Below are 128805 nucleotides of genomic sequence, written 5' to 3'. Positions count from 1 at the left end.
GAATCTGTTCAAACTCTGGCTTTCTCCCACCATGAGTATGTGGCTAGACAGTTTATGCTAAGTTGTTTGGTACAAACCCAAATTATTTTTCTCATTTCAGTAGATACGAAGTATGTTTTACAGTTCTAGAGATCAGATCCATTAACTCCAGTGCAAGGTGAAGTCCTTCCATTTACTTGAAATGAACTCTCACACAGCTCTTTTTTTTAACTTAAAAAATCTTTTGAAAACATGTCCAATCTAACAGATGTACTGGAACAATTTTTCCTTACTGGTAGACTTAAGGGCTGCAAAGCTCCATTGTCATCTTGATATTTTTACCATGTATGTGCTCTGGACTTAGCTAGAAGTCTTCTATAGGCACTCAAAATTAGAGTGATGCCGTAAGATTGAACACTTCTGAATTTGTGTTCTATACCAGGCATTGAAAAATCAATGTCTTATATTCAGTTACTGAAAAAAGGGGTCTTAAAAATAAACACTTCTGTTGGACACTATTCAAATGAGTGTTGCCGCATAAGCACACATGAGAAAAATATCCTAGTGTGCCACTGAAGTAACTTTGCTTATAAGTTAGTCTTCATATGCTACTTTATGATGCTTCTCAGTGTGCAAAAAAAAAAAATTGTGCCAAGAAACTGAGAATGAAGACAGGCTTTTGTTCTAGTATTTACAAGAAAAAGGAAAGAATATGAAAACATTGAAGTGGATGGTATCCTATGTTGCTTTTTACAAGAAATTGGGCTACAAATACGCTGAACTTCCAGGTAATGCGGAATTAAATTGTTTGTGTAATAGTGCTGCAAAAAAAACCCCACACCTATAAGGAAACAGGCAGTATTCCTCATTCTGCAGTGCAGATGTGGACTATGCTGGTTCTCATCCATAACTTACAATATAAAAGTAAATCCCAACTCAGTGAGAAATGCTTGGAGATTTTAAAATACTGAAATATGATTAGCAAATTTTCATAAGCTGTATCTCCAAGTTGTCACTAATAGTTTCCAAAACAAGAAGTTCTGCAATACTTAAAACATACTGAAGCTTTTTCTAGTTGGCTCAGGTTTCCATGGATTTAACAATTTGATTAAAACTTATTAAGCTAGAGAGTAGCACATAAGAATTTCAGGTGCTAGGTACAGGTAACTTAAATATTGTAGGAAAAAGTTCTAGTTCTGAAATCATCTTGTACTTCGGTAGATAATCTTTCCTAACAAAACACTTGGAATGCCTGAATGGTGTCTTAAGAAGTAGTAACGACACTGTGCAGTCTCTAGTGTGTATCTAAAATACTGGTGTTGAGGATTCCTTCTCTCCTGGTGAAAATTGGTGCTTAAAACTCAGGAAGATTTGACTTGTTTTCAGTGAAAATATTTTAATTCCTAAGGACTTGGGGTTTAGCAAATAGTATGAGAAGTTTGTTTTTCTGTGGCTGTTTGCTATGGGCTAACTTTTAACTTAAAGATACAATCCAGGTAGGAGGAGAGGGCAAACCAGCTCTTGCTGGAAGTAGTAGTTTGACTTCCTAAATTCAAATTATACTGGCTGCATGCTACAGGCAGTCTTACTGTACCATAGTGGGGAAAAAAGATACCATATTATACTATTATATTTAGTGTTCACTCTTTTTCAAATGATTCTGTGCTGGTTGGCCCAGTCCTTCCCCTAGATAAGGAGTGAGTGTTTTTGTCCTTTACTTGCTGTACGGTTAGTCATAAGTGGTTCTGGTAAATGTCAATGGAAAAAATGTAGATCCATTCTATATAGTGTCTAAAGTGTTTTTAAAGTCTCTATGCGTGGGTTTCTTGTAGCAGAAATTCTCTTATTTCAAGCTATGCCTATACAATACTAATTTCAGCTCTTGTTATTTGTGCTGCGCATAATAAAGCCTTTAGGAGGTTAGCACTTGTGAAACTGAGAAGACTTGTTACAGAAGAGTCTTCTTTGTGCCAGTTGAGATTAATTTTCACAAAGTAACTTTGAAATGTGTTTGAAGATGACTTTTGCCTTTTTTTTTAATTAAAAGTGGTCAGAAACTAGTCTGAAGTAAAGGCACCTTGAGCGGTTGGGGACCCAGGCACCATGCACGCACGAGTGTCCGGAAAGAGGTCTCTGCGGCATGCACAATATTGGACGCAGTACACAGAGGCTTCTCTGGGAATATAAGCTAGGTTGTACTTAACATGCCTGTCCTTTTGAGCTCCCCTTAGACTCAGGGCACACTAGCAAAGGTGGCAATAGCTTAAATGGTGTAGTGAAGATCTGTCACAAACCACAAAACTATGAAAGGGGCTGAAAAGGCAGATCACTGTAAAATCAGTCATCAGACAGCTGTATTCTAGTTCAACAGAGTATATAATCTGGTGTTACTTCAAGCATGTGAGTTGCATATAAAATGAGTGGGTCTGTTTGCTTTTCATTATGTTGTTGTCTTTTTAATTAGAGATGGCAGGAATGCTGAGAATATCAAGAGGAAATTTAACTCCCTGCTTTCACCTCTACCAGTGAAGTATTTGTATATGGACCTTAATACTGCTAAACTCCAAACCCTCTTCCATTTTGAGTAGCTTGTTATCAGTGCTTTGTTACTTCTGTTAAAACTGGTTTTGCATTTCACTTTTTTCATAGTTTGTTGCCACTCAAAATGCTGCTTACACTTTATCTTAGGCTGCTTTGGGCTCCTGTCTTTATCTGCTTCTACTAACTGCCTTTTCTAAATGGCTCAATACAGAAAAGTAGGATTTACATTTGAGAAGGCTCCAAAATAAGCACTAAAACCAAAAGGTATTCTCATCAGACACATCTTTACACAATTTAAAATTTGAAATGATTTATCAAGTACAAAACCTAACATCCTAGGGCATACTTTTTATCTCAGGAATCAGTTTTTGCTCTTTAAATGTTTAGTAGGTTCATTTGTGTTTATTTTCCTGATTTAGGAGAGCATGTGTGACATGTGAAAAAGATAAATCCTAGCTGTTTTGTGAGGTCAGGGTCACACCAAGGAACCTGAAAGTGAAAGTGGAAATAATGGTTTAGCTGCTGTACTTGTGTTTTCCGTGTGACTTTGAGGAGAACTCTTTAGAGTTCTGTAAAAACAGTACAGGATGTCACTTTTCACTGCAGCATGGTTTCATCCTCATTGGCTGACAGCTTTTCTTGTGTGACTTCTCCTAGATTGAATCCGTACCTCTGTACATTAATTGGAGCTATGTATCCAGCCTGGGAAAAATGAGGCAAGAAAAGCCGTTGGCTCTGAGGAACCCTAGATGGTAATATAGGAATGCTGTAATGTTTGCATGATGAGGAGCTAATATATGGCCTCTTTTTTTTCATAGCTTTAGGATCCAGTTCTGCAAATGCTGTATAGCATAACGCTACAATAACAAATGATACTACTTGGAGACCTTTTGTGCCATGGTTTCTACTAATGTTTGCAACTGGGCCTCATTTTTACATAAATTGTTCATAATTAGCAAGAGTTGGCTTTTGTGTTGCAAAACTTTCAAGATGACACCTTCTAGCATGTCAGCTATTTTGGTTAAGTGGATGACAGCTGAGTGTTGTTTGCTGTATACCATGAGGTACTAGAATTGTGACTTGTAAGATGTTGCAATCTATGTTCACTGTGTTTAAAAAAATCTATTGCACTAGCTGTACTTCTAAAAAAAGCAATAATGTGAGCATCTTGTACCTTTTATCTCTGAAGGTGCTATCTGTCATGATCACTTGAAGTGTTGACCATGAATTTGGTAAAAAACATGTTAAAGAAATTGTCCTATGAAACTTTTTATGGTCATCCTGTGTACTAACAAATGCAGTACTTCGTTGGACTACTTACATGACCACGCACATCTTCAAAAATCAAAAACCTATGTCCATTTATGGTGCTCATGTTCTCTTAGACATTATCAAGAGCTGGTATTCTCTTCTTACCCATGAACATTAAGGAAAGATGTTGTGACACCTTTTCAATAAAGCAAAATTTCTCTACATTTTAAGCCTGTCCCAAATGCTTTTATATAAATATGACCCTGTTCTATTTATGTTTTATACAAAACCTGCAAAATATTATAGTAAGTATTTCTAATGCCAGCAAAAGTTAGGGGTGTGTATGGGTCTAGACCACATGTCCAAGATTAAATTTTCATACATGCTAATCTTCTTGAAACTTGATCTAAAATAAAAGAATTGTATTGAGTAGGATTAAGGCATAGGCTAATAGTTACAAAAAAACCAAAAAAGAATTTATGTGGTTTAATCATCATTGTTGAAGCCTTGGAGATAGAGGATGTGAAATGGACAAAACTGTATTAGGAGAACACTGGTGCAGTATAGATCCATCTTTTGCTGAAAAACTTCTGAAAAACAAACTTGTGAAGGAACATGATCATGTAACCATATCTAATAGAAGTGAAACTTGACATAATTATTAAGGCATTCACAGTAGGATATTACATAAAAACACATGAAGAACATTAAACTAGGATTGTTCAGATTGTGGAACAGCAAAATAATTTTGTTTTAAAAGTAAGTTTGTTTTAAAGCTTTACAAGCAACCTTCTCATAAGATGAAAAACTATCTTGTGCCTTCTGTTGCAGAAGGTATTGTTTGGGTTTTTTTCCCCCTTTGGTTTTGACTATGTTGCATATAATGAAGGTCAATGCACTTCCAAATCTTTTCAGGAGGCATCTTTAGACAGCAGTACTTAGGCTTTCTCTCCATGGAGAATGCAAAGCCTTTAGTTCTTGTTAAAGGCCCCTTCCTTCCCAACTTGCAGTTATAAGAGTCTGCCTGTAACGCATTTGGAAATCCTACTATAGTCAAATCTGAAGTAAGTATGATGCTCTTCATTGATATGGACATGTGAATATGCAGAGCTGGTGCCATGTCCAGGTACGGACTGGCGAGTGAGCATGTACAAGGGTACAGTCTGGAACACTGTGGCATGCTTCCTCTGCTCTGAAGTAGTCACACCCTCAAGTTTTGGTCACTAAACCACTATCCTTCATATACTGGAGTAAGTTCTCTTGAATCACTTGCACCTAGTACTTCAAGAAGTAAACGAGCTTCTCTACGATCTATTTTATGGAACTTCTGTGTCTGCAAAGAATCTTCCAGGTCTTGAGTAATTTAATTTAAAGCAGAAACAAACCCACCAGGGCTGGCTGGGTTTTTTTTGTTGAGTGAAAATAGATAGTCTAGTAACAATAGTCTGTATTGTGTCTTGCTGCTTGTCTCAGTGCTTGTTTTAATAGTAGGATGCTGGGAAGAGCCCAAGATAGAACAAAGTTACCTGTAACAGTTCTAATCCACATTGAAACATAAATTTCCAATTTTTTAATTACTAGATGCTTCAGAGAAAACTGGTTGTCTCTTTAGTTTACCAAAAAAGTGCAGTATTTACAGCAATATTGAGATAAATAGCTGCATGTTTAAGTGCCCTGCAAAAATGAAACCTTTGTGAGCGTGTGACACTCACTTGACTGAGAGCAGATTTTTCGCATTAACATCTGCTGTGAGCTACAGAAACATGTTTGTCAGTGCACTAGTCTAACTCAGAACTTTGAAATATTTCCAATATTCTTTTGATAGGGAGAGTGTTTTTCGTGGAAAAAAGTGCCTGTGAAAGTAAAAATCCAAAAGTGGCCTGCAAGCTTAAATAAAGCATATAAAACCACTGCCCATACTTGAAGAGAATGGGTGCTAACTCAACTGTATAGAATAAACTGGTCAACAGTTGTGTTGATAGGATTCAAAGGCTAAGAGAAATCTTGAGAAAGGAATATTATATTGCTTTTGAGTTTACTGTGTTAATTAAATGTCCAATGTTTCTGCTTGGGCCTTAACTCTGTTATCTTTGAAGAAAAATGAGTTAGTTTGAACTATTCTGGTTTATTTTTTTTAACACTAGTCTTTACTCCGGGGTTTTTTTTGTTTGCTTGTTACATGGAAGCGTTCTTAAATGTTAAAAGTAGAGTCACAAAATGGTTTGATTACTCAATTTAGGGCAAAACAGTTTGAGGAACGGAATTTCCTTAAGTGCAGAATAAATGGGGGTGGTTTTTGTTATACTAGGACTAAGGAGCAATGATTTCCAAGGCAAGCATTATAGTGCTAAAACTTGTATATGTAGGTGTTTAGAGTATCCAGAATATTAGCAAAGTGTTTGGTTATATTTTGCTGTTAATGCTATGCTTTAAAAATAGGCTCTTCAGTTCTAATTTTAATTGGAAAAGTTACTTTAATATTGCAACAACTTCCTTTTTTTAAGTAGAAACATACATTTAATGATACTTCAAATTTTACATTTGATCAGTAAATTCATTTAAAACTATGACAGTTTGTTTTATAAAAAGTGATGTAAATTTAATCTCTGGGCAACCTAGAATTGGCCATATACCACTGAAACCAATCTTTCAACTGCATATGGATGTAAGGAGAGAATTTCTTTTATCTAGTGCTACTTCTGAACTAGACTGAGAAGGAAGTGAGGCTAGATTACTATTCTGTAAAGAAAATAGGCAAAATCAGTAATGTGTTTCAGCTGCACTGAATAGCTTAGCTTCTAATTTTCAGGCTGCAGAACTTAAACTTTCCTTGAAACTCAGATTTAAAATGTCTCTGGTTCAGATAAATTTTCACCTGTTTTTTTTCTCTATTTTTCTAATAGATGCATTTTATTGGTATACATTGTAATTAACTGCTGAATTGCTGCCAAATATGGACAAAAATAGCTGTATTCTGTTCTAATAATTTGAATCTGTGATCTTAGTTTTTCTACTTTATTTCATCCATGGCTAGCAAAATACCCATTTGCTTTTTATATTGAGAGATTGCATCCAGTTGCCTTAATTGCTTGGAGAAAAACTGACCTTGACCATTTGAAGCTTTATGTATTTCTAAAATTCCTGTAACTTCTGTATAATTGCAATAAAACCTTTTTAATACAGTCCAGCCACTATTTTGAGCTGTTTGTCACTATCTTTAATGAATGTTCAATTATTTAAAAACCCCAACACCCCTTTTAATGGGTAAGCACCGCTTGTTCTTTGCATTTTTGTTTTTTGGGGGGGTCACTTTAAGGGTGGTGTATTTGTGTTTTGCCCACAGTGCTTTTCTCTGTTAGGGAGTATCAAGAGTGTTTACTAAAACCACCGATGCTGCAGCAAATGGTTTTAGAGACCATGCAGTAGCATTTTTCAACATCTAACTACTTTTCTAGTGATTAAATTTTGGGTTGCTGACCAAGTGGAGAAAGTGCACCAAGGTGTATTTCATAGGGAGGAGGAAGTTGGGGACTTTGGGGGGTTGTGTTTGGGTAGTTTTGGGTTTTTTAGTTCTTAACCTTCCCCATTAAAAAAAAAAATCTTTCCTCTAAAAATGTAGCTCCAGCGCTGACCCTCTCTGTGCTGTCCTGTGTTTGCCAAGGGCTTACTTGACCGAGAGCTGGGACCTTGTTCTGAGTTAGTCCTTGGCTATGAAAACAGACATTTTTGGTGTATTACAACAGCGGGCAGTTCTAGCTATTTGGGAAGGGGAAGAAGGATCATCTCTCTGTGTCAGCTATGGACACCCCACCGCCCAACCGTAACAAAAACCAAACCATGCAAGAGCTAATTTTGCATTTTAGCGTGTCTAACAGAGCCCCCCCTTACACTCTGCGGATAAAAGCCTGCCTTTTCCGGACGTTCCCCCCCGCCAGCCCCGCTGCTGCCCGCGCTCTCGGCCGTGGCGTGCGGAAACCCCCCTCAGCTGCGACGGCTTGCCTCCCAGCCAGCCGCAGCCGAGCGCAGCTCGGCCCCGGGGCGGACTGATACCCGCCCACACCCGGGGCGGTGACGGGGTAAGGGCGCCGGCAGGCCTCAGCTGCCGCCTGCCCGCCCCCGCCATCTTAAGCCGCTACGCGCCAGGCGGGGCGGCGGGAGGAGGAGGAGGGCGGTGAGGGCGCGAAAACGCCTGAGGGGATGGCGGCGGCGGCGGGCACGGCCGCTTGGACGTGGCTGTTGCGGGCCCCCACCGCCACCGAACTGCTGCTGGCGGCCCTGTGCTGGCTGGGCTGCTGTTGGCTGCTGCGACGGCGGCCGCGGGCGCCGCCGGGGCTGCCGCCGGGCCCGGCGCCCTGGCCGTTGGTGGGCAACTTCGCCTTCGCCCTGCTGCCGCCGCCACTGCTGAGGAGGTGGGCGGTGGAGGTGCGGAGCGGCGGCCGGGGCTCTCCCGTCTTCTCCCCCCACGTCTTCCTCACCGGCCTCACCAAGATGTACGGCAGCGTCTTCCGGCTCTTCGTGGGCAGCCGCCCCGTCATCGTCCTCAACACCTTCGAGGCGGTGCGGGAGGCGCTGGTGCAGAAGGCGGAGGTGTTCAGCGACCGGCCTTCCGTCCCCATCGTCCTCATGATCACCCGCAAGAAGGGTAAGGGCTCCCTGGGGGCGGTCGCCGGAGCGGGCGGTGCAGCCCTGGCTCCGGCGGGGCTGGCGGGCTTGCTGGGGTGCCCGGCGGCGCGGCCGCCCCTCGGTGACCTGCCAGGGCGGTTCTTAGCGAGAGCTGAGCTGCTGGGTTTCGTGGCTGCTGTGCCGAAATTTATAGGTAACTGCTGTGAATTACAGGCGGAAGCATCTGCTTGCTTTTTGCTCGCCGTGCGTGTCCCTTGCCTTGCTGGTGACAGAAAACATGCAGAGAGAAACTCGCCCTGCCTTTAGGTGAACGTGCAGCATCCTGCGAGCTTCGCCGTGCTGCGGCGTGCCCAGCGGGCAGCGGCACCGCGGCTGAAATGCCCGATCCCGTTACCTCCGCTTACAGTAAAGGCGATGGCGTTTGTGCAGGGATTTAAGGAACAGCTGCTCTGTCCTCCAGGGGCTTTCTGGTTTTAGCTATATCAGGAGAAGAAATTTTGAATACTTTGGCAGCGGAATGAAATCATGGTGCGCTTCCCCAGTTCTTACCGAGGTAACAGTGCTTAAGGGCAGGCTTCTGTGGAGTCCCATAGCTGCTCAGTCTGCGCTGCCTGCGTGCGAGCTGCTGTTGCTGAGGTGTTTGCAGGTGCGTTATTCTGCTTGTCAAAACTTACTGAGCATATTTGGGTGTGGTTTTTTTTTTTAATAGGTCAAAAGAGAGCTTACTAGCTTTCTCAAAAAAAGGGCAGAGGGACTTTAAACATATGATGACAATATTGCAGTTGGAGTTTCTTCATGTTTAGTCTTTAGTTCCATTACCTATCTCAGTGTTTGTGGAAAACTACCTTTCCTTTTTCAGTTTAAGAAGGGTAGCCCAGGAGGCTTGTTAATGTGCTAACTGTATTTGAAACTTATTTATGGGGGTTTTTTTGAGGCCAGGGAAAGCTATTGGTTAAGTGCCTGAAACTTTCTTAATTTTTTTACTGTACCAGAATTACACCAGTAAAGATAAGAGGAAGGCAAGGGACCTAGATTGTGTTTATTAAAAAAGCAATCAGGTAGCATCGCTGTAACTGGTTTAAGGGATAAAAAATAAGTTATTAATGATACTGGTTTAATGATACTGGTCTGAGACAGATCTTACTGGCCTGTAGTTCTTGTTATAGTTTGCATATTTTTAGGTACAGTATTTTTTTGAATATGGGGCAGTTGATGCATGCTACTTACAAAGAATTCACGTAAATACCTGAATTAAATCTCTGATAGCAGCTTCTGTGGTTGGATGCTCCAGGGGAGTCAAAAGCGCCAGGAACCAAGTGCAGGGACCATGCCTTCCTGCATTGTGCTGTGGCAGGGACGTTACGTTGCTTTATCTGTAGTTTTCTCTGGAAGGCCACCACAGCTACATTCAGGTACGAGGAGTGTTAACGTGAGAGTTGACCAGTTGTCCATAAAGCATACCGAGCTGTTTTGTATTGCTTACATTAGCTGGTGCAACCAATTGAATTGCCATAGATGTCAGAGTATTGTAGAATGAACTGCAGGGGTACTGTATTTCGAGCACACAAAGGGAAAAGTCAGTGAACATGGGCAGTGTGGGTCTGCCCAGCTCCTGTACAAGGAGGTTCTCCAACAGCTGCTGGAAGCCACAGCTGCTCTTAGTGGGCTGGCTTGGGTTTAGTGGTGGCATGTAGGAGGTGACTGAACCTCTGCAATGCTGCATTTGTGCTACGGGGAAGGCAGTTGCTGCAGAACCAGTGGGATAAGAGGCGAGCGATACATGTTTTCTGAAAGCTGTGTGGTTTGGGTTTTTTTTTTGTTGTTTGTTTTATAGTATAGGTACAATGTAAATCTCTAACCTCGGTTGTCAGATACTGTCCACAAGAGCTCTGGGCTAACAAGTGTTTCTTTTTGTGTGTCATTCATGGAGGAGGTGGATGGATTACCACACTCAAACTGGAGGCCCCTCAAGTTTGATCTGGGACCCTCCCGTTCTTAGTTTCTGGAGTTCATGGGTGAGACTTCGCTACAGATTAGGACAGCGACAGTTTTGTTCGTATTTACTAGGAAAGAAAATGACAGAAGTGGGGTGATTGTGTAACTTCAGGTCTACCGTTTACAACAGTACTACAACACTGGGATGTGTTGAGTCAGTAAGCGTCCAGTTTGGATTCCTACATCTTCATTCTGTAAACAAACTACCTGGTGTAAACTTAGGCTATTTTCTTTTAAGCTATGTTTTCTGTTGTAGCTTTGTCTTTACCCTGAGCTTACCTGCTGGGCATGTTATGGAAGAAAGAAGGGCTTATCTCAGCTGTCTGTGGCTCTATTGCTTGTAAGATGCAAATAAATATTGAGCCCAGGGGAGAGCAAGTAGAAGTATCAGAAATGGCAAATACTGCATTTCAACAACTGAGTAGCAAAGAAGGGAGGCCTTCTTGGCTGGATGGGAAGTGCGGTGAGAACTTAAGGGAGAAGGTAGAGGTCAGTTCTTAATCAAAGGCTTCTGCACATATGCCTGTGGAAAGAGAAACACTAAACTGTGAGGAAAAAGCAGGTTTTGGTATTTTTGTTTTAGTAAAGCATTTTTGTATTCTATAGCTATGAGAGGTAGCAAAGACTCGATCACTAGAGTGGATGGAGCTTCAGTGGTTGTCTGCCTTTATAATCTTGCCCTGTGCACATCCAGACGCGGACATCAGCCAATACAGAAGTTAAATGTTATTAAATGTTGTGAATGCTGTGTTTGTCAATGTTCCCAGTATTGCAGCAACACTAGCAGAGAGAAATTGGGGGGGAGGGAGGGGCGGTATGTGTTAATCTTCGCCAGAAATTGCTTTTCATAAAGCTTTGAATTTTTCATGCAAAAAGAATAAAACAAACTTTGTTTTTCTCTGTGTTTGTTGCTTTGTTGGTTGTATTGCAAGTTTTTCATTATCATTTCATAGAAGTTAGCCCTCTGTAATGAACATGAAGCCCTGGTTATTCTGGGTTCTTGTTGCTTCAGAATTTTATTATATTTTCTTCGGGTTGTTTGGTTTCTTTGTTGTTGTTTTGAGGGTTTTTAAGAATACAATTGTCTGTGCTGGGTACCTTGACTTTTCAGGTCATGCAGAGATTTTCTTTGAAAAGAGTGAAGTACTATTCCATTAGTATTGCCTGGCAGTGATCCAGTTGGCAGTTTGCTTTCTTGTTTCTGTTGTTCCAACTTTATGCTCTTCCTCCTCCTTAATCTGTCTCCTATGTTATTCCTTCCCAATTAGCAAATCAATTATTAGTATTCTGCAGTAGTTTGGGGTTTCAGGACTTCAGAAGACATCATGCCTCACAGCCATGCCCTGTGCAGGACTGCTGGAGAGACTCTCTGAGCATGGGGAGGTTTGTTGTTGGCATTAGCCTTCCTGTGTTGCTAGGAGAATCTTCTTTACATTCAAGACAATGGGTCTCTTTTTTGAAGATTATTTGGATCCTAAAACTAATTTTCCTTATGGCAGAAAGGGGAAGAGATTGTGGATGTATAATCTGTTTTGGAGATATTTGTTGTGGGATAGAAATAGTGATGACATTGTTTTGTTCCAAGAAATCCACATTTCTTCCCCATCCCACAAAACCTGGAAACCCAAGTTGGTTCTTAGCCAAGTTCAGCCCCAGATAAGCCTGTTTTTTCACCTACCATACTTGAGGACACCAGTGCTACCAGGAAACATTACTTGAGAAAGGGAATCTGAAAAGTTTTTGGTTTTTAAAATGCTGGGGAGTAAACTTTTGAATAGATTTCCTAAGGAACGTCTTCATGCAGAGCGGATGAACTTCAGCTGATTCTTAGCTTGTTCTGACTCTTCATAATGTTCTGCTTATTTTGTTTAGGGCTTTTGAAGCTAGGTTATGTGTTTGTATTCTTTGGTCTGTTGCTACTACTGTGAGTAGATAATGTAATCAGAAAATCTGGCTAGAGAGATTACCAGCTTTATGTTACACTGAACTATTTATACCTTTGAGATTGCAGACCTTTCTGAGTATTGTTACCTCGTTCACATATCTACAGATTTCTGTTTCTAACTATAGATTTCTAATTTGTTTATTGTCCTTTTTGCACTGCTATGAACATTAAGTTGTAATAGAAATGTAGATAATGTTAAGTATTGAAACATGGTGTATCTTTCTATCGCTAATTCCTTAAGGCCATTTCTCTTTCTTTTAAATTTAACATTAGGATTTGCAGTTGACAGAAGAAGTGATGTTGCTTTTATAAAGCAACTTTTTATTTCCAGAAAAAACCAGATGTGGTGTCACTTTACTAGAAGAACAAAAGCAGAACTAGCCCATGTTTTGATGACCTTAAACTTTCTCAGGTTAACCATGGAGTACATTAGAAATAGCAAGTTGTATTTTGTTATGTGGTATCATTGGTGTGGTCTGTTAATTCAACAAAAGAGATGTTTCTGTTTCTAAGTGAGCAATATTTATACCTGAAGCTAAGGGATTTAATGTAAATGATATTTCGTAATGACACAATCATGCAGAACATGTGCCTGTAGGCATCAAAACTGTTGAGATGCAAATCAAGCAGGTTTTTGCCAAGTGACTCTGAACTTGTCTTCATCTTCCCAGTTGTTTGCAGCATGTATATCCTGTGTTTTGATTATAAGTTAAAGGAAAACCTTGCTTGTAATAGGAATATATACACATGCAAACAGTACTGAGATGTTTGTGTAATTTGAAGGGGAAAATAAATGCAAACTGGTTTGTGTTTTACTATCTTCTATTCTGCCTCACTGAAGGAGTTCATGTCTCAGGACACTGAGGAGAAAAGGCTATAGCTAACATATGTCCTAGTTCAACAGTTCCTACAAAATTGTTGTAATTTGTAATAAAGCATCTACAGTACCTTTTCTCCATCTGTTAGTGTCTTGCAAAGACTAATAAAACTACTGGTTTATCTGTTGTATTCATTTCACTGACTGGGAGAAGGAGGGACAGGATTTACCAAAGCAATTATATAGAACCTTGTGGTTTTCCTTTAGCTCCTAGCTCAGTGTTTGGGTTAGACAGATTTGCTATGTATTGTTTCCCTCTCTTCTGGCTCTTGCATTGCAGGCCCATCTACCTATTTCTTCTTGAAAATAGAGCATTTTAGTTTCAGACTCTCCCTTTCTCTTCCAGGTGTTATTTTTGCACCTTATGGCCCTGTCTGGAAGCAACAGAGAAAATTCTCTCTCTCAACACTGCGTCATTTTGGAGTAGGGAGACACAGCTTAGAGCCTAAAATCATTGAGGAGCTGAAGTTTATAAAGGAGGAAATGCTGAAGCATGGGAAAGATTCGTTTAATCCCTTTCCGATTATTCGCAATGCAGTGTCGAATGTTATCTGTTCCATGGCCTTTGGCAGGCGTTTTAACTATGAAGATGTTGAGTTTAAGACGATGCTGAAGAACATGGCCCGTGCACTAGAGCTAAGCGTGAACAGCTATATGATCCTGGTCAATATCTGCCCCTGGCTGTACTACCTTCCCTTTGGGCCTTTTCGGGAACTTAGGAAAACAGAATTAGATATTACTGCTTTCCTAAAGAAAATAATTGCACAGCACAGGGATACGTTGGATGCTGCAAATCCTAGGGACTTTATTGATATGTACTTCATCCATGCGGAAGAAGAAAAAAACAACAAGGAGAGCAGCTTTAATGAAGATTACCTATTTTTTATCATTGGTGACCTCTTCATCGCAGGCACAGACACTACTTCCAACACATTACTGTGGTGTCTGCTCTACATGTCTCTCTACCCAGAAGTACAAGGTAAGACTATTTTTATTCTAGGTGTTTTATTCCAGACTGTAAAGCTCTAGATGGGTGTTCAGAAACAGAAGCAAACAGTGACACTAGAGAAGTTGTTTGGAGTGCAAATAGTACACGTGTATGTGTAATTTGAAAGGTTGGTATGTAATCAGACATCTTCTATCCTGCTCTGATTATGATGATCTCTAGGTTAGTGCTGTATATTAACTTATGTAAATAGCCCTTTAGTCTATGCATTTCTTCTGTTTTGGGACAACTTTTTTTTCCTAAGCAATTACAGGGAGCTGTAGCATGTTTCAAAATCTTCGGCAATTGTGACTTTCCAGGCCTATATAGTGATATAATATATGTGAGATATGTAGTGGTAAGATCTGCTTTTATGCCTCCCTGGGCAGGGAGGTTCTTGAGCCTGGTGGCAGAGTCTGGGGAAGTGAAACACTACCCACTGTAGAGGAGGATCAAATTAGAGACAGCTTAATCAAATTGGACTTAGACAAGTCCATGGCGCCAGCTGGTCAGCGTTATTGCAAGGCCTCTCTCCATCAGTCTTGAACGGTCATGGCAGTTGGGTAAGTTGCTGATGACAGGGGTCAGGGGAAAGACATGCGGCACACGTGGCCCCAAAGGAGAGGCAGAAGGAACTGGGTTTGTTCCGTGTTAGGGAAGGATGAATGAGGGGAGACCTTATGCTGTCTACAACTACCCGATCAGGAGATGCTAAGAAGATGGAAGCAGTCTCCTCTGAGGTGTGCAGTGGAGGGAAGAGAAGCAGCAGAGACAGTCTACAACAAGAAAATTCTGATCAGATAGTAGGAAAAAAAATTGCTCTACGATGATAGCAAGGACTGCAACAGATTGCCCTGAGAGTTAACAGAATCGCCGTCTTTGGAAATACTCAAAACTCAGTGGGGTATGACCCTCAGACTTGGATCTAACTTGGAAGATGACTTTGCTTTGAATAAGGGTTTAGATCAGATGACCTCCAGAAGTTCCTTGCAACCCAGATTATTTGATGGTGGTATGATCTGGTTATTGTTTGTGACAGAGTTCTAGAAAATGACTTGCAGATTTTTGTGGATATAAAAAATACCAGTGGTGTTGGAGAGGTTACAATATTAAAATAGTACTTCTAGAGTTGTATTTCAGGACTTCTTAGGATAAACTTCCATCACCAAAGACTTAAAATTAATTTTGAATAAACATTTTTCTATACTGAGTCTTGTGTTACAGTACTTCTGGTTGCAAAGACAGAGTTTTCTTTAGTACTATTTAGCAAATTTAGATGGTTGAATTTAAGAAAAATAAAGCAATTGATGTATTAATTTATAAGCAGCTTCTCCTAATGTTCTACATAGCAACTGATTTCCACTAGAAAGGTTGTTGGGTATATGCAGACTGGAAACCTTGGTAGGATGGACACGTTCTACTTAGGTAATTCTAACTCAGTTTATAGTAGGGAAACGTTTCCCCAGGAGACCATTGCTTGCCCAGACTTCTTGCTAACCTGGAATGAAGAAAGGTAAACCTCAAGTTATCTAAGAACAATATAAACTTGGAATACTTTTATCAAGTATTTGAGATTTTGAGGCTTTCATGTGCTACAGCTGCTTTGCAGATAAGCAAATAGATACTTGTTTGCAGCACCTGTCTATCTGAAATAACCTCTTTAAATAGGTCAGGATCATAGTTTATTGCACAAAGTCCACCAAATTGTTGAGCAAAGATTGCAAAATAGGGCATCAGTTCAGTATATAGGAGAGAGTCCACCGGGGACAAATGTAAAATAAAATTTTATTGTATGGGCTTATTCTTCTATTTTTAATGGTTATGTGTTATCACTACTTGACTTGATACACAGTTACATGAGTTAGACACATTTTAAATGTCACAAATGAGATCTAGAAGAGTTTTGTGTTTGTTCTTTTTTAACCTCTTTCCCTGCTGCCTGCTACTGTACATGTATGTGCGAGTGAGTTTTCTCTCTTCTGCTGATCTCTAACAGTTTTATTGCCTCTCTCCGATTTCCCCTTTCCTTATGTTGTGGCTGTTGTCGAACAATATAAATAAGCTCAGTAGTCCAGAGTGTATCCCTTAGCTCTGTAATGTGATTCTCTCACTTCTAGTATCCCGTTCCTTGTGTGTCCTGATAGCCTGGGAGTCATGTATGGGTCTTTCCCCACCCCCCCCCCCCGGTAATATGTTTCTCTGATCCCCTAAAGGAAATATCTGAATTGTGTAACTTTTAGCAGTAGCAAATATTGTAGACATGGAAAGGCAAATGAAGGTCTATCAGAAAGGATGAATTTGTCTGTGGAAGTCAGTTTTTGCTTTTTACATGGAGAAAGAGAAGAGTGGATGTGTGCATGTGTGCATATAGGGAGGCAGTGGGAAGTATTTCGTTTGGCCTGTTCCCTGACTTGTTTTTGGTCCTTGACTTCTGAAGATCTGTGAGATTTTTAAATATATGAAATGTAGTGGAGCAGTTCAAGTAACGTGCTGTTAGTGGAGGACTCTTGAAGTCTACATTTCTGCAGTTGGTAACGTGAGCAGAAGTTTGGCTGCTTTCTGTATAGCTCCACATATCTTTACAAACTCTGAAGAAAAGTTCAGGATAAAATGCTGATGTGACATTTGGCATGAGACAGTCTCCTTAATTTTTTTTTTTTTTAATATTGAAAACTTTACTCGTTTAAATTACCATGGATGTGCATACCTGAATACAAGGCTATAATGTGTCGTTTAAAGAAGTAGCAAAACCCCACAAAGCAGGTACTCCAGAGCCACACCATTAGCAAAGCTCTTGCTGTCGAGGTATTTTTTACTGCGCCTTGCTCATATGAGAACTTGTCTTCCTAGCAAACCCAGCAGGTGGCAGCAACTGTTCATTGAACACAGTTCGTATGGTATTTCTGAATGCTTCTCTGAAAACAGAGAAACTTTTTTGCATTGAGCTTTTATTTAATCTTGAATTGGTGCTAAGGAGAGAAAAGAGCAAAAACTCAGAGTATCAGCAGCCTGGATTCTGAATCTTGGAAAACGCAAGCAGGACAACCACAAAAAATTCAGGATATCAAGGATAAAAAATGAAAACTGACTTTTATTATTTTTGATTAAAGGTTAATTTTGGGGTCTCCTCTTTCAAGATTGTCTTTTGCTGTGTAGCCAGATTCCAAGTTACCTGGAAGAAAAGGCGAATCATCCTGTACATGGGTGAGGCAAATCTTGCATTTTGGAAACTTCTATGAAGAGAATTACTTGTATGCTGAGCCTTTAGTGAGATGAAAGGGGCAAACAAATATTTTGACAATTTGTGCCTCACATGAATGAGAGGGGAGATGAGCTTGTTAACTTCTGTTTTTCCTTTGCAGAAGGGCTGTGTGGGGGACGGAGCATCTGCTGCTGCCTTTTGGGGGAACTGGGAAATAGCTGAGTTTAAGTTCTGTGAATAGAAAGCAGGAAGCAGCAAGAACAAGTTAAATGGCTTCAAGGCTTGCAGTAACAGCACCAGAATTCCTGCTCCAGAATGAAGTATCTAAAACAGCTACATGAAAAGCTTTCCCATCTCTTCACCAGCTTTCCCAGTTCTGAGAACTTGATCTCCCCAGGGACAGAGGCCAGCTCAGGGATGCACTGCATGCAGGCTCATTCTGTTAATTTTTTTTTTTTAATGCGGGCTAGAAGCTTGATGTTTTCACCATTCAAATTACTGTATAGTTAAACTCTTAAACTAGGATTATGAATACATTTGGAACTGGAACAGAACTTTTCTTGTACTTTTCCAATACAGAAGTGCTAGCAATGTCTGTCATCTCAGTAGCTTTGCTCTTGACAGTTGACAGGATTGCACGTGGTTGTTTTGTTCTTAACTGAGCCTGTTCCTAAGGCTTATGTTGGTGTAGTTATTTCATCTGGGGGTCACATGTCTTATAGTAATTTTTGACAAATCTATGCAAACAATGAAGCTTAGGCAACTGAAATTGAGATGATGTCTTCTCACATATTGTGCATCTCTTCTATTTTTTTTTTCCTCGCTCCTTTTGAATAGAGAAGGTTCATGCAGAAATTGAAGCAGTTCTAGGACGTGACAAAGTTCCTTCTCTTACTCACAAGGCTCAAATGCCCTTCACAGAGGCAACCATTATGGAAGTGCAGAGGATGACTGCAGTTGTTCCCCTTTCTATTCCTCGAATGGCCTCAGAAACTGCTGGTAAGCATTTCTAGAGACTTGTTAATATGGCGTTTCTTTTGTGGATGAAAATCTGATGGGACATTTAATGAGCATTTATGAAGACCTCACTTGCATATTAGGCATGGAACCCAAGTATGTAAAATGCCATATAGAGGGTAGGTGGGCTTGAGATACTCCTCCATTTAAGCAGCACGTCTGACCCAACATCCAGAATTTTTTTAATTTAGAGTGATTTCTCTTCTGGGGGTCAGCTTGTGTTGATTGATGTGTTTAGTGGTAGTTGGCAGCTGAGATTCCACCTTTGTACCTGAAGTAGCAGAGTTGTTTTTGGCCATCAGACACAGGTCTGAAAACAACAATTTGGAGCAGTTGGTTTGCTAAAGCTTGAAAGGCTTATACCATTGAGCTCCACATCTACAGAAAACAATAATAAATATCCTTTTCCAAGTCATCTTCTTGGCTATATGTTTTCATAAACATACCTGAACACTGGCTAAAGAGAATAGGAGGTAGCAATACTTGGCTTTCAAGCCCAGTATGAATTAATCTACTTTTTAAAATGTTTTGGCTTGTAGGGCAGTGAGGTGCAACAAGCTGAAATGAGACTAGTCACTTCAAAACCCTTTTTGGATAACAGTTCAAAACCCATCCCTCTTCCTTACCTCCACCTTCACTGTGGTAGGGCTCTGTGACAGCACAGGAACAGGAGGAAACTGGGTCACAGCACTGCCATGCAGCAGAGTGCATTTCTAATGACTGCTGCTGCCTTTTCCCTGCAGAGAGCTGTTAGTGTAACTTGACATCTTTCCAGCTGCTCTGGCCTGCATGATTGTGACCCAGGCAGGCTAGTAGAAATCACCTTTGCCTTAAGCTCCTGCTACGTTTGCAGCCTGCAGCTAGGCACCCGAATCATTTTTGTGACGTCTTTTAGTCGTCTTTTTAATAAGTATAAGTCTCCCATGTTTACTTCTAGCAGCTTGTCGAATCCTCTGTCTCTGTGCTTTTGTTTAAAGTGCTGCAAGGATATACTATTCCTAAGGGCAGTGTGATCGTGCCCAACTTGTGGTCAGTACACAGAGATCCTAACATTTGGGAGAAACCAGATGAATTTCAACCATCAAGATTTCTGGACGAAAATGGCCAGCTAATTAAGAAAGAGGCATTCATTCCTTTTGGAATGGGTAAGATACCCACATGCAGTCAGTAGCTGGTTGGGGATGGTGTGGTGGTGTTTCAAGTGTAGGACCTCGGAGGCGTGAGACGGGAAAGTTACGCATAGGACCAACTACAGACCATGTTTTATTATTACAGTTGGAGGCTGGCAAAATGGATTGGGTTCTTAAAAGCTCCAGTTGCCAGGCAGAAATGAGATATGATGAATTGTTCTTTGACAATGCTTTTGCTATGGATGTAAATGCTGTTAATATGAAGCAGTACAGCTGAGCAAGGCTTAGACTCAAATACAGGAGACCACAGCTTCAGAGGTCATAGCTTAATAGTAGCTTGAGTCTTTCTGTGTTTGGACTATGCTAGCATAGGAATTGCATGTGTGTTAACAAATGGATCAACAGTATGAAAAACAGTAATATGTCTCTTCTAACTGTTCTTCAGGTAAACGTGTATGCATGGGAGAGCAGTTGGCAAAAATGGAGCTGTTCTTAATTTTTGCAAGTCTAATGCAAAGTTTTACCTTTTTGTATCCTGAAAATGCTGCAAAACCATCTATGGAGGGAAGGTTTGGTCTAACTTTAGCTCCATGTCCATTCAATATAATAGCTTTGAAGAAATGACATAACATCAAAAAAGATTAAACAAAGAAATACTGCACTTTTAAAATGCAGATTTATTTTCTTTCCAGCTTATTTTGTTACTTTCTTTCCAGAATAACACCAACTGCATAGGCTTTCATAGTCAGTGAGAATGATCCACTTACATTTCTGGAAAGAGAAGATTTTATTTGTCAGCTGTTGCATTCCACAAATGAACCAAGAGCATAGTTTGCAATTTGATATTGAAACATGCTGGGCTTAACTCCTCTGTCTATAAGCTATTACTGTCAGTTTGTCAAATATTAATTATGGGAGAATGGTCCAAAACATTTGCTAATGCTTTAGTAAATAGTAATTGCTACTTTGGTAAAAGCAATATGTAAACATTTAATATACCAAAGGAGTGCAGGACATCATTTAATACCAAAAGGATTAATGAATGAGAGGGTATTAGCATTTTCCCTGTAAAGAAACATTATAACTGAGCTTAAATCATGACAGATACTTTTTGGAAATTATTAAATGACACTTCTTTTAACCTTGGAGAATTCTTTCTTGCAAGTAACTCATAGGTGTAGCTTGGATCAAATCAGTCTGAATTCCTGGATCCAAACATTCTTGGCTATCAGGGCTTGCTATGAACAAGCAGGTACCAACTCTGAAAGCCCAGGCTTGGAGACCAAATGAATCCTTGAATATACCATGTTCTTAACATGAAAGGAGTGTGCAGCGTCTGGATGCAGATGTTTTATCTCAGAATATAAATGAGAGCAGATTTCTCTAACAAGAGACAGAAGTCTGTTCTCTCTGGTGCCAAGCAAATATTCAAGATGACATCTGTGCTGCCACTTCGCATTTGCAGTTTTCCCCATGTTAGCAGTGGCTGCAGTCTGGACAAGACCAACGGTCTGCTCAACAGGGAAAACTCCATGTGCATGATCCTGAAGCTGGGGCTTGCACTTAAGTTTTTCATCTACAGGCAGTGTGGACAGTACTGCCACAACCTGTTAGCTCTGGGAACTGGACTCTTACTTCAAATACGGCATCAATATGGCACTACAGATGAAGGTCTTACACATTTAGGCATTGAACATGAGGAGTCTGATAAACTTGAGGTTTGAGTATAAGGGTTCCTCTTTGTTATCTTCCATACGGAGTAAAAAAATCTGTAGTTCATACATTACTGTATCAGTACCTTACTCTTTTTCACATGCAAAATTTCAGTGCTGTTTACCACTATCAAACCAATTGCCAAGGAAACCTGCTGTTAGGTGTTTCGGGAGGGGGCACCCAATCTTGCCTTTTAATTGAAACATCTCTCAAACATTGAAAGCAGTCTTTTGGGGGACATGAAACAATTAACCTTTAAACAGTTGTTCTTAATCATCCTTAAACTTCTTTATACACCTTTTGATCTAGCAGAATTTCATATTAGATGAAATAAGTACATATGTACTCTTTTAAGGAATTTTTTTTTGCCCTCCCTTGTTGGAGATCTAGAAAATACTAGCAGTCCTCCTGATGTCAAATTTACAAGACTGGAATGTGAAATTAACTGTAAAGTGGAATGGGGTATTCACAGCAGAAACTAAACCTAAATTGTAAAAAAACAGTCAACTCTTCATCTTTAAATTAACCTCTGTTTTTGTCACTTTTTAACTTGAAGTTTTAAAAGCCAGGTAGTGCCTAGCAAAGACTGTAAGATAGTTGTTTTGGATTTAAATTAAGGTTTTCTGTTAGTTTTGAATAACAGAGTGGCTTAATTTCTGAATGATATATTTGGTTGGTTAGGTACCCCACTGTTTGTGTGAGAGCTTCCAATTCTTATATAGGCTAACTTTTGACTTTATAGGTTAGCCCATGCTCGTGTTAAATTTTTTCTTTGTATGAAATTTTTGAAAACCCCATAGCACAATAAAAAGTTGAGTTTGGTACCAATGCTAATAGACTTGCACTAAAAGGTGACAGTGTTGGAGTAATAAGCACTTATTTATTTTACTTTATATTTTCCAATGAATAAATAGATTGGGATTTTTGTCTGGAAATCCTTAAAATGGTGTATGCTCTATTGCAAAGCTAACATGAAGTGCTGATAATATTTATCTTTCTGTTGAAATGCCTCTTTAAGCAACATAATGATGTTGGTGTGCAACTGATTGCTTATATAAAATTATGTGTCCTTTTAATCAATGAGGACACATTTGAAAAGCACTTTAGTATGTTTTTTTGCAGATTCCAGAGATGGCACAATTCACATAATCCCCTAGTATCTGGAATTGTTCGTATTTGTGCTTGTTTTGCCTGCTGGTTTAGTTTAAAGTGTCACCTTTGAAAACTATCCTTCGAAAATTACCCTTCTACAAGTAGTACTTTGAGATGCGGTTTTTGATGATACCTATAATCAAATACTGCATCGTGCAACAAGCTAAAAATACTGATGTGAAGGTACAGCCATGTCAATGTCTGCCAGAATGCAAGATACTGTTGGAAACTGCAATAAAGACCTGCCTTTCATGCCTTCCAGATGCACTGAAATTTGCACAGGATGCATGAAAGTAGCTAAACAATAGCATAAGAAACCCAAAATGTTTATGGTTTTTAAAGTGTGTTGCTATCTTTGGTAAACTGTAAGTAAAGTGGTAGCAGATTTGGTTTCTGTTTGTAAATGTATCCTTCCCCTTCCTTTCTTTAGCAGAGGAAGCATCTCAAATGCCTTATTGACAAATGTATGTTTATATAAGTGGATGGCTATTTCTGAATGCTGAAAATGTCTTTATTTCTAAAAAGGACTTTAGACTTTGCTTCAGTGTAATTTTATTTTTAATAAAGTAATTCCCAAAGTAAGTGACAGCTTTGCATAGTCCTTTTAATGAGTTCCACTTGTTGACTTAAGCTTGTGGTTTTTGGTGTTTTACATCTTACAAAGAAAGCTTTTGAGTGAGATGGTGTTACAAGTGTTTTGGATGAGGAGAGAAGGAGGTGGGGGAATAAAGTGAAATTGGGAAAATACAATGCCAGGCATGTTATGAGCAAATGATAGAGTATGCCTGTTCATTCACTCGATGCAGTTTTATAAATACTGTTATTCAGAATAAGAGGAGGAGAAAGAAGAGTAGAGATGAAGATTTAGAAAGGTGAAGGAATTGCCAGCAGGAAGAGGTGCACAGTCTGGGGAACAAGGTGGGAAATAAAACCACGGGCAGAGTCGAGGTGTGGTTTTGCTGGACTCCTGGTGTGGAGGGGTCAGAGAGGGGAGGGAGTGCCCAGGGAGCCTGGGGTGGGGGCAGAGAGCTGGAGCCTCTGGCCCAGAGGGAGCCCAGGGAGAGGCAGGAGATCCTCGCACGCAGAAGTGGAGGGCCGAGCAGGAGACAACCGAAGCACTTGTGGGGCAGGAGTGGGTGTGAGCGCTGGAGAGCTGGGTGCTCGAGAGCAACAGCTGTGCGTGGAAATCCTGTGTCTTGCACCCTGCAGTTAGGCTGCAGGTAACTTGGCATGGCACTGTTTTTTAGGGAATTTAGTTAATTATCTTCTCAGCAGTCATTTGTATAAAAGGAACAGTAATTCCGAGTCTCTGTTTGGGAAAAGCTGCTTCCAGCAGCCGGGTCCTGCTCCTGACTAACCCGCTGTCAGATGAGGCTGAGCAAGGAGAGGGAATTTTTTGCATTGCGCTTTTGGTACAAAGTGCAGAGATACGAAACTACTCCACTTCTTTTGTTTGAAGAAAACAAGTTGCTTAATGCTTACCCCGGTGCTGACTCAAGTAGAATATGCTGGAATTGCCATGGTGTCAGCTGCTGCTGTTGCTGACTTGAAGGTGGGTTATTCTGGCCATAGAGGAATTAGATGGAAAACGGTGGCGGTCTGCAACTGATACAATTCAGCAGTTCGTATTTATAAAGGAAGGGGTTGTTTGTTTTTCTTTATTAAATAGTTTGTGCTAGCCTGAAAATGAAATCCCCTTCTAGTCTGGAAACACTCTTAATAGGGATTGCTTCCGCCGTTGAGAAAATGAGCTGCTAGAACTGAAGCGTGAACACTTGGAAGGAAATGGAGTGACCTCCGCTGCGAAGGGCAGGCGTGAGCAGCCCCTGCATCAAGCCTGCTGTGGGCCCCACGCCAGCCAGGGGCTAGCGAGGAGCTTCAGCCGCCTGCGAGCACTACGTTTGTTGCGCTGCCCTGGGCGTTGCTCATTGACTCCTCTTTAAAGAATCAAAATTAGCGAAGGTGAAGGATTCCAAGCGCCTCTCCCCGCGACGGCGGGTAGCCGGGCCCGGGGGCGGCCGCCGCCACGGCTCCGCGGGGCGGAGCGCAGCGCTCGCCCCGCCCCTCCCGGCCGGGCTCGGCCCTGCCCTTCGGTCCGCGCTCCCCGCCGCGTGCCTACGCCATGGCTTTCGCCACTCGCCACTTCGTGCGCGCCGCCTCCTCCGCCGCCGCCACGGCGGCCGCCAAGAAGCTGATCGTTAAGCATGTGACGGTCATCGGCGGCGGCCTCATGGGCGCCGGCATCGCCCAGGTGAGCGCGGCCCGGCAGCGGGGCGGGGGTGAGGGGGAGGTGGCGGCGGCGCCGCCGCCGCTGCTGCTATGGCGGCTGTTGGGCGGCCGTTACGAGGCGCGTGCTGCGGGAGAGCCATTTCACGTGTCGTTCGGGGCTGGGGCTCGCCTCGTTGCGGGCTGGTCGGGTGAGGTGCGCGTCGTGCTGGCGCTCCGCTCCCCAAAGGCCGCACTGGCAGCGGCCGCGGTTCGTGCTCAGCGGCCAAGCTGGGGCCCCTTCCCGGGCTGAGGCCGCTGGAGAACCTCGGCTGCGGCCGCCCCGCGCTGCCGCTCCTCGCCTCCCCTTTGTCTCTCGCTTTCCGCTTGGGTTTTTGTTACGTAAAGGTGAGCCCAGCTCCCACGTCGCGCTCTGACCCGCCCCGAACGCGAAGGGGGGAGCGCCCGTTCCCTTGCGGAGCGTCACGTGCTGGTGCCCGTTGCTGTACAACCTGAACGAGCCGGGTCCCTGCTCAAGTGTCCTGTCCGAGTTACAAGGCCGGAGCAACGTTTAAAAAAACAAAACATCTCCGAACATGTTATAGTTTGTGTTCAAATTATTTCACGCTGTGGTTTTTTCAGCCCGTGTTTGCGCGAGAAGCAGTGGCTGCCCTTGCACTGGAGGGGCGTACTCTCCGCAATGCCTGGCAGTCCTAGTCCGCAAGCCATCCGGCCGGGCCTGACCTGCTGGAGCACGCCGTGGGTCTCGCCCCGTCGGCCTGCCCTGTGCGAGGCACATCGAGGAGCTAGCGTGAGCGGTGTGTGTTCATCACACCCCGAGGATGAGGGCTGCTGGGGGCATGGAGGGGACGCAGCCGTTGTGTGTTGGCAGACTTCTGTGCATTTTTTGGTTTTTATTGCTGCGGAGGAGTAGAAAGTATTGCTGCAGCACTGCTGTTCAACTTTAAAACTTTTTGTTCTCTTGCTAATCCACACATCTTCAGGTCAGAAGGGTAAGCAAGAAGAACCAAGGTCAATGTTTTAAATTGTTTAAGGTGGTTCTTAAGACAATGTGTAATAATATTTGCAAAATGTTCGTCCAAGAAAGAAGCTTCTTCTAACTTGCCAAGGGAGCAGATCAAGTGACATTCTGCAAGTTATTAAAGTAAAATACAGCAGCTAGAATGAGCATTTAGAATGTCAGTCATTGCAGAATTATGAAGCGGTTAATATTTAAATAGGACTTATTTTTCCAGTGTTTCATCTCAGGCCTTTGGCTTTCAAGTTCATTTTTAACTTGATAGCTTCTGGACAGAAGACTGAACAGTCCTGTCAGGTGATGTAGGATTTAGAAACTTACTTAATTCACAGAAAGAGTCTGTTGCCCAACGTGCCAGAGTAGTTCACAAGCTTCACGAAGAGTAACTGGACCATGCGGGCATCCCCAAGTGGAAACTGGCAGGGAGGTTGGAGTTCATAAATAGCACTTCTCCATTTTAATGAATTAATGGGTTTCATTCTCAGAACTGAAGATTTCTCACATTCCTGGCAAATGTCTAGCAAGAGGAATACAAGGGGCTATTTTTTTTGCTAAGGAATTGGCTAGTTGTTTATTAACTTGTCTAGTAAAAACACTCCTCTATACCCTCATACTAGAGCTTGAAGTTTCCACTGAAGGAATCATCAAAGAACAACCTTGAACAAAGTTCTTGTGTTTGAGGAAGAGGAAGACTATGCAAAGCTTGTAATTCTGCAGAGAAGGTGAACTGATCTGCCTATGCTGTTAGACTGCATGTTTTCAGAGAGCAGCTTGTCAAGAGAAACACGTCTGGTATTTGGCAGTAACAGGGGTTGCAGTCTTTTACCACTGTTAAGGACCAAGGATGGTTTTGCTGACCATCTGCCTCCTATTTATCAATCCAAAATTATCTCAAAGCAGAGATGATTATAACACTGAGAGGGATCTCCTCTGCACCCTATTAATAAAGCTTTATCTCCCTTTTAGAACACTTCAGAAATTCTTTCCTCTTTCCCACTGTCAGGAGAAACTAACCTCTGCCAAAATGTATGGCTGAAAGCCAGGAGTTTATGATTTCTGATTCTGCCACATGAAAAGCACTTCTGTATGCGAAAAGCATTAATTGACTCCCCAGCACTCTTGCATTTCTTATTTACTATTCTTAAGATCATTGGATAGTAGAGTCTGAACGAGCATGGGTTTGAATTGCAAGGAGATGGTATGACTTTTTGCCATTTTATTTCTTTCCTGTCCATGCAAATATGGTAAGAATGAGACGGGAAAAGGGAGATGGATTTTTCTAGGATTTTTGCCAACTGGTCAGTGATGGTATAATCATAAATGGATAATCAGTGAAGCATCTCTTATAAATGTGCTTGGTATTGATTTTTCTTCTGAAGAGTGGAGGGCCTTGCTTTGCCATTGCAAATGATCAGCAACAGATGAAGTGTTAGGAGTGCACGTCCAAGCTTTGTTTAAACATTTTTTTTATGATTCAGTCATTTTTATGAAATAGCCATAGTGGAAAAAAAAAAAAGATAAATAAATGTCCAGCTGCAGACTGACACTTTGTTAAAGCTACACTGCTGCTTTAACTCCAGAGGCAGTCTGGCATGCATTTATTTGCTGGATTAGTGAGGCAACTTGGATGAGAATAACACCATGCTTTTCTTCAGGAGATATCTCTATATTTTTCATTTCAGCTAGCTTTGTTGGAGTAGGTCTTCTGGGCACAGGAGAATCTTTAGTTTCCAGGTGCAAGGTTAGATGTAAAGTAAAAGTTTGCAGATGGGAAGCTCCTAAGTTGTGTGACTTTAAAAACAGTCAGTGGAACCATGTTTTAACATCTGTTTTCCACAATCGTTATCTTACCACTCTGTTAGTTCAAGAATTCTGAAAATGAAGATAGGCTGTTGCTAACTAACAAGAGAAGCATAAATTAATGAATAGTGAAGTAACAGATAATGAACAGCTGATTTTTAATAGGCTGTTCCAATATGAGGAAGTGACATTATATGTTTGAAATTAATAGAATACCAACCAAAAAGACAACCCAGTAGAGCTGTCTGTAGCTGAGCCAGTGTTTGTACGAAGTATGTAGTAAGAAGAGTTTGCGGGCCATTCCGGTCTGTGCAGAGTCCTGGGGTGGCAAACATTTCACTGCTACTCCCAGCTCCACTGTCACCCTCCTGTTGTTGCAGGGACACACTCATGGCCTAACAGCAGAATTGTGTTACACTACATCCCGGGAACACAGAGTTAGCCATCGCTTATGCCACCCGCTCACCTTGCCAGCATTCCAGTTTTGGTCTTCACAGCCCTTTTTCCTTACAAGATGCAAGGATCAGAGCTAAGCCGCTTTACTCTTTTAAAGACAGCTGTTTGTCTCTAGCCATAGCCACAGAATTCAGCTGCCTCCAGGTGCAGGTAGCATTCTGCAGACAGCTCGGGGGGGGAAAATGCATTTCTTTTTCCTTTTCCCTCAAGTTGCTTGAGAACTGTATCCCTTACCCTCCACCCCAACTGTGTGCAGGTTTTAATGATTTTTCTAGTAAAGTGCATGTCGTGATTCAATGTTCTTTAGCTCTCTTTTGCCTAGTTCATTGCCTAGTGTATTGTCTGCCCCAACACAAATCAGTGTGGTTGATTGTTTTGCGTTATTGATGTTGAATCTTTTTTTTTAACTTTCAGGTTGCAGCAGCCAGTGGTCACACTGTGGTGTTAGTAGACCAGTCAGATGAAATACTTAAAAAGTCTACAAAAGGAATTGAAGAGAGTTTGAAGAGAGTGACAAAGAAGAAGTTTGCAGATAAACCTGAGGTTGACATCTTCTTCTTTATTCCTCTAGGAAAATTTAGGAGAATAAAAATGACCATGCTGAATTTCTGATATTGTTTACAATTATGCGTTATGGATCATGTTAATAGACTGGCTTAAAAAGAACAACTTTTTTCAGTGTACTGAGGAACTTGTTTTTGTTTTTTTTTTTATTCAGGGAGGTTGAAAGATGTCTTACCTTATTTTCTTCTCCTTTGTGGACTTCAGCCGTGAGATGAAGATTTAAAACAACTTGGTGATCTTTTCAAACAGATGCTAAATGTGAAATGGTGCCAAATTATTCAGTCTAACTTAATAGCAAGCTATCTTTGAGACCTTACCTGGGAATGCACCCATTTTGTCCAAAAGCGATTAGTAACAAAATTGTCTTAGAACTTTAGTAAGGAGTTGGTTTTTTTTGTTTTTTTCTTTTTCTTCTCCCTAGACTTGGATACAGGATTACTGCAAAGGAAACGAGAGTGCAAGTTTAACTACCCTGGAGTAACATGAATTAGATGTATAAGATACTTTGCATTTACTGAGTAAGACTTAAATACAGTTACAGTGAAGCAGTTGATGCATCTAAATTTATATCCTAAGGGTTATTTGTTGCTACATTTGCTTCTCTAAATTCCACAGCAGATTGAATTCTTCTTCTGATGCATACTAACATATATAATGTATATTGGTATTGATGGTTACCAGCATGAATGATGCAGCAGACAAAGGAAATTAAAAAGGGCTTATTTGCATGAGGTAGTACAGAGGAAGAATTACGGTAATACCAGGATAACCAGGGCATACATACATAATTACGGGGAGTCTTCTGATGCCAAAGAAAATTGTCCACATGATGCTTGTACTTTATAAATGACATTATATTCTAGCATGCAGGTATGTTTTTACTTGTACTGTCTCCATTTACCCTTGGTTCAAAGTCTTGCAGTTCTGTTTGATTTCTGTCCTCACAAACTGTGTCAGTGATTGGCAGATTTATTAGTTAGAAAACAGAATATATTTTCCCCACATTTGCACTGAAACTATAATGAGTGTAGGCCATTTCATTTCCTGACATATTCATGAACTAGTACGTATCTGTTCATAGGAATGAAACCAGAACATCACTGAATGAAAACACTGTGGTGGTTTGAAACTGGAAAAGTCCCTGTGTATGGAGGACAAGTTCAGGCTGTCTCAGAAACTAGTGATTGACTAACTAGTTGTTCACTCGGACTTTTGTGTTGAAGGTTGGACTGCAGCAAATAGTCTTCCTAAAATAATTAATTCAAAGGTCTCCTATTTGCTTCAAAGCAGATTTGATTGGCTAGGAAAACTTGGTCACTTGAAAGCATCGCATCTGTACGTTCTTAGAACTTTCTCACTGATTTGGAAATGTGGCAGACTGCCTGAATTTTTGAGAGCTCAAAACCACTTCAGAGCACATAAAGGGATTTTCATATAAAAATAAATTAAACCATTGTAAATAGATATTGCAACTTCTTGCAAATGTTTCAGGCTGGTGCTGAGTTCATTGAGAAGACCTTAAAGAACCTCACAACAAGCACAGATGCAGTAGCAGTGGTCCACAGCACGGATCTGGTGATAGAAGCCATTGTGGAGAACCAGGAAATAAAAAATGAACTCTTCAAGAGGCTGGATAAGTTTGCTCCAGAGTATGTGTATTTTTCTGTTACATTTTGAAACTTAGACCTTTGTGTCTTCTGTTTTTATTCTTACACTGTTGTGCATTTTCTTAGATGCTTTTTCTAAAAACGGGAGTTGTTCTCCCTTAGACTAACTCCAGACTGTCGTGTAGTACGGAATAGTTGTTGTGCCAGGTGCATATGTTACAGACACTCTTAGGTGTATTCACCAGGTGTATGTACTTGTTGCATTGCTTCATTTGATGTGCTTCTGGATATGTTTAGTCATAACGTTTGTCCATCTACTCAGCACGTTCAAATCTAAATCCAAATGCAAACGCACAACAGTAGAATAAGCCCGTCCTGGTACACGTGGGGTATGGTTAAGGTACGTGTTCCCATATTTAAATAGAGATTTGGGATGATAAAGTACTTTGTTTTCAGTGTGCCTGGCATGAACAAGTTTTAGGAAGTTTCAGCCTCTTAGCTGTAAGTCACAGTCAGCTCAACAGTGGCTTAAGTGAACAAAGTTTACTTTGTATTACAAGAGTGTGGAAATAGCTCATTGTTGGTTATTGTGTGTGAGATAAAAGTGTAAATAATTTCTTAGCATGCATTCAGTTACTTACAGTCCCTGAAACTTTCTTTGAACTATAGTTGATAACTGTTGGAAGTTACTGTTGAATTATATCCAAACCCAAAAATGCTGTTAAGCTGAGCATGCAGTCTCGAGAAGCTTGATCCTTGTAATGGATGAGTCAGGATCACAAGACCTTGACTGCTTGCAGGATGAGGTTTTAACAAGTACACCTAAATCTGGGGTTATTGGCTAAGGTATTCTAGACTAACGAAAGAACTGGGCAGGCTGCGGCTTGAGTATAATGTCAGGGGAGAGAGAAGCTGTTATCATTAGTTGACTTCAGTCTGGGGAAACTTTTAATGCTGTCTTGTATGGTCGGTAATCAAAATTATCTGGTACTACTGAAAACAATAAATGATGGCAAACAGCCATGCACTGAGCACAGGGTAACTTGCCATTACCGTTAGTCTGACAGACATAAGTAAGTAGCTGCCTTTGGCCATTATCAGGATACCTTGTCATGATTAGGCAGTGCTTATTTTGTGAAAACAGGCCATTTGTTGCCTGAGTCTTTGTCCATATTCAGCAGAGAAAGCTAATGAGCAAATTAGTGTGTACTAAATGGCAAACTGTCTAGAACCAGTCACCAAGGAAAAGTGGGCACAGGGACTTGGAGCCTCATTTAATAATACATATGTTTGGAACACCTGAGGCTATTTTTAGTAAGGCTGAGCTGTTTATAAGGATAGCTGCCTTGAAAAATCAAATTTTGCGTTACAGAGTGTTAAAAGATATTGAGAGTTGCTCCTTCCTGTGCAAAAGGCATTATTTTGCAGGGTTGGGGAAAAATGACATTAGATGAGAAGCTTTCCTTTTAAGAGAAGACTTGGAAATTATGAGAAACATGCAGGTATCTCACATGTAGGATAAAGAAAAGGGAAGTGAATGGTGAAGAGTATGGGTTGCAGTGTAGAAAGTCTAGATGAAAAGAAAGAAAAGCTAGTAAAATAGGGAAACTTAGTAGCCAAGTGTTTACAATATTAGCTATTAGATACAAAGGGTAATTTTTAATTATGTGAGGAGTATAGAGTTGCAGATCATGTGAGTAGCATGGGGAGAGGCAGAAATGTCTAGTGAGTGTTTTTCTGTGCATTAGAAGGAAGCAGAAGGCTTTAGTCATCCCACGTGGCACTGTGGTGTAATGGAAAGCTCTCCCTTGTCAGTGCAGGTGCCTGACAGCCCTTGCTAAGATTCAGTGTCTCAAAAGTTTGAAAACTATTACAGGGACTAACTGTTGCATCAGCTTAATGGCGATAGTGGACTTTGGTTGATTGGTAACAAAGACAAGATTTGTTTAAAGATAGCTTTGAGTCTGGGGAGCAGCTTTGGTTCTGTGGCATCCTGGGTGTTAATGGCACTGTGATGTGTATGTCATAGGCAGACATCATGAAAGACCAGGCTTCTGAAGAGGGAGGACTTGTCTTAATTAAAATCTCAGGACTTAACGCAGGTCTTCCTGATAGCTGATTGAAATGTAAGGGGCTATGTATCACAGTTGCTCAGAGTGAAACGGTGAGTGCTGTTTCTTGGATGCTATCAGTCTGAGAGCATACTAGTTTACGTTCTTAGAGCTTTGCAAAATTGCTTGTGTATGTTATATTCCTCTCAGTGCTATACTCATCCTCCTGATACTGTAATTGTTACTGTGTTGCATGGTCATCGTCTTCAGGGTAGGTGATTAAAGCATTGCTACCCACTCTTCAGTTCTGTTTTCCTTTTCTTGAATTGAGTCAGTCTCAAGTTTCCATTTTCAAAAGGTCGGGCTAAGGTTTTTGTAGAAGAGCCCCACTTTCTTAGTGGCTTTTAGGTGTTTAAACACTGCGGTACTTTTCCAAACAGGATCATAATGAACATGACAAAAGAATTTTTGGGTATTCAGTTTAAGAGCTCTTGCGTACTTGCTTTCTGTTTATTGGGAATGCCCATCAACATCTCTTGGTCTAGGATTTATCTTTAGATGTGGAAACTCAGCTAGGAACTGGCCAGTGGTTTTCAACTGTTCACTATGTTAGAATCAGTGTGTTATAAAACTGTTACAAAAGAAGTGATGTTCGGTGTTTGCTGGACTGTAAGAGTCAGTTTTACTGAAATGGTAGGTTCCTCTTGTGTTGGACTCGGTTATCGATGTCTTCCCCAGACCCACTAGATGGCACCAAGAGAAAGCACACTGGTGCCTGCAAAAGCCTCAGTAGAGCTTCACTAGTACTGTTCCTTTCAAAAGCCTTCCAGCTCTGCTGTCACCTGAAGCATGGATTATGTAATTCTAAGTCACAGAGGCATGGAAACTCTATTTTAAACTCAATTTAAATCAATTGTTTGGTTAGAGCAGAAAGTGTAAATAAAATGCCCTTGTACACAATAGAAATTTAATGCTTTTTTTCCCCACAAGGCTTTATGTTGTGTGAGGATACAGTATTCACCTGCAGAAGTGATGCTGAGGTAAAATCTCTTACTTTAAATGAACCCAGATATAAACCTAGCTATGATTACACGTCAGAAATGTGTGCTTAATTTTTATATGAATATTTGAATTCTTTGAATACAGTGGCAGATTTTCATTTAAGTGTCTTTTGGATGCATTGACCCTGCAAGGTCAAAACTATGAAATATAGAGTACTCTTTCTAGTACCCCACGTCAGAACAATATAAGGACCACTTTATGGTGGGGAAATAACAAAAGTGTATTTGTAAGAAGTGCAGACAGGAATTAAGGATTTTTATTTCCTTCTCCCTGACAAATTCTCAAAACTGAGAAAACATAATAAAAAATGGAAATCAGTGTGGGTTTTTTTAATCCTCAAATGCTTTCTTTTAATGTCACTATAAGATGTCCCCACCACTTGGACAAAACTTTTCTGACAGCTCTGTTGTGAAGCTCAATTACATCTTAGTGAAAGGTAAGTAAAATACCAATATAGATTAACATTTGATGAGTCCAGTTGGATAACTTTCTGGAAAAGGTCAATAGGATACAGCCCAGAATGGAAGGTAGGGTTTCATCTCCAATTTAGTTTCTGGTTTTTGTGGTTTGAAGAAAAAGCCATTTCTGTAATTTTTCAGTGTGATGTCAGTATAGCAGGGCTATTGAGGTTCTGAGATATTTCTGGAAAAAAAAGCCAAAACCAAACCATTATAAATTGCAATTAGTAAATCTAGTTTGTGTGAAAAGGACTTCATATATGTCATTAAATTCTTGTGATTTTGTATATGCTTTGCAATGTCCTATGCATGGCAGTTTTTATCTTTTCTCTGGGGTTTTTTTTCATCAGCTCTTTGCTCTGGTGATAGGTTTGCTCATCATGTCTATCACTGATCATTATAAGAAAAAAAAACAGATTCCAAATTTTTCTTAAGGCTCCAAAGTGCCTTCTTGACATGGCATATGATTAGATTTTCATAGATGTGTAAATGATTAACAGTAAAAAATACCATTAGTTTCCAGGATTGCTGAAGGAATTACCTGGAATAGATTTGGGGAGTTAACAAAAATTTTCTATTTACAGAGTCTTTTTTTCTGTCACCTAATATAAGTATTCAACATACTTACTTGGGAGTCAGAAACTCACACAGCCCTTCCAGTGGTTATTTCATCATTGCTGTACTTATACCTCCACAAAAGGACCATGATAATCTGCAGGGATGTTTCTGAGCATTCTGTGGAAGGTTAGCCAATGGATGTCTGTGACAGAAAAATAGCTGTCATTTCTGCAATCCATGTTTCTTTTTTTTCCCAGGCATACGATATTTGCAAGCAACACTTCATCCTTGCAAATCACGCAGTTGGCTAACTCAACCACCAGGCAGGACAGATTTGGAGGGCTCCATTTCTTCAATCCTGTGCCTATGATGAAGCTTGTGGAGGTAAGTTTCTTATCATCATCATAACCCCTGTAGCACAGCAGTGCAGTTGTCGTCACTGAGGATGCAGTTAGATGAAAGAGTTCATCTCAGTTTGGAGCTCTTCTGATATGGAATAGCTACCTCTAGTGATAAGAGGGTGGTGCAGTCTCTGTTGAGGAGCAGGTTGAATAGACAGAGGTAACTCAGTCTAAGAAGTCTAGTCTAAGTCAGCCAGAACTTTTTTAGTTTTAAGCCAGAACTTACAAACTTTTGAGTAAGTGAAAATAAACTTTGCATTTTGGCCACTCTGCCCCAAAGTTTCATGTACTTCATGCCCTTAAATGCTGTAAATCTTTTTCCTCTGTTCCATAAATGATTAGTTCTAGTATTGCTTTGGTGACAAGCAATTCAAATATGTTGTGCCCGCCTTTTGAACTCCTGAGATTCACTTTATTATATTTTTTGCTTGTTTCCTATTAAAATATGTATTATCCAGTTGCTTGCTCTGTATCATTCTCTTCCTCCCCCTTTTGAGATGTTTGAACCTTTTGGCTGAAATGAACAAATTTGATTCAGAGTATGGTTGTCTGATGAGGGCTTGGATACTTGTATATTCTCTCTCACTTCTGTACCCGTGTGGATTTTTTTAGTTTAATATTGCATCCTGTATGTTATAACTAAATGCTCTGGGGAAATGCTGTAAGAAGGAAAGGGAGGAATTTTGTAGGTGTGGTAGGAGGTAACAGAATCTTTAGCATAATTCCTTAGGCTAACATAGGCTTTATTGATTTCTGTGCTAAGAACTATTTGTAGGCAGTAATTTATTTCTATGGATGAAATGTTCTATGCCTTGTTTCAAGCCTAAAACAAAACCCTAGTCTTTAGAAATCTAAACTAAGCCTCTGAAATTTGAAAAATACAGACGATATCTATCATAATTTGTAAAAAAACAAAACAGAGCAATCCCTGTCTGCCTGCTGTGGTGCGTCTTTATAATTTGTGGGTCTTTTCACCTGATTTAGGAATGTCCTACTCCAGAGTCACTCCAGTTGATGAACAGTATTTGAAGAACTTTAAAACACAGAAGCTGTGCTTTTAGTGACCTGATCTTGAAAGGAGCCAATATTAGTAAATAAAAACACTTTTTAAAGCTTTGGTTTTGTTTCAGATCTACTGCTATAAATCAGGTTTGGCATTGACAAACACTGTAGAACAACATCTTCTATGTAAACCAGATGTTTCGGTTTGAAATAATAGGGGGAAAATCAAGAGAATCGACAAAACTATGAAAGATATTACTGAAATTGCCAGTCATCTGTCATGGAAGCTGTCCTTCATGGGTCATAAATCTGCAGTGCCTTTGAGTCTTATCTGCTCTTTTCATAGATCGTTGATCTCATGCCCAGAAGCATAGATTTGAGAGGATTTCTTTCTCTAATAATCCAAAAGGCTAGTGCTAATGTTTCAGAATTCTGAAGTGTATATTGAAAACTCATTTTTGAAACTGTTGCAGTCTTATATAAGTATCTCATATATTTTTATCTACTATGGAAATAACAGAACACTACTTTTTCTGCTGAGAAACAAGCCATTTCCTCAGTCCTAACAGTGTTTTATGTGTTGGCCCTACGTCAGTCATTAGAATAGGGAGAAATCTCTGTGGGACTTTATTGTATGAACAAGGAGGGCAGCCGTAACTGCTTATGTATAGCGGTTTTCAGTTACTGCACATGGAGGTCAGTTTCAACACAAATATCACAACCAGTTCAGCTTCTGCAAGTCTTTTTTTCAAGGGGGGGGTTAGGTGTCTAATAAATGATTTAATGCATTCCAGCTCCAGTAAAGTACCTAAAATACTACATGTGACAAAAGACTCAGTTGTGAAGAAAATCAGCATGGAAATGTACTACTCAAAAGCTAAGAGGCTGTCACAAATTTGAAAGATAGTTTTTAAATTTTCTTTAGAATTAAATATCTGTTGTGTTTACGTTGGGCACAGGGTAGATGTTCCAGTCCTTTCTATCAGGAACTATGTCTGTTAATATGGTTCTCTGGAGTGATGCCATCGTGTTTCCCAAGGCTTTTAAAGTTGTTCTGTCATACTATAATCTCTAAAAGTGATTCCAAAGGATGGTGTCTTTTACCATCTATACTGGCTGAGTGGGAGAGTGTCTTAAACAAACACATAATTTCAAAATGTGCAAAATGCTGTATCTGCCTTTAAAATAGATTTCTGTGTCTGTTACATATATATCCACTGAAATTGTTTTTTCCGAAACAAAAGTTTTGTGAATTTCTGGAATAGTGTTCTGGATTACAGTTTTATCATTGCTATACTGGGTAATGAGAGAGATTCTGCTCATAAATATGTGTACGCTCTCCCTACCTTCCCTCTGCCCAGGTCATCAAGACTCCAATGACCAGCCAAAAGACTTTTGAATCACTTGTGGATTTCAGTAAAGCGGTAGGAAAGAGTCCTGTCAGTTGCAAGGTGAGTACATTTTGATTGTACAGTGTTCAGAAGGTCTGTTCTTGAAAACTGTTAATTTTAAGGTGGTAGGTTTTAGTAGATGTAAGAGCACTTCAGGAATCTCCAGGCTGCTTTTTGTCCAGTTTCTCTTCCCTATTAAAAGTATTTTGACAAAGAAAACAGCCACATACACCACAAATTCCTCAGAGCAGCAAAACTCACAAGTATCAGGGTTTACAGTTTTTGTTTTTTCTTTTCCAGTCCTGCAGAAGCCTGGACTGGAGAGCTTAAGCAGGAGCTCATCTTTAGCCATGCTAGAGACAAGACTGCTACCTCTTGTACTTTGAGGCAGTTGGATGAATCCTCCATGGTGTGTGCTCATTGCAAGTTTTTCTTAAGACTGCAGTAACTAGACCCATGTTAATCTTCATTGCTTCGCAGCTTTGGGTTTTTTTCTCTAGAGGAACACCCTACTTCCTAAACATGCTTTTGCCAAATCCATTAAGCTGTGGTCTGTGTGGCTTTATGCAAGCTATTGCCTTGAGCTTCACAGCCCCCAGGAGACATTTGGTCATAAAATGAAGGGCCTGCAATCCAGTAGTTACCAGTAATTCAGTGTCTGTATGCTGGACTCTAATTCTGGCTGTACTGCTAAATTGCTCTGTGGCCTTAGTTGACTTTTTTCCTGTTTCTGTCACAATTTTGCAGTATGGCACAAGCAGAATATATGACGAATTATTGTTACAAATCAGCTTGGGAGGAGGGTAATGCAGTCTCCATGTCTGAAACTTTTTTTTTCCTTTTTTTTTTAATTCCTGTTTGTAAGAAGAAAAGTTGCTTGGAATTCTCTGATTAAATATTGAGATAAATAGAATGCAAAACAAATATCTGAAACAGTAGTAGTATACAAAATAATACTACATTTGCAAAGCTCCTTCTCTTTATATTTTTGATTTTGATTAAAGCTTGTGTAAAAGAAGTTCTGTATCAGTTTGTTATCTTATTCCGACAGCATGTGTTTTATTTTATCTTTTCACTGATAGTGTTGCTGTTTGCTATTGAAGTGATCCAAACTTTCAAAAGTACGGTTTACCAGTGAGCAGTGGGGGAGAAGCAGACTATTCAGCCAGGAGTGTTTCTAGTAGTGAACACACAAAAAAACTGTTAGGGAAGAACTGCTCTTCTCATATCCTTCAGGAAATTCTATCAGCAGATTTTTGCTAAAGAAAAGGTATTTGCCAACTGGCCATATTAAATTGTTTTAAGATGAGTTTGGCTTGTAGTAGTCTTATTGTTCTCAGTCATGATGAATGTTTATGTGCCATTCCTTGTTTGTGAAATTCATCTTTTGTGTTTTAATACTGAGCAGATAAACTGTATTTTTCATCTGATTTAGAGAGTACCAGAAGTTGATGATTCAATAAGTGTCTTCATCCACTTGTTTAATTTGTCATGTAGCATTTGAGTGTCATGCTGGTAAAGAATGTTTATTTACAATCCCTTTTTTTCTTTTCATAGGATACTCCAGGGTTTATTGTAAACCGCCTCTTGGTGCCATATATGATGGAAGCTGTTCGACTTTTTGAGAGAGGTATTTGTTGGGATATTGACCTCAGGAGATGTTGACATATAACGCTGCTAAATATTATATCCCTTCAGAACAGCCTTGGTATTCACTCAAAACTTTCAGATCTAAAAGGCTGGAAGTGAATAGTAAACATCAATATGAGCCAATATATGTAGTTGGAAAGACCTTGTCTTCACTTCGAAATGTCAGGGCATGCAGAATCGGAAGGTACTAGTTAACTTGTGTGGGAAATTTCTGGTGGTGGAAAATGTTTGTGGTTTGGAGATGACAAGGTGAGTGTAATGCCATCGTAAACATGTCCTCTGCCACCTAATCTGGAACCTCCCTCTCTCCATCCCAAGAGACATTAATGAAAGTGGTTGAAAATCCCATAATGGGACCATTAGAAAAGTTCCCCTGAGTTCACTTATATTGGGCTTGTGAAATACCTCACCTGAAAATTAGTGTTTTAAGTAGTATAATACTCAGTGTCGTACTATGGTACAGGCATACAAGTGATTTGGGCTCTCCTATTGCTCCATAAAACCTCCTGTTTCCCGCTCTTCTGTGTCCTTTTGTAGATGTACGTTCTTTAGGAACTCCCATCATGCTACTGGTCTCTTTTACATTAATACTGAAGGGTAGGTAGAAATAATCACAAATCCCCAAAGAACCACTAAATTTGTCAAAACATTGATAATTGTTTTGAAAAGGAAACAAGCCAATAATGTAGTGGATAAAGAGGAAATTACAGACTATAATTGCTTTTATTTAAAGTGCTCTGCTCATAGCTCCATGCAACTAAGAATGTCATTTGAAACATTTTGTTTTTGAAATCACTGCTTTTTTACAGATGAAAGCACTTTGTTATCAGGATTCCACCAAATATGTTTTAAATATTAAAAATCTCTTTTATAGCACATCTAAGGGATGGTTTGATCTCCAGGAAAAAAATATAAATCAACACTACATGTTTATCCATCAACAAATGTACCTAATTACATCTTAAAGGGAGAAAAGAGTAAATTTAGTGACTTGAAAGGCAAAGGCGTAGAGGTGAGGAGGCATTATTTTCTTAGAAAAAGTCACAATTTTACATAAAGTCTGTGGGTGTTCCAGTGTCTGTAAAAGAGGTGCCTTTGTTAAGTGACATTATCATTATGCATATTTTAGGAGACAACAGAACTTTTAATTAAAATGTAGAATAAAACAGTCACTGAGATTGTATGTTAAAATTGACTGTTTTCTGCGTAAACAAAACAGTATTTTTATTTAATCTTTATTCTGTTTGTCTTTTGTTCAAGAGTATGATATTTCCAAACTTGTTAAAGTTCATTTATGAATTCTTAAAGAAATATATTTTAAAAGCTAGTTAGTGTTTTGAAAAGCCTGATGGCTGTCTTCTAATTAATTTTTTCCATTGAATTGGGTTAAATTTTTGTCATACACTTTGCATTAATTCTCAGAGCAGACACTTGAACCAGATTGTTATCCACATTAGTATGAAATTGGGTCTCTTTCCTGGCAACCCCAAGCACTGAAATACCATTTTTTTGGGTCGGTCCTTGAGTCTTCATTTATACAAAATCTCCTTGGGTTAAATGTGCGCTTTTGCATAGGCAAAATACCTTTAGTGTATTAACAGTGATGTAAACAGGGGGCATATTATAAATATTAGTGTATTGTGGTCTGTACTGCCCTGTTATTAGTGGAAAACCAAAAAAGCACTCAGTCAGGTTTCTATGGAAGTCTGGTTTATACTAGGAGACTAATATGAAGTAGGGGTGCAACCCTTGTTTGCCCTTTTACTATTTTTAATTGTGTTGTAATGCAACTGTATGCTGTCAGGTTGCCAAGTCACAAGTTTGACAAAGTGGGACAAATTTATTGATAAAAGAAGTATGTACATCTGCATCAACTTCAAATGAATTGAGGATTTATGTGTGTTTCAATCTGGAGAACTGAAATTATGTTAGAATTAAGTAAGGCTAATATTCCCAGTTTCTCAGAAATAAAATGTGGTTTAAAAAAAATAGTCAGATTTAAAGAGTAAAAGGAGATATATAAAAATGATTACTTCATAGAAAACTTCAGTGAAAGTTGTTGCCTTTACAAGAGATTTTGAAAACTTTTTCCACGATCCTCTGATCTTAGGTGTATAAATTGCATAGGCTATGTCTGCCAAGCTTTTGGACACCCTGAACGCCTGTATGCATCGAGCATCGAGGTTACTTAACAAGTACCTGTGGGGTTTGTTTTACTTCGTCCTTTTTATAGGATCTGCAAAGAAGTGCACTGCCTTTATCAAAATACATATTAGAAGTAAGCATCAGAGGTGCATCTGTTTTCATAACAGTATAAAATATGCATTCCCAGCAAAAGAATAAGGTGAATATTAACTGTGACAATGTGGCAATGCAGGATTTGTATTTTTATAGGCACAGACTGAAGTAAAAGTAAAAAATTCCTGATAATTTTCATTTTTTTTTCCTAAATAATTTTGGAATTCACAAATTTAACTGCACCTGCACAGTCTCTTTGGGTCACTCCTATCTGCCATCTCTGATGCTGATGGATATCCTCTGGTGAAAGTTGCTGTAACTAAGCATGTTACTCAGCTGCTGCTGCTCCCCTGCGTGCCTGCCTTGTCCATCAGCTGGATATCACTTGCCTTCTGGCTGTTGTAGAGCAAGGGGGGCTCTGTCCTGTGCATCATTCAAAAGCCGCTGCTGATCTCATGAAGCTGAAATTGAGATCTTTCCTTACTTACACTATTCAGCTGCCTCTAAAAGAAGCTTTTGACTCTTCATAGTGACCAATTCTTCCTCTAGTTTTTGTGATAGGTTGAGCACAGTAGTTGTGGCTCTGTCAATAGCGTAGTGATCTATATTGAAATGCAAGGGGAAACTAGAAAAATGGAAAGCAGGCTTGCAGGGGGTTTTTTTTGTGTGTGTGTGAGATACTCAGTTTTATACTCCACCATGTATATGCTGACTCCAGTTTTTGTGGTTCTGAAATGTGCCGAGATTTCTGTGAAGAGCTGTACCAGGGTGAAATAACACCCTGTTAATTATTTATACGTGGTGCCAAGTAGATGCGGAATGTTCTGTTCGTCAAACTGTCAATCTTTTCTCTAGGAGACGCATCAAAGGAAGATATTGATGTTGCTATGAAGCTTGGGGCTGGCTATCCCATGGGTCCATTTGAACTGCTGGACTATGTTGGATTGGATACCAGTAAATACATTATAGATGGTACTGCATGCTTATTTTCTTCTGTTTTTCCCCTTTTTAGCTAAATTGTGGGTGAATGTTGTAGTGAAAATCTGACTCTTAATTAGCTTAAACTGAATGTTTATGGCATAGCCTTTTAACTGTTGAGGAGAAAGAAATGAGAGTTCAACTCAGAATGCTGTATGAATACAGCGTTTGTACTGTATGCCTGTACCCTAGGTACCTAGGGACAGAACAGTGGTGGTTTTGCTGACTCCATCAAGTTCCAGTAGAAAATAATATTAGTGTAACTTTATATGATTAAAAGAATCAATGGGAAGAGACATATACTGGAGGTAGGAAATTCTGATGAAAAGCAACAAATATTGAGACTCCCTACCCTTTTTCTGCCAGCCATATTTTCATTCTCAGTTAATAGAAAGCCAAGTAAATACCTTACAAGATGCGAGTATACCATCTCCCTTTCACTTCAGTTGATAAGTGGATTAATGTCAGTACAATAACAAAAAAAGACGTAATTGGTGATGCCTTGTTGATGGTTGTTGTATTATTTTGAATGAGCAGCTTAAGTATTCTCTGAGGCAGAATGTCACTTTCAAAATTTTGGCATCTTCAGTGAAACCTCTTTTGCTTTTAGCCAGTTCTATGGAGTAGTGTTACATTGTTCTGACCATGTCTTTTGCAGGTAGAAATTCAAGTAGGAATTTCTTTCCACTTGAATTTCTTTTCAGGATAGCCTTTGTTTTATTTCCTTGTACTTAACTATATTTTAGAAGTTGTCCTTAATTTTTTTTTTTTTAAAGTATTAAAAATCCTCCATCATGGAGATTATAAAGTGTTTGGAGTAGACTATGCCTAAAGATTAATTGCTAGATTTGTTTGTAATCATCAATACTTATCTGTGCTCTATGAAGCTGTATTGAAGGGTCTCAGAAAGTCTAGAATAAGTTCCAAACCCCCTTCAGTTTTCTGACCTCTTCAATATTTTTCTAAGGAGATGCAGATCTCTATTATCTTTGCATATAAACAGAACTGTTAACTAATTCATCCACTTCTTTTCTTCCACCAGGATGGCATTCATTAGAGCCCAACAATCCTCTTTTTGCACCCAGCCCACTCCTGAATAGGCTGGTAGAAGAAAAGAAGCTGGGTAAGAAGACTGGAGAAGGATTTTACAAATACAAATGAACTCCAAACTTGAGCGGTGTTAAACTATCTGTGTATGCTATTCAGCATTGCCATATTACAGATGAATTCTGTTTAAATCTTCCCAAGGATGGCACAAAGCTGCATTTAGAACATAATGCATCTCTGAACTGAGTGATTGCACTAGGTAACCATTTGTCTGGTGAAAACTTGATCTGGTAGATTATTTTTTTCTTGTAATTCTGAAAAGCTTTATATGTACAGTGCCTTCATGCAAATGTTGATTTTTCAGGTGCAGGACAGAATGACAAGTGAATTTATGTATTTGAAACATTATTATATTAATGGGAAAAATCCTAAAAATAACCGCACTTTCTTAAAAATAAAATTTTCAACAATACTGTATTGAATCTCATGGCTTGCAGCTGACGTACTTGGTTGTAGTCCACTGGGTGGCAGTCTCTTTTCACGCTGGCAAATGTAACAACAGAAAGGCACTAAGTTGTTTTGTTGGGATTTTTCTTAAATGCAGTGCTCATCTGTAGGTGTAAATTACAGTGCCTTGAACAATAATTTTTTTGAATGTCATACTGGTTAAAAATAAAAATCCTTCAATGGCAGGCTGTCACCTGGACAGAAGGTTCCCAATACAGCATTTAAAAGCAGAATGCATGATTTGTGTTGGAATTTTCTGGCATTTTCAATTACCGGTTGAGGACCTCCTTTTGCTAGGTGCTGTAAAAGAATAATGAAGAGGTAGTTTCTGTTCTGAAGGGCCTAATACATAGATCTGTTTTTTATTAACTAAGCTAGGAAGCGGGCGAAAGCTTTCGTATGCTTTCTAGAGTCCTGTAAATTGGCTTTATTTACTGGCTATTCATTTCTAGTGTCATTCTTACATACTACACCACTACTGTAGTTGAGTACTTTGGGAGATTGAAATTGGAGTCTGTGCTGTGGAAACAAATAGGTGTGTCCAGGTGTGTGAGGCATCTTCTGGTTTGCAACTTTATTTCCTTGGAGCTTCGCAGAGCCTGGATTTGTTCATGGCAGGAGTGCTGCAAATCCTGCCTTTTCTCCAAATACTGTAGAGCAAGTGGGCATGGGAGTTGGAGTTCCAGTTCAGCTGAGTAGTAGCCTTCTTTTACTTTGTGTATTTCGGATCTACGAGCTGAGTGCTTATGCATATTTTTTAATTAAAGAAATTAAGAAACAAGAAATCTCTTGAGTAGAGAATAAAAATCGTTGCTTTACTGGATCCTGGTTCCTCATTGCAGATCTTCAGATTTTGAGATGCTTGGCTTGAAAGAAGAGTGTCAAAGGAAAGAAACAGTACTGTAGACAGTCTCTTTCCTTTACTAACACATTGTTAAATTGAATTGGTTTTCCTAAAATAGAGTCTACTTCTTGCACCTGAAGTTTGTTTCACTTGAAGGATCTTAGTGCCTGTAATTCAGTTTAGTGACTTTCAAGTGTTGCAGGGTGAAGTTAGCTCCAGAACTATTGTTTTCAGTAGTAATTAAAAATGGAACCATGTATTACTCTTGTGTCTTAGAAAATGCTATTTGTTTTTTACAAAAACATTTGGGCAGAATTAACTCAATGCTGCTCCCTTTACTCGGAAGATCTCTTTAATTTGGAAATGCTTAGGTTATAGCAAGGCATAGGCTATTTAATAATAAATGTGCAAAATATTTTTCATTATTAAGTGTAGTATTTTAGAATAGCAAACTTTCTCTAAAACAGTGTTTTCCTTTCAGGAGCTCTAACACGTACAGTATGTATATATGTAACATATACAAGAAACCTGAAAGAGGCATTTGTAAGTTTGGGTTGCTGTTTCAGAAGAGACTTCTTTTTCTCTGTATCAAATAGGCCATGTGGAGGTACTTTACTGGTGGGTGGGGATGGTTTATTTTATCAGCATGTGGACTACTGTGCCAGGACAAGCAGACATGAGGTAAAGGGCCAAAACTTCAAATACTCTCCCTTAAATCTAGGTCAGAACGCATAGACGTCATTGAATGGCTGAGGCCATTGAGTCAAGGTAAGCATTTTCTTTTGCTCCCCAGTGAGGAGGTGTGGAGGATGTAGAATTCCCTTGTTGGGTTCAAGACTGTGATGAAATTGGTCAGAAGTAAGATATTAAATAGTCACTCCTGATTTGTACAAGAATTTCTGCAGCTTTGACAGTTTAAAGATGTCTAGGAGGCTTAAAGAATGAGTAATGAAATAAAGGAATTGTCTGTCTCCAGCTATGCCTTGGTAAAGATTATTTCCCAGCCCTTGCTATGCCTGTGACTTGATGTGAAGGTACATGAGCCACCTTCTACTGCATGTAGTGTTGATGAGTGAAGGGGAATCTCATGCTGGTCAGTACCTCAGACTAGGACATGGTACATTAGACGTGCTCTTGCCCGTCAGGTCTTCCTGAATTTTTATTAAAAGGGGAAAAGACATTGTGGAAAAAAATGAGGGATAGAAGAGAAAGGAGGAAGGGTGTTTGGTTTCTCTTACTGCCTACTTTCAAAACCTTTAGTCTTCATTATCCTTTTTGTCAGCAGGCCTCAGAGATTTAGAGCATTTGCCCCACTTTGGTCAAAGCTTTGAGATGCATGCTTCACACAGCTTGGGGGCAGCTTGACAGCCAACAGCTGAGTTGTCAGATGTAAGACCAGCTACTGCAGCTGGGAAGATGGCTCCAGATTCAGCATCTGGGTCATTTCAGCTGCCAGACGTGCTCCCATCTATGGTCATCCTAGCTGCTGATGCAGCTGGGGCGAAGATGGAAGCACAGCAAACATTGTAGAGGGAGCTGAAAGCAGAATCTTAATTGGACTGGAGGAGGATACTCTGCATGAGTGGCTTACGGACTATAAAATGCAAGAGGCTGCAATAAAGATTGGTCCGAAGAGGAATTGAGTGTGTAGAAGTTAATATTTGTCTTTGCTCTAACAAATGAAATACTCTCCATTAATTGCACAAAGCACAATAATACTTGCAGCAATAATAGTAGCAGCTGTCTGTTGAGTGCATATGTCCTGAAGTTCTGAATCTGCATCTGTATTTGTAAAAGTCATTGAGCCTTTCCTGTATATTACTGTAGGAGATTCCTTTTCTTGGAAGATACAGATACCAACCTGCAGTATGGGTTTGAATCTGGAATGAAAGTGAAGTTTGTTGCTTCCTCCTTCCTTCATTGTGGAGACTTGCAGAACATCACCTTGGTAGGAATTTAGTTGGGAAAACAGCATTGCCAAAGAATTTAATGTATGTTAATTGTCTGCTCATAAGTTTAGCCCCCGGAAATGAGTAGCTGCCTTGAAGTGAATAGCCCAGCTCTGTCTAGATGGGAGTTTTGTGAACCTATGCCTTGTTTTACACAGTAGGAAGAAGGGTTGACTGAGCAACTCCATAAAACAATTTGAAAAAGTATCTTTTTTTCTTTGTTAGACAAGCTGTATTTTTCCCCAAAACCATCTGACCCAAGGGTTTTTAAGTGCAAATGTCCTTCAAGAATCAGTTATAAATGGCAGGCTATTGACAAGACCAGAGTTAACTCCAGCATCTAGCATGGGCTCTTCAGAGCCACGAGATCCAGTACAGTGCTCCAGCAGTGAATTGGGCCTCTGTAAAGCATGGTTAGTGCCTTCAAAATGAGATTGAGGGCTTTGTTTTCTTAATGCCATATTTGGTTCTTCTGTTTACCCTGATGTTTGTTCTGTGGATAAGGCTCTATCCCACTTTCAAGATACCTGTGAAACTTTTGAGCTTTGTCAGTCGATCTCTTCTGTAGATCCACTTACTATAAATTGGTGAATGTTTATCTGGCTGGAGAAGAAAAAAACCAAGAAACTTGCTGTATAAAGCTAAGTGTAGCAAGATGTGATTGTCTGGTTACATCTGTACTTGTTACTAGAAAGAGAAAGGCATCTGAAACAGAAGTATTTCCAATTTGCCCACCCAAATGTGTGTGAAAGGTCTTGTGTGTTCCTGACTTTGTGCCAGCCTTTGGTCAGTAAAGTCTGCAAATGAGTTAGGTGTAAGCTAACTCAATGTAACATATTCCTGTGGTCAGAGAGGTAGGTGCTAGAGGATGTAGGTACTAGCAAACGGTCTCTGTTGTGTTACTTCGTACTTTAATTGCAGTGCAGTATTGAGGTCTGAGAACCCTGAGGACACTGTAGTAGCATAAAGGTGATGGGATTGCATTGTTCTTGGGAGGTGGGGGCAGGGAGCATGATTGGCCATGAGAAGGTATGTGCTGCTTCTGCTCCTGCTTTGGGAAAGCACTTTTGTCTTCTTTTATTTCATGAAAAATTCTTCTCCATGCAGAGAAATTGAAGAACTTGTGTGGAACTACAGATGCTTGCATTTCTCTAGTGAATTCTTTGTATAAGCATCCACTGTGTAGCATCATGAGATAAAAAATGTTTTCCATGTCTCAGACTATTGGTCTTCAAGCCTGTGTCCATTTTGATAGATATATAGCTGATGATTATTGCAAGTGTTCATACTAATCATTTTTATTAAGGTATCAACACATAATTGCCAAAGTCTAATGCATGCTTGTTATTCTTACAACTAGAGAAAGCCACTTTACAGTACTAAGTGGCTTTAAAGATGTGGGCAAACCAGAAGCAGTTTTTGTAGTTTATAGTGACCAGCTTTCCCTAAAAATTCACTGCTGACAGTTTTGGAATTAATTTTTTCAAGAGAGGCAGTAGTGTTCTTCCTCCTAGCTATTGTGCAACATAGCTATGGTACTACGTTTTTACTTTTCTAACTAGTACCAGAGCAGTGACTCATATCTCAGTAGTTTTATTCACTACAGTTTGCAACCATGTGAGCAGTTATAAAACTGACCTGAATAATGCCTATTTCCTTGTGCTTTTTGGAAAAGCTGAGACCAGGAGCAAAAGCAGATGCTATGATTCTTTTGAGAGCTAGATCTTTTCATGTTATATGTTCCTTCAGTAGCTTTTCCTGTTGTTCACAGCCAGAGGGAAGTGCTTCTGCTGAATTCTGTTAGAGAAGGGTTAAGTAGAGCCACAATCTGGTAACTGTAAAGATGATTTGTAGAATGATCTGTCTTGAATTTTCTGATCTTCTCAAAAGTTCATGTTAAAACTGAAGTCCCTTTTTATGTACCATTTGCTATCCAGTATGCTTTTCCATTTATAAATGCAGTGCTATGCAGAGTCTTAAAATAAATGTATATGATCACAGAAGAGTATGTAATGAGGTCTGGAGTTGTTACTGATAATATATTAATCAGATTTAGGTTTGTATGCCCATGGAGCAGCTTTGCACTTGTTCAATTCACTCTTCTCTTTTATCCCCTTAGAGGTTTTCAATTTGGTTTTCTATAAGTTGCAAATAACTCGCAGCAATGCATTCTTTGCAGAGAAACTAGCACCATAAAACACTAATACTGGCTGGATACTTTGGTTGCTTCTGGGGTAGGAATAATACAAAACACCGAACCTAGTTATTAAAGGAGACTTTCCTTTTGTCATGTGGTGGCATGAGGCATCACAATGAGGCATAAGGCCAAGTTTTGTTTCCAGCCTTGGGTCAGATGCTGTAAGTTGGCCAGGGCACAGGAGGATATTTTAGCACAAGGCTTTTGCTTGGCGGGCACTGAGGAACTTGTCGCTTACTTTGGCTGTTTCATGCTGCCAGATAACAGGATTTTTTCCCTAGTCTGTTGTTCACTGTTGCTTTGCTTGGTGCATCTCTGTCCTGCCTGGTAACAGTTTCTTCTATTCTGGTCCCATTTTTCTGCCAGCAACCACTTTTAGGGTGGTTTTCTGTAAATGGACAAACCCTTATAGTTAAAGAATGCAAAATTTTTGTCATTAGTAACCTAAACCCCCCATTTAGAGCCTTGGCTTCAGCAACAAAAATCTTGTGGATTAACCACTTTCACCAGCGAGAGGCTTTCTGATGAGCTGTGGGAAGAAGTGTGTGCTTGGCGGTAGGTCTACAGTAAACAGCTGGAATTTGCATGTGGTGAATTAGCACCAAATAAAATCCCCCCTTTTTTTTTGCTTAATTATCCTTGCATACTCAAATGGATCTATTAAACATTTGTGCAATAGAAATTAGTAAAACCACACATTTACAATAAGCGGGTTTTGAATGTGCACAGACTGAGATTTGGCTGCTCTGCTGGTGGCAGGGCCTGTGTAGGTAACATAATGGTCTGTGGTCTGATGAAGGGACTGCTCTATTCCCTGACTCCTCCTCGGCAGGCAGCGATGCCCTGAGCCGGACTGAAGCACTCCAGCCTTTGGAAGCCCTTGCGTCAACTCTGAATCTTCAACTGCTTTACATTAACTTTGTTTGAGACCTGCTGTTTTGAATCCTAAAAAGCTGCAAGCATAAGCAGGTCTAAGATACACTGCATTTATATTTCACAGGCTTTTTAGCTGTTGGTTTTGTCTAAAGAGATTATAAAAGGTAAAATGTTTATGACGACTACTTGAAGTCCTTATTTCTCTGAAAACAACAAGAGGGCTAATGGGTTCCTTACAGCTGATGTTGCAATTCTCTCTTCTTTGCAATTTAGGGTGAGATTTCTAAAAGCCTTTTGTTTCAGTTGGAAGCCCAGCGATGTTTTCCAGAATGTCTAAGCAGGTGAGGCATCTAGCTTCCAGTGATTCCTTTTCAGCACTGAAATGCCTCTCAGAACTTAAAAAAGAAGTATTCATGGAAGAGCCTGAATTTGGCGGTCCCAGTTTTATTTAAATCTTGAATTTAATTTTCAAAAGAATGGGGAACTAGAATGGATTTTAATGACAAGTTCCTTCACCCCACTCCAGTTGTTTGAGAGAATGTGAAAGAAAACAGTTTTCAGCCTTTTCCTTCTCTATTTGCTGTTGATCTACTTCATCAGTTGCAGGAACAAAAATGGTCTTATGCTGCTAATTACTAATTTCAGGCAGTAGCAATCAGACTATACTTCTAACAGTCAGAAAAAATACTGCCTCCTGATCAGTTCACCCTCCCACTGCACTTTCTTGTGAGCCAACTGCTTATGGATGGACTTCTGGATGCTATCATGACGTCGGTGTCAGAGAGCAAGCAGCAAAAGTGAAGCACCCAAATAATATTTTAAGTGCCTAAAAAGCCCTTGTGTGAGTCCTTTGAGGAAGGAATGTGGGTGAAATATGCTACAGGGAAATACTCATTGAGAGAGAGATGATTTGAATGAAGCTATGGATTCTAAAACCCAGTCAGGGTGCTTTTAGGAAAATGGCAGTGTCTGTGAAGAGTGGGATCTTTGATAAGCATTTAAATAACTTCAGGAGACAGAAGATACTTGGAGAATTTAATTTATTCAATACTAGAGAGATGAGGTTTTTGAAGTGGGAAATTTTTCTTTTAAAAAGGAGAGAGAATGTAGGAGTGTTGGGGGGAAAGATGCTGTTAATTTCACATAAGTGGTTTTCCTAATACCATCTTTTTTATTTCTTTAAACAAAAGCATTAATTGGAACTGAGAAAGAAGTCTTTTTCTTTCTTAGAGACTTGGCATTTTAGTTTTGGCTAAGACTGAAAGCTATTGTTGCCTAAGTTGACGCTAAACTGGCAAATCTATGAACTGAAGCCAGTATTGTTATTTGGATCTAAATTTGTAAGGACATTTGGTTGTCTTAGAATAAAAGTTGAGCATATAGTTTACCTCAAGGGCAGAACTATACTCGGAAGATTATTTCCACAGGTTTACAGCTGAAAATGTTGCTTAGCTTATTGACATGTGACATTTGACGTAGCATGTTGGTGGAAGGGAAGAATAACGGCAAATGATGAAGAATGTGTCAAACAGTCATACAATAGACATGATACTCAGCCCGCAGGCTCACTGCTATTTGGCAAAGGGCAGAGCTTTTCTACAGTGGCAGCTAACATTACAAGGAGGAGAGTTTCCAATGAAGACTGATTTTGAAAAATCACTTTTATTATGTTTTTAGGGAATGAACTGTTTCAGCGACAGATAAGACTGGGCTTTAGCTATGGCTGGTATCAGTTTGACTTAGAATTTCGTTTTAAGTCAGGTTATGAGAGTAGTGCGACAGACACCCAGCTCAACTTACAACTGATTTCCATTGAAATTTGGGATTAAAATCTAAAAAACTATCTAAATAATTAAATTGGGCAGTGCACATATGGCAGGCTATCCTGATTTAAGTATAGTGGTTTGCTAAGGCTTGCTTGCCCATAAAGCTTTTTTTCTTTTCACTAATATTATCTGTAAACTTTTGGCTACTGGCAGGGAAAGAGAGCCACTTTCTCTGGCTTCTGCATGGAAGGAAGTTATTTCAGAGAACTTGCTGGATCTGCTGAGGAATAGAGAGAGAAGTATCAAAATTTGATATTTGACATGGCAGCTGGAAATTGCATCTGTTAAAGGAATTTAGATGCCTTTGCGTAGAACTGATTTCAAGATGTGGATTAGCAAGGACATCCTTCAACCCCAACTAGTGTATGCTCCAAAAAACTTTGCAGGCTTTCCTGTCCTGTCTAGGAGTTGTCATGCCTACAAATTACCTAATTTAACTAAGTATTGGCTGTAATGTCTGAGAAAAATTGGATGAAATTTGGAAAAGGGACAGGTGAGAAAGTGCTGCCTAGTCTTCAGTGTTCAGCATTCATAGTGGTGGATAGTTGGGACTGGTGTTATGTTTTTCCATTTCGTCTTTTCTGTGAGCTGCTGGTTCTGCTTCCCTGGGATCATGGAAGGGTAATGCCACAATAGTGCACAATAGAAAATAGTTCAGGTGAAACACTTAAATCCATGCCCATCAACTTACTCTGTTCTCACTATTCTCTGAGTTGTTGACCTTGCCTCTGGAAGTGAGGTAACTCCCAAAGAAAAATGACAAAGGCTTAAGCTAGTGGGACAGCTGTTGGAGTAAGGTGATCTGAAAAATTCTTCAAATGTTGGTTGATAAATACAATATATTCCATGTTTATATAATGGTGTGGTAGCAGTTATAGTAACTATACCTGTAGTATAGTTGTATGCATCTCATTTAAGATATCCCTTAATTCTTTTGTCTGTGGTTTACACTAGTTACATATAATGGTATCTGATCCTCAGAACGTATCTGTGAGCTAAGGAAGTACCATCCTTGGAATGCGTTTGGGGAACAGATATACAGGGAAATTCTTCCCTAAATTGACTTGAAAATAGTCTTCTCGCCTATTCTTTCTTCAAATGATACTTATTTCCAAACTGGACTGAATGAAGATACAGCATAGGTGTTAGACCTGTGCGAGATTTAAGTCTGTCTTTTTATGTGCATAGGAAATCCAGCATCAGGTCATTGGAAAGGGGAGACTGCTTCCCAGCAGGTGAGAGCACTTCGCAGTGCTGTTCCATCAGTGGGGAACCCCCAACTGCCCATGACAGTAGGGCAGGAGCAGAGGCGTCAGTCAAACGTGAGAGAAGTGGGAGGATGGAGAAAACCTAAAGCAGGAGTGAAATCGAATGGACCAGAGGAAGAAGGGAATAAACTGCTTGGATCTTGAGAAATTGCTTGCTATTCTGTTTCAGTAAGTAATTTCAGTAAATTCACACTTAATAAAAAAATAAAATAAAAAAAAAAAGTGGGGACTAACTGCTTTAGAATACTAGGCACAACTAGACCACTCGGCGGTTAACTGAGTGCTGAGTGGTTTTATTTCTGAGTCATGCAGTTATACCAGTCCCAAACAAAGTGAAACTTTTACACCATATATAAAAATCTTCCTTATATAATCTGAATTTGCAAACAGTGACTAAAACCACTCATTGTTAAATTTGTTGAGGGACCTTAGATTAAGGTGTTTTGGTTGTGAATTCTTTCAGGACATTGTACTAAATACTTGGGTAGAGTTTGAGCTAGCAGGTGTTTACAGGAAAAAAGCAGTGGCTGTTCTGTGATTCCTCAGGCATGGTTTGTTTGCAAATATGATTACTGCCTATCTAATTTAAGATTGAGTAGAGAGAAAAAAGTTGTTGCTGCTGACGATAGTCATGACAAAATAAAACATATTTCACAGGAGAAGACTTAAGAAGGAAACATTTCAGAGTAGCAAAAGCAGCAACTAGATTTTAAGAATCTTGTCCATCTCAGGCTTTGAAACTTCGTCTCAGTCAAGGGGTGTAGCCACTGCCATGTTCTGGTGTGTACTGTCTCCTCTTTTATTACCCAGCACTTCACTTTCACGGGCAGGTGCTGAGAAAACCTAACCCTATATAGCATTTAATTTTGTCAAGATCTGAGTCCTTGTTTCTGTGGCTTGTTCTCTCTTAAGGAAGACACAGAGATGGTCCTACCTCAATCTAACCAATATCCTGCAGGACTTTTTAGCCAGTTTTCTTAGCTGTAGGAAATTAGTCCAAATTCAAAGAGGTGCCTCTCCAAATAAGTGTCTTGACTATCATTAAGTTGTGGAGTATGTTATGTTTCTTATTCTGCTGAAGATTTATTTTGTGGTAGTTACCTTTTCGCAGCACAGCAAACAGGACAGAGGAGTTCTTGCATGAGTTGCTCTTCTGGTATGAGGCAGACGGAAATTTTTCTCCTAGCTCTGCTGGTTTGCATTGGTTTTCCATAGCTGAGAGGGATGAACAAACCTGTCACTTGTTTGTATGTGTTGGGTTTCTGGGAGGTGGGATAGGTGAGTGTATCGAAATGTGTTTTGTAGAACATCATTGACAGGAACAAAACCTTAGCATCCCAGACCAGGTAAGCAGTGACAGTCATCTCGGCCAAGCAGACACTGCTTCTGTGGCTCAGTGAAGTTACAGTTGTTGCAGGAGGAGTATGCCAGCCAGAGAGAAGATGTCATCTAAAGCTCATGGCCTGAAGGTATGAGTATTTACCTGGGAGGATGGGGAACAGAGTTTTAGTCCTTGCTTTGACCTGGCTGAATGTTGGTGGTTAAGAGGTTCATTTCCAATAATTCTGGCAGACATGTTCCTTTTCCTGGGGCTGCAGATGCCTGTTTGCTTGCTTGCTTTCTAAAGCTGATCTTTGTATCTGTGAGGAGACTCACAGATTCATACATTAATCCAGAGGTTCTCTTCCTCGCCTGTCATGTGGAAAAAATGAACGTGTTCGGGCACACTTTCTAGGTTTTTGGCCTCATCTCAGAACATCTGTCTTTACAGCAGGCCATTTTCCTGTTACAGCTGTTCTCCTTTTGGCTAACTTCTTACCCCAGTAGTTTTGTCACCGACCCGACTTAGGAGAAATGCATTCATAGCCGACAGGCTTCTGACTATTTGTGGAGTCGCTTCTTTCTTCTAATGTTCTTCTTTGCATTAGGTCCTTACGCTGGAGGCAAGGCTGCCGGACGTGTTATCTCCCTTGTGAATGCAAGGGAACAACTGCAATTATGTTGCTGGCGAGGTTACTGAGCATTCCTTAGTCTCTGCAGTGTCCTTCATTTTCTGCCTGTCTTGCTTTAGCCTCATTAGCTGCTATGTAGATAAGAGCAGGAGGACATCAGGAAACAGGGAATGGTTGCTTCAAAGCCTTGTGCACTGTAGTGGTTTCAAAGGAGTGCAGATGGCTGATACTCCAGATTCTGCTGTCCTACCACCTGGAGCAAAGATTGGGTCCTTAAGGTTCCCCATTTGCTGCAAATTGACCCAACCATCGAGCTACCACTTGTACAGCTAACTTACTGCCTTTTCTGTTAGCTAATCCAAAGCGGAAACTACAGCAGAAGACAATTCTCTAGAGCTGGTGAGTCCCTATAAGCACAGCTAGTGAATCTGTCATCACTTGCTGTGTAGGAAGCCAAAGTTAGCCTGGAGCATTGTTCTTTTATGTAACAGAGGGGAAGTGGCTCTGGTCCAGGTGATCCAGAAGCCTGAGGAACCAGACCGTCCTGTGATGTTGGCCTGATTAGCTGTAAATAATCCTGGCTCAGCTCAACACTGTTCTGTGTCTTTGCCCTTTGCTGTTTTTTTGGTGAGGGGAGAGGGAAGGACGTGTGTTTCCTAGCTACTAGGGTATCTCCTGTGTTTATGAATAGGACTACCTGTACCATGATCTGTGCAGAACTGGTTTTGGCACATGCATGGAATGAAGTGTGGAGCGAGAGAGTGGGTTTAGGAATGCTTGTACAAAAGCATCTGGATAATTAACTCTGCCATTAAGTAGGAGCATTTAAATCCATAAAGACATTTTCTGTGGGAAATACAGGGTAATCATCTCCTCAGGCACCCAAGAACGACGGTTGGATGCTGACTTCTGCCTAAATTGCACATCAGGAATTTAGATGTCATTTTTGAGTCTCGCCTGGAATAAACTTACTCAGTATCACTAGTATTTAAACCTAGTCTTACTGCCAGGGTAACACCATCATCACTAGCTCACCTGTCTCCGACAAGCTGGCGCAGCACAGTGAGGGCCCAGGTCAATTTGCTCTTTCAGTCCCGCAGGAACAAATGCTGATCAGCAGTGGGGGACAGGAGCAGACACTGACCCAAGTCACAGAGGGTATTCCGGGATAGTGCGGTTACTCTGTTCCAGGTGCTCCTCATGGGAGCATCCTAAGCCTTGCCTATTGGTTAACCTTTCCCATAGTTGCTCTATGTGAAAGGGCTTTGATCTATGAATGAGCCCAACAAATGGTGCTTGCTCACTGTATGTTAACAGCAGAGATGTTATTTTTAGCTCCTGAATTCTTTTTCTCCTTCACTATTGGAGCTGAAAGACCTTTCGTCCTTAAGACAGGCAACCGTGTGCTGCATAGTGTATTTGGGGCAACGTGCTACATAAGGCTAACACCTCTATTGGGAACAATTTTTTTGCAAAAATGGGTAAGTAAGTGGCTTTTTAAATAGCCATTAAAGATGTAAATAAAGTGGTTGTGATTTAAAAAGTTTTAAAAAGAACTGTTATCTTTGGAACGTGTAATTTAGAGCCCTTGCTGCAGTAATTCTTGATTTAGAACAATTACTGCACTAAAGTACTTGCTTTTTTCCCTTTAAAAACAAAAAAAAAAAAACCCAAAACCAAACCCCAAACCAAAAACCAGACAGGTTTCCAGCAAAAGCTGGGATAATTGACTGGAATGGAAATGTAGCCAAGTCTTGCAAAACTCCAGTATACAGTTGCTGTTCTCTCAAAGGTCTTTTCTCCTGCCCTGAGAGCATTCCCTTGCCTGGTCACTTGTTTTGCTTTTTGTTAAAATAATCACTAGTTGATAGAAATAAATATTGCAAGGACTAATATGCAGGTTACATTCTTACAGTTGGGTTTGTGTGCAGTGCATGCTGGTTTAAGAGGAAGCTGTTTTATAACATTTTGAATTATGAAATTTCTTACGCAACAGTTTAGATTGTTTATAACTGACCCTTAATCACAAAGCTTCCATGGGAGTAACTCACCTATATAATTTCTTGTAGCTCAAGCGTGACTCAGTTCAGTCTCACACCGAACAAGATTCAGGAGCTAGAATAAAAGGTATGCTGATTTGATGTACAGTTCATAATACTTCCTTTGCAGTGGAGCTCACAAACCATTGGAATAGTTTGGCTACAGTGGGGTTGTTTTCCTTTTGAAGTCCTTTAGTAGAAGTCAGGAGCTGTGTCTGTTTTTCAAAGCTGTGGAATACCAGTCCCTGAACAAAAGGGTAAAGGTGTCAGAGAAGTTGCTGGTAGTGTTTGGGGACTGACAGACTCAGAATGCCCATGTTTTCAGTTCTGAAGCGTGCAGAGGAGCTGCTTGCTATTGCAGGAACGTCTCGTGGGCACCACTGGCAGCAGACAGGCCATGCTGACTCCCTGGATCTGACACCCTGAAACCAGGCCCTCTGCAGCCCATTCTGAAGCCAGCTCCAGTCCCTGGCTGCAGGCTAACTTACACAGCTATAAAAAATGTAACTGTAGTCTTCTATCCCTTGTATGGGTAAGGATTGCATCCAGAAAGAACGGAATCCATATTCCTAATCATCAGCTTAAAAACTATTTCTGCGTTCACTAAGATTTTAGTAGGAAATCAAAGATGGAGGGAATTACAGACCCTGCTACTTCCACTTGGGCCAAATCTAACTGAGAGATCACTGAGCCTGCCCATTCCTTACTCCTGGTATGAAAACAAATGACTTCTGCTCTCTTCAGGAAGAAAAAGAAAGTAATCTTCCAAAATTACTTTACTTGGACTGTTTGCTTACCTAACAGACACATTGCATTTCCTACAAGAGAATACTGAACCAGAAGTCTTCAGCCTTAGAAGTGACTGTGGCTTCCTGGGCTTGCTTCTACCTTTGAGGGATTCTACTCCATCAAGCGTGAGCTGCCTTTTTTTTTTTTTTTTAAGCTAGACAATTGACTTTAGTTTTATTACAAAGCTTTTATTAAAAAACAAATGCTCAGCACATTAACTCAAACTGGAATGACAAAAAAAAAAATCAATTGACAGTATTTTTGGCAAAGGCTGTGCCTTACTATTTTAAAAAATGGGTACATCAATGCTCATTTCAACAACTGGCATAAAATCCCACTAACAGGCTAACAAAAACAGATACAAATACAGAACAATTGAAGTAATAATTCAAGTGCTGGGCTTTTTACAAGGAGAACGGGAATGGGCGAGAAGGAGAACTCACTGCAGTCAGATTTGCTGGATGTATTGCTTATGTTTAGAGAGTAGATGATGCAAGACTGATGTGTCTACTGACCAGCTGACTGTTGTTACATTTATTTAGTTCTATAGGACACTGTATTATATAGACTGAGAGGCCACTATTTGTTACAAATAGTTTAACAAAAAAAGCCACCTTTTTTCCATACAGGTTTTTCCTCTGGCAGAAAAAAAAAAAAACCTTTTATTTAAAAAGTATTTCAGAATTTCTGACACTTGTTTAGAAGCTCATACCTAGTAAAATATACACCAAAGAAATTACAAACTAAAAGTTAAAATATAAAAGCATTCAAGTTTCTTAAAAAAAGCTAAAACCAAAATTGATCCTGTCGCACCATTAAATAAAAAGAAGGTTGAGTGTGTCATCCTGGTCCAGGCAAATTCCATTCCTCGATGTGCTGTATGGGGCAGCTGTGGTCTACATTATTCTCTTGGCTGAAGAAGGCAGACAGCCATGCTACTTTGCTTGCTGACTCGGTATGGACACAGACGAGACAGAGGCTTAAGAGTACAAGGCAGAGGTGGAGTGAAGACAAAAGCTGCTCTGCTGACCCAGGAGCTCATTTGCTCTATATATTGGGGCTGGACCTTGTGATAGTGGAGGATTTTGGCAGTGATTGTCTTTATGATTCAGTCTCTCTAGCAGTGACATCAGGGTGAATGACATCCTAGACAGACTCCTTGGGGCGGTCTGTGTGGATGAAGGACACACCTAGGGTTTAACAAGCTTCCATCTCCAGAAGGGGTCCTGGTGTCGCCGCCTTTGCTTTACAAGTTGAGAAAGTATTTCTTTTCCCACCTACAGGGAAGGGAGAAGGAGAGAGAGAAAGAGAGATGAAGACTATGAACTCTTTTTTTTTTTTAAATCCTTTAGAGAAGCTGGTGATGGGTCACTGTAACTCTGTGACTCAAGTCTAGTTGTGGAATGTGTCCTTTGCACTGTCAAAGTTAAGTGCAGAGTATTGCTATTAGCTCTTCCATCAAGTTTGCCAAGAATATTTATGGAGAGTACTTTGGATTGTAAGTAGGTGTCCACACCAACTAGAAAGGTGGGGCTTTAATCTATTTAGACATTCAACATACTACATAAATGAAATCCACTACAAAAGGGAGTTATTTATCTACAACATTTGACCCAGATATTTGTTACAAAACCAGACATCCTCAGGCTTTGGTACTACAGTGGTTGAGGTCAATTAAACCTCTACTTTAGAGCCTTAAGCTCTGTTCCCTGCAGAAGTGAAGAAACGTTCTGGATGCAGCTGGGTAGAGGAATGTGGTGGGTGAGGCCTGTATGAACACTGACCCTACCATGCATCTACATGACTGGGGAGGACTCGTTCTGCTCTTCAGCAGGGTAAGGTACATCTTCCAGTTGCATAAGAGCCACGACCTCTTACCTAGCAGTTAAAAACTTCCAAAATCATAGTGAACTTACGTTCTTACAGGATGTGAAAAGGCCAACAGTGTAAGCCATATAGGTATTGCTCATCCAGAGAGGAACAATTCTTCAGCATTAGGTCTCTGGGTTACATCAGCTGACTTGCACAATTGCTAACTCAACCATCACCCCTCTCCTTCTGACCCAGACAACTGGCTTGTAACAGGGACTCCACCCAAAGACTGTCTAATGAGTCAGGCGTTTTTCCACAGAGGGACACATGCTCTCCGGTAACAGTTCCAGCATTATCAGTACCTCAACAAAATCTGTGTTAACCTCTAGGCCTCCAGATACTACCCAGCTGCTAAACAAGAAGGGGGTTCAATGAGCAGAGCTGTTGAGACTGACCAGAATTAGCACAGGAGTGCAGTTCAGTGGAGAAGGTGAGTGAGTTTTCACGAGAAGAAACAACAAAATGCTTAGTCACACAAAGAAGATACTCTGCCAGCACCTTGAATCACACATGGCAAGACAGAACAAGTTTATGAAAAAAATGGCTTAAACCACAAGTCAAACTTCTGTTAGACTGATCACAATAGACTGCTTTAGCTTGTAAGAGCCACAAGCAGAATTAATCAAATATTAAGGAGCAGTATTTAAACCAGGGCCACTTATAACTGACTGGGCACCCACCTCCCGTCTGCTTGCAGCTTCCATGTAAGCCACAACAATGCAAAGCACTGTGCCTGTACTGGTTGAGTACATCTCCTGAATACGGTGTTATGCAGGCTAATGTACTCCAGGGTACAAAGCCTCCAAAACGGATTTTGGACCCTTTGATTTTAGTGAGCATAAGCTGAGGCCCCAAAAATCTTACCAAACAAGTTGACTTCTCAGAGGCCACCCATGTGACCATTGTTTTAGTGGAAAGGAAAGTTGAGGACACTGAAGTTTAGCTGCAGACTAGGTAAGGTAGAAAGAACAAGCACAAATTTATATCCAGCTGTCCTGTGTAGCTTTCATTTGAAGGATGCTGTCTCCTCCCCCAAATGCCACCATCCCTAATACATAATGAATAATTTTCACCTGCTGCTGGTAGCCACAGAAGGACATTTAAAGCCACTGTGGCCTCTTAAACAACACAGCTGAAAGTCCACTGGCAAACCAGTGGTTTCAACAGAGGTGGTCTGTATTGACTAATTCAGTTCCTACTTCCTCATAAAACCAGCCCAAGTCCCAACTAAAAAAAGCTGCCTGAGCTTCCTGCCTTTTTTTTTTTTTTTTTTATAAAGTAAAAGTAGCACAGTGCTCCGTAACACATGCGGATCAAAGAGCTGCGAAGGGCTCTACCTTTCCAAGGAGCACGAAAAGAGAAGCCAAGCAAACAGCAGAGGAACACTGGGGAGAGCACCCTGCAGCTTTATATTTATTTTGTGCCTTTTCATCCCGGATTTTCAAAGGTTTGGTCCAGGTTGCTCTTCCTGGGAAGGTTTTCCTCTCAGTCTTACATGAAAACATTCAGCTTCCTGTTGAGGAATGGCCTTGAGGCGCCAGGCCAGTAGTTCACAGCAGTCTGATACAAGCGCCGTGATTCAGAGCTACTCCCCATTAGCAGCCAGGAATGTCTACTTCACTGAAGGAAATGAAATGCTCTTCTGTTGAGATGGTTCCCTGCCTCCTCCCCCCTTCCCTTACCAGCAAGCTGTCTTTGAAGTTAGGAGGTTAAAATAACGACCGCGGCCTTGCTCTGGTCCTCAGCTTTTTCAAGCAGCAGCCATCGCTTCTTTCTCAATCCAGAGGCAGCTTTCACAGCGCCTGCCTCCTGTCCATAGCCCCTCTCAGCTCCCAGTTACCCCCTGCTCCCAGAGAGGCTGCAGATGCTACTGTAATTCTGCAAGGGGACAGGCACAGCGAAGCCCCAAAGATCCTTATTTCTAAGCGAATACTGCAGTACAGCAAATTACACAGTAGCTGTCCTGAAAACACTATCTAGAACCCAGCCTTTCCCCAGCTGCACATTAAGGCTACACGCTGGAAATTGCTTCTGCTGCTGATAAACCAAATAATACTTAAAAAATACGAATGATGATGGTGTTGCCTTACAGATATAAAACAGGTCAAATCAGGATTCTTTTCAAGAAACCACAGGCATGTGCTAAGGAGACTGGAGACTTCCCACATCTAAGGCTTCACTGGGGGGCTGTAGCTGAAGTCTCGCCAAGCGAGGCATGCCCTAGCAAAGCCCAATCCACAAGTGAAGTCGGCGCAATCAAAGACTGCAATTACAGCTCCCTGGCTGTGGTTAGGCTTCAAAGAAAGTGCTGCAAGTCACATTTTACATATGTGAAGTCTTGAGCCTGAGCCACAATAGGAGGCACTGTCTGTGCCATTTGCAGTGTACATCTGACTGCAGGAGGAAGGGGGGGGCGCGGAACCCACCTCGAGAAACAAACAGAAATAAAATTCAACAATAATTCAGTCTCAAAAGAAAATCCTTACTCCTGAAAAGTGATAAAACTGTATTTCAGGAATCACTACAGTAAAACTGAAGCCTCCCAGCAAGCCTGGGCTCAATGGCTGAAGGCAAGAGCATCAGAGGGGGATGAGAAGTCCTCCCTGTGCTTAGGAATGCGACGGATTGAAGGGTGGGTCCGCAAGAGCCTTGTGCTCCTGCTCTAGTCTTTAACTCATCTCCATTTTTCTAGAACAAGGGAGAGGATTATGCAGCTTCATCCAGGTCATACTAATCAGACAAGGTTATGGAAGAAAGTCAAGAGTGCCTGGGTCGGTACGGGAGTAAGTACAAAGTAAAAGAGAGCGACAACACTTCACAGAAAGCAAGAGAAAGTTAAAATTTTAAGCCACGTGCTTTTTCTTCTACCCCTTTCCCCACCATAGGTTGTTTTCATACAGTTGTAAGAAGAGACAAGACTACATATAACAACAGTTATATGTATTTTAAAACAAACAAACAAAAAGTCGGTCTCCAAACCTGGTTTTTAATCCAGTACTTCAAACAACATGGCAAACTCAGGGACCCAGCAGCTGAAACTGTCATTTTCTTTTGAAGTCCAAAACGAACATGTTCAACTTACTGCCAGGGTTTATCCAATATTCCAGACACTTGGGTATGCAAAACCAGGTCATTATTTATCAGAAAGGTTCACACTGTTTGTGAAGCCCCTTTGTATTTTCTTTAGCAGCAGAGCTGGAGAGCGTTTCAAGCACAAGCAGATAGATGCCAGCGCTGCAGTCTGCTCCTCTTCCTGCCCAGCTGTGCCATGGTTTGTGGGGTTAGCCTAAACCAGATCCTTGAAATGTTCTGGGCAAGCAAAAACAAACACTCCACAACCTTTGTTGTTTCTAAACAAAAAAAAACAACAAAAAAAACCCCACCCTTCCCAACAAAACCCCAGTCATTTTAGTAATCCTATTTGCTGCAGGGTCCCACAAGCTGTTACAGCACATGGATGGGGAGACCTACGGGAGACAGGAAAAAGCCCTCTCTGCAAGAGCTGGACACCAGCAGGCAGCAGAGGAAACCTTTTAAGCTGCCTTTGTTGCCAAAGAAATGACATAAAATTGTACCCTAAAACTGTAACAGATACTGCCCTGTTAAAGCTATGTCAGTAATATGTTTTTCTTCTTTTTTTTCCCCTTTGCTACTGTTGGCCTCAGCCCATTGCTGGTAACTGTGAATGGAGACTCTGGTAACACATTATCCACTAGTGTTTTAGATGCCCTGAAATAACTTACCCCTGGAACTACCTCTTCATTGACTACAGGTGGAGTCTGGAGTCCTAACTTCTGTCCTCTTAGTTTGGCCTAAGGTAGGTGTGTTAAGTGAACAGCGGGAATATCCCTCTCCATGAGTCAGAGCCCTCTTCCAGAGCAGGTTAGTGCCAGCACGGGGAACGCCCAGATATTGTAGGGCTCCGGCTTCATGCAGCTGAAGTCAGCGGTGCCAAAGCAGGTGGGGCTCTTATCAAAGGCCCCCAGTGTAGGCAGCATGAAACTAGAAGCTCTATCACTGAGCTACAATCTTTAAAATGATCCTTCTGGAAGACCCAGGACATGTTTTTCTTGTTGGAGGTGGGAGGGGAGAGAGGTTCCATGTTTGTAATAAAAACCAGATTACTTCCAGACAGCCGTCTCTAGCAGCTTCTTAAAGAGGAATAATATACTAAAAGTGATCTGCAAAGGAGGAAGAAATAAGCTTGTCCCCTTTTTGTATGTTTACAGCATATAATAAATATTCAGAAGACTTTTAAATTATTTATTTTATAGACTGAGAGCTGTGAAGAAAGATGCATCAGTTCTAGGGGCTACTTCAGTTTTCACCTGCTGTAACAGAAAAGACATGAGGTACTAGTAAAGTAGTAAGTGGAAATTCTTTCCAAAGAAAGAAATAACATAGGTGAAATTTCCTTTGTAGATGACCTTTTCTGCCACAATTAAACATAGGTTGAATTTATGCTGTACTTTGAAAGACAATCTCAACATTTAAATCTTCTAATACATGGAATAATTTAAATAGTTTCTTTCTATTTCTATTTCAAAGGTACGTCAGATGTACCCGGAATATCTGCTTGAGCTTCATCAACTCTTCTACACACAGGCATCCACAGAGCAACACTACCAGCAGTACACAGAAACCACTACAGAATCCAAACACATCCACTTCACTTTGATGCAATTAAAGTCATCTCAGCAGAAAATCTCTACTGGTCCAAAATTCACAAGTCTCCTGTTGCGTATCTCAAAAGACACACATATGGGAAGAAACCCAACTGTTCACCAAAACATAGTCTCAGCTACTGTCAAGGCAAATGCACACACCATAAAACTAATTATAGGCAGTTATTTTGGCAGCAACATTTTACCTCGTGCAATTTCAGGTATCCCCAAGCTGAAGGATAGAGGACTCAACCTCCCGAGTTTTAATTCTGATGTAACTTATTTAATGAGGAAACACGTATCTTACTTTTCTGAGGAGGAAGCAACTTCAGAAGTCATGTCTCTCTGCTCAGTTAAGCCTCCTTAGTTCTTTTACCCCCCAATCCTGCTCTACTGATGCCTGTGGCAAGAACACTAATCCAGACTGATGGTCACTGGTACCGTTTCCCTCAGTTGCACCTAACTCTGCTCGCACACTACACCCTGGTGCCCATGATCCCTGCACTGCGCAAACGCTTCCAACGTTTGCTCCTACCGCTGGAACGAACAGTGGAAAGCTGGTGTCCTGAAAAGTCAGGCTAAACCCCACACTAACTGGCTGCCAGTCTCACATTTAACTGGCCAGGCAGCGGTGCTTCAGCTGGCCCTGCTGTGCACTTCCTTCCTTGTACAGCTTTCCAATCTGCACACGTTCAAAAATTGTTCATATGGTACAGTCTTAACAAGTGGGTAAAGGATCAGAGATGTAAAAGATGACTTGCATAGAGAGTCTTAAAGTAGAGGACTGAGGAACTGACTGGTATGAGAAGGCTGGCTCTGTTAGCAGTGACTTTTGCAACATCACATTTAGGCTTTTTGGTTATGTTTTACTGTTTTGGTTGGTTTTGCATTCACATGTATCAGAAGACCTCTTCAATCCAATCATAATCTCTAAAAGTCAGAGGCAGACAGAAACAAAACCCAGTGCTAGAGTTTGCTAAACTGTGACAGAATTACATTTGAATACAGTTCTATTGAAACTAGAGCACAGGTTTCACCCAAGCTTAGTCTCCAAGAAGCAAATGGGAAAGACTCCGACAATGTCATAACAATTTGCTTTCTGCCTGTTCAGGAATACAGTATGAATTTCTCTTTTTGAAATTTTTCATGTAAATACACTAAAAAATGAAAATGCAATACAGACCCGAGATGAACACTAAAATGCTGAGGTTTTCTTCCAATTGGGAATGAAACCACGTTCCAAAAATCTTACGTTTTCTTTATGAAACAGTTTGTTTCTACAGAGTTTTCCTCATGACCTTAGAATTCTCTATCTAGTGGCAAGTTTACAAAATCCACTAAAATCTGTTTTCATCCAGAGAAGAACGGTGCACCAGCTGTCAACTCCCTGTCCCCACCCTATCCCACAGGAAGAGTTAGAACAATAGTCGTCCCACTGTTCTTTCATTCTAGCCCAAGTCGCCTACTGCTAACACCTCAGAAGTGAAACGATATGGGGGGCTTTTTTTAATCACTTGTAAATGTGACTGAGTTCAAACTTCATTAGGCATCCGTAGCTTCACAGCAGCATCCACAACTTGAGCATTTCTGACAAAATAAACAGGTTCTAGACATTCAACTGCTGAATTATCTACTTTCGCCCTTTGTCAGTGTCAGTTTAAAACATGAAATGCTGACGGTCAGCCTCATAGCTGACTGTGCTACACCATTCAATTGCAAAAACAGTTTTGTAAATAGTTTAAAAAAGTGTCTTGTTTCTCTAATCCCACACCTATGCTGATTGTCTAGTTGAAAGTGTTCTGCTGCTTTCTTATTTAGAAAACCTATGCTTGCCCCCTACCCTGACTTACCCTTATCCTTCCCATAGTCTCTGATTGCACCAAAAGTAGCTCTTATACCCTTCCTTCCTTCCTTCCCTCCTGCACTTCACAAGGCTCCTCTGCCAGGCTGGTGAAGGGAGTTGGGGAACTCTGCTCTGCCGCATCTCTCCCAGCAGGTGTCAGTGCCCCTCTGTACCTGCCACCTCACCAGGAGGCGGCTTTTCTTCAGGTTTGCTCTTCTGACGTTTCTCTTGATGTCAGAGAGCCTGGAAGAGAGGAGGTTTTCTCTCTTTCATGCCGGCAAGATCAATGTCAGGTCAGAATTAAGTTGCAGGAGGGGATCTCTCTGAGGGCTATACCCTTCGTCTTTGGAAACTTCTATGCCTATCTGAAAAACGCTGAAGTTTGACCAAGTATTCAATAATATAAGTGTTTCAATTCAGCAAATCCTCTTCTGTTCATTCTGCCCCTCCTGCCGATGCTGAAGGCCACCATTCATAGGCAAAACAGGGAATAGGAAAACATGGATCACCCAGGAAACTTAATTTTTAAAGCAAATCACGACATGTCTTTGCACCACCATCACCCCACAAATTCTCACACACTAACTTGTGCACAAATCCTCCAGGCACTGTTTAAAGCTTCTGGGCAGTCAAGGGGTATGGAAAGGGGGTGAAGCGTTTCTTTCATTTTCAAGTACTCCAGCAGCAATTTCAAGATCACTGGACAAGTGATGTTAGAAAACACATGCCCCAGAAAGCAAGGTACCACATCCTCTTTGCATCTCCTTTCTAGGATGCCGGCCAGAAACCCATGCTCAACCATCATCACAGTCATCAGACGGCTCTTTTCCACAGTATTCTGGCTGTAGATTGGTCCACTTTATAGTCTGCTTTCACAATCTCACTCCATTTTATTTCTAAGTAGTAAGGAAAAGATAATCCAGCCATAGATTATTTGTTACAACACTATCCAGAAATCACTTCACCAAAATTTGGCTCCAATTTCCATGTAGGAAGTTTGAAAGATTACAGATAATTCATTGTTTAAAGTTAAACAGTCTTCATCTGACCCTTTTAAGTGCTTCTGATTGTAAATCAGTATTAGTGAAATTTTCTCATTTTTGAAAGCGTTGCTAATCTAACTACTAATTGTCATGGACTTTTGCAAGCCACAAATACACTTCTCACAGGTTTTCAAATGCCTGCTAAGCTTCTCTATCACCCTTTTTAGCCCTTGAAGATATGCCAAAACACAATGTTAAACTATGTAACTTGTGAGAACTTCCCAGTTGCGTTCTGCCATATGTCAAATGATGTGCCTTCTACAATTACGGCACATAGCAAGTCATAAGGAGTTAACTATTCCCAAGTTGCAGAACAATCAGAAGAAATTTTCATTAGTACCCTTCTATTTCATTGCTGATTTAAAAATACTCCTGAAGTGCTAAATATCAGCTCTTTTTCCTTCCAAGAGTCAAATCGGATAAGAAATCCGGAATCTCCACTTTTGACACAGAATTGCTCCCATTTACAAGTCTTCTAGAAGGCTGTGTTTAAAGTCACAAGAAAGCATCCACCTTTCTGAAAGGTGCTCAACAGACGATCTCTATGTGGTCCTTAATCTTAGCTTTCCTCATTTCCCCTTCCCTCCCGGCCTCTCCCAAACTAATTTTTAGCATTATCAGGTCTTACACCACTCTTGGCTGATTGCAAAAGGAAATAAATAACTTCTATTTGTTGAAGAAATAACTCTTATTTCAAACATTGGGCCATGTCAACTGAAAACAAAATCCTGCTTGGGGACGGTTTCACAACTTTTCAAGAACAGTGACATGCCTTGGAGTACCCCAGGATAACTTAGCAAAGACTGGAGCACCAGGTCACAGTATTCCTAAAGAACTCTAATATTAAATTGTTTTACAAATTGGCCATTCAGCAGGCTGGCGGAGATTGCAGAACTCTGCTAAATCCTAAACAGTGAAGCTGTTAAGAAGCCTGCTGCGGTGTACAGCCCCAGGAAGAGGAACAACTTAACACTACCACCTTGACTTCACCACTCAAATGATGTCCAAACCAAAAAGCAGGTTAGAGGTCCACCGTAAAAGTCAGTTATGTCCTGAAGTGTTCTTGGACAAAACAAAACCCCAACAAAACACCCAAAACTTTCACAGTATTTGAAATCATTTCTGTTTGCATGTCTCTTCCGTTACTTTCCTCTGAACATCCCACTACACAACCCTCCCACCATTTCATCCTTCTCACTTACATCACCATAATTACAGCCCTGCTGATCTCCTTTGTGCTGATCTCGAGATTCTTTCTTCTTCTTGCCACCTACTCATTTCTGATTCTTCTCAGATAACAGAACGCTTGTCTCCTTCCCAGACCTCCCACCCTCCTTCACCCTCTTCCTTGCACCATCCATAGGAGTAAGAAAGCTAGTGTTTTCCTGTCTTCAAGAGCTCTTTGCGGCACTCACTGAAAGGCATTCCCAAACTTATTATCTCCATCCAGTAGAGACTACAACAGCTCTGCTGTGGGCCTGGTAAGATATTACGCTTGTGGGCAAAACATTCTTTGGATTAGGCTTGCAAAGGGCAAGAGTCTTAACCTTCAGAAGTTTACTTTGAAGTCTGGCTGATTCAGGTTCTCTAAATCATTCTGCGCATTTACTTCCAGCTAGAGCACATCTGTACGTCTCCAGTGGAGAGCATTCACTCGGCACGCAACATTTAGCGAGGCTGCCTACATGAGCATATATGGAGTCAACAGCACATTCCCCCTTCAGTGGAAGAAGGTATCTACTGTTTTCGTACTGTTATAAATTGCAGAACGACAGAGAGACAGGTATTAGCTACAGTTTCCATACCATTCCTGAGCTTAAGGGGAAGGAAGGCAGAGGTAAAAGGCAAAGGGAGAAAATCCACACACTCAGAATATTCATCCTCTCCTATTTCTACTCATCCTCTACTATGGAAAACGCAAACAGAGAAACTCCAACAAAAGTAGTTCAGTGTAGGCAAGGCAGTCATCCTTAGTCTGTAAGGCATCCAAGAAACCAAATATCCCCTGGTTTTTAACTGTCACTTCAACCTTAGCTGTATTTCAATCCTAAATGAGTGCTCTGAGTCAATTCAGATAAAATTATGTGTGTTTTTCTTACTGGTACTGTGTTAACATCAGAGGGTAAAATACAACAATCATGGACCTGGGCAACTAAGCTGAAATATCAATTATAAAACTCAAGGTTAAATCACTTGCCTTTTTTTTTAATAGGTACAATACTTACGGCAGTTATTGTAACTAATGATAATTTACAGCTACATTTGTTGTATAGGCTAAGGAACCCAAGTGCTGCAATCCACATCTAAAATAAGCAAGACTCAGGCATATTGCGAAGGGCAAGACTGCCTGCTTGCCTGAAAAACTTTTGCTTTAGCAGGACAAAAAAAGAGCATGCATTTGCCTTTTCACTTTACTTCTGCTTTAAAAACAAACCCCAAAACTCTTAAACCCAATGAAGGTTAGACTAACCAGCATAATGGCAGAACTACAGAAGAGGCCTGAATCATGCTGACTGACAGCTGACACACTGCACAGAGCAAACAACATGTCTTTCTCTGGCTGAAAGTCCAAGCAGAGCAGAGGGCCAACGGGAGGCTGCTCTGCTGATCGCTCTCCGAGTGCCAAGAGGATCATGTGGCCAGAAAAGGCAGAGGGAGAGGAGATAAAGAGCCCATTTCTGTTGTAATGCATAGGGGAGTTTAGAAAGTGTTTATTTTTTTACATGGAATTCTCAGGGATCTCCCGAGAGCAGTCTGGGTTAATTAGACAGTGTAGAAGCAACTATTATGTCAAATGAATGCCATTCTTACTAGAAAACATATAACACAGAGGAAAAGAAGGACCAGCCTTCCAATGCAAACACTGAGAAATGAGCATTTCGCTGTGGTGCTGTGTGCACTCACAAGCAGACTAGATGGTGTTACTAGGTATGTGTAATCACTAGTCCTTCCACCTTCTGTGCAGATGATGTGATATGAAGAGGGAACACACACACTGGAAATGAAACAACAGAAAAAAAAAAATCAACCTGCACCACACATGAAATATCACTGTACAGTTGAGGGAGAAACTCCTGCTATAACTGAAATACAGTCCCATTTTCTTAGCAGATGTTTTGTTAGTACACAGGTGAATAAATCTGTAACAACTGTACCCAGCCAGCCAGCATCTTGTAGACGTCAGCACATAAAACGCACTCTGAAGCCAGTGCCTAACCTGCTCTTATGAACTGTGGCAGTCTGCTGGCTGGGAGGGTTTGCACTGCTTAATAAACCCATCCCTGTGCTTCACAGGCAGACTTGCAGCACGTCAGTGAGGTATGGTCAGTTTGAAAATATTAAGGTTAAGTAGTGAAATGGTGAACGCCTAATAGATAGCCGGTATAAAAACCATCAGTAGTCAAAGTAACATTAGCTTTGGGATATGATACTTCTGCAATTTTTGCTAAATTCATATTATTGTATAAAATTTATAAGAAAGATTATTTTACAATTCAGTTTTATCATCAGGAAAGCTTTAGAGATGTTCTTACCATGCTTCAGATGTAGGCAGCTGTCATTCTGGGGCCTGTACCTGTAGAAAATTGTTTTCCTTTAACAAATTTCTGTTACAGAGCTTTTGCACATTCCAAATAAGTTTGTTTGCTACAGTATTACATGGATTTTTTGATGTGTTTTTGGTTTTGTTGTTTGGTTTTTTTTTTTATGGTTCTTATACCAGCCATTTTTGTTGGGGAAAACAGGGTGTTTCTTTATATATATTTTACAGGCAAAGAGGAGACCTCACTGATGCTTTTAGCCAACCTACTAGGCAGCTGTTAGTGTACATAGAAATGTAAAATACAGCGATAAAAAAATAGTGGCTACAAAAAGGTCAGTGTGAAGTTTCTAGTGTCCAATAATCCCACACAGTATTTGAGACACAGTTATATCTAAGGATGATACAACATTGGTTGAGGAGAAAAGCACAGGTAAAGCAGGACCGTGATTGCAGCAATGTCTAAGTTCAGCCAAAGATGTGGATGCTGTCAGGACTGCTGCACGGAAAGGCGTACAGGAAAGGAGACACGTATTGTGTTAATTTTCACAAGCTTGCATTCAAAGCGAAGTATCTTAAAACATCCATCAGAAGCGAGTGTAGAGAAAAGCATGTAAAAATTAACTAGCGCAAGCCCTGGTTTCTAAAATATACCTGAAGTGAATGGTAAGTAAGAGTTGGTCATGGCCTACCTGATGCTGATTCCTGCAACTTTTCTCTCTTCCTCTTCTTTTTCTTCCCCTGAAAAATAGGAAATTTTACTGTACTATTACATGCACAGAACTCTTTTGTTGCTCCCCCACCTCACAGTACAGAAACAAAAGCCATCTGGACGCTGAGAAAGCAGTTAGGAAAAAAGCAATTGTTTTCAGGGTAGCTAAAGCCTTTTCTAACCCACTTCCAGTTGTTTCAATGCTAACAAGGTTTGCTCTCAGCATCTATGGAGAAACGCACACATGAGCAATATACGTTTTTATATCCACATGGAATTACAATTTCTGGCAGTTTTTCAAATAACGCTGGCAGCCGCAAGCATCTAAAAGACTTCTCATGCTTAATAATCTGATGACACGTATGTTGATATCGTAATTTATGGCTCTTACAAGAACTATTCACACATTCAGATACTTACAGTGTCATACATGGCAACAGCAGACAGAGTGTTGAAAGTACCTAGGACGACCATGACTTGTCCCCAGGGTGCAAACCAACCAACTACAACCGTTCTGATAATGCTTGTACCTTAACAAAAGCCAAGTCTCATATGGCTGTGCCTGGAGAACGCGCTGTGCAACAAGCAAACAGCAGACTGCTGTACAGCGCAGCACCTTTAACATGACTGAGGTGCAGGACAGAAATGGATGTCTGGCAGCTGTCTTTCTTGGATACCACACTGGCACCAGCGTGCTGGCGCAGGCTCAACGTGCCAACCCACACGCTCAGCCTTCTCCTGCAGCCCCATCTACGGAAAGGGCCAGAGCTCCTGGTTCGCACAGTCTTTCAGGAAACAGAAGGTCAGTTTAGACCCACAATTTTAAACCTCAGTCATCTTGCATCGCCCTAATTGCCACTTTGATATTCCTCCATATGACTTCTCTTTATTTTTTTCAGTCAAAGATTTTTTTTTTCAGTCAAAGTTTTTTTTGTTGTTGTTGGTTTTTAAAAAGTTACATCCTCTTATATTTTAAGGAAGCCTTCAAGCTGCCAGGACAGGCTCTAACAGAGGAGCTCTGGCAAACCTTGGTGCAGTTGCTGTAAGCGGGACTGCAGCCTGCTGTCCATCCTTCTGCCCCCCAGCCAGAGGTTACCTCACTCAGCACGGCTGGCAGCCATCAGTGCGTCTCCTGGCTCAGACCGCGCCACGGGCGGCAGCCACAGACTGGAAGGGCTGAGGTGGAGGGACGCACCTTTCCATTAGCTAGCTCTGCAAGGCGACGGGACAGGCAGCAGGTGATGCGAGAAACCCTCTCAAACCACTGAAGCGCTCACTGATGGACAGCAAGCGAGGGCTCCAAACAGGCTACGGTATGGCAGATGGATTTACATAGTCTCCAGTCTGCTCCGACAGTCTGGGCCTGCCCGACTCGAGCTCCTGTCCTTATTCATCCTGAGGCTGGCAAGAGGGCTGGGCAATGCCTTCTAAGCGAGCTCCCAAAGATGGGACCAAGACTAGAAGTTAGAAAGCAAATTTCAAGGGCTCTGCGAAACTCACAGCAATACGCTTCATCACTTAGGCACCAAGGCAATACTTCTTTACAGAGGAAAGTGCAGATGTTAACATGCAAAAATCATGGGAAGAAAATTATGTTTTATTCTCTATGGCAGGCTGACTTCAAGTGCTAAAACATACTGAAAGCTGATCTGAGATCCATCTATAAGATAGCAGAGGAACAGAAGGAAAAGGCTGGGCTGAAAACTAGTTGTCAGCATTCCCAAATGAGGTAGTTTCTGAGAACTCCAGCACACACGGACACCACCACTTTGCGAAAATGCTGTCCTTCTCGTGACTATCACACAACTTTGCAGGACTACTTTGGGTGTCCTTCATAAAAACATAATAAAAAGCACACAGATATTGTCAATAGTTAGATAGCAATACTTCACATTTTCTTGAAATTTCTGAAATCCTGAATAACCAGGCAAACAAAAATATAAAAATTAAAACCAAGTAGTACATATTTTTTAATTGTACTTTTTTGAGAAATTCAGACATGTGAAACAGAAGAGTCACCCCTAAGTCACTTCCAACTCTCAAAATACTGCAGTAATATCTGTGCTAAATGAATACATTTTCATTTTTTTGACTGCTCAAGTTAGAAAAAATGAAGTGGGAAAAAAAAGGATGACTATACCTTAAAAGGTTTCAGTGATAAAGTGTGATCTACAATGATCACCTTCTCGCCACCACTGCAACGAACGTGTGCATTCCTGGAGACGCAGAGAGCAGGATTGCAAGAGGAAGCTAGCAGAGTTCTCCATTGTAACATATAGGACTGGAGTATGTCAGAGCTATACTTCCGCACAGGATGTAGATTGGAAGCATATCAAAGAGGGAATTCATACGTGCCACCTTACACACTCCGAATGTCTATCAAGGCGTTTAAGAAACCGCAGGTCCACTGCTTGTGCTGTATAGCAGTAGGCTGTGGCAAAACACTTTAAGTTCTCAAAGTCAACATGACCGAGCATCATAGGACAATCTTGAAGGGTGATGTCCAGTAAGCATGAGCTGCCAAGGCTCCAAAGTGTTTGATTTTCCAGTAAGCTCAAGACAATTGAAATCCCCTTGTCTTCAGAGAGTAAGTCACTAAGGCCCAATTTGTTTCCAGGTATATTTCAAGACATCTCTGTTGACATGGTCTGGTTACTGAAAATAAACCCTACCTGCGTCAGGTCACAACAGCTCATTTGCTAGAAAAGATCACAGAATCACAAGGTTGGAAAGGACCTTCAAGATCATCAAGTCCAACCATTAATCCAGTGCCACTATGCTCCCTAAACCATGTCTTGAAGCGCCACATCCACACGTTTTTTGAACACTTCCAGAGATGGTGACTCCACCACCTCCCTGGGCAGCCTGTTCCAATGCCTGACCACCCTCTCAGTGAAGAAATTTTTCCTAATATCCAATCTAAACCTCCCTGGCTGTATAAAACCAGCAGAAACAAGCTGCTAGGGATTACAGTAGTGTCTGTGCTTACAAAAGCGGGCATGGATGTCAGCAAGACCTAAGGATTTGCTTCAGAGATGATGATGTAGTCTCTGTGTCAATGACTTCCATGCCAGAGATCTCCCTAAGATATTCTCGCTTACAATGAAAATTTTGTTTAAGCTGAACAGTAGCTGTACTGGATTGGAAATGTAGGGTACTTCTACTGTTTCTGTTAACATTATATTTAGATATCTCTATCTTTAATGTCCACAAGACGTCACGGAAGTAGAGAAATACTACTGTCCACCTAATACAGATGGAAATCTGAGCCAGATACAGCATGTACACTTCCTATCACAGTAAATAATGCCACAGCTGATGGGAAGATGGAAAGGAGCCCAGATCTCAGGCTAACATCAGTCTCTCAGGATTGCAGCTTGAGAGTTTCATAACATAAGACTACACTGACAGCTCATTGTAAGCACAATAGTATAATTGTGCAGTGCAAGCTGTGCAACATGCTATTAACACTTGTTTGACATTTAATTATAAAATAAGAGTAATTGTAATAAAACTTCTTAACTTCACCAAATGGCATAAAAGCAGGATCTACCATGAAGTTTACTTATACAAATTTTGCAGGCTTTATTTCAGAGATGGACCATTCTGAATTACTTTCAGCTAAAGTTCAGTCTGCATTAAGACCCCTGGGCTTTCGGTTCTCTTGAGAGAGACCCCTTTGTTGCTTAGGTCTAGAGAAGATTTCTGCATAGCAAGTGATTGAACAGAACATTATAGAAAATTCACAGCTGTACAGTAGAACATAAGCTTTCAGTCAGTACTGGGCATTGCCTTGGGGGGGGGGTGCAGGGGGCCGGAATTGCTTTCCATGTTAATTTTTTCCCCTCAAAAACTGTGACCTTCATGAGAAGGATTTCAACAACAATAACAAAATCTCAAGTCTTTTGGATGCTTGAAGTTCAAACAAATATAAGGCTTATGTTATATGTTTGTTCATCATCCCTCCATCCAGAACTTTCCACAAGTAAAGAGAAAAAGAAGAAAGAAAAAAAAAGTTAGGTAAGGGAAGTTAATTTAAAAAAAAAAGCAGCCTTCAAGTGACCGACTTACATAGTTGTCTCTTGCAGACCAGCCTGGATAAAGCTGCATGTGTAGCTGCCTTTCTTTACGAGCTAGTTCATAATATTTCGCTTGTTCTTCACGAGAGAGAGCATGCCACTGCAAACAAAATAAACATAGCATTAGCCTAGGAAATAACTCACACCTAGGCAAGAGATGACATGAGCAAGTGTTTTTGTCACTTTGATTCAGTCCTTCCACACTGCAAAAATGAAATTCATGACCAATTACAAGCACCGTGTTTATTAACCAACTTTCAGGCATTTGTCAGCTCTGCAACTGCAAGACAAAAAGTCATTTATGGAAACAGAGCTCACCGAATAATCTGCTCACAGAACCATGCTCTCCCAACATTACTTTAACACCACCCCCAGCCCCCCCCAAGAAAAAAAAAAACAAACAGGAAAAAACCCCCAAACAACCAAAAAACCACACTTTGGCTCCTGACAAAACAGAAAGGCTTTTAAAGGGCAGCAAGTTCCCTGTCTTGTTTTTAAGCACACAGGTTTTCACTGCCAACACAGAGGGCTTTCTGGGCACCAGCAGGCTTCAGTTCCAAGATCCACCTCTCAGTATATTGAGCTTCAAGGTACCTGTTTTCTGATTTCTTCTTCTTGTAATAGAAGAAAATGGCAACTGCAAAAAGTTTCTAAAATAGAGAAACCACAGAATTGTAGTCTTCCAAATTACATGAGCTGACCTCTACAGCCAAGTAGGAATAAACTTCCTGCTTTTACATACTTTAAAACAAACCAACCCCTCACAACCTGCACATACGAAAAGGCACCAGCTACATCAGTATCTTATCATTTTGTTCTTGTTGAAACATCTATTATAGACCTGAACCAAAACAGAGTAAAGGCCTTTTATTTAGAATCAGGTTCCACTGCTGCAGCATTGAACATGTCTTCTTGTTTGACTTCGACAACATGCATGGGGAGTGCAGGGGAAAAAGATTCTATTAAAACAAAACCAACAAAAACCCACAACCAGACAGACGTGAAATCATTAAGACACTCATGCAAGAATAATTTACAGAACTAGGATTTCAGATCAGATCACATCTGTATGATTTAATATGTCGTTTTGTTATATGTCAGAAGATGTGAACCAAAGCGCTTGCCTGTCTCGACTTGGCAAGTTTGATGTGTTACTGAGAGCACAGCAATTCAGCCCATTTGCACCTCTCAAACTCCACACGTGCACTCCAAAGCTGGAAAGTAGTGAACATTATGCCGTGGCATCAGAGAGCCCAGCAGCATGCAAAGCATCAGCTCTTGAGAACAGAGGTGGCTCCTGTTCCGGAGTGGCACAGGGTATCATGAATAGTGACCGGGATGACTGAACATAAAACTTTTGATAATAATTAATCTCCATGCAATTATCTTGGATAACTCATGCGTTGTTTGTACCACAGTAGAAGTGGAATTTGAGGTACTTTCACAGAGAACAGTAACTTGAAAGGAGGAGTCTAAGCTGTGGAAAAAGCAGGCAATGGACCACTGAGGCTTTGATTCATTACTAAAATGGAGATAAGTAAGCCACTGCCCTCATTCAGGCCAAGAAAACAAGGCTGACATACTAAGCAACTACGATCAATTACTGAGGAAGTGAGAATGAAAACAAGATCCTAGAGACTTGCATGAAAGAATGGAAAAGGCAAACACCAAGATGTCCTTTAAGAGGAGCTAACAAGAACACCAGAGAGAAGGCAGAAGGCTGTAGGAATCAGGACAAGTACCAATAGATTTCTGCTCTGTTTGGGGGCGGGAGGGAAGTCTTCAGATTGTAACAGAGAAGGAGCAGTTAAGGTCGTGTACTGACTTCCCACTTAAAAAGCACAGGGTTTTCAGAGAGTTGCAGTGCTTCTCAATACTGCCTTAGTCAGTGGTCAAGGAGAGGGGTTCACTGAGCAAGGGGATTTGAATAACCCCTACTCAAACTCAGACCAATACAAAAGTCATCCCTTTTCTCATTTCCGGGGCAGTCAAGGGCAAAATGGACATTTACCTCTGCTGCTTTCCTTTGGAAGAACAACACTGACCGTGAACATGAAGTTTGTAATTGTGGGTTGGCCTGCATGTTTGTTTTCAGAGCACGGAAAGAACAAAACACTCCTACAATGCCAGAGAAGCAAACGGCTCTCAGCAAGCCTCTGGGACACATACCAGGATCATCAGTACTTGGCTGTTTACTTTAGAGACACAATTTAACTGGACAAGTGTCTGAGCAGCCTGATGTAACTGGACCTGCTTTGGGCAGGTGTTGGGACTAAATAACCTCCACGGGTCCCTCCCAACCTACATGACTTTACAACTGGACCATGTTATATTCACGTTTGAGTTCCATCTCCACTGGCATCCAGTGTTCATCTTCAAATGATCCCCTCCTGCTCTGATGGATGCCAGCCTAAGGGAGGACCCAGAAGGTGATATGAATGCTCCTGCCATGTGTGAATGAGGATATTTCATGCCTGAGGTGCTGACACCATGACATGAGAGGAACAGACACCAATTTGATGATGTTGCTAATGCTGAAAAAAGAAAATCAAGATACTCCTTTTATTTTTAGTTGCACGTTTTATCTTCTATAGCTAATTCGATAGTTGCACATTAGTTAGCACCTCAAGCAGAAAGTGAGCCATCACACCCAACTAAAGGGAAACACACACACAAATTAGCAGCACACGTGAGGGCACACGCACCATCCTTTACATACCCTTCTGCCAAGAATCTGGTTGATAGCAGCGCTTTCTTTCAGAGTACACTCTGCTACAACGTTCGCTCTCATTTCTTTCATGTACAACATGAAAGCATTCAGAGGTTTCTTAATATGAGGTCTTTTTGGCTCTTGTTCTTTTCTCTGTTCATGCTGAGGCTTCCTAAAACGTGGTGGGGAAAAGGGAAAGGAGGGGAAAAAAAGCATCCATTTACCTTCAGCCTAAAAAACCCCAATGGAAAATTATCAACCTGTGGTTACAGTAGCATTAGGTAGTAAGAATGAGAATTTCAGCGGTCATGTCCCATCTGCTTTCATATCTTCTCAGAGAACTGACTTAATTTAATACTCGGGGAGGACATCAGGTTGACATTCTCTAGCAAGTAACATTTGATCTGTGAATTTGCTCCAAATTCATTACCTGCCTCAATTCTCTCTTTGAATGGCTATCCTAGAGGACCCTAGAAGGCCACTGCTACAGGCAGGAGGATAGCTCCTCATCCACTTCTTAGGCCTTTTGCCTTTTTGTAGTAAGCGAAAGGGCTACTTTTTACTAGTAGATTTTGCAGTTAAGACCTTTTCCAGCAGAATTTTGTGAGTTCACACTCAAGCAATACCCACAGGTAGACAGGTCCATGATCACGTCTGAATCAAGATGACAGCTAAGAAGTGCTGTACTGGAATGAGAAATGGCTTCATAACTCATTACTCTTCCCAAACACTATCCCACATCTACTGTTTTAGTTATAGGAGAAGAGTTAAAATTCAAAGAGGACGTGAAAGCCACTTTTTTGAACCTCCTTGACCGTTCTCCGTAGTTCTCAAACCTTTATAGATTAAGGGCTAGTGCAGAAAGGCAGACTCACACATGCATTAGCTCACTGTCGTTGTGCGGATGTTCTTGTTTTACTTGAGGTGTTACAATAGCTGGGTGAGGGATTCCAGTTGTGTGAGGGCCTGGAGGACCAGGAATCATGTGATGTGAAAACCTAAAAGAGAAAACAAAGGAAGGTTTGTAACCCTATTGAAGACAGGCATCAAACACTTATGACAGCAGCAGGATGCCCCAGAATGCAAATGCTAGAGCTTGCAATGGAAGACAATTCTTTAAGAGCGCATGAAAAAATATTTGGCTAAGATTTGTGCATTGTGGCCCACTTATTCAAGAAAAAAAACAAGCAAACAAATCGGTCAACATTTTGGTCGTAACTAAGTTTCTAAGTTGTAATTAACTTTCAGGCAAACAGTTTTAGCAATGCACAGGAGAAACATTTAATGGTTGTACTGTTGCACCGACTAGCAATAAAAATACACATTTCTTAACCAAAAACTGTATTTCCACACCAAGATATAAACATTCTTAAAATATCCACCACCAGCCAATGCAAAGGAGGGAACTGCCATGCAGCAACAAATAAAATAAAAGAAGAGTCTTTTCAAGAAGTCCCTGATGGCTCTCTAAGGAATCTCTTACTTTGCAAAGTACTTAAGCTGAAAGATTTTAACACCACTGCACCTAAATTCACTATCCTTTCCTCAAACGCTTAAAATAAACGAAAAAAATCCTGCACTCCAGAAGAAGTGGGGGAGGGGGGAGAGACTTTTGTCCTAAATAAACCTTCCTTTTGTTTGTACAAGAAGGAAAATGGTAAAGAAAACCAAAGTACCACTACCTCAATCATCCCACCCTACTAACCCAGGTCATCCTCAAGGACAGTAGAGATGGAACTTGAAGGTGCTGAGCACTGCAAGCTCAAGCACAGCAGAAAACCTGTATGCTTTATTTTGAACTGGTGGAAAGCACCATTAACATCAAAAGCAAGCTCATGCTCCAAAGGTTTGCTGAATGAGTGCTGGTTAAGGAATCACATCCAGCCTCTCCTTTCTCCATTCCCAAGTCACCTTGCCCTTTTCCTTCATGCCATCAAAATAAAGCAAGCACAAAGCCCTGTAACCAAATCAGGTCATTTTACTATGGAGAAAGAATGGGATTTCTTGCCAATCACCCTGACATGCTTATCATTCTCCTGTAAAGAAGTGAAGGGACAGTGATAATCCAGTGGAGCCCACACAAATATAGGCAAGAGGACCCACCACTTATCAAGTGGCCTATCTTAAGTCCCCATGCAAGAGAATGCGTCTTCTACAGGTCACACAAAAAACCCCCAAGAATGGTACACTGCAACCTTGTGTACACCAAGCACAGGATGAAGAAGCTGTCTTTAGAGTGCAAAAGCAGAGGAGAAGAGGTCTGGAGTGTGTCACGGCCAAGTCTCAGTTAGCATTGCTTGCTTGCACTTAGACATAAAGACACAGCGCCTGATTCACACACCAGTACAAATACACTGTGCTGGCATCCCATGCCATTAGTGGTTTTGGGCTATGAAATACCTACTTGCGAGCAAGTTTCCACACGGAGTGATACCTAAATGATTCAAGACTAATTACCAACAACTTTAAAATTAGAACTAGAGAACGCAGACTAGAGCGACAATCCACCTGGTTGTATACTTGCATGAACAAAACCCAAGGATGCACACTGTATGTTGCATCTAGAAATGAACTAACGACTCATTTCAGATGAAACAGCTCAATTAATTGTTGACAATTCACTGGTGCTCCTAATTGCAATACTTCAGAGACTGCCAAGAAAATGCCGAATGAGACCAGTGTGGGATCCAGGCAAACTGTATTTACACAAATATGTTAAATAAAAATGTACGCATAAAGTTTTAGCTGACTGAAAAGCAAGCAAAGGCAGACCAAGATGCAAGCAGAAGAGCAACTTGCCCTCTAATGCCAGCAGTTACTCCCCCAGTCAGTCATTCACCTCCTACACCTACCTGGACATGGAAGGGTCGACTGAGAGTGAGGATGGATAGGGCTGCCTGAATCCACTCGAGATGGGATATACAGGCTGACCTTGCCTGAGGTCACAGAAGAAAGGCACCCATCAATCATACGATACGGTATTCGGTAGTTATTCTAGAGTTACAAGCACTTGATGGGAACTCGGTACTAGTCACAAAAAAATAGTAATAGGTAACACTTTCGAGAGTTCTGCTGTATTCAAAGCTAACAAATACCTGACACTTTGGACTATCTCCCTCGCTATTGAAAGATTCCCTATCTGGGCTTCCACTGGGGAAGAAAGCAAAACAACCAGCCTTCCTCACCCAGAGCACACGTGCATGTACACACTCACACATGCATGCATGCACATTCTCTATCTCTAGCCCTCTCTCACCTAGTTTTAAAAACACTGGAATCAGATTTGGTTAGCTAGCTCTTAGGAAAGCGGCATTTTATTCCAAACAGTTCTACTGTAGATCAGTGCAAGAACACCAGACTGAATTGTCACACCTTTTGAACAGTTTTATTAAGTCTTTGAAAACTTAGGACTCTCTCCATTTGCATCTCTACAGTGCGGTAGACATGGCCAGCTTTTCTAAGCAGAAGTTTATTTGATTAAAAAAACCCAAACAACCCACAGCCACCTAAAAGCCCACCACAACACAAGTCCATCTTAACCACTTACAAGTTCAAACTCTGCAATCCAGTAAAAGAAGCTTGTGTGAAATTCTTACCTCCTTTATACTCCCACATAATGCAGAATATTTTGTCACCAGCCTGTTATTTGTGCTCTCTAGTTTTTATCATCATCACTACGTTTTGGTTACTTTCAGTTAGCAACGGTTCAGATCGTGACTACAATTAATATCCTGAAGCAGCACACTATGGTAATGAGAACAAACACCAGTTTGGCCCAAATACGTGAACCAGCCCAGAAAAACCACCACACACATCAATCCAATTCAAACAGTTATTTATTGATTGGCAGATCAGCTTTCAGAGGGGAAAGAAAAAAAAAGAGGGATAATTGCCTCTATAAGGTCCAGGATACAGGTTTCACACTTGGAGTACATAACTGGAAATGAGCAGTGTTCAAAAGGAAGGGGGGAAGGGTGTGGGGGGGGGGGAAAGTGGTGGAGGAAGTCTCAGTAGCGCTACTGCACAGAAGACAGCTGGAAGCTGTACAGCATAAGGGACGGCTGGGTACGTCCTTGCTGTCAGCAAGCGCTGCTGAACGCATCCCCAGGCCCTATAAGATCGGATCTCATCTCTCCTTTCTCTTTTCCCTCTTTCCTCCCCCCAGTCTCTGCACTGAGAAACCATTCAAAAGAAATGATTGGCCACATCTGGAAAAAGAATGCCAGGAACTGCCTGGCGCTGGGGAGTCAGCCGAGCAGCAACGGATGGGGAGGCAGGGGAAAAAAAATAAGGGGGCGAAAAAAAAAGTCAGATACTTCCATCATTTAGTTTGGTATCTGATAACAGTTTGTTCCAAAAGGCACGTGGCACTTCCTGAAAGATTTGTCAGCAATACAGCATTTCACCATCTTCTGCTCTCTGTTTTCTTTGCCTATTGTCATTTGGATCATGTTTCCCTCCCGTAAACACACTAAAAAAATCAAATCTGCATCGCTCATTGCATGGGCACAGATTAGTCAAGACACATATTCTAAAGCACTGAAATTGTTGCTGAGTTTCCTTATTCCTTGCTCTGACAGATCTGAGGGCAAGTACCTATCTACCCCAAGCAGACATGAAGCATGCTGCCAAACTGATGACTCTGAAAATATCATGTGTTTCCTCCAAAAGGAAAATGATATCCTGAATGGCAGGGAAAGATCCTGAGAGGGCTACTATTAGCAAGAGCAGCAAAACCTCCCAACGACAGAGGCTTCCCTCCATACAGAAACTGTAACAAGCAGCAGACTACAAAAGTTTGTTTGCCATTTTGGGGCAGTTTCAAGATTTCCCCCCCCCCCCCCGCTTTCAAAGTTCCTTCTTACCTCCCCTCCGTAATTGCAATTTTGTTTATTAAAAATCTACCTTTAATTCCTTGAGAACTGTTTTCTGCTATCTTTCCAAATGCCAAGAGCCACAAATCTGAGCCATAAGAAATATATAGACTTCAAAGTGAAATCTACACACTTCCATTTCTGTATATGTTCAAAAACCGGATTCAATTCATTTCAAAGATCGACATTTTTTGATCTTTTCAACTAAAATAACGTAGTAATTTCTCACTGCAGTGACATTCTTATTTTGTAAATGCTGCAATTGATTCAACAACAGCAAATGGTGTGAACATGCACCTTTGTCTGAAAAGAAGCTAAAAGATCTTACCAGCCAAGAGGTGGTGTTATCTGTCCAACCCCCCCTGGAGACAAGGGATAGAAGGTAGGGAGATCAGGAGCTGGAGGATGCCTGGACATGCCTGTTAAAGAGCACAGAAGAATGAATGACTTTCCCCTCAAAATACTACACAAGCTACAGTTCACAGCTAACACAGCCAACACTATGACAGAATTAGTGCTCTGGAGAAGAAATAACCACCTTCTGGTTACTGTTAAAAGCAAAAGGCTACCCATGCTACCTTTAAAATAATAAATAACTTTCACATGATATTGCATTTCAAAGGGAAATACTGGAAAAAACAAAGGGGAAGGAGGGTATGAATGTATGGGCAAGGGCCCGCACAAGTTTAGATCTCCTGTAAAGCATGTTAGGCAATACTGTCCTCTCAATGGTTTCACCAAACCCTATCGGATCCTGAGGACCTCTTCTAACACAGCATGAAACAAGAGGAAAATAAAGCATTGTCAAAGAGGCAGTGCAGCAGAGCTATAGATTAGGTAAATTGCTACTTGTACATTTTCACGGGTTCCCTCATGGATTCACAGATTTTGGAAACTTGCTACCACAGAGGATCAGTGGTTAATTAAGAACCATTTTCAGGCCTGTAATGGTCACACTTGATATGATTCATTTGGCTTCCAATTGTCACTCCAGCTCCAACTAAGCTCTTCATCAAGTTGACTCCTGTGGGCTCCAAGGTCAATCTGTTTTGCATTGGTAGTATTTCATGGAAAAACAGGAGTCCCATCAGAAATGATCCATCAGCTCACATTCCCCAGAACACAGAGTCCTACAACTGCAAGAATCACCTCAAGATTAAAGCTTAATCCTTATCCCAAAAGGGTCCACGGTCTCCATTCTTCACCTAAACCTCATGCCCCCAGGAGACATGGAATTACGGTTGCAGAGGCCACAAAGACATCGGTTTATTTAAATGTGTTTGGGGAAGAGGGGGATGAAGCAGAAGGAATTGTTAAGTCTACTTCACATGTTAAATCAGCTGCTTTAAAAGGGCATTAAATATTTATGTGGTGACACTCCAAAGGTCCAAGACTGAGCGTGTGCTACCTTGAGACTTGGTTTATAGATTGATGCTACTGATTTATTTCCCCCCCTAGTTCGTATTTAAATCTTCTGAATTTAATTATAAGATTTGAAGAGTATCTTTCGAGACTGCACACAGGAAAGGATAGAAAATACTGGTGGTGTTACTGTCTCAAAAAAGCTAAATTCTCAGCCTTGGGACTACAACCTGAGGAGCATATTTTTGGCCAGTTGTCTTTTCAAAGGTGTAAAACAGCTGGTGGCTGACAGGAGAGGGAACACTTTATATATCCCAGGGTTCTTATGTGAAAGGGAATGCTTTTTTAGAGCAGGTTTTAGACAATCCCAGCCTCTCATTCTCATCTCTGGTGATGGCTGATGCTCCCGAGAGTGATGACACAACCTTACCCCTGCCAGACCGAGACCCCTTCTACATAAGGAGCTGGGTTGTTCCTTCCCCAAAACCCACATTTCTGACCCATAGGATGACGCTGCTCTTTCTGCACTAACGCACAGTGGTTATCACTAGTGCAAAACTTGTGGCCACTTACTGGGGGCTGTCAGCTACCTAATGCCCAGCAGGAACATACACAGCTACCGCACAGCCAGTGCTCTGCAAAGCAAGATCTTGCTCATGAGAGGGTTAAGGGGAAAAAAAAAAAAAAGGAAGAAAGAAATGACTGCCTTTAGAAAGGCGGTGGCTGCGTGTCCATCCCAAAGTGCCTGGGGTGCAAGAGGCAGTGCTGCAGGCAAGCTGCTGTGGACACCCTCGTCAGGGGATTTTGGTGGGAGGAGGGCACCCTGGCATCAGGGCTGGGGTGCCAGGGCAGTGCCTCACTCCAGACCCACAGTGGGAGGCGAGGACAGAAACAATGGTCAGAGGCATTTGGCAGAGGACCTGGGGTGGGAGTGGGGAATCCTTTCTTTCCAGCAACTTCACTGGCCACTTCATTGGGGCTGTTCCCACATGCCAGCGGCACCGAAACGGGGAGTATGGAAAGACCACACACATCAAGGAGACCGTCACAGCCAAAACCAGAAGTCTCCAGCCTGCGTTATCCGTCCCCATCTTTGCCGGATGCTGAGCAGAGCAGAAGGACTGAGAGCCCATTCAGGAACACCGGAGGGGCATGAGCTCTGTGCCAGAGATGCCCCTGGCCGCCCTCCAGCGGAGCCCGTCTCTACGCTTGTGCTTGGGGACGTGAGTGGTGCGACACACCGGGGCTGGACAGGGGAGAGGGCATGAAGAGGGAGAGGGGACAACGGGCGGCAGAAACAACAAACCAGATGTTGTTCAGCTTGAGTCTGCAGCAGACAAGTACAAAAACAAACCAGGGGTCAAGGCAAAGAACTAGGGCGCAGGAGGGCAAACCCATCATGCAGTAAGCGAAAATCTTGAGCTCACAAACTGCAGGAGCAGGGTGTGCCCCAGCCATCACAGCCAGCCTGTGCAAGAGGTGGAAATCCTGTTCTCTGACACACAGCACCCCTGGGATTTCAAAGAACGAGCGTGAACATCCTTCTCCTGGGCACCGATGCAAAGGAGAAAGACAAATGAGGACAGGAGGTCTCCATTTGCCTCTTCCAACTCTGAAGATGATACGTGTATTTACAGCCCAGGCTTTCCAGGCACGGTGCTTTTTGTATTCCCCCTCCCCCCCAAAAAACAAACCAACCAGCCAACCAATTAACAAACAGCAAAAAACACAGAGCCGCAAGGCCATGGTATTTTCTGGATGTAGCCCATGTTATTATCTACGTAGCAAGGCCAAAACAAAAACTAGGCATTTGGGGAAAGTCATAACTAAAAAAAGTCTCTCTCCCTGCACGATGGTGGCTAGACACCTCTCCAGATAAATGGGACAGCTGTGCATATGGATGCGTGCCCAGGCAAAGCAGAACTTCATCATCTTGTCAGCTAAATGTCCCGCCACGTGGTGGGACAAGTGAGTGCTGAGAGCGGCAGGGAGAGGCACCCTGCAAGGACCAGTCCCGCACACAGACATCCTGACTACAGCAAACACCTTCATAAACTCTCTGCTCCCTCTCCTTCCCTCCTCACCACCAGCTCTCCCACCAGGCTTCTCCTCCTCGGGTGCTTACCCAAACCCCAGCTCAGATCCGTGCTGACCGGGGTCAGTCCTCCCCTTGCACCCCCCCAGCCACCATCACACCCCTCCCAGCTCCTGCATCCCAATGCAAGAAAGCACACCCTCCTCAGGAAACCCCTGGGTTCGCTGGGGTGCTGGGCAGGAGCTCTTGGTGCAGCCTGAGCTCGGCAGCTCGGAGCTTGTTGGCGCTTCCCCGGGGGCCTGCAAACTAACCCAGAGTGGGGCTGGTCTGGCGCTCCCAGATGAGGATCTGGGGGACTTTTTTTAAGGAGGCCTAGGGGCATTACTTGGACATCTAAACCAATGCTACCTGCAGAAGGCAGCGGGCATGAGAAGGTTAAAAAAATGTCATGTTTGCAAAGCCTTAAATTGTGCGGGCTCAAAAGTGTATTTTATGGGCTACGCTTCAGTTATACCAACTGACATATGGAAGAATTTGGACAGCCAGAATACAAGGACATAAAATACAGTTTTGAGTAAAAGGGAGAAAGAAAAGGTTTTAATGACACCACTACTGAAGTACTCTTCGCTTGTTTTCGGGAAGGTGAGGGATGATTGCCGTTTCCACAGCTGCACGCTGCAAGCCTGGGGCACCGCAGGGGGTGGTGAGGGCTGGCTGCTCCTTATTGAGATTTTAAAAGATCTTTGACAAGTAAACCAAGCCTGAATTATCACATTAGGACGAGCACAAAGATTTAAACAGCCAAGTTAAATATCAGCATCATGGCAGAATTACCATCTCTGAAAGCGGGCATGCACACCTGGAACCCTCCCTCTAAAATATTACAAATAAAGCCTTATCAGCAGTGTGGGAGGCACTGGGACCGATCTGCATCTCCACTGCCCCAGGAGGGGATGGGCTCACCTTGTTTGGAGCTGACGTCAGAGGGGATGTGAGATGGGTGCGACCCTGGGGAAAAGTGCTCATCGCTGTAGGTGATAAGAGGGGTGAGGGGGTGAACCGCATGAGAAGGCTGTACCACTGGCACCTTGTTTGACTGCAAGAGAAGAAAAAAAATTAAATTAAACAGTGTTAGCGAGGTGGGGCTTCTGAATTAAAAAAGGACACTTCTAAAATGCAATTTTTACACATCTGTATTACTGAAGCAGGGTGGGGGCAGAAGAGATGGACAGACACAACACTGGTGGATGGCAACCATGTTTGCTGCCAGAATCAGCATCCTCGAACCACTGGCATGCAAGGACATATATGGACGTTGAGGAAACACATGGAAACAGGTGGGGCTGGGAGCAGGAGGAAAGGCGTTTCGGGAGAGGGGCCGGGGAAGCGGCGGCTGGAGAGCCACAAGGCAGGAGCAGCAGCACGCCAGGCAGGCAAGGGCTGTAACCAAAGGACGGCAGAGCCAGCACCCTTCAGTTACAGCTTCAGCACTTAAAAAAAAAGGTTTCAAGTGCAAGTTTGCCACATCTCCAGCCTTAAGAGCAACACGAGCTTCATCGCTTTCACTCCTCCTCTCCATTGCTGTCCTGTGCGAATGCGGCACGGCGCAGCAGGGACAAGCCCCTGGCATTGCCAGAGGGTACGGTAGGCTTTTGCCCTGGCAATTCTACAAACTCCAGTTGAGAACTCCTGGTCTGTGTAGCAGGTAACTGAAAAGCCACCCTTAAAAGCCTGATTTCTTATATACGGGGATGGCAGCAGCCTCTCAGAGGGGTCAGTTAGGGAGGAGACTCGCTGACCACCCAAGGATGGCTGGGAAGCCCCTTGCTGCATCACGCCAAGGAGAAATCAAAGTGCTACAAACACCCGAGAGGGTCCCGAAATGAGTGCCATGAAGCGATGCTCATGTAGGCCAAGACGCAGGCTTCCCATCAGCGCTTCCGGCAGAGGCGTAGGGGAGGGAGCGCTCGTCATGACGCTGCCCAAAAATCACGCTCTTGGATCAAGGCTGCAAGACAACGGGACTCACCCGTCCCGACGAAATGCTGCCGTATTAAAGCTGCTTGAAACAACAAGTTGCTCTTCCCATGGCGGGATGAGATGTAGCAATCATGCCGGCGTGCAACAGGCTCATCTGTACCCTACCACTCTACCTTGCCCCTTAGCAAAAATAATTATGTCACAAGCACATTTTTAATAAAAGTAAAAAAAAAAAGGGGCAAAAAAAGCTCTCCTTCAGACAGAAACACTAATAAAACTCAGCAGGGACAGCCTGTCAAATATAAGGAATTAAGAAAAAAAAAATTTAAGAGCCCAATGAAATTAATTTCAAGTTCACTATTGAAGTCCCGGCACAAACAGATGTTAGGACAATACTCCAAGTACAAACCCAGGATTTCTTTGGACTTCTGGAAGCAGAAGGGTTATAAAATGGACAACCCAATTTATCATTAAGGCCGGTGGGAGCAGAGGAAAGGGAGTAAATGGGAACCAGTGCAGCATTTTCTGCTTGCCTTGTTTCCAGAGCACCACCTTAAGGAACTTGCCTTAGCAGGCTGTATCTTCTTAATGTCTGACCTATCCCTCCAGTCATATAGCTCAGAATCTGGTGCCATGAATTTTTGCTAAATTATGCTATCCTTGCTCTCCTCTTAATTTTACGGTTTTCAACACAGATTTGCTTTCCTGTGGGAAAGAGATAAGAACCTGAGGATTTTAATTTAAGCTTTGGCCTTGTCTTATATTTTGCAAGACGGAGAGAGAAAGCAGCGCTAGTAGGTGTTTTAAAGCCAACAAGCATTAGGTCCATTTTTGTGACCAAATAATAAAAGCAATATGCATTCTCCATAATATATATGAGTTGAGTTTTAAAGGGGATAGCTCAGACTGCTATTAGTCTTCCCTGCCTGTATAAATTCAACAAAAAACAGATGCCAACAAATTTCAGATGCTTTACAAATCAAGCCTCAGTCTTTAGCTACAAGACTTGTGGGCCAGCCCACCATTCAGCAATTACTTTATCAACAATAAACTGTATATTATGAATAAAGATCAAGCAATAGATGTATTTAGGTCACACACACAGCTGCTAATCAGCATTAATTTCTCAAAATTTAGTAATTAACATTTTGTATTATGCTGGGTGTAATTGTCATGCATGCCCCTGGTATCAGGGTTACTTGCTTTTAGAAATCACCCATTTGTACTTCGAGCAAGCCAACCCCCATACCCCCTCGCTCTCCAGCATCCCACAGATTGTATTTTATTTTCTAATTCTCGGCACCTTATCCCCTAAGCCCACGGCAGCGGCTTTCAACGGGCGAAGGAACCGTGAGAAGTGAGGAGAAAAGCAAACCGCCTGTCAGTGGGCTTAAAATTAACATATAAACGGGCCGCATCGCCATTAAGAGCATTTGGGGGTCTTGCAGAGCCAGAAACATGAAAAAAAAAGTAACAATAAATAATAGCAATAATAAAAAGCTCTCCAGCCTGCCTGCCCCATGCCACTTTGGGAGGACCTAGGGAGCTCTGGCCACCTAAATCCTGCTGGGCACCCAGATGCGCCACTGGCCGGGGGCTCCGTGGGCGCAGGCTTGGTCCCACCGAGACGACCACAGTGATCGACATGGGGAGAAAACACAGGGCGACACGTTGCAGAGCGAAACCAGGATGAGAAAGGCCCGACGACGTATTTTCTAAAAGTCCTGTGGACTAAATCGGTTCTGCTACGGCACCTGCCCTACAAGTCAACCCAGATGGGTTACCTGGGCCCTCCTCTCAGAGAGGGTTCAGGGCAGGAGACCAAGATTTCGTACACAGGCCCGTATGCCCCTCTCGCCCCCCTCTCCACCCTCCCACTCTGGGTTGACCCCACGCGCGCTGTCCTGCACCCTTTGCCGTTGGGGATATCTGGGTGGGGGATGCTGCCAAAGCCCCTTCCAATGCCTACTGCTCACGGCGGGCATTACCGCCCCAGAGGCTTCTCAGGGCTGAGTGACACAGCCAAAATCCCACCTCACGCTGAGGTACGGTACGGCGCTCATTAGACTCCTCCTGCTGCAGCCTATTTTCTTTGCCCATAGGCCGCCTCCTCCCACAAACACGCCATCCCTACTACATTGGTCTCCCCAAATCCTCCAGAGACGGTGCACACAGCTGCGGAACCAGTGAGGGGCTGACAGAGACCTGAACCCCGGGACCGCCGATCTGGGTGAACGTGATCTCCACGTAGGGCACACTGGGTCCCCCACGCTTGGCTCAGCCCCCGCTAACCAAGCCAGCAACCACCGCGGCTCTCCCTGGCATGCTGATGACATTTACATCTAACACAGGCACAGTTCGTGGAGCACCTTTTCTTCCCAACACCACCTTAAAAATCTCCTCCTGCAAAGCCCTATCAGTCCACACGCCTTTGATGAGACAATGACGTAACTACCCGTTGTCCTGCATGAGGTACTTCAATATTTTAGTACAGAAGTTACACTTCATCCGCCCATCAAAATGCCGTGTTTTGGCACAGGTTGCTGCCCAAGCAGCTTCTAGAAACACCCTAAAGCAGCTGAGGCTGCAATTCTCATTTCCAAGACAATCTGAAGAGGTTAGATGCTTGTTGAAACCGTTCCTAACACAGCTCTGACGCAGCATACGTGGTGTACTACCACACTGTGCCACATCAATTTAGTCCCCTTCCTTAACCTCTGGGCCTAAGCTTCTTCACATGCCCTGGAAAGTAAAGGAAACTGAACCCGCAGCATAGCTCAAGATCTGCAATTTGGAAAAAACAAACTTAAAAAATGAGGACCTATGGCTTACAAGCCTGAAGACCTTGTGTTATGCTTTAAGGCACGCAGGTGTCCTAACCTGTTATGAACATTAAAGATTAATGGCGAAGGGATCACCCATCAGGGGTGGGGAAGAAATCTTCTCGCCAGCGGTGGAGCTCCTCCGCGAGCACGCTAACGGGGCAGCGTTACTCGCCATTTTGAACGGGCGCTGTCCTCCCACCCGCGGGGTACGCTCCGAGGGAGTTCAGACGCACCCCCAGTGAGCCAACGGCAAAATGCTGCCCCTCGGATTCAGCCTGAACCCAGGAAGCTTCCCCTGACTTTTGAGAAGCAAGACTGCCAGAAGAAGACCCCAAACCCAAGCCCTCACCGAACGGCTAGCTAACGCTTCAGTGAAGGCCCGCACCTGCATGGTGTCCTATATGCAACACGTGTGCAAAAACTATAAAAAGTTCAAGACAGCCACCACAAAAATGCCTGTAGGTCAGCGCCGGGCGAGGCGGGTGTCTGGGAGCGCTCGCTGGAGCTGGAGCGACCATTTGTTCCAGCTGCTGCGCAGGGAAAGATATTAAATTAACGACCCTTCAAAGGCCACGCATCTACAAAGGAGGTCGCAGACGGGCAGGGAGGCTCGCGGAGAGCTGCGAGCAAGCGCGCCCGCATGCGCAAGACCCAAGTGTTCCTGGGTCAACACCCAAAAGAGGTGCTGGGTTGTTTTGGTTTTTTCTCTTTTTCTTAAACTTCCTTAACCTTCCTTAAACATTTCCTGCTTCTAAAAAGCCAAAAAAGGCCCCAGCCTGTCTACTCTTCCTCTCCTGTCAAGAAGTTGTGCATTGGGTACAGGCACTAGCAGATGGTCTTCTCAATTCAGACTAAAATAAGCCAATTAAAAAAAAAAAAAAATAACAAAAACGAGAGGGTCCTTTCAAAAAAAACATGGCTTCAAGCTTTTGACAGCAAATGTTAAGTTCAGGGGGCAAAAAAACAACAGCTCCTCCAAAAAAACCCAACCCCAAACCCTTTCACTATTGCTACAGCAGTACAGCAAAATAAAAAGACCAATGACTTCGAGGATTTGAGGATACCTTGACCTGAAGGGACAAGAAAAATGCACTTCTTTTTTTCAGCTTAACTTCTAGTTTCTAGAGCCCTGAAACCACTCTTAGGCAGAAGATTCTAGCAAACCCAGAAGACATCAGTTTCAGTTGTCCTCTCAAAATAGCGATAGCATTTTAATGGCTGTACTAACCCTGCATTTATGCCTTTGCTAACCAGCTGTGGCAATAAAAATGCAAGACCGAGAAGAATGTAGTTTTGGAGCAATGGCAAAACTAGGCCCATGTCCTGATTCATCATGAACAAGCTTTAGCACAGGGGGACCAGACCAAGAAGGAGAGAAGGTAAGAGTAAGGTGTTCCGGCCAAAAGTAGTTACCAATAGATGAAACAAGCTCATCAACACCAGCAATAATTGCAATTACAATTTGTCACCTCCCTGGAAGCCATCATACAATCTCTTTCCACAGACAACTTTGCAGAGACGCAGCAAGCTTGCTAAACAGAAAGCTCAGGTTACTCCCTTCCCACCCCCAAACCATTTATTTAGAGCAGACAGTTTTACGTCCAAAGCCAACCTCCTTCTAGGCTCTTGACACAGAGATCATTTTATGCTTAATTTTCAAAACCTTCTCCAATCGTTAAGATGGTGCGATTGAGAAAAATGACATAGCAGATATGGGGGGGGTGGATTTGTGACCTTACTTTTAGCCTCAGCTGACACTAAAGTGAGCAGGAGTGGGAAAGCACACCCACTAGCACACCCCGCTCACAGGAAACGGGGGCTTAGAAATATAGTGGTTTATGCAAGCCAAATAAAAAAGGCACAGTCTTTTTACCCCGCTTCACAACTTGGCAATGGGAGGCCATTTATCTCACTGACCTTTTGTGCCTACAAACAGCGGGGGGTGACACCCCAGGGACTTGCCATGGTACGGAGGCAAAGTGAAATGTTGCATCCACTCCGACGTGAAGCTTTACGGCTTTGCAACTGCTAACCGTCAGAACAAAACTAGAAACGTGCGATTTCGGTTCAGGGGGTAAACTGATGGCTAGCCAAGGTCAGAAAAAAAGTCCTCCTGGTCCCCCTTTTCCTCACGTCCTGTATGTCATCACTTCACCAGGTAATTAAGGGGAAAACAAAAAAGTTACTTTAAGTCAGTCATTGAAGGCTTCCCCCCCCTTCCCAGGACACCATGCATCAGACGACCGCAGAGCCCCAGCATCCCAGGAGACCCCCGGGAGATGGGGAGAAGAAGATGCCAGCGCATCAGTGGCCAAAGGAGGTACCCAGGATCCCCGCTAGAGCTTCCCGTGGTTATTTGGGAGTAGGAAAAGTTTGTGCCCATTTTCCAGCCACCCAGACCACCTTCCTTTTTGGGAAGCCCAGCAGCAAGCGGCTGGGGCTGCAATGCATGGGAAAGGCAGCTTCACGGCCGATGGTGCCGTGCTGTGGTCTGCGGGCACAGAGATCAGCACCCGAAGCAAAGGGGGTGTCACGGCTGGAAATGGCAGGCAGTGTAGGAGGACAGGCAAGAGGAGTCAGAGCAAACCGCTCTGCCTGACGCCCAAAGGGTGGGTGCACAGTAAGAACTTCAGTACACAGCCAGGGGAACATCGCAAAGAAAAAAAAGAGTAAATGCGATTTGATAAAGCCTGGGATAAGCACCTATCTAGACGGATTACAATCAGTAACCGGATTCAGGTTAATTGTGATGTTAGTGAGAAACCACTGCACTAATGGCTTGTCTACATTCTTGTCTTTTGCCAAGCTTCCCCACCTCCCCGCTTCAATCCTGGAAATTAATATAGCACAACTGCGACGGGGTTTTGCTGAAAAGTCGTAATAAACATTTGAGTTCCCTCAAGACAGTTTTAAAAACACGGGTGTTGAATCTCTGACAGAAACATGTTTTATTTCAAGTGTTCATTAAGCACTGCCATTAAGTAAGTGATTAAAGCACACCCAGTATTAAAATAGCTTGATTAGAAATCCCCTGCTATCTTCGTTTTCTTCTCTCCCGTGAGTTCTTAATTTGTTTGTTCTCGCCTGCTCAGGAAGGCTGTCGGGGGACCTGGAGTGCTGCTGAACCACACGAGGAGCCAGGCAGGTCTTGCAAGGCTCCGATCAGGGGAGGACAAGCCCATTTCTATTTACATATCGCAAGTTCACATATACACCGGTTATACTTCGCGTCGCACAGCTCCTTAGTTTTAGAAATACGCACTAACAACTGATAGGGCATCAGGTCACCAGCAAAGCCACGTGCTCGCAGGGAAGGCTTTCCCTGATAAAATATTTTGCAGTCTTTTATTTCATTCTCCAAACTCACCACTGCGTCCTCTCTGACAGCCATTAATTGCCAATTAAACATTCTGCAATTTTCCAGCCAGTGCTCGTTTTAAGCCCCGTTTCCCACATGCTGGTCCTTTTAACCTTGCCCATCCCGAACAGTTCATCTTTTTCCTGATGTAAATACATGCACCAAGAAGCCTGTACCCAACAAGTGGCGAACTGCAGCATCAAATCACACCCGACCCCAGGGGTCATTAAGCAGTCCCAAAACCTGCTAAGTGGGACCGCCAGCACTGGAAATACTTAACTCCCCGGATGGGAACATGTCCCACAGGCTGTGGATCCCCAGCCTTTACCCCGTGCAGCATCCCCGCTCCCGCCTCGCACATCCTTGCCACATATAAGCCAGTCCTGTCAGCTGACAAGGCATTTTCCCCCATCATTTCCTGATCTGCCCAGAGCTCCTTCTGGTCTCTGTTGGCCAAGGGGAACACAGGCACCACAATGTTTTAACAAACCCAAGCTCCAGCCTCTGAGTCACAGGGGTCTGGCTTACTAATTGCTTAGTAAGGACTAAGGATAAGGACTGCTGCCCTAACCAGAAAGAGGAAGCCCGTGGGACATCAGAGGAACCGGTGCCCACAGCCTGGCTGCTTGCCGGAGGGGGGTCAGCAGTGGCGTTAAGTGCATGGGACTTTTGGGCGGGAGGGAAGATGCTGGAGCCCATCCGAGTGTTGCCTCTCATGCCGTCTTTAGCTCTTCCCTGGGGACAACACTGCTCTGGTTTCTGTTACCAGAGCTGTCTGCTGCGTTAAGGCAGAGATACAAGCTTGTTTTTCTTGCCTCGAGGTTATCAGCATCCCCGCTCACGACAACTTTGGCATCTTCTCTGGGGTACTCAGACTCATGAGCTAATGTGCCCCTCCTGGGCAAAGGGATGCACTTCAGCCCAACATTCAAACCAGGGACTCCTCTGCACCCTCGAGCACCCACTTAAATCAAGCATGGAAACCGCTCAGGCAAACAAAATGCCACCTACTACATAAACACACGAGTTTTGTGTGAAAGCCGGTGGTCCGACGGCAGCCTCTGAAGCCCAGCATTCCTGTTCTGGCAGACAACGTGCGTCACAGGATGGGATGACTTTTCCTCATCGGCCTCCTCGCGTCCCACAGGATACCGACCGAGGCTCCTGGGGGGAACCGAGAAAAACCCTGTCCTGCACCCTGGTGACAGGAAGATGCCTTTTGGCATCGCACAGGCGGTGGATCAAAGTGCTTGAAATAAGACCTCCACTAAATGTATTTACATTAAGTCTATGTTACAGCCCATTCAACACCAGATGCTATAATGAAGACCATCAGAGGCCCAGAAGACTTAAGAAATAGGTCAACTTCTCTTTGAGCAGCAATTTTTAAGATGCACTGAATAGAAATGTTCTTAATTAAGAAATGAGAGAGCATGGCATGCATCAGGAAGACATCTGAGCTCTGTCTCATAGAAGGTAAGGACAAGGGCTCAGATGCCTGTGCCAGCACCTGACACACCTTCATGTGTCCAAAAACCTCTGTTCACCACGCCTGAATCTGCAACTTAGAGGCTGACCAGGTAGCAACTGCATACCTCTAGCCAAACAGAGATCAAGCTGTGCCAGACATGCTACCCAACGTGACTGATGTTTTTGGAAGTGTTCCTGCCTCATCCGCCTTCTAAAAAAACTTAGGCGGGGGGGAACCAGGAGGAGGAGAACCAGGAGGAGGAGATGGAAAGGCTGTGAAGACAGAGGAGTGACAAACTTGACGACATCGATGACGCCGCAGCTGGTCCTTGGCAAGCCCCGCTCCCCACCACGCCATCGCTGCCGAAAGGCTCCCGGGGGGAAAGCGCCATCGAGGCCAAACCCCGCTTCAGGGGGATTTCCTGGTGGAACTGGAGCAGTCCCGGGCCCAGCGCAAAGCACAACCCCGACAGCCGGGGCTGGGGGCACAGCATTAAGGGTGATGGGGGCAGGCAGGGCCGGGTGGGATCGACAGGTCACTCGGCATATGACGGGATATGAAGGAAGCACCAAAGGGGCCAGTTTCTCCAAATTCAAGGCTCCCCGGCACTGCTGACCCTGCGTATGCACTGGAAAAAGTTTTCATGAAACTTCCCTGAGTCCAGCTAAACCGTATTAACAGATTTATCCAATAACATGCAAATTCAGGTTTTAATAAAAAGTCTTAAGTCCCAGCTCTAAGTGATTTGGACTTTTCTGCTAATGGCATCTGCTAATGACCAAAGATTTAATGCATCAAGTCTCAGCATACATCAGTGCAAACAATATAACCATTTAGCGGAGGTAGAAAGTCATCTCATTACACATCCATCATTGGATGTGGGCAAGATGGTCCAAAGGCTTAAAATAAAATATTCATTTTTAAACTAAAAAAGAAAAGAAATCCCTATAAACGTATAAATGATTCGGCCAAAAGTAGCAGTCTGCTCAAGCTTCACTAGGATTGAAAATGCAAACTGCAACGTTTATCTGGAGGTAAAATGCATTTGCAAGTACTTCATTTCTGCAGCACTGGTCCACAGAAGGCAAAACCAATTTTAACAGCAACTAAAGCAATAGGGACCTCCAGAAACAGGATGTCTCTCAGACAGGTTATTTGAACCATCAGTAGAAGGTCACAACAGGAATTATTTCCCTACAACATTGTGCAGGATGATTTCAATACAAACAAGAGTGTTGAAAAGCTACTAACCAACTTAATTTTATAGATCAGTCCCACAAGGGTTCATCACGCCAACAAGACACAAAAACATGCTCTAAAATTACACTTACATGTAGCTAAAAATATAAAAATCACAGCACACAGCTAAGGACGAGTAAAGATGACTGACTCGAACGAGGCACAGGCTCAAAGGAACAGGGCTGCAAACACTTTTTGTTGCCCAAACCATTGATGCTGACTGTTTCATTTGGACCCTTGGTGTAAACAGGACCAATGAACCTACCGCAAAACACCACTGGACGCTAAGCTGCCGACACATAATCTAAATGCTCAGTATTTTCAGTCCCGTTTGCCAGTCGGCAACGCAGAAGGTACAAAAAAAAAAAAGAGAGACTGACGTCTCCCAGCCCCAAGGCTGCCAGTGGGAGAGGACTCTGGTCAGGGGAGTACTGTAATTACAGTCTTCTGTCTCCCAGGGCAGCTTAAGAAAGATTTTTTTTTTCTTCCCTCCTCCCAAAAAAGCAGATGCTGCAACCTCAAGGGCAAGCCTTGCCTCCGGCTGCAGAGAAGAGCCAACGAAGGAGCCCTGGAAGGATGCTCCTACGTCAGCCTCAGGGCTACATCAGCCTCTGAGAGCTGCCCATGCCTGCCGAAAGGCACCCCCGTGACCCAGGGAGTCCTTGGGACCCAAAATGCATCTTTCCCCCCGTTGGTGGCATCGTCCATCTTCTGGCTTTGCTCCAGTCCCGCTCACCACCCATCCTCTGCCCCACCACCCTGCGTTCACCCCTGGGAAGCTGCCTGGACCCCCCCAGCCCTGCTCAGCTCGTTTTACTGCACTGCACAGCACCCTCAGGCTCCCCAAAATCAGGCGTTTCCCTCAGTTTTCAGGCCTTGCCCATGCAAGCACACGGCCATCCTGGGCACTGACCTGAAGGCTCTTCCAGCGGCTGGGGTGGCCCCACCTTGGGCAGCCAGTGAGATGGGGGTACATGGTGAGAAACATGGGGGTCACCTGCTCCCCCTTCCCATCCCACTCAATTTGGTCTGTTACTACTATGCTCCTTCTCCCAGTTGGCCACAGGGCTTAAAAAAAAAAAAAAGGTTGCTGGTATGCACAACACACGTGATGCCTTTTAAATCCTGCGTAGGATATTTCTGCCTGCTGCTAGACTTGATTTTTTTTTTCCCCCCTTCTAATTCAAGAGCTGCCCTTTAAAATTTAAAAATCACTCTTAAAAGGAAAAAAACACACCCAGCCCACAACCCAAGTTTTGTGCAGCAGGCACCTACATCCTCATAAAAACCCTGTGCTGCACTTTACAACACGGGTAGAAGTCTAAACATCGTAAAAGAGAGCCTAAATTGCCAGATTGCCCAAGCCTCCAGTAAATCACCCTTCCAGATGGGCTTACGGCTGCACACAGAGCCCCGCTAGTAGCAACGGGTCGCCCCGCAATTATATTTCAATCCAACTAAACTCAAACAAACATTATATAAGAGTTATGCTCGATTTCATTAAATAGGCTCTTCTGAAGTTTACCATCGTCCCGTCATTACCAACAGTTTGATTTTTTCATGCAATTAGCGTTCGCCTGTGCAATCACCTCCCCCCCGGCCCTGAAGCGTGGCAGGGGTAAAGGTGGACAATTTCTTATCATAACTGCATCCCTCGTCAGTACTTTTCATCGCAATAAAGGCTGCGCTTGGGAGAAATACAGCCACATTAGACTCTGCAAAACACCGCTACGCAATTTATCAGGCAAAAAATTAGCTCATGCCAGGAAAGCTTGGGGAAGCATTCAGCCCCTCTCCCCGCTCCATTGCTGACAGGGTGAACGGTCGAGAGTGCCAGAGATGCCCAAATGCAACGCTAATCCCTTTCTTTTTTGGAGTGGACACACGAGACCAGCCCGTTGCATGCACGCTGCCGTGGGGCAGTAAGCCCCAAAACTGCTGCGGCACTTGGGGCGGGCTGGGCAAACTCAGCTGGTGACATTCCCACCCAACAGCCCTCCAGCTGTTGCTACCAGCCAGGAACGTGGTCGAGGTCTGCAACCACACACTGGAGAAAATCTTAAATTTTTAAATTCCCCCGCCCCCCCGCCTCTTCTCTCCCTCCCTCCCAGCAGAACCGGCAGGCTCCCTCCCCATTCCCAGCACAGTATTTCGGAGGTCAGGAACAGACCCTCCCCTCTCCCCTGCAGAGGGAAGCACGCTTTTTAGCTTGACACTCTAGGATCTGAGGATCATCTGGAGGTTGGGCAGCAGAGATGGGTGCTCTGGCTGCAGGCCCGGAGGATGCTACACACAGACACATTTCCAGTTGGCTCAAGAGGCCACTTGTCCACAGCCAGTTGCACAGTCTGCCACATTTTTTTGAGGATGAGGTAAATTTTTACTGCTCCCTTTAGTCAAGAAACAGGCTGGGACATAGAATCAGGGGCATCTACTTCAGACCTTTAAAGAAGAAATCAAGTGCTCTGTTGTAAAAAAAAAAAAAAAAAAAAAAAAAAATTTTTGCCTTTCATGGCAGTAAGTGCCCTTGCTGTAAATATTGCATGCTGCTGGAGAGAAAGCATGTATAGGTCTCTCTTACCCTATACCTAGTAAAAGGATACTTTAACCTCATTTAAAAAAAAAAAATATTACCCCAAATTTCAGGCTGTTAACATGCTTCCACCATCTCACAGGTGCTGGGTCACAGCCCAGACGCTATCACACTGCAAAGCACAGGCAGAAGTCGTCCCCCTTGCCTTTCATGTAGTTTCAGCACCCATGCCTGAAGGCAAAACTGACAAAAACACCACACCAACCAACCAGGCTCAGGATGGTCAGCCCCCAGCCACAGCCAGAGATGGGACCGGGAGCCACAGGGTGAACCCACAACACCTCAATGCGAGGGCTACAGCCCCTCATGCCACCAAACTAGCACAGATGCAAAAATGCAGCATCTAATGTGCAGAAACAGAGACGGGATTTGCTCATCTTGAACATCACTTCCTTCCGCTTGCCCTCCCCAAACATCTCTGTCCACGCAGAAGCTGCTCGTGAGGGATAACTAGCTCAAAGTGAGTAATTAAATACCAGTCCATCAAAACAATGATCGAACAGTATCCTCTCACAGGAAGTTACTTAGGATAATTTCTCATATGCCCCACATTTTGGAACTCACCATTTGTATCACTTGCACAAAACTAGGAGCTAAGAACATCAGTAAAGCAGCTCCTTCAATGCAGCAAAGATGAAGCACAGCTTTTCTCAGCATCAAGCTCTCTTGCATGAAGTCAGAGGAAGGAAATACCTCCCCCACAACTTTTTTTTTTTTTTTTTAAGTAAAAAAAAAACACCTTTCCTCTCCAGAAAACCCAGGTCAGGTGTTACACGCTCTCAACATCAAGCCAAGGCCAGGCTGGCTAATCTGTAGGTTCACTCGTTAACGAGATAAAGGATTTCAGTGTGGTGCCGCAGCCTGGGCTGTGGGAGCCGTGGGCTGGAGGAGTGCTGCCGGCAGCCGAGTGTCACTCCTGGAGGAATGCCTGACCTTTCCCGGGGCTTTGATCATGCTGGCTCGCAGCGTGAGATAACCAGCCCTTTGCAGAATCCGGAGGTAATAAAAAAAGCAGCTTTGAGGTCTCGTGTTTTTGCAGGGAAATACTTACCTGTGTTCCCAGCACACTGCCCAGTCCCCACCACTGCCGTCCCCAGATACCAGCCACTTTAAAGCCAAACCCATCACTGTCAACTAGGGGAATCACATAAAGCATTCAGGTGAGAGTTTTCAGCTCTTGCTTAATTTCTCTTAATTAAAGAGGCTACTTGCGTATTGCTCTTATGGAAGACGCGCATACACAGACTCAAAAAAGAGCACAGCAACAGAAGTAGGGTCTCCAATTAGTACACGACTAAGCTGTAAGTAGGATAATAGGAGGAGAAATTTTGTATCTTACACAAACAAGATAGCAAAAGAGATAGATAAAAGCACAGAAGGGGAATAAAGCTTTATCCTCAGTTCCCCTCTGAACACTGAACCTGTACAGAAAGGACTAGATTTGCTGAGGGTTGTTTGTTTGTTTCTAATTATTTTAAAGGGGGGGGTGTCTTTCTCAGGACAGTTCAACGATGAGCAATTTAAACAAGCCGGTGTAGGTTAGTATAGCATGAAACACCTGGCTTGAATGTGCTGAATCTGTGACAATTAGATCAGCCTTGAATACTTCCTTTAATGAGTCTACGCGAGCACCATGTCCACCCAGCCTGTTTTCGGCTGCTAACCTAGAGAAGTCTCTGTGATCTTCTCAGGGCTAGGGCTGTTTTGTTTTGTTCGGGCCATGGCTGTAGGGTCTCTAAAGTTGGAGCTACAACCCCTCGGTGCTCTCTGCAGGTTGTAGACGAGGCACGGGGCTTGCTCTGCAGCACTGCTCAGCTGCAGGCAGGCTGATGCCAAACCGAGCAGACCTGGATAAGTTACCCCTCTGGGGGGAAAAAAAGTTGTGCTCAGCTATGCTGCCTTCCTCACGGGGGTTAACTATGTAGATTTCAGATGCAAATTTTACTGTAGGGCAGGCTTTATGGTATTAAGAGTCTCTTTTTCAGCCTTCTGAAATTTCATATGTATACATGCTAGAGCTCTCTCATCTCTGTTAATTGGGTTTTGTGGAATTTTGAGGCCTGGGGGCCAAGGGGGGAGGGTTGCTGATTAAAGCGTGCCATGCAGAAGTGGATGCAGAAGTGTTGCACAGTAACAGGAGGGAGACTGAATTCCGCTGAGCTACCTGCCTTTGCGAGCGCACCCCGCCTGCCGCTTTGGAGGAACCCCGTCTTTCATCCTGGCCTTCCCGAGGGTGTCAGGACGGCTCCTGCCCCCGCCAACAGGCACCTCCGCTTCCCCCGTTGCGCAAACCAATCTTAGAGATTTCGAGGCTGGTTCGCAGCTACGTTTCCTTATTGCACAGTGCCCGTGTCCTCGCTGCAGACCCTAACAGGGCTGTCTCCCCACAGCCCCAAGCGGTGCCAGTGGGGGGCACGGGGAACCCCCACTCTGACCTACACCCTTCAGGACCATTAAGGAGGAATAAAAGGACATTTAATCTCCCTTCATCCCCTTTCATAACCCAGCATGCACATGTGTGTCAGAATGTGTTAGGCTACGATGCCTGCATCAATGAAATGTGTGTCTGTCTCTGTCCATCCGTCCCCACAATGAGGGCACAGAAAATACCCCTTCCTGTGTTTGTCCAAACTGTATCTCTCCACATAGAAGGATCCAGTCTAGGAGCTTGCTCGCTGGAGCTAAATACAGATATTCACACACCCATTATAAATGCAGCCTAGTTTCATTTTTAACCCACAGGAGGGTGTGGAGGGAGAAGACATCAAAGCATGGACACAGGCTACCCTGGCATTCTGGGTGTGCAATTTTATCTTCCCCTCGTTTCCCTCCTCTCCAAACCAGCTGCTACAACTATCATGATGCTTGCCCTCCGGCCAGTATGCTGGAAAACTGGCTTCCAAGGCAGTCATTAATCTCTCCCCATTACCCAGCTGGCACGGGATTTTGCCTAGATCGGAGGAGAGTCAGCACTGTGCCCTCCCAAACACCAGTGGCAGCTCCCGCAGCCATACGTGCCAGGCACCCACCGGCCCCGCTGCCTGCACCGCCGAGGCAGAAGGGCCACCACGCGAGGGACGCAGAGGGTAAAACCCAAAGAAACACGGGCACCAAAGAGCACTGAAAGGAGATCTTTGATGTGAATTGAATAAAACCCGCCTGTCAGCAATGACGGTGAGAAGAAGTGCTATGCATCTTCAGGGGAAGGTGGCTGGGATCAGAGCTAAGTTTAGAGGCTGACTTCTTGCATAGCAATAGCAGCAGAGAGTAGCCCCTATGTATGCGAGTTATGCAAGTGAAATGAAGATGCACGTAAACCTTCAGCAAGAAAACGCAGCTCAACAACGTTACGCTTTTTATTCAGCCATCGGGTTTCGACCCATCTGAGGTAACAGGGCTGGAAACACACACATAGGTGCTTGGTACGTTGAGCACAAGCCAGGGCTGCTCCAGTAAAGCCAAGCTGAAATGAGAATAAAGCAGGCTTAGAAAGTAATGCCGCGCCACAGCAAGTTTGTTAGGGAGATAAAGTAGCAAGATGCGCATTTTATGCGACTACCACCTGAAAAGTAGCCATTTTACTGTCTCCCACCATATACTGCACTGTCCCAACAACATGGTGAGGCAACGTTTGACCATCTACATCGGGACAGAAGTGACCTTTTCAGAGAATACTTTTTTTGTGTGTTGATGGGGTGATTCATACCAGAGTTGTCACATCCTCTCAGTAATACTGCTCATTTGCTACTTTTAGAGGGGAACAACAGGCCCACTGAGAGCCCTGTGCATACATACCTCAACCTGCATTTGATCTGTCAGTAGGACCGTAGGTTCCCTCAAGAAGAAAGAAACACAGACGAGTTTTTGATCTTCCTTAAAGTACTGCTTATCTCAGCTTTTGTTTGTTTTCTGTTTTTCGGGTGTGGGGTAGCGTCTGATGTGAATGCCACCCACCGTAAGCTATGTAGGCAACGAAACAACCATCATAAACCACCGCTGGAACAAAAATAGCAGCACCTTTCTCTCCCCTGGCTCCCCCGGGCATGGGCCACATGCAGGACGGTACTGCCAGCGTGCGCAGCTACAAGTATATTTTGCAGATCACAAACTCAGGGGCACTAAGCGTGGGTCTCCCATCATTATCTTGCACCCAGACACTTGTTCAGGAACTGCAGAATCCTTCCTGATGGCTACCAGGAAAAGCAGCCTTTCCCAAACAGCCCTGGAGCAGGGAGGGGTGGTCCCCCCGAGGCTGCTGGCGGGTGTGAACTCCAGCTTGGCCCAAGGAAAGCTGCTGCCTGTGGCACAACCGGGTGGGTGGGCATCTACAGCAACAGCTCAAAACAGTTCAGTCCCATGCAACAAGCCTAAACCACAGCATGCTGAGCCTTCCCCTGCTGCCCAAGTCTTCATCTTCTCACCCCCGCCTCGCCGTCTAGAGGGAGTGCCAGTCCACAGCCAGACACACAACGGGGTGCAGCAGCGATGGTAGCAAACCCTAGCTTGAATGGGGGAAGTGGTCTGAAAGGGATTTACTTGAGGTTGCAGGTTAAACCAATCTTTGCTCACGCTTACGGCTTAGTCCCTCTTAACTCTGGAGCACACTGGCCAACAGTGGCCACACCTGAGCAGGAGGGAAAAGGTCTCCAAGCAGCCATGCTCATACCAGCTTTTGGAGGGGAGAGAAAGGACAAAAAAACCCGGTGGCCCGGCAGAGGAAGGAGCTCTGAATTAGCGGGAGGCAGCCATCAGCTGCTACGCTGCCTGTTTGGCAGCAGCCGTCCAAGCGAGCACGCAGGGCCGCCGGCAAGCGCCACGTGAGCTCTCCGTCCCCGGCACATCCTTCCTGGCCCGGAACGGACACGAAGCCCCAGGAAGCCCAGCTGTGGGGTCTGCTGCCGAAATCCCGCAGGGCTCCCACTGAAAAGAACACTTAAAATGTACGCTAAAAATAGAGCCCACACTGATGCTATATTTAGCAGGAGGGTGCACACTTGCAGAAGGGCCCTCGTCCCTTCCAGCAGCAGGGGTGAGACAGACAGGCATGCCCTCAGGATGGTCCCACATGCCAGCACCCAGCATGGGCGTGCCTCAGCAGAGCCACGTTTTCTTGCGGAAAGGCGAAAGCAGGCTGCGGGAGACCGAGCATCCGAGTGGGACGTGGAGCCCTGCCTGGGAGCTGTGCTGCTGGCCCGTCCCAGCAGTGGATGCTTCCCTCCCTGTGACAGGGTTTTTCCACCTGTGTAAGTGGGATAATGGGCATTGTTTTCTTCATAAAGCACTTATGGACACATTGCTTCATCCAGGCACTCGGGAGAGTCAGGCATGGCTGTAGGAAGTAATATTTAATAAGGGCCACTGAAAATTTGTCAGCTAATGAAAACACAAAATCTCCTGCTTGGCTTGTCGAGCCAAGCATCTGTCAAAACCCTTGACTAACTGTCTCCCAAGTAAAGAGCAAAACACCTGTCCACAGGCCAGACCACTTAGACGATGGAGTCAACACGACACAGGCACCGGGCTCTGCGCTGGCGAGCCCAAAGGGCAGTTTTGTGCTTTCCATGGCTCGTGCTGGCTTTCCTCTCCCTCAGAGCAAAGCCAAGGGGATGCGCAGCACGAGGAGGAGAGGATGCTATGCCATCCCCATGGGACGATGTGGGACCTTCCCTCGTTGACTCATAGAGCCCCATGTGTTGGCAAGGCAAGAGGGAGGGGTTGTCCCACCTCCAGTGCCCGGGAGGAGACACTGAAAGCCAAGCTTCTAATTAAGACCACGGCTTCGGTTAATTGAGTCCAATTCACCTGTGACATGAAGAGCCCCAATCCCATCAACAATAATGGAACTGCATCGGCTTACACCAGTAATGACTTCAAATCAGCGGCATAATAAAGCTAATTCAATACTTCTCCAGGTCCAGCTGATGAGGCTGCCACGGGAGAGCAGGAGGCAGCCTTCCTCCTGCCGCACCGACACCTCCTCTGGAAGAGAGGGCGACGTGAACGGACAGAGGGTTAGAAAGGCAAGAAACATAAAAAATAAAGTAAGTTTCCAATAATGAGATGAAGACTTTGTTTGTAAAATTGAATTACTCTTGCGGGTGACCCTGTGCAAGCGCTAATGACGAAGCAGCGCTTCCCGTGACTACCTGCCAGGACAAGGAAAAGCAAAACCCAGCAAGGCAGCCACAGATTTCCAATCCACCGTGTGCTGCTGAGCCACCCCGCCAGACTGGACCCACCGATTCAGGGCACCGGAGGCAGGAGTCGTGGCGCGCACGTGCTGGGCAGCGCCCGCCAGGGCGTGGGAAGGAGCGTGCGGGAGATGGCTGGCGGTCCCGGGGAGGAAAGCGGAGCGACATGAAAGTTGCCCGACGTAGGCAGACATGCAAATGGGCAGCTGCACGGCCGCATCAGCAACCTCCTCATTGCCACACGCCCGCCGCTCTCCCGGGGCAGGGGCCCAGGGAGAACCAGGAGGAACAGGAAGGAGCGAAACCCTCCCACCGGAGCGGGACAGCCCGAGTGCTGGGAATGGCACAGCTTGGCCCCCGGCTGCCCCACACAGGCCACTGCCTTGCGCACACAAATTTGTCTCTGCCTCCAGCCAAAAAAAACTAAGCCGCCACTCTTCTGAAGAGACGCGCTTTATTTGAGAGCAGTCAAGTTATGACTGGTCTGATTTCCATAATACGCGCTCTGCAAACACTGTTATTTAAGGCTCGGCTCCACCGGGACAGAAGCCGAACGGGGCAGACCTCCGCGCCGGCGCGTCCGCAGAGGGCTCCTTGCTGGGCAGAAACATGCCCGCCGGGAGGTCAGGACGGTCCCTCCTCGCTCCCACAACCGGCTTCATGTTTCCGCAGTTTTCCCTGCGCGCTGCCCACGCTCCCGCTCCCATCCGAGGAGGGCTCTGCCCCGCTCTCCGCCTGCTCTGGGAAGGCCCTGCTCACGCCAAGGAGCAGCCCCCAGAGCCTGTGCCGCTCGCAGGAGGACCCAGCTGGGGTTACCTTTCCCAGAGAGACACGGGCTACCTTCCACGGGCGTCCGACAGATCGTTCGGCGCCTTCAGGTTGCCTGCCGTTTTTGCAAAGCCGACCGGCGGAACCCAAGCGTCCCAGCTAGACGAAGTTAAATGCTGCCCTGAACGACAAGCGTTGCTGGCAAGCAAGTTATCCCGGCGTTATTGGGTTGCTCCCTCCCTACTAAGAGACCGCAAATCGGCGTTTACGTTACAGAGGCGAAGTAGGCCGCTTTTGAGAAATGGCGCCCGGCCTGCCAGCTCCGGCTTCCCAGGGTCTCCTCGGAGGCCACAGGACGGAGCGCCGGCTCTTTGCCACCATGCCCTTGCTCGCCTTTAGTCCCTGCTCCATCCCAGCCTGACGCAGCGTCTGGCTGCTGGTTTTATTCCCCGCACGCTGTACTGGGAGAGCCGAAACAACCAGAGTCTCTGTACCGCAGTGAGCTGACACAGGCCCAACCAATTCCCTGCTACGGCTGGGATGCTCAGCTAGGCCAGATGAAAAAAGACAAAGAAAGAAAAGCCCCACGCTGAGAGGAACCAGGCCAGTCAACATGTTTATCTCCAATACTTTAGTCGACGTATTTGAAAGCGGAAAGGGAGACGGCTGATGCTTCCCGAAGCAGCGAGGCGGGGGCTTGCTTTCCTAGGGCAGGAGGGGCTGAGAGGACAGGCAGAGCGCTGCAGCTCCCGCTCACCTCTGCTCTGTCCTTTGCTTCCATTCACCACGCACCTCAAACAAACACGGAAAACACAAAATACCCTGTAAGTTCAGCTACGGCACTTCCCATTTCACACTGCGTTGTTTAAGCCCTGTAAGGCTCCTAGTTCATCCTGATTCAGCACTTCATGTTTTGGAGTTTGCATTTAGCATCCTTCCGGAAGGACACAAAAGATCACATCACACCACATGCCTCGCGTGCCCCCCCTCCTCTGGGCAGGATTTATTATTTTTCAGCTATCTTTGCTCTGCATCAGCTGTCCCAAGGACTACTGGTCTCCTTCCCACCGACTTCTGCAAAACCACACCGGTGACTAAGCAGCACGTCCCATACCCAGCATTTTGAGTACCAAGCCCTGGCCCGTTTTTGCCTCCACAAAACATAAAACATTTCTTTTGAGAGACTGGCAATTACTGTTGACAAGTCTTCACCTACAGCTGGGACCGGAGGAAACCAAAACTGGTAAAGGATGAAAGCGGCCCCGCACCACCCAGCTGTAGCTGGGCAGCCTCCAGCTTCAACTCAGCCCCTTGTGCAGCCGCTCCTGATGAGAGGTATCATGCCATGCTGCTCTTCACTTCAAAGAAGACAACTGTAAGGAGAACTATTAAAGCAATTAAAAAAAATTATCTTTAAGATGCAATCTACCCAGAGATGAATGGGAATAATTATCAAGCTGCAGATTTTTATGTTTTTTTTTTTTTAAGGCAATAACTGGCTGAACGCTTCTTCTGAGTAGAGTTACCTAACAGTAACTTCTACCTTATCAAAATGAGAGACTGGAGATACCATTTTTTCACATTGCAAGCCACATCTTCCATACTACATCCCATAGTAACATCTATAATCACTAACCCCTTTCCTGTTCAGTTCATAATCCCATAAACACCTCTGGAGCAGCTCATGCAATTGTTTACGCAGAAAAGCGTGACTTATGTTTCTCTCAAAGCAGCAAAGGCAGCCTGAAGTGGGAAGAGCCAGCCCCAGGTTACCAGGCAGCTGTGTGAAATCGCCACCTCAAATTCTCAGCAAAGAGCAAGACCTAACATCGACACCCTTGCCTCAGCTTACTTGCATCTGCATTACCTTGAATCCTTTATTCTTCCTCTTCTGCTCTGTTGTCCCATCTATGAAATGGGTATTATGCCGCACTGCAGAAACACGCCCTGAGACATCAGCTATTGGGCTGAAGGCATACATCAACTAGCCTTTCCCAAATCCTCCGAATATTAGTGCATTCCAGGTATTTTTGCACACAATGTAAGATCCATATCTATTAATCACTTTTGGTTGGATAAATGTGTTTTCTGCTGTTGGAGTAGCTATTAAGTGAAGCAACACCCGCTCCTGTCTGCCTCTCGTGTGCCCGTGGGCAGGTACCAGCTCCGGCCCTCCTGAGCCAGGGATGCCGACAGACGCCTTGAGCTCCTTGAACACATGCACTGGCCCCTATTATAAACACCTTTAAAGATGCAACAGAAACAGAAGCAACTCAGAGCCAACAGGCCTCTTTCCAAAGAAGGTTTTTTTGGTTCGACTGCAGCTCGAGATGTTGATCCTGAAGAGGGACACAGAGGACTTTAGCTTGCATATCACAACTTCAGGGCGTGATGCTCTCTTCTTTGCAGGTTAAGGTTTAAGCCACGTACTTGATTCAATCAAGACAGTTAACTGGCATTAAAAATTTCATGAATCAGCTATGAAAAAGGGTTAAAAAATTCCTTTTTTTTCTTAATCTATTAAAAAAATTCCTTTGCAATTTAAATTTATTGGGACACGGGAGGGGGAACATCACCAGGAGGAAATGGTTTTACTTTTTTTGAGATTATGCATCTTTCACCAAATACATAAAAAGAAATCTCAGTTCATAATTGTAATAAGAAGGGATTATCACAGTCCTTAATTTGCTGTTGAAGTCTACAGTGAAACTTCGTACCTTGAGTGAGGGGCAGCCTAATCCCTGTGTGTGATTACATTTAGGAGTGAGAGGGAGGTGTGCGGAGGGTAGAGAGAAGCAACTTTTATTGAAGACAATGCTTCAGGCAGCCCCGGAGCAGAGTGGATCCAGTTTGAAGAGAACTGGCAACCCTAAAACTTTTTGATAAGATAAAAATTCATTGATGTTGGCTCACACCAGGCCCACTTCAACTCTGCACTTGTCCTCTGTGTTTCCTTGGCATATCTGTTCCTTTCCTCTATCTGCTTTAGCATAACTTTATTTTTCTCTTTTATCTTTAGCTAACTGCACCCAGGGACTGGAGGGATTGATTTTTTGTTTTGACTTATTGTTTGAAGATCTGTAACTCAAAGCAGCTTCTTGCGCCTCTGATGTCTAAGCCTGAGCAGTATAAAAGGTAAAGCTCGTCCTGTGTACCAAACTGAGAAGGGATACCGTTTTATAATCAGTCATCTGTGTTTTATTTTGCCTTTTTGGGAGGAAAACTATTTTAAGACTTTATAGGCAATAATACTGTAAATAAATATTCTCATGGCAGATACTACACATGCCAGGTGTCTTTTTTAAAGACAGTCGGCTATTGCTCACCACTCAGGGGAAGGGGAAAAAAAAAGTTCCCAATTAAAGGAGGCCATTATACATCAGAAGATATTTTGAGCATCACGTCACACTACCGACAGCCTACTGCAGCCAAAATGTTACCATGCAAATCCGAAAACGCTCTCGCTCAGAGATGCACTACCACGAGGCAAGCCTAAATCCCCGCCGGGAGGGGAAGGCGGGAGATGTGCGATGTGCTCGTCCATGCTGTTCGTAAACAGCGAACTCTCACTGCCATCCGAGACACGGAGGGGCGGAGAAGGATTTTTGCTTGCTGCCTCTGCCTTCTGAGGGCCAAACTCAGCAGATTTCTCCTTTTCCCGGGCAATTCTTCCCTCTCCCCTCCAAAAATGCCACTAGGCTGTTTTAAACAACCCGTTCTTCAGGGTGCGGCACCCAGGTTTCCCACTGCACATACGCGCTTCCGTATCGTGGAAAGCCGACAGCCAGGGCACACACCGACTTTGTCACCGACTTTGTTTACCGTCACTCGTCTCCGCTATTCCCTGAAGTTGCCCAGCTTGCTGAAATATGGTTACATATGCAAACATTATCTCCCAATTGTAACCTCATTTTCTGCTCTGCTGGACAGCGTGACCAGCATTTGTCATCTCGCCGCCCCCGCCCGCCACATCATTCATGTGTCTATAATTGTCATCAAGATGTGGCATGTCAGCAGGACTCCCGCGTCCGCTGCTCCCCGTCTCCACGCAGTCACTCAGGTAACAAACCCATAATCTCGCCCTGTTTTCATGATGGTTGAATTACACATAATTGTTTCTGCACAGTGATTGATTTCTGCCTGAATAGAGACCTCTGCCTTTTTTCAATGCAAGCGAGTGGCAGCCAAGTCTCTCCATCTAGGAGGAGGCAGCAGCCTTTGAAGAGATCAAAGCCAAGGCCGCGAGCAGTTGTGCGCCCTGGGAATATGGAAAGCCTTTATGCTCTCAACCCCATTTCCAACATCATGTTGGATTGCAGCTGCATTACATTCTGCCAGCATTCTTAATGCTTTTAGTATTGACTCTGACATCACCGATAGCTGTTTTAAAGTAACAAAAGCTGAAGGATGACTTATTTTCACAACTCCGTAATTGGAACATGCAAAGTTAGGGGAAGGGAGCATTTGTTTTTAATCTGAGATACAAAAGAAAGCACAGAAAATTATATAAGTTCCCTGAAATTAAAAACACGTTTTTCATATGGAAAGAACAGAGGGGGCATTTTTATAGCCTAGACCACACAAAATGAACTGATTATGCACATGCTTTTTCAAGCCTAAAGGCTGAAGTAAAAATACAACCGGGCAAGCGAGTCAAATTGGGAAAAAATATTGTGACTCAACAGTACGTTTAGTGACTTTTAGCACCTGATGCAAGGCAAAATAATGCAGATGCCCAGGCTTATTGCCTCCCCTCCACAGCTCCTCGTAGTGAACTGACAGCGGTTCACTTACCCTAAACCAGACATCCAGCACGCGGCAAACGAACACTAAATCCCCATTAGTTATCTAAAAAGATAAGTAATGATCTGAAAGTCTAAAATACCGCAAAGCTTCCTCTTAAAGACTCCTTTTCCTCCAGTCATACAGACAACTTTTAGGCTGCCTTAAAACTACTCTTGCCACAACATGGTTTTCAGGGGCATCAAATGCTCCCACACTCCTCCTCTCTCCTCATCTGGCTTTGCTGGTAAAAACAAAAGTAAATCTCTATCGAGAAAGACTGTCCTGAACTTTGATTAAACATACATCTACAGAGCCCTGAAAAAAATATTTCAAGTGAGCTTTTAAAACTTATCAGTGGAAAGGAGGGGGGATAAGGAGGATGTAAAAAGCGAGAGCCTGGGAGGGTGCAGCAGCTGAACCACTCTGTGTCCGTATGCTGACCAGTCCGAGCACCACTGCTACTTTGACAAATATTTTTATTCATTCTAAAACCACTGAATAGGAGCTTTTAAGAGCAGTAATTTTGAAATATGACTCTGTATACCACTACAGCATGCAGAGTGGTGAGGAAGGAAGAATGTGCAAATAAAGCATAAGCTGTAAAGAATTAAGACATTATAAGCTATAAAGAATTAAATATTATGAGCACCAATGTATTAGCAATAAAAACAATTTCCTCTTAGCTGTATCATTTTTCTTCTGCTGTTCTAACAATCCTTTTTTCCCTGTAGTCATTAAAACCCCAACTCAAAGACAACAGCAAAAGGATCTGCCCTCCCTCCCTGTGGACACAGAGCTTATGTCCCTGTCATTTCAAGGATGGGAAACAATCTTATTTTTACTTTGACTGTTCTTTAACCATACTGAGGCTGAAACGAGAGCCAAATGTAGCAAGATCTCTATGAAAATGTAAAAGCTTACATTTTTTTAGTAGTATTAAGACAGAAGTCTTTTCTTTATTAATCCAAGGTTTTGGGGTTTCCTCCCCACCCTCCTTTATTCTCCTGCCACCTCCCCAGCAAATTTACTGCTTCCTCTGCGCAGCCTGCTTTCTTAAATCAGGACTAATTCTTTGTGGCTCTGGTGTCCACTCTGATAACTGGAGGGATGCTCATAAAGCAACACTGAGGAAAGAGCAGCAAGATACAGAGAGCAGTCACCATAAGCAGATGTATCTGCTGCCATGCTGTCAGGGCAGCTAAATTCAACTTCTGCCTAGCCCACAAGGAGTCCCAAGTATCTGGAAACGAATGCCAGCCTCCAGAAACCAAGCAGGCAACATGCATAGCATTGCAAAGGCCTCCAAAATACTGGCCGCTATGAAGAAACAGCAGCAGGGAAGTCACTTTTATATGATGCTGCCACCCTGCCTTTCAGCGTCAAACCGTTACTGTGATGAAAAAGTATGTTTTACCGTAATTACTGCTTATTTTCCTTTCCAGAGACTTTTTTGTTCCTTTGCAGAGGATTCACTTGCTACTTGATACTTTTGCTTGAAAGCTTGCTACTTTTTTGCAGCTATTCACTGAAATTTAAGAGACCATTTAGCCCAAAAGAGGCACGCGAAGGCTGTCGGCCAGCTTTTCGTCCCACACAACCCACCACAAAACCCGCACAGGCATCTCTCAGTGCCCAAGCAAAGGCACAACTTCTCCTCACGCAGGATTTTTCAGTGACCACATTAGGGAGAGCCGGGGGACCTGACAACAAATCTCCCCAGTTCCTTAAATTCTGATCCCTGCAAAGTGACGACCTGCGTGACGGCAACAAGACCGAGTTTTAGGTTTGGCTGTGGTGCTGGGGGATATGCAGCCGCCCGCTGTGGCCACCAAGGGCAGGCTGCAGCTACAGAGCTGTGAAGGAGAAAGAAAACACCACCGATGACCCAGGTAACCGCGGGCAGGCGATGCCACCAAGAAACAGGGATAGGAAGCCAAGAGTTGTGCTCCAGCCAGCACGGCCTGGGCGCACATTGAAGTAGCAGGCATTTCAGCATGCCCAGGGTGAAGTTTAAAGGCTCCAGCTTTAAGCCAGCCAGCACCTTCTTTGCAAACCACTCTTCCCACCGGCGGCTGCTGAGACGCAGGGCATGGACACCTTTGCGGCCACGGCGGGTGCCCACCACAGCTGGAAGAGGAAGATGGAAGCCATGGCTGCCGAGACGCCATCCCAAAAAGTTGCTCTGAGAAACAGCTGAGCAAGGTCCTCCCAGCCAGCTGAGAAATGCCGGTCAGCTATCCCCTGCACGTCGTGGCAAGAGCCACGAATCAATGGCAGCTTCGTGGGAGAGGGAGCACACCGTGCTGGGTACCTAACTGCCTCTGGGCTGAATTTCTGAGAGAAGGGCTGAGACAAAAGTGGGGGGTGCAAATAACGATGCTGAGGGCAAGCAGCCTGCCCCCCTGCAGGGGGAGAGCAAATGGGAAAGAGACTGGGAAGATACGGGTGCTGCTGGGAAGGAAAACGGGAAAAAACAGAGTCTGCTTTTGGACAAAAAGTTTTTAGGCTAGTTTTTTTAAACCTCTCCTTGCTTTCACTTAGCAACTCTAGTAGGATTGTTTGGGCCTTAACTGAAAGGCTGGGTATGAAATACAGCCACAGCCAGCGCTGCCACCAACTTTCTTCTGATCTGCACTGGTTTTAACCCCCTTCTTCCCCTCTCCACACACATCCCAGCATTTACTTTCTCAGGCTTCTCATTTGTTTTTAGGAAAAGAAAAACCCACAACAAAACAACCCAAGAAACACATCTTTATAAGCAAGCTGTCTTTCAGGTGGGTTCGTGAAGCAAACTCAGGAAACGTGGATTTTGTTCCCACCTCTGCCGTCACCTTCCTCTAAGTCTCTGAACAAACCTTGCTTCTTCAGGTTCCCGTTTGCAGAAGCATCCTCTCAGTGTCTCTGCTTTTAGGAGCAGGGTGGGGGGGAGGCAGGGGACGTGAACCCTCTCATGTCGGCATGGGTGCCAGGGTACCTACTGGGAATCTGCCGGCAGCCACTGATGCGCTACAATTTCCACGGGTCACATCTTCATGCTAGACTCTTCGTTGGGTAATTATACACAGAATTTACCTATTTCACGCTTAACTGCACAGGCACAAACTTTTGCTCCACCCCAAACCAGCTGTAACCTACCAGCGGCACTTGTGTTAGTATGGGCGGCTCTGGCAGCCCTGGCCTAACTCCCTGGGCTCAAATCTCAGCCGCTGTCTTAACCAGCCGTCCCCTGCCGGCAGAACCACCGAGCCCAGCCGCAGAGAGGAGATGGAGGTAATGCATGGAAGGCCAACACCAGCCCACGGCTGACTTGGGAGCTACGGGCTGCTGGGCTGCGAAATGCCGTCTCCAGAAGAGAAACGTGAGACCCACCCGCAGGCTCTTCTGTTGACGGAACCAGAAAAAATGCTTTGTCCAGCAGGTGTTGGCCAGAGAGATTCATTTAATGGAGGAGGGCATTTTTTTGTGCAGCGAGCACAACTGTTTAACTAGCAGAACGTATTTACTTGCAATCCTGGAGCCAGAGCTAGAAGACAAGGTCCACAAAAACCCCTCTGAAACCTCCTTCTCCCAAGAAGTCTGCCTCTGCCCCAGATACAGGGGTTTCTGAACCGGCTTTGATGAAACCACATTTGCCGACTGAATATTTATTGTTCTGCCCCATTAGCCGGTAATATTCTCATTTACACACGTAACCCTGGGGGTTAAAAAAAAAAAAAAAAGGATTTAAAGTTTCAAAGAGAGAGGGAAAGCTTTCTACACAAGTTGTTTTGAGAGCACCCTTGAATTAAAAAAGTTTCAAGCAAAACAGCATTTTGACCAGCTCTCCTAGAGTGTCTTAATATTTTCATATTACAAAGTATGAAGTCATCCTTTACAGGTCACTCCGATAAGAAGCTTAGTAGTTGCCAGTTTAAAAAAAAAATAAAGTGCTTACAATAGTGCTGTCAAACTGTCTGGGGAGTTGCCTAATAAATTAGCATTTTTTTGCAGTTCTCCTATTACAAGTTTTCCTTCTGAAGCTTTACAGCTAAAACAGAATCTCTGCACCATTATCTTAGCAATATCCTCAAAATAAAATGAGAAGAAAAAAGTCACAACAAAACCATAAAAATTCACATGCTTAAGAGCTAAGCTTTTTAAAAATTCTTTTTTTCCTTTAAATCCAGCACAGCTCCCCTTCCTCCCCGTACCAGGGGTACTGAAGACATGAAATAATGTGTGAGCGAGAGGGTGTTTGAGTAACAGATCTTTCAAATCCAACATGCTCAGTTCCTTAAGCTGAATTTCAGTTGCGTGCAGGAGAAAACCGGGCAGTAAAGAACAGACACAAATACAACCCAGCACGCCAAGTCAGAGGGCAGCGAAACAGTAAGCTTACGGGGCATCCCTTAGGGTAAATTATTTTAACTGCCGATGTCTTCCAAAATGTATTTCAGTACAGACGATATATGGCTTATGTCCCCAAGATCCTCAAAAGCTCTCCCAGCGCTTTTCCTTCCCTTGCGTGGATCCCCAGCAGCCTGGAGGGGACCCGGGGACGCTGCAGCCTGTCCCACCGCCCCGGGCTCCTACACCTGACCGTCACCCCCCAGGCTCGCTCCCACCCCGCTCCCAAAAGCTCCTCAAGAGGCTGAACCTGCGCGTACATTCATATTTGAGAGAGGAGGACCTGTACTTTTGCGGCAGGGCTGTGTGGGATGTTACGCGGGTCGGTGGTGGGAACCTTCCTCACCGCGGGGGTACACAGGAATTATACGAAACTGCAACACAGGCAGTACCAGACTGGGGACACACACACACAGAGCCTGACCAAAACCACAGTTAACCACTTGCAACTGTAGCTTCCTAAACCTGACACGGCACCAGTCAAACTTCAGAAACTAGAGACCCTGAAGAAATCGCTGGATTGTGGCACTTTAACAAAGTAAACACACATTTGCATCGCTGGATGCTGTTTATCCACATTTTAGCGCATCGGCAGGGAAAAGGCCTTCGCCCTGAGCACGGTCTGCATTTGACAAGCGTTGACTCCTTTAATCATCACCTCCGTATTGCACTTTTTTTATGCTAGACAAAGCTTGCCAATGCAAGATTTGGGAGGGATGAAGAAAGATCAAGGCAAGAAGATATTCCCAAACTGTGGAGAGACAACAGACAGTCACAAAGATAAATCTCTGAGGAAGATTTGAAATACAGAAAGAGGCAGAAAATTGAAGAAATAGAGCCTTATAGCATAGCAAAGTGACCACTTACTGAGACAGAGCGTTGGCTCCGAGCACCCGCTGTCAGTAGGACCTCAACCCAGAAATACAAGGCCTACAGGGATAGGCAACAAAACAAGAGCCCCAAGTTCCCTTTCCCTGTTTTTTTGGACGTACATGACGAATCAGACCATTCCGAGACCGGTTTTCTTTGGATAACGCCTGCACCCCCACGCAGACCTCCGCTCAAGTCAGCGAAGGGGGAAGCTGAGCTGCCACCAGTAGCAATGGGATTTCAGCATCACACCTTCCCATTCTGCGAAATCTCACTCCCGGTGCCGACACCGCGGGGTTTGTCGCAGCTCCCGCAAGTCACGGTTACAAGGCGTCGAGCACGCGCAGCGCCCGGCACCGCGCTTGGACGCGCAGCAGCAGCTTGCCTCAACCCACTTTAAAGCTTCCCTACTCACAAAGCAAAGAGAAGGGGGGGAAAAATATAGAAAAATCTAGCATACGGATTTTTTCTGTCCTTTGCCGAAGCAGCAGCACCAGAGCCCCCTCGCGCCACGGGCGCACGCACCCGCTGCCCGGCCCGTTTGAAGCGCCGGCGTTTTCAGAAGGTACCTCACGGCAAACACGTGCACGAGATCGCAGGCCCCCCAGGGACTTCTCGCCCGGCACGCCGGCCTGGGGGAAGCAGGCCTGCCCGCCGGCTTGTGCGGTGCTGTTTGAAGCACAGGGCTCGAGTACCGACAAGCGCTTGGATAGACAGACGCTTTTGGGAATTAACTGCTCTCTGGCTTGCCTAATAACTCCTAACCACAGCGATTCTCTGGTTTATGTGTTACAGCTGGTGACAACACTGCACTTACTTTTTAAGTTAAACTGCCCATTTTATAAATATTCAATCAAAGCCGTGTAACTTTACACTTGCAATTTTTGCTGACTAAGCTCATCCTATTGATTTTATGCCTCAATCTTACCTATACCCACAGCCACTTAAAGAAAATAAACACAAGTCGAGTCGACCTTCCAGCTCCACGAAACTGCTCTCCTACACGAGGGATTTGGTAGCTTTGAAGATCACGGACGAAGATAGTCTAGGGTCTAGGTCCTTCACCTCAAGCTGAAGCATCAGCGAGCGACACCGCGGCCAGAAGGTCTGCCACTGCTCCTCAGGCAGTCCAGACCACTTCTCTTCCCCTTCAGGAGAACAGGCAATCCCTGGCTGAGTAGCACAGCTGGCGCAGACGTTAACTCCCTACTGCACTTTTAGCTCAGTCCCAAAGATTCAATGAATACATTTTTATTTAAGTGCTCAATCACTTTCTTGCTGAGAGGACAGATTCCTTTGAAGTGGGAAACCCAAACTAAATAAACATATCCACAAGATCCAAGTCTCAAAATAGAAGCCACTGGGTTGCTAGATGAAGTTATTCCGAACGCAGCCTTCTTAAGTGAATCTAACGCTTACGAAGGGCCGGAGCGACAGAGACACTAATCCCCAACTGCCCGGGCAGGAGCAGCGCGCCAAGCAGCCGCGCCGCCCTCCCCTGGCGTCCCGCAAGCAGGGACCAAACCCGAAGGCCAGACGAGAACGGTCTTCGCGCCCAACACGCCTTACGGCCAAAACCAGCTTAGAGAGAAATAAACGCCTGCTGACCAGGCCGGGGGGCGGTTTGGGGTAAATGGGAGTCACTTATGCACCGCTGGAGCACCACGGCACGTGGCTGCCCCGTAGCAGTGGGGAGGACGGGGGACGAGGACAACCTGCCTCTAGCAGGTCGAGGACCCACAGACCGCCCGGCTCGCGGCAGCGTTTCCCTCGGACCAGCCGCACGCCGGATCGGCGTCTGTCCAGGCAACCCGGGAGACCGCAGCGGGCCACGCAACATACAGACCTCAGGCTGCAAAACGCTCGGTGTCCGTATTAAAGCAGACTCTTGCACGCCTGTCGTCTTCCGAGAGACACAGTGTTTTACTACCAGCAGAAAAAAGCACATGCCTCTAACAGGACTCCTAATAGGGTTTCAGAAATATTACAGCAACAGTAAAATGCTTTTGTGTGGGTTATTTCCTTCCCGTATCAGGAGGAGTTTTCCCTAACTATAAACAGAAGTTAAGGAGTCGGGAGGAGCCAGGCCTGCCATACCCAAGCTTTTCAACCCCTGCAGCCATGCAGCGCTGCAAGTATCTGGAAAAAGTCTTTTCCTCTTTTGATGCCTGAACCTGTGGAGCTTCAGGCTTTCTTCTTGAGCCATATCCTCCCTGGCACTTTGTGGCTCGTAACAAGTTATTCTTATTAACATTTTTTCTGGGCTGCAATTAAGTTGGAGAAGAGGTGGCACAGCACCAAAACAACAGGAATGACATTTTGCTTTTAAACCACCCTAAAATGTAAGCGGCAGCTCCGTCGTTCACAGTTTGCATTGAATTAGCTCCTAGATATATAGAAAACATGAGATTTAGGACGTAAGCATAGACACATATTGATATACAAAAGCTGCAACTCCGATGATTTGTAATGGGTGGGGTTTTTGATTACGCCTCCGCTGCAGCCACACACACACGCAATTGCTGCCTCTGGACTGAGATGTCAGGAGAACGTTTTCTTTCCCCCTTGCCCATGCACAATTAGATAGATCTGCTAATTGCATCACCCTGGCAAGGAGAAGGCAGCAAAAGCAGAAAGGCTGTTTTCTTCACCAGTACATGCCCAAAGACCACGCTAACGATGGACGTACATACGTAAGACCCTGCCTGGGTCATGCCGTCTTACCAGGAGCAACCAGATCAAGCTTCAAAGGCGGACCTAGAGGCACCACAGTTAACTTCTTCTGCCTCCTCTTCCAAATGGAGAGTCCGTTTCACTAAGGGGGAGAAAGAAAGAACCACCGAGGCTCGGGCCACGACCGTTCACGGCTTGGATTTGTGTTTCCCAGAGACCTGGCTCGTATCTTAGATGGACCAGCTGCGACGCTTGAGTCGGAGCAGCTGACGGACAGACGCGCTTGCAGCAGCAAGGTCCCTCTGCTAGGGCTGAGCAGATTCCTCTTCTCCCCCGGTGCCGGAATTTGGGGCGACTCGCCGAGCCCCTCAGCAAATAGTGCTAAAATTCCTCCCCGTGCAAACCCGAATAAGCCCCGGCAAGCTCCAGGGAGTCGGGAAGCTTTGTGCTCCTCCGCACCCTATTTCGAAGTTATTTACGGAGCTCATCGGCCTCATTCGACTTCGTTGAGAAGGCATGCGCCGCGCAGGGTGAAGCGGCAGAACCTCAGCGCCGGGTGAGCAGCCCCGGCTCGTCGAGCCCCTCGGCTGCCTGTGCCACCCGTTTCCTCAGGCACGGGTCTGGGGTTGCCGGGCACAGGAAGAGAGGTGCGACAGGACCGCAGCTGCCTACGGCCCTGGGAGCATCCTGCTCCCATGACAACTTGGGAATTGGTGCAAAGCTTTCTGATGGGTGATGCGGGAGCAGGAGCTGAGCCCCAACATCTCTGGCTACAAAGCCTGTTCCATATTGGGCCAGGGAGCTTTCACCTGACCACGGCTCCCAGCAACTGCCTACAACTGCCCAGTCAGCAGAAGTGAACCCTCAGGAAAAAGACAGTATTATGAAAAATCAGATTCGTGTCTTTCTACAGTTCCTGTACATTCCCCTTGGGGTCCCAAAAATTCCCCCCAAGCAAGCGAACCAGCCCGCTTTCGGAGGGACAGCACGATGCAGCTAGGGAAACAAAATCCTCTTGCTGAGGCTCTGCAGCCACTCATTCTTGCTATTTCTACCCTCATCCTTCCTCCTGTCCGTATTATCTGCACAATTTTTCCTGGGCCATTAGCTCTTCAAGAGAGGAGCTACCTCCATACTCCTTGCCATGCAGAAGCACACAAGGAATATCCAAAACTTGGGCAGGGTAGGGGGGATCCTGCGTATAAACACTGTTTCTCACATTCAAACTCTCTTAGCAGAATTCCTCATCATTTTCAAACGGGTATGCTGTGTTTTGCAAGTCACTGTAAGGTGTTTATAGGTCCTATCCTCCGACCTATTTAATGCCTCCAGCTGCTACAAAGAGACACGTTACCCACCATGAAATAAACCCAGACCCCAAGAACAGATAAGAACAGACAAAAGGGAGGCTGCAGAAATCCTCTGTCTTCCCACAGAAAGTTTAATTCATCGGGAAAGAGGGAGGAACAAAGACAAAATGATTTTCTGGGTGAATTTAAGACACAGAGAAATGATTCTTCTTCAGTCACCTCCTTTGTCCCCATGTTCCCATCACACAGACGAGAAAGGTGTGTTACCCCAAAACTAACCTCGTTAACGAAAAAATAAGAAAAAACCTACACATCTTAGCAAACAAACAGCTGTCTCCATCTCCCATCTTCAGTACCCCCACAATGATGAGAAACCACCACGATGATGAGAAACCACCAAAAAAATATCTCAAGCACACAGGATGCACATTCACCAGGTGTTACTGCGGTTTTAGTACCATCACATGCTACTTCTCCAGCAGCCACCCAAACCTTTGCTTTTTCACTTACCCAGCTATCTGGTAAGAATATGTACCGCGGCGCGAGGCTTGTACCTGAACTTGTAACTAACACTCTCCTGCTCCTACAGATACAACCTGTAAAAGGCAAAGCGGTTGCCAGTAAAATACAAAAATAAAATTAAAATTAAAAAAAAAAAAAAAAGGAGGAGAATGGGGACGATGAGACCACTCTAACAACAGCAGATTTTGGAAGATTTGAAATCCTCCTCATACACCCTCTCCCCTCCAAAAGCTGCACCGAAATTACACTTCAGTTTCCTCCTTTCAAGGTTTATTAGACATGTTGCGTCAGACTATAGGTTTGTATTCTTAATTTTACAAAGCAAGAAGGCAAAGCATCTGCTTTTTTTTTTTTTTAAAAAGGAATTTTTCATTTTTCTTCCTACATATGCTGGCGAAAATCACTTTTTTCCCATTACAAGAAAGCTTTGCTCTCTCTGCCCCGGCATCGCGAGCCGAGGCCGCTTCGCTTCCATGGGAGTCGGTCCCTGTCCTGGGTCTCGCCCCCTTTCCCTGGGGGCGCACCCCGGGGCGGTTTGCAGGCAGCCTGGTCCTTCCAAGGCAGAAAAAGATTCAGCGCCCCAGGGCGGCTTTTTAATCCTGCCTAACACCTCCAGGCAACAGATGCATCAAGGAGAAGCGGCTTTGTCATGCAAATGGCAGGGCGCAGGTACAGCCGCAGGACTGACACCCCCGGGGAGACCTCCACCTCCAGAGCTTGCTGCTATCGGCTGCTCCTTGCCCCCCAGCCCCAGCACATCAGCACATCCCCCCAAAAAGGGGAGCCAGAGCAAACCCGCGGGGCGGCGGCTGGGACCCCGCAAAGGTGGACGGGCAGCAGCGCGCGGCGCCGGAGCTGTGGTTAGCCGTGAAGCGAGCGAGCGTGTCATCTCGTGGATGTGGCGTTTTGATCTCGTGCGCATTAAAACCCAGCTGTCAGCTAGGAGACTAACAAAGATTATAGTTCAATTAAACAAAAAAATTATTTAATAACTCAAGCGTGTAGCCTTGTGGTTAAACTGAAAGAACTCCAGGCTTATGTCAACATTGCAGCCCTGCAACAGCACTCTTTTACCGAAATAGTGGTGCTGCTCTAACATGCAAGAGCAACGCTGCACTAAATTAGCCCCTCAGATGTTCAGCAGGCAGCTTTTACAATTAGAAAGCAGATGCATTTGCCCCCCTCCTCCCCTCCAACATACCCACGCAGAACGGTTCCCCAGGTACCTGAGCAGGCTGACAACCTCCGCAAGGAGCCGGTACTCTGGCGGCATCGATGCCAGATCAGTAAAGAGCGGCAGCCCCACGGCACGCACACGCAGAGAAAATCCTCGGTGAATAATTAAACTGGATTTTGTTGTACAAGGCCTTGCATCAGCACTAGGGACCTCCACAGGAAGGTAACGTGGGAAAGAGGGGGTAAAAGAACAGGTCTGAAGTTTCCCGGTCCTCAAAGGGGCAGGTTTGAGTCCTGGTGCCCTCTCGAGAAGCTGCATCCTTTTCCCCACGACACATCCGAACTGAAGTTTGCTGTAGAGCAGCATTTACAGCAAGAAATATCAACAGACTGTGGTCGTCATGCTTCACCCTAAATGGCTGTAGGCCTCCAAACTGTAATTTATACACGAAAAAACCCAGAGCTATAGAAAGTAGTAATACTGCACGAGTTTTTGCATCTTTCAAACACAAACGATGACATAAAAAAAGGGCAGATCCTTGTGTTTCCCAATGCCAACCCGCCTTGTCATTCCGAATCCAAACATCTACTAATTTAACATGCTTTGCTACTGTCAAATTACCAATACAGATTAGGCCCCCTCTTTTTTGTTTTTGAAGTCAAGTGCCACAACCATGAAGAAAAATCAAGAATGTCGGAGACCGAAATAATGCCAGTTGTTTGACAGAGACCGCCGAGTAAAAATCCAAGAACCAGTAAGATGGAGAACTGCTTTATCACAGGGAAATAACAGCATCCAACTTCTCATATCACAGCACACACAACTGCAGCGGCATTTTTTCAGCAGGATGCCTACAAGCAAATTTGTTTCCTGCTCCACTCCTGTTCTACTAATATAATTTCCACAGCTCATTTTAACATTGCCTCCTGATCACGTATACCAAGAGTTTTACAAAAATAAATGGGAATTGATTATCCAAAATTAAAAGTACATTAAAATCCATCAAACGTGCACCTACACCAGTGGGGACAGAGGGACCAACCTGGAAGAATCTGTGCCCGCCACAAGGCAAAAGCAAGCTGTAACTACTGCATCATGGTTGATATTCATTCCTAAACGACCATTTCACAATTTGTGGCTGAAGATAGAGAGTATGTTTCAAAGCAAGACTGCCAGATACATAAAGCCTTCATGCAGAGCAACTGATGGCAGAAATGAATGTCAGTCAGCAAAGAGCAATGTCACATCTGAAGGCGAAAAAAAAAAAAGAATCCAATCTTTTTATCTTACTGACAAGCATCTTCAGCAGTTCTGCTTCCAGCCCTCGACTTTCCTCAACAAACCAAGAGTTAAAGCCAGAAAATTCACATCTGTCACAGCCACTACAAAGACGACATTTACATCATTCCGCCGTACGTTATCCTACGGTCGTAAACCAGGGCTCCCCCCCGCAAAGCCCCCAGCCCTGTTCAAAGGACGTCAGACACCGCAGATGTTAATCTCAGCTTTTCCACCGCAATCGCGACCAACACCTCCAAGAGCTCTCAAACTCCACTGGACGGAGGCTCTGAACAGCAGAAGCGCAACCTTCACGGGAACTGACGCTACCCGAAAAAAAATACAACCCCCGGGGTGAGCACGCACTGCAGACCGAACGGGAGGAAACCCAGCTCGCCAAAACCGGTCTTTGGAAGAGATAACTCACTGTTCTGGGGATGGGTGGCGACAGAGATCCGTTAGGCATGTACGGGTCGTTATTCATATTTGGCATCATGATATACCCAGAATAACCAGAGTATGATGGTCCCTTGCTGTATAAGCCACTGTCTGGATGCTTTCCTATGGAAGAGGAAACAATGATTACATTATTCCCCACATACGCACTTCTTGTCAGTTAGAGCACTTAAACAGGTACTGTGCATTCATAAAAATGTTCTGCATGCAAACATTTCCTTACTCAGGAAAATTACCTCTGACAGAAAGTGGTCCGTAGCAATTTGTAATAACGTTTTTTAAGAAGAGTTAACTCTTAATGGAGCAAGCACTCTCAGTGAGGAGTTTATGCTTAAAATAGGGAACAGCCTCAGAGTAGCCAATTTATTTTGCTAGTCCCTGTTCAAATCAAGGCAGAAACATCAGCAATTACATCACATCTCTCAGGTAGCAGTTTTCCCCCACTTTATACATCCCTCTAGGATTTGTGGATTCAAAAGTATTGCCAGTATGGGTTTCCAACATCATTCTCAGGAAAGAGAGGAACACGGCAGTGATAACTATATAGAATCATTTCCTTCTCTCGCCAAGGTGCTGCGTGCAGCGAACAATTCATTCCGGCCACGCTCACCAAGCACAATTAGTGGGCAGGGGCTGCCTCGGAAGGTGACCCTAACAATTTGTGGAGGGGAGAGGGGCTGCTGAACACACATGGCACTAATAGTCAAGAGGGAAGCCAAGTGAGGGAGGCTATTTTTTCAGGAAAATAAAGAATTTGGGTCCAGGTCCTGCAAATGGGGGTGAACAGGTCTCCCACCTATATGACTGTTGACAATGATACTACTCAAAGGTGAGATTTTAAGAGGATGCAAGGCTGAAAAGAAAGCTGTAACAGAGCTGACCTCCTCCCCCTCACTGCCAAAATGCTATGGGCATGGACATGGCTGCTTTTAGGCTGTCTAATGACCAATTTGGAGAAAGATCGCCACAGAGTCCGGAAAGCACCAGGACTGAAACGTGTCTGTCTTTATATGGAATTTATGATCTGCTTTGGTTCGTGACGATAAGCATTTCATTTTAAACATAATCTCCCATCCTTCACAGCACACATTCTTTGTACGTGTGTCCAGCTTCCTAAGTGATATTCAACGAACTCTGTTATTTCCTCTGTCCTCCTCAATCAAAATTAACCAGCTGGTACATTAAAAAAAGCAAGAGGTCTGTTCGTGCTTACATTGGGAGGAGGAGATTTAAGCAACAGACTTTGGCTACAGCGGGGAAAAGCACAGAGTTTCTGAACACACACACAACTCTGCTGCAGTGTATGAGTGAAGAGATAGATATGTTTAAGCAGATATCCTAAAAATAGTTATTTCTTCAGCGAAGATCCATTTGGCCTACTTATCAGTTTCTAAACAACTAAAATACCATTTGGTCACTCAAGATAAACGTGCTGCACATTCATCTCCTTTTGAAACATGCTTTTAAAGCATCCTGGCACCCCTCCTCCCCAAAAGGTACTAAATTTATGTTTCCCAAAAGAAACCAAGCTCCAGGTTGAGGACGGTGCGGAGGCTCACAGGGGGGACTAGGAGGGACAATATGGCAAGACAGGACCATGCGCTTCTCACCTTCCTCGGGGTGCTCTCTGCCTTTATCATGGTAGGAATCCTGTGCTTGAGTCTGTCTGGAAACCTGACCATCAGAAAAGAAGAAGAAAAAGAAGAAAAGTCATTGTATGGATGCTCATTTATCGATCACAGCACTACAGCTTCGTGTCAAAAGAAAAAAGTTACCGCAAAAGATAAGCAGTTTTCTTTTCCCTCTTAAGTGTCTTGGAAGGCAACTGTACCAGAAATGTGCATGTCAACGACCATTTTATGACAACATGGATAACTATGGGGCTTTGCAAAGAGACTCTAGCAGAAGCGCCCTACATTTAACGAAAGGGGCTTATTTCTGGAAAATATATGGAGCTTCGGCAGTCAAAGCACTCTCGGTAAAAAGATACCAAAACTAATAATGAAAATCACGTTGCCTTCAGTAACTGTTCTTTAGGGAAAAAAAAAGACTAAAAACAAAGGAAAGAAAAGAAAAAAAAAAGAAAAAAAGAAAAAAAGCCGCTCGCCCTTAAGTTGATTTAGCGTCGGGAATTTCTTCCCGAACAATTTTATGCAAATCCCTTACAGAGTTACGGCTAATGCCCCGACCCCGCTGATTTTACCGAGGAATTTTCATGGCTGCTTGCGGTCCAGTACACCACCGCACCGTCGGGGGACTCGCGGGAACTTTCTCGTCTCGGGCCGAAGCGCAGAGGGGTCTCCCCGGGCCCTCCCAACCCATCCCATGGCGCGGAGGGGCGCGGAGCTCGCCCGGCTCCGGAACGAGAGTTGAGATGGAATGATTTTGCTTGGATTTTTAGGGATATTCGGAAAAGAGGGGGTTCCCCGGTGCCCCGACGAAGCTCTTTCCCTACCCGCCTCCCTGCCGGCGGCGGCCGGAGCCCGCCAGCATCCCGCACCCCGCGGTCGCTCCGCGCTGCCCCGCGGAGCCCCCGCGGCCGCGCACCTCGTGCCCGTTGGCGCCGGGGGCGATCTCGGACTCGTTGACGAGGGAAGACTTGATGTCGGCCAGGTCGCCCTCCTCCTCGGGGTGGCTGATCTCTGCGAAGATCTTCTCCTTTTGGGGGTCCCCCTCGTCCTTGAAGGGGATCATCTCGTCGGTGGCGCAGAGCTCCGGGTCCCCCCCGCCGCCCCCGGCCCCCGGCAGCTGCGGCATCCTCACGGCAGCGCGGCGTCTGCTTGCGGCCGCCGGCCCGCCGCGGGAAGGGGAGCGGGAGCGGGAGGAGCAGCGAGGGAAGGAGGAGGAGGAGGAGGAGGAGGAGGGAAGAGGAGGAGAGAGGAGGAGGAGGAGGAGAGGGAGAGAAGAAGGAAAAAATCCCGTGAAGTCCTCGGGGTTGCGCTCGGCAGCTGAAGACGCCCGCCCGCCCCCTCGGGGCCGAGGTACCCCCCACTCTCGCACGGCACCGGCCCCGCGGGGAGCCTCGCCCCGCCACCCCGCACGGCCGGAGTAAGTCGAAAACCACCCGCCTGTGTCCCGCCCGCCCCCAGGGACCGCCCCCCAGGAGCCCCGTCCCCCCCACCCCCCGGTGCCCGAGCTCACCCTGGGGGGGTGAGGGGACGCGGAGGGGAGCGGAGCCCGCCCGAGTTTCGCCTCCGAGTGAAGTTGCCGCCACCGGGGCGGGCCCGAGTTAAAATAGCTGGGGGGGGGGGGCGGGTAGGGGGAGGGGGTGGGGGCGCCCCGGGGGACGGGGAGGGCGCTGCCCGCGGCGCGCACCCACCGGGCCTTTGTCCGCCGCTGCGCCCGCGGCTCCGGGTACGGCCGGGCTTGGCTCGGAGGCACGGCGGGGGGGCGAGCGAGAAACAGCCCCGGGAGGGCGGGCGGGGAGGCGCCCCCCCCGCTTCCCTCCGCGCCCGCGGGCAGGGAAAAAAGTTGCCGCCGCGGCGCCTCCGCGCCCCCGGCCGCCCCCACGCTCAGCGCCCGGCGCGGGGCCGCCTGCCGCGGGCGCGGAGACCCCGGGGGGCGGCGGCGGCGGCAGCGGAACCCCAGCGCCGCGCCCACCCTCCCCCGCCGGCCTCCCTCCGCCGTCGGGGCGGGGCGGGGGCGGCGGAGATGAAAGGAGCCGCCGCCGTGACTGACACCGCGCCCGGGTGCGGGGGGGCGGGGAGGGGGGGGCGGCGGGTGCGGGGCTGCCCCCCGGGCAAACTTAACACATCGCCATTCAATCCAGCAAGCGCCCGGCCGGAATGCGTGGTAGCCCCCGGGCGCGCCCTGGTCTCAGACCGGTAAACAGAGCCAGAGGAGGAGCGTTGCTTCACCTCTCGCCCCGGCCCGTTCCTGCAGCGGTCGGGCTGCCCCGTTCGCTCTCGGGTGACACCGGATCGCCCCGGTGTAGGGTACAAGTACGATTTTTTAAAAATATATATATAAAAAAATTTTTTCATTGAAACAAAAGCAGACGCGGCGTTTGGAAAACGTCAGGATCCGCAACTTCTTTTATTTTGCGGACGCGGTGGGCGCACATTTTGCAGGAAACAAACTTCCCGTGATTTCGGCACCGGAGAAGCGCGGTTCGTACCCCGCGCGTCCCCGCCGGGCTGCTAGACCTTCCAGCGCCGGGAGACGGAGAACGGGGGACCTGAGGATGCTCCATCCGTTTTCGGCATATGCTGGTCTCGACGCGGCGGTACTGCCGGCTGGGACACGGGTGGGCTGAGCCCGGCTGCCCACACCGCCCCTCGCGTCTCTGCAACCTTGCCCACGAACGAGTAATTAAAATCCAGCTGAGAAATTAGATCCGCCAAACCCCGAGAAAGGGAGCGGGTAGTGGGAAACGGGGGATGGACTTGTCAAGTCGAACAAGTGCGTAAAATAAATAATCGAGAAAGAAAGAAATTAGGAACGCAAACCTTGGGAAGGGGCTTAACTGTGCAACGCTCCGCGGATGCAGGGCCCCCCCACCCCGCTCCCGAAAGCGGCTGGAGCGCGGCGAGTGGGAAGCGCTTGTTTGGAAAACGGCAACTCGGGGATGGTCTGTGCCCGGAGATGCCGCCGCATCCCTCCCGCCCCTCTTCCCCTTCCCGGCGCTCGGCGGGCACCCGGCACGCCAGCCGGGGGAAGGGTACACCCGGGTCGGGGGAAGAGGGCACCCGAGTGGGTCCCTTTCGGAAAAAAACCAAACTAAACAAACCCTGCGGCGAGCGCCGGCGCGCTGTACCCCGCTCCCCCCGACGGGGCGGCCCGGCCCGGCCCGGGAGCAGGCAGCGGTCCCCCCGCCGGAGGAGCCGGCAGCGCGGCCCCCCGTCTGTTTCGTTATCGGGTCCCTCTGGAAAAGCAGCCGCGCCCCCCCCCGCCCCTCCGCCGTTCCGGGGTCTCTCCCTTCACGTGGGCTGGAGTTTTTCTCGGATCGGTTTTTTTTGGTGGAAGGATTTTGAAGGTAGAAAAGAGCCGGGGTGGGGGCGGGGGGGTGGAGACCGTAATGATTTATG

At 44.1% G+C, this 128805-nt stretch overlaps 3 protein-coding genes across 7 annotated transcripts; 2 read left to right on the top strand and 1 right to left on the bottom strand.

Moving 5' to 3' along the window:
- Positions 1 to 7968: 7968 nt before the first annotated feature.
- On the top strand, positions 7969 to 20169 carry CYP2U1 (cytochrome P450 family 2 subfamily U member 1; the record flags this gene model as incomplete). Its single annotated transcript, XM_081999671.1, has 5 exons — positions 7969 to 8413; positions 13558 to 14190; positions 18236 to 18397; positions 19393 to 19560; positions 19991 to 20169. 5 exons carry the CDS (start codon positions 7969 to 7971, stop codon positions 20167 to 20169), a joined length of 1587 nt encoding a protein of 528 aa, XP_081855797.1.
- A 4363-nt stretch (positions 20170 to 24532) lies between these two features.
- On the top strand, positions 24533 to 43298 carry HADH (hydroxyacyl-CoA dehydrogenase; the record flags this gene model as incomplete). Its single annotated transcript, XM_081999055.1, has 8 exons — positions 24533 to 24661; positions 28325 to 28453; positions 29966 to 30123; positions 34468 to 34594; positions 36975 to 37064; positions 38562 to 38634; positions 41748 to 41864; positions 42913 to 43298. 8 exons carry the CDS (start codon positions 24533 to 24535, stop codon positions 43029 to 43031), a joined length of 942 nt encoding a protein of 313 aa, XP_081855181.1. The 3' UTR covers positions 43032 to 43298.
- A 15063-nt stretch (positions 43299 to 58361) lies between these two features.
- Positions 58362 to 127558, bottom strand: LEF1 (lymphoid enhancer binding factor 1; the record flags this gene model as incomplete). 5 transcript variants are annotated; one of them, XM_081998794.1, is made up of 11 exons in its annotated part: positions 126326 to 127558; positions 125389 to 125452; positions 123750 to 123883; positions 86860 to 86992; positions 82828 to 82918; positions 80478 to 80561; positions 78501 to 78623; positions 77635 to 77797; positions 74908 to 75015; positions 70817 to 70865; positions 58362 to 58441 (listed from the first exon to the last, which is right to left on the bottom strand). In XM_081998794.1, exons 1-11 carry the CDS (start codon positions 126533 to 126535, stop codon positions 58362 to 58364), a joined length of 1239 nt encoding a protein of 412 aa, XP_081854920.1. In that variant the 5' UTR covers positions 126536 to 127558. The 5 variants fall into 5 exon arrangements, with proteins under 5 accessions (XP_081854920.1, XP_081854922.1, XP_081854921.1 ...); XM_081998795.1 differs by lacking the exon at positions 58362 to 58441 and adding an exon at positions 70126 to 70160; XM_081998796.1 differs by lacking the exon at positions 80478 to 80561.
- Positions 127559 to 128805: the final 1247 nt, after the last annotated feature.

This window comes from Phaethon aethereus (assembly GCF_964289735.1).
Source record: "Phaethon aethereus genome assembly, chromosome: 4".
Classification (NCBI taxonomy): domain Eukaryota; kingdom Metazoa; phylum Chordata; class Aves; order Phaethontiformes; family Phaethontidae; genus Phaethon; species Phaethon aethereus.
This window is presented reverse-complemented; position numbering and strand designations above follow the sequence as displayed.